The 144,179-nt window shown below is 42.7% G+C and overlaps 2 protein-coding genes across 8 annotated transcripts; both read left to right on the forward strand.

The window, feature by feature from the left end:
- Positions 1–36,310: 36,310 nt before the first annotated feature.
- On the forward strand, positions 36,311–115,192 carry ZFP64 (ZFP64 zinc finger protein). Of its 7 annotated transcripts, XM_007128998.4 has the most exons (9): positions 36,311–36,571; positions 39,661–39,900; positions 53,360–53,521; positions 54,898–54,960; positions 58,316–58,567; positions 99,795–99,944; positions 100,116–100,178; positions 109,991–110,242; positions 113,370–115,190. In XM_007128998.4, exons 1-9 carry the CDS (start codon positions 36,526–36,528, stop codon positions 114,077–114,079), a joined length of 1,938 nt encoding a protein of 645 aa, XP_007129060.2. In that variant the 5' UTR covers positions 36,311–36,525; the 3' UTR covers positions 114,080–115,190. The 7 variants fall into 7 exon arrangements, with proteins under 7 accessions (XP_007129060.2, XP_007129057.1, XP_007129056.1 ...); XM_007128995.3 differs by lacking the exons at positions 99,795–99,944; positions 100,116–100,178; positions 109,991–110,242; positions 113,370–115,190 and adding an exon at positions 64,518–66,452 and having other exon boundaries at positions 36,365–36,571; positions 39,667–39,900; XM_007128994.4 differs by lacking the exons at positions 99,795–99,944; positions 100,116–100,178; positions 109,991–110,242; positions 113,370–115,190 and adding an exon at positions 64,518–66,136 and having other exon boundaries at positions 36,365–36,571.
- Positions 115,193–139,808: 24,616 nt separating this feature from the next.
- LOC102994906 (60S ribosomal protein L7-like) lies at positions 139,809–143,178 on the forward strand. The gene is made up of 2 exons (XM_055090836.1): positions 139,809–139,825; positions 141,937–143,178. The coding sequence occupies exons 1-2, from the start codon at positions 139,809–139,811 to the stop codon at positions 142,505–142,507; spliced, it is 588 nt and encodes a 195-aa protein (XP_054946811.1). The 3' UTR covers positions 142,508–143,178.
- The last annotated feature ends 1,001 nt before the right edge of the window (positions 143,179–144,179 follow it).

Genomic DNA, 144,179 nt, shown 5'->3' on the forward strand with positions numbered 1-144,179 from the left:
TTTTTTTTTAAAATAAATTTATTTATTTTTATTTTTGGCTGTGTTGGGTCTTCGTTGCTGCACATGGGCTTTCTTTAGTTGCAGTGAGCGGGGGCTACTCTTCGTTGCGGTGCGCAGGCTTCTCGTTGCGGTGGGTTCTCTTGTTGCGGAGCACGGGCTCTAGGTGCGGGCTTCAGTAGCTGTGGCTCGCGGGCTCTAGAGTGCAGGCTCAGTAGTTGTGGCGCAGGGGCTTAGTTGCACCGCATTATGTGGGATCTTCCCGGGCCAGGGCTTGAACCCGTGTCCCCTGCACTGGCAGGCAGATTCTTAATCACTGCGCCACCAAGGAAACCCTCAGATTTTTCTTTTTATTTCTTGTAATTAGGAAGCCCTCTATCAGCTACCAAACAATACAGTTCATCTGGTGGCTGGGAAACCATATCAAAGCTGTTTTGCTTCAGAGTCGTGTGCAATCCAATAAATAACCCACAGAGGTTGCTGTCACTAACTCAAAAGTAGCTAACTGTAAATACTAAGTCCGTTAATCTGTTCAAGGAAATGTTTCTCTTCTTCTTGCCTATGTCCAGCAAGTGTTTTCGGCCTGGGACCCAAGAGAATCACAGATTTGCATTCACTAACAAGATGGTGGACCTTAACTCCCAGCTTTGGACACAGCCAGCATGGAACAGAAGTAGGTAAGTGATTTCTTAGTGGTAAAACTGACCAGCCTTGGAGGGATACTGACCTGAGTTCAAAGCTGCGCGGTCTCGGACAAATTATACCATCCTGAAGCTCAAGTTTCACATCTGTAAAATGGGGATGGTATACTCTTGAGTGAGTGGTAGTACTTTTTTTTTTTTTTTTTTTTTTTTTGCGGTACGCAGGCCTCTCACTGTTGCGGCCTCTCCCGTTGCGGAGCACAGGCTCCGGACGCGCAGGCTCAGCGGCCACGGCTCACGGGCCCAGCCGCTCCGCGGCATGTGGGATCTTCCCGGACCGGGGCACGAACCCGTGTCCCCTGCATCGGCAGGCGGACTCTCAACCACTGCGCCACCAGGGAAGCCCGGTAGTACTCTTTTGAGTGTAAGTAATGGGAAATTCCATTCAAATGGGTTTAAGAAAGAAAAAGGAGATTAACTGACTTCAGTATCTGAAAATATTGAAGCTAGAGCTGGCTTCTAACCCAGCCACATTTGGAAGCTCAAAAATCTTATCAAGACCTGGTGACTCTGTTTCTTGTCTCTGTTTTCCCCTATATCAGCTTCACACTCAGGCTGACCAGCTCCATATGGGAGCAGGATGGCGGCCAGGTGCTCCTGGCTTACATATTTTTCTAATGAAAAAATAGAACACCCCTCTCCAGCCATTTGACTGTTGGCCCAAATTGTGTCATGTGCCCATCCCTAAGCCTATCCCTAAATCAGCAGTGCTCTGGTTATCCACATGCCCATGATGGAGCCATAATGGTGTCAACAGTACTCAGATCACATGGATAGACTGTGGGGAAGACATTGTTTCCCCAGAGGGAAATTGTGTGCTGTTACCAGGACATGGAAGAAGGCATGCTGGATAGAAAATGTCTGGTACCAATATCCACTTTATTAGGACTGTTGAGCATTCAATAAGACAATATTGGTCTAACACCTGTGTCAATTAAGAATTCTTTTGGTTCAGGGGTGATAAAAATGTTTTGGAACTAGATAGAGGTGGTAGTTGCACAACACTGTGAATATGCTAAATGTCACTGAATTGAATTCACTTTAAAATGGTTAATTTTATGTTATGTAAATTTCACCTCAGTTTTTTAAAAGAATACTTTTGGCTGCAAATAAGAGAAAACCCTGAGCCACTGGCCTAAAAAGTAGAGACTTATTTCTCTTATACAACAGGAAGTCTGAAGGTTTATAGGCCAGGCCTGGTCCATGAAGCCCTCAGACCTTTCCTTCTTTCTGCTCCATCAGCCTCAGCATGAGGCATTTATCCCCATGGTCACAAGATGGCTGCTTCTCTTCCAGCCCTCACATCTGTATTCCAGATGGGAAGAATAATAAAGGCAAAAGAACAACAGGGGGAAGGTAGGAAGGGACTGCACATGTATCAGGAAACTGAAGTTTGACAGAAAGACCAGCTCAGTCTTCCTGACTAGAACTGTGGTAGATGGCCACCCCTGGTTGCCAGGGAGATGGGGGAAGAGCACTTTTTTAATCTGGACACATTGCGTGCTTAAACAAAGTTGGGGTTCTGCTAACAAGGAGGAAAAAAGAACAGATATTAGATAGACAGCTAGCATTGTCTTCCATGTGCCTGCAACAACGTAGGACTTCAGCAGAGGCCAGTGAAGGTAGAAGGAGTAGGTGTGGTATTGAAATTCTGAAAACAAAAGATACAGTCCTCCTTGTCATTACCTCCTAAATCTCACTGATTTTTCAGGTGTGAGTTTAAATAGGTTTATTTTTAGTCTTAAATACAAGCTGATTGAACGGGGGAAAATGAAAAGGTAAGTGAAAGAGACCAATAATCCTCTTATACCAATCACTTGCCTCTTTTCTTGTCTTTTCTTTTCTGTTTTTAGTTTTCATTTTAATGAACTGCATCTGAAACAGCGACCCTAACAAAATCTGGGACACAGGTTTACCAGATTCCAGATTTACTGCCTTCAAGTCCCCCCAAAGAATCATTATTTGTAAACACGTTATTTTTCAATCCTGACACCTCCCTGTGACTCGTGTGTTCCCACAGTAAATTAACGTAGTGAGAATGACTTCTCACTCAAGGTACGATGAAAACATGAGAAATGGGTTTTAATAAAGAGGGTTTGAAGAGGGCGTCTGAGGGATAAGCAGAGGAGGGACTTGGTTTACATCCAAACATTGAAAGGACAGCAGAGAACACATGAAGAATCCCAGTCATGGCTCTCAATCGTGGAGCTTGTATAGCTTGATTGTCAATGTTTAGCTAACGATGAAAGATGGTTGCTGTATGACTAAATGTCATTTACCTAAAGTAAGAATTACACTCAATATGAACAGAAACTTCATTTTCTAATAGAAACATATTTCAGCTTTTTCTCATGAAAAATAATTATTGTGTGTTTTTGAAAGTCAAATAATAAAGAAAAACTAAAGACCCTCCTCATAGTCCCAACCCACAGGGAAAACTACTGATCAAACATCCATCTCAGGCTTATTTTTATATCTGTTTCCACAAACATACACACATTTTTAAAGCAAAAACGGAATCACATGATGATGCTGGGCAGGGAACATTTATTTTCTGTGTCTCACATTTCCCTGAAGAGGGACCACAATCACAGTAACACTCCTGCTCCCACCCCACAGAGGAGTGAGTTACTTGATAGATGGGTGATAGCCATTGGTCCACATTGCTCAGATGGACGGGCTAACATATTAAAAGGCTAATTGCAACTTGCTCCCTTTCTTCTCTGTCCCAGAACCGTGCAATCTTTGAGGCAACAATCTTTGACAAGCATAGCTTTTCCCTGGGTGGGCTGTGCCCAGGTGGACGCACTCCTAAAAACATCCTCCAAAAAAATTTTATCAGAAGTAAAGCTGACGTTTTTATCTCCATCTATCTGAATTTCCTCTGTACCCATCTAATTATTTCCCTAGGTAAATTTCTACAAGTGAAACTGCTGGATCAAGGCACATGGACATATAAAGTTAGTGAATTACTTAGCTAGTTATTGCCAGGTTTCTTTCCAAAACGTTTACATTGATGGAACCACAAATGTCTATTTTTCCACATCTTTATCAGCACTGAGCATTTTTAAAATCTTTTCCAGCTCTCTGAAATAAAAATAATGTTGGATTTTATTTGAAATTTTGTTATTACTGAGGCTACATAATTTTTCATGTGCTTAATACACTCTTTTCTGAATTGTCTGAGAAATTAAATTTTATTATTATATAGCCAAGTCCTAATAGACATTTGTTCAATGTCAAATTACGTCACAAATACCTCACGAAGCCTCGTCTCCCACCACTCTCAAATGCACTCATCCTAAAGTCAGGATTCAGAGTTGCAGTAGGAGCCATCTCTGGCTGTTTTGAGTGGGAAATGCTATTTTGTGGTCAGAGAATCTTCATGAGAGACTGAGAACCGGGCTTGGAGGCAGCTCAGCCAGGAAGGATGACCACAATGCCACTGCAGAACTGCTCCAGGGGGACACTGATGTCCCCTTGCAGACTCAGACCCTACGGCTTGCACCACCTGCATCACCCTCTATGCTCCGGACACCAGTCCTAACGTCCCTGCAGCTGCTGCCTCCAGAACCTGGGTGGGGCTCCCACTCCAATCACCAGGATGCATTCCACGTGGTGCCTGCTTTGTCTCCCTGGCAGGATCTCAGGGTCTGCAGTGGCTGTCTGACTGTGGCTGTACAAGAGCTGCCAGGGAGGCTGGGAAGGTGAGCCTTCTATGGTAGCTGACAGTTCTTACAGCGTGGAGAATCTCCCGTGCCTGGGAAGGATGCAAAAAGGGTTTGAGCTGCCAAAAACATGGAGAGTGTCTGCCACAATTCTTGAGGACCTGATCCACATGTTATGGTACCTTTGGACCTTCAGAAGTTTCCATCTGTTCCATCCAAGTCAGGCAATTCAGAGTCACTCCCATCCCCCAGTACACCTATTATCCCATTTTTATACATGCTGATACCTCTCCCTGGGATGCTGTCTCTTTCTTCTGCCTGTCAAAACCCTGCTGGTCCAGGCTACACTCCATTAAAAATTACACTTAAAATATATTGCAGGATCTGAAGTTTCAAACTGTCTCATAAGAAAAAAAATCAACTTGTCTTCTGCTTCTTTCTTGCTACATTTAGAGGAAGACATTTGGCCCATTCTTCTGAGGAGGATAACTTTCTCTAGGATGGAAGACAAACACCATAAAGAGACCCCCTAAAACAGAGGCACCTGTCCTCCTGATGCTTATGTTATCTTTTAAAGTTTGCTTAATGAGCAAACAGAAACTTCTTCCTTAACCTGGAAAGCCTGGAATCCTCCCAGCTCTCCCTTACCACCATTCCTGCCCGAGAATGAGGGAGCCCTGTGGAGAAAAATCCCCTAACAGTGTTGACTGACATCTCGACAAGTGTAGAAGGATGTAACATGTGTTGATGGGTACATTCCACTTTTTTGACTTTCTCTTCACTACACTGGATGGTGCCTTCTAGAAATGGTGATCAGCCACTTGTATATCCCAAAGACTGAGCCTGCGGAAGGAGTATCTAGTTTCATAGTGTTCGCAATTGGAGCTCCTTTTAACAGGCAATCAGGCCCTTCCCAGATGCTCTCAGGGTAGCGGGGAGGGGCCTCTGCATCCGCTCTTGTCAGCTGAGTCAGTCTCACTAAGGGCCCCGACAGCTGAGATGAGTGGCTCCCCCATTACAAAATATGCATTGGAAAAAAATACCTGAAAGAAATATGTCAAAATTATAGCAGTGTTTGCCTTTGGGAGGGCAAATGAATAGGATTTCTTAAAGTGTTTGCTGTTTTCTAAATTTTCTACTAGATGCATATGCATTTCATTTCCAAACAATAGTTCATCCACTCCAACTACTCCCCACCCTGCCCTTCAGCATCACGGGTGAAAGGTCTGCCCGTCTCTCAAGACCCATCAGGGAGGCCACCTCCTTCAGGAGCCTCCACAGCTGGGTGATTCCCTCTCTCTCTCCCTCCCTCCTTCTCTCTCTCCCTCTCTCTCTCTCTCTCTCTCTCCCTCCCTCCCTCTCCCTCTCTCTCTTGCTCTCTCTCTCTCTCTCTCTCTCTCTCTCTCTCCAAGCTTCAGGTGATCCTGGAGACCACCCCCCCCACCAGAGATCCATTCAACAGACCCACCAACATGGGCACCAAAGATTTATAAACAAAGGTGTCCCCTGCAGGGTTGTGTGAAATATTTTAAAAATTGGATTCATCCTTAATCTTTGAATATAAATGAAAGAACATCCACAGAGACTATGGAATATTCTCCAATGGTTGGTTGTAAAGACTATGTTAGGTCTACACATAGTAAAATAAAAAGGTCACCAAGACACATAATGTTAACTAGAAAAAGCAATATATCAATACATAGGCTATAATTACATAAGGTAGAAGTAATAAAAACTAAGTTTATTATTTTTTAACATCTTTATTGGAGTATAATTGCTTTACAATGGTGTGTTAGTCTCTGCTGTAGCACAAAGTGAATCAGCTATACGTATACATATATCCCCATATCTCTTCCCTCTTGCATCTCCCTCCCACCCTCCCTATCCCACCCCTCTATGTGGACACAAAGCACCGAGCTGATCTCCCTGTGCTATGCGGCTGCTTCCCACTAGCTATCTATTTTACATTTGGTGGTGTATATATGTCCATGCCACTCTCTCACTTTGTCCCAGCTTACCCTTCCCCCTCCCCGTGTCCTCAAGTCCATTCTCTACATCTGCATCTTTAAAACTGTCCTGCCCCTAGGTTCTTCAGAACCTTTTTTTTTTTTTAGATTCCATATATATGTGTTAGCATACAGTATTTCTTTTTCTCCTTTTGACTTACTTCACTCTGTATGACAGACTCTAAGTCCATCTCCCTCACTACAAATAACTCAATTTCGTTTCTTTTTATGGCTGAGTAATATTCCATTGTATATATGTGCCACATCTTCTTTATCTATTCATTCTAACAGTTTATTTTATTTTGTTTATTTTTTATTTTTTTGTGGTACGCGGGCCTCTCACTGTTGTGGCCTCTCCCATTGCGGAGCACAGGCTCCGGACGTGCAGGCTCAGCGGCCATGGCTCACGGGCCCAGCTGCTCCGCGGCATGTGGGATCTTCCCGGACCGGGGCACGAACCCGTGTCTCCTGCATCGGCAGGCGGACTCTCAACCACTGCGCCACCAGGGAAGCCCCTAACAGTTTATTTTTAAAGTACAGATACACATAGGAAATGTCCGCAGTCTATACATGTACATCTGAACGGTGATTACTTCTGAGGAAGGAAGAGGATTTTCAGGAAGGGATAAAGAGGGACTATAATGTTTACCTCTATGTTAAAAATTATGTCATGAAATGATTATTGTTTGAATTTTTATGAAAACGTATGTTCCTACATTATATGTGTAATTACAAAAATTAAAAAAGAATTGTAATTTCAAGACAAAGTTAGAATTCTCAAGCATATGCAGATGAAGTCTTTTGTAGAACACCATGGAAATCAATTTATAAAACTTTCAATAACTAAATTTTGCATGTCTGCATTATGTCAATATCATATTAAACTATAGCCTTAAACTGTAACAGTTTAAGAAAAATGTAATGCAGTGAAACAGCTTAAATTGAGAAACTCCTATTGATTAATTTACTTTTCTGAAAATCAGGAGGGAAAGTCATAATTTATTTTTAAAGGCGGCATACCTCAGTGTGGTTTCAAGAATACCAGCATCTCATACAGTGTAGTCTGAGAAGCCCAAATCTAAAGAGAAAGGGAAAGAACTTAGAAGAATAGAAAAGTAGGCCATGATTATCAGGGAGCTAAGACAATACAAGCTAAACAGACTGAAATCCTGAAAAACAAATTAAAAGAATGTCCTGGAAAATTGGCTTAGATAACAAAAATCACTCTGGAAAAACCAGCAGAATCACCCACCTAGACCACACTGCCTCTCTTTGTCTTTTCACAAAGGATCTAAGAGGACGGTATTAATATTTACAATAAATTTTCTTTGTGCAGTAACATATATAGAGAAACAATAGTCAAAAGACCTATGGGATTACAGTAATTTAGACTTATGTCTTTGCTTCTATCGTACCATAATACCATGGGGATTTTATACATATTGAAAGACTCAGTATCATGTTATACTTCTTAAAGTGGAATTTCACACATATAAGCTGAAAATAAAACAATGTCTGGGAGAAAATTTCATAACATGCTCAACAAGAATCGTATCAGAATTCATAGCACTGTAGTCATTTTTTTAATTATTTTTACAAAAAGGAAGAGAATGTTAAATATGCAACTAAAGAGCGCCCTCTAGTGGGAGATAATGTTTATACAAAATACTCAGAATTTGACCTATTTCCAGAAAATGTTGCAACTCAGATTTGCTATGGTTAAAACAGACTATGCTTAGAATATATTGCTTCAAATCACAGTATTCTTTGTTAAAATCATTACATTTCACAATGCTTTTTCTCTTCAACTATTAAATGAAATGCAATTGGTTAGTCTAAAATATCTTTCTTTTTCTCAAAGCACATCAAGATTGGAAACAATCACTTTTTCTTTTTAAAATAAAATAAAATTAAAATTCTTTGTTTAGAAATCCTTGAATCCTGCAAACGTGACTTCAAATGAATATAAGATGAGAAGACATTTGCCCCTCTTAAAAACTTCTCTTCTTTGGCCTTCAGTGCAAATCTGCTGATGCTGACTTGTGGCCTGATGCAGACGGTGGTAACGACCAAATTAAAATCCCTCTTTAGGCAGAAATGAAAGGTGCTGAGGAAGCCTACCGCAGCATATTTCAGAAAAGTTACCCAAGACTGGCCATCTTTATACAACCATTAATCGTAGTTTTTCCCTATTCGGTACACCAAAGAACTCACCACACAAGTAACGGGGAAAAGACATTAAACCCTTAAACACTGAGAAGGTTTAACATATGATCCAAAAGACCAACAATAAGAGTTTCACCAAAACAACAAGGTTCTCAAAGTACACAGAAACACTGAACTTTTGAATAAGGAGAGCATTTAGAGTTTATTTCACTCAGTATCTCACCCTCATGATTTTTACCATATTAACATCCCATCTGTACAGTTATTAGCTTAATATTTGTCCTTAATCAGTTTGACTTTCATTTAAAGACCAAGATCACATACCATAAATAGAAACTAACCATAAAAATAAATTAAATTAAAAGAAAACAATAGTATTACATTCTAGAAATTGGGTTTTGCATTGGGGTTTGCTCTTTTTTATGAAAAAGAGGAGGTTGCAAGAGAAAAGAAGTGTTTGGGACAAAATAGCACCCAAGGTAGTCTTTCTCATCCATATTTCTGGAAGGACTGAATGAATCAGGATTCAGTGCTATTTGAAGCTATGTCCATGTAGCACTAAAATCATCTCTCATTCTGGCAGTGGTTCATGTCCACAGTTTTAGGAAGCTTTCCTCAAACTCTAGCTTCTCACATGATTGGTGAAAATAAAGCTCAAGAAGGGAAACTGCCTTGTTCAAGGCTGTTGGAGGGACCTGGCTGGTGTCTGCCCACAGCCCCTGAGGCATTTCCATTGCTGTACTCTCTAGAGCAGCTTCCCACTGCCAGCATCCCATCTCTTTGCCTAGGGCTCCTTCTGGTGGAGGGAGCCCACTCTGCATATGCACTCAGGGCAGGCCAGAAGTCCTGGAGAATTAACATCCCCAAGAGCAGTTCTCAACAAATGACCAACAGGAACTGGTGTATAAATACCCCAGCTCCCTCTCCCTCCTGTCAGGGAGGCATGCCGTCCACTCTAGCTCCTGGTGTTCCCACAAGGGATGTGGCTCCATTTACTCACAGAACTAACTGGTTTGATACCGCATCTTTTATTGGCTGTTCTCAGTCCTAGTCTCACTGCCCCATTCCTTTATGTGTGTTTCCTGGGGTCACCTCCCAAATAATCTACTTGCACTTGGATCTGTATCTCAGGGTCTGCTACTTAGGAAACCCAAATTAAGACAATTAAGTAGTAAATGAGCAATAGAGTCCGTTTCTTAAGCCCAGTTTTCCTACCTCCACATCTAGGATGGTCTTTGTTTGTCTCCTCCTTGCCATTGCTTCCTTGCCCCAAGGTCTTTGGACTAACTGAGCCAAATCTAAAAAGATGGTGGCTTTCAGTCATGAGTGTGCCCTTTAGAAGGTGCCCAGGGCTCAGGGGGTTCCCGGGAGATGGAACTTGCAGTGAAAAGTCCTAGGCAAACCAGGACCCATTGGTCACCCTAGTCAGCTACCACCTTTGTGTGGAGGGGGCTACAGTTCTGAATTTAGAGACCCCGGCCTTCTATGTGTAACAAATAGGTACAATCCATAAAACATGACTTCAGTAATGAAGCATCTGGAGTTCCCCAAGTTATGCTACATATTCAAGTGGCATCATTGACGATTCTATACTCTACTAGGTATGCGTTTATTTTCCTGTGTATTACAAAAGTATTAGGGAAAATTTAGCACAGTAAATCTGTGATTTTATAGACATTCATGTCCAAGAATATGCTCAGATAGTTACTTACTTTCTTAAGTGAGTTCATTAAATAAAAATAAATAAATGATAGTACACATTTTATGTACCCATGGCAAAAAGTCTTGTACAAGTTTGGGGAAACAGCTATCTAGATAATTCTAGAAATTGTATATTTATAATTTTTTAGGTAAATTAAATTCAGTCTTTTAATCTGTTAAGTAACTATCTAATCAATTGTCCTTAAGTAACCATTCCTCTTAATCTATTAAAAATAAGGATTCCTAAAAAAAAAAAAAAAAGGATCCTTATTTGTCATATTTGTCAGAATCACAGACAAATGAATCCAACAATCTCTATCAGGCAGCATATATCAAAAAGCACATTTCAACTACCCTATTTGGGGGACCCTTACTATATGTGGACAGAAAGATTCAATTACTGAGTGAGTTTCAATTACTGAGTAACTGCTGGGTGCCAGTCATTGGACAATCAGAAAATACATACTGAGCACACACGCTTTATGGTCCTTTATGCAATAGGGAGAGAAGCAAACACAATCCCTGCCCTTGGGGAGTTAACAGTCAAGAAGGCAAGATAGACATTAATTGAATACTAGTTACACAAATAAATATGCAATTATTGTAACTGAGGTAAAAAAAATAACATTCGGAATGCTGTGTTCAGATACACAAGGGAAAATGTATCTTTATTTTCTATAACAGGCCCCAGGGGGCAGTGGGGTGGCCAGATGAGGGGGACATGCAGAAATAAAAATTAAAGCTTGCTCATTAAGGTATCTCTGTCTCTTCTGGTTTAAATGCAGCCTCTCTGAGTTCAAAATAGTATCTTTCAAGTAACCTCCTCTCACTTTTGGCTAAATGTTGCGTTTTTCTGGGTTTCTCCCCCACCTGCTCTGTAAGATCAACTTTCTTTCTGCAAAAAGGTGCAGTACTCTAAAAAAATTAATAACCCAAGAAGGGACCCTGTCTTAGTCTATTCAGGCTGCTATAACAAACCATAGGTTGAGTGGCTTTAACAACAAGCATTTATTTCTCATGGTTCTGGAGGCTAGAAATTCAAGATCAAGGTGCTGGCATATCTGGTGTCTGAGATCCTGCCTCCTGGCTTGCTGCCTTTTCCGTGTGTCCTCACATGGCTAAGAGAGAGGAAAACAAGCTTCCTCATGTCTCTTCTTATAAGGGCATTAATCCCACCATGAGGGGTCCATCTTCATGACCTAAGGACCTCCCAAAGCCACCATCTCCAAACTTCATCACACTGGGGATTAGGGTTTCAATATATGAATTTGACCCATAGCAGACTCTAATGATCATTTTCTATGGCTCTTCTTTCTTGCTACAGAGGGCCACCCTTCACCCTTCTCTACCCACCATTTCCATCCCAGCCTCATGGTGCATGGTCTGAATGTATGCACTCCCCCCAGAATCTCAGAAATAAGGCCACACCGCTTACGTCACAAGGTCACTAATTTAAACTCTACCACTCAATGTAAATAGAGCATCGTTGTTTTCTCTAACTGGCCTATTCTTCCTCTAGAGCTTAGCTTTCCAATATAGTAGGCATGAGCCACATGCGACTATTTCAATTTAAATTGTACTTAATTAGATTTAAATAAAATTACAAATTCAGTTTCTCAGCCACACCAGCCACATTTGAAGCTCTCAATAGCCCATGTAGCTTGTGGCTACTAAAATTGGACATGAAGATACAGACCGTGGCCATCATCACGGTCTGTATTAAACAACCCAGGTCTGGCGCACACAAGAAGGAAAAGCAAACAAACTTGCCCATCACTGTATCTTAGCCTCTTTTAGTTTTAAGACAATCTCTTCCCATTTAAAGGAAGTTTTTGAGTAAACTTTGTTTTTCGAGGTTTCTCCTCTCTCATCTTCCAGCAGATGGTGTCTGGATCAAAGTCTCTCAGGGATTCAGCAAAGTATTGAAGGTAAAGCTGGACATCCGCAAACACTGGAACCTGAGGAACGGAGGTGAAAACTTCTCCAGATGTGGGATAAGGAAGCCCACAGATGACAACTGAGTTATGTCCATTTTATAGGTAAGAAATTGTTGCTCAGAAGTGTAAGCTATTTGCCTAAGGTCACAAAACCAGTGAGAGGTGGAGTCAGAATTCAAACTCTGAGATCTCAGCTCTGTCCACTCCATTGCATTGCCTTTTATATTCTTTACAGTGCATTCAATCTCCTTGCTAAGGGCACGACCTAACAAAGTCTTGGTTGATCAATCCTCAAAAGAAAAAATCTGTGCCAGTTTTCCTGTGGTCCCCATCGTCCAGGACAGGGAGATGCATATACTTGATGACTCCTGAAGAACTCGGAGGACAGGCAGCCGGTGTAGGAATAGCCCAGCCACCTGATCATGCAATCTGGTTAAATCCAGTTACTCTGAGATCTCAGCTCTGTCCACTCCATTGCATTGCCTTTTATATTCTTTACAGTGCATTCAATCTCCTTGCTAAGGGCACGACCTAACAAAGTCTTGGTTGATCAATCCTCAAAAGAAAAAAATCTGTGCCAGTTTTCCCGTGGTCCCCATCGTCCAGGACGGGGAGATGCATATACTTGATGACTCCTGAAGAACTCGGAGGACAGGCAGCCGGTGTAGGAATAGCCCAGCCACCTGATCATGCAATCTGGTTAAATCCAGTTAGGCCTGTTGTTCTGAGGGTGCTTCTCCATCTCACCAACTCTTCTACTGCTAAGGAGCTTTAATTGTATTAGACTTGCCCATATAACATCTAGAGATCCTGAATTTTATGCTGTCAACTCCTCATTTTGGAATCGTATTAACTGAGCACAAATTGCATGCCAAGCACTGTGATAAGCACTTTCCAAGATCATTATCTTATGTGGTCCTCACAATAGTCCTTTGGAGTTTACATTATTATTCTCATTTATAGTTGAGGGAATGAAGCTTAGTTTCAGCCACTGACCAAGATGCAAACACAAAGCTGTTTGGTATCTAAGCCATGCTTTGCCGCAGAAGGAAATCAAAATTACCTTTGAAGACATACCTCTGAAGCAGAGATCAAAAACTGTGGGAACAAATTATAGCTCTGTCAGGCACTCACTGTGAGATTTGGTGCCAGTCATTTAGCCTCTCTGAACCCACAGTTCCCAATCTATAAAATGGGGGTGGGGATGCCTGCTCCCCACTCCAGTGTGGTTAATGAGAGATGTATATGCTCTTTCTGTTAGAGTTATTTGGTGCCAAGCAGCAGAAACTGGTTGACCACTGTTATTTCGCCAGCAAAAGCAAAAAGGGAATTCACTGGAAGGAGATTTGGGAGCCTCCAGAATTTATGGGAAGGCTGCAAAATGGGGCGTGAACAAAGGTCAGGAACAAAGGCAGGAGCTAGTGCAGAACAGGAGTCAGGGGTCATTACCCTTGGACCATCTTTCCATCTCTGAGTCACTTCACTCATAATTCAAAGTCCTGGGTTAAGAATCTGATTTACTGACCTTAGGTCACTTGTCCACCCTTGGCTGCACTGGAATAATTAGAAGTTTCTGGAAGAGACCTCTTTGGCCTCCACAGTGGGAAGTGAGAACCCTTTGATTAGCCGTGCTCATGAGGGAAAGATAATATCTGAAAATGAAAACAGGATACTGTTGGAAGAGGGGGAAAATCCTGGGGTTGACTATAAGATAAATGGTCACAGAAACGTAAAGTAGTGGTAATATTACCATTTTTCTTATCCTTACCTGGAAGCCCTGCTCTACACATTTGGGGGAGAGGGGGATTGGGGAGGGGCAGTATTTGCTCCCCTAAAGGACTTCTTCACACTCTTTTTGTTTCCAGCATTATTGCAAAAATTTATATACTTAATTGCAAACATAGGCTCTAAGTTTCAATTTATACAAATACAAATTCTTCTCTCAAAAGTATCAACCATAAATAGCGAAAAGATAAGTAAATAAGAGCATGTTAAGCATGAGGAAATCCATGGGCTTCATGACTCGTGTATGAAATTCCTGATGATAAAAACATGATCATATGATCATGCATTTTTAAGGCAAAAATAGTAGATCATGTGGCTAGAATAAATGTGAGGCATGACCATTCAGTTGGGAAAGAAATGTTCTTTTTAAGGTTCAAAAGAGAATGGATCATGGCCTGAAAGTCCAAGAACATAAATTTTACCATCATCATTTACAAAATATTACTATTGAAACCTAGGCCATTATGCAAAAACTACAGGTAGTTTCTCAAGGGGAAATACTTCAAACATTAATGTAAATAATAATGTTTTAAAGTTAAAAATGTTACCAAGAATGCAAGACCTATATACATAATACTTGACTTTCTTTTTTTTTTAAATGCCATTCCAGGAAAAAATGTCTTCTCTTGGGCACATATATAAAGGTTAAGAAATATTAGCAGATCATATGTATTACTAGTTTTGTTTTTCTACCATAAAACAAGAAAAAATGGAGAACAATTAAAATTTTTTTCATGTTTCATCCAAATGATATGTCGAAATATGCCCGAAAGAAAATTTTTTAAATAAACAATAAAGTTAATACAGAGGGCCTCCTACTTCTGTGAATTTGTTGAAGAAGGAAGAAGAGTGGTGGGGGAAAAGAAGAAACAAAATGAAAAAGAATAAAAAGAACCCGAAGTTGTAATGCTAAAAGAACACCTTTACAACTCAAAAATTCATATCTGGTTACACTGTAAATATTAGAGCCAAACTGAAGTAAGTTACCTCTGAGAATTTTTTTTAATGTTTGATTGACGGTATTTGAATAATCCATTTAAACAAACGCCAGTTGAATTTCAAAATGATTCAGCATTGCGTGAGGCAAAACTGTAAGAGAGACTTACTATTTTAAATTATATGATATGTTATTGTCAATACAAGTATATCCAACATGTGTCTAAATTTTGCCTACACAGCTAGAAAATAATAGATAACAAAAGCTTTTAAGAAGTACATATTCGTATACATATATCCCCATATCCCCTCCCTCTTGCGTCTCCCCCCCCCCCCCAGGTGGTCACAAAGCACCGAGCTGATCTCCCTGTGCCATGCAGCTGCTTCCCACTAGCTACCTATTTTACATTTGGTAGTATGTATACGTATAGCTGATTCACTTTGTTATACAGCAGAAACTAACGCAATAATGTAAAGCAATTATACTCCAATAAAGATGTTTAAAAAAAAAAGTACACATTCGTATAAGTTCCATTTTCTATTATCTATTGACACTGTATCTCATGTTCTAATACAGTGGTTGTTCCGATGACACAAATTACACAGAAACTCACTATTTTCCCCCAATTTTACCCATTATTCAAATTCCAAGTCAAAGAAAAAGTTCCTCTAAATGAATTTTAGGACCTCCTTCCCCTTCTGTTAATTCTTTTTCAAGGCATTAGGCACCTAACAAGAGAAAAATAGGGCTTCCCTGGTGGCGCAGTGGTTGCGAGTCCGCCTGCCGATGCAGGGGACACGGGTTCGTGCCCCGGCCCGGGAAGATCCCACATGCCGCGGAGCGGATAGGCCCGTGAGCCATGGCCGCTGAGCCTGTGCGTCCGGAGCCTGTGCTCCGCAACGGGAGAGGCCACAACAGTGACAGACCCGCATACCACAAAAAAAAAAAAAAAAAATGCATTCTATACATTTCACAGTTATTTGAAAATATTATGCTAGTGGAAAAAGCTGTACAGTACTGTTTTTCAAGTCTATATCAATAAACATCACCCAGTGTAAAAACCACAGTGCTTTATCTATAATGCTTGGACTGGAGGAACTAGCATAAGATTTGTAGAGTAAAATCTCCACCAAGAATATTACACTGGGTAAGATTTTGGTGTGTATGAGTTAATAAATTTCTTGTCAGTCTGGCCCTTAGGATTAACTCTTCTGTCTGAATTTTGGTTTTGTTTTCTCTCTGTCCCTCCCTCATGGAGTTGAACCTGGAAATAGCATCACTCTTGAGCTCGTTAGTTTGATAAACTGGCCTAAGTGTGCAGCAATAGTGGGCACCTCCAGCACAGAAGCATTTATGGGTCTCCAGGGAAATCTGAAAAACACCAGGAAGTGTTTAGGTACTGAATCACAGCCAAGTGTTCTGAATCTTTAATTTTTTTTCCTATGAGGATGTCAGCACTAAAACATAGAACATGCTTTTCCCACGTGGTTTCTAGTACTTGTAAAGCATTCAAGAGCTTATAGGCTAGAATTATCTCCTTCCCAGGCAAAAGAACAGGCAAAAATTCTAAGATCCATTAACAGCCCCTCTGCTGGCCTTCTTTTACACTTTTGACCCAACAATATAATAAAAATGACTAAATACTAAATCTGAGCATTGTGCTTCTGAATCCATCATATTTTTTATCATATTTATCCATGCAGTGTTCTCATCTTTGGTGGTTTAGATAATGCATGTTGAAATAAATTTCACACGATAACTAGTTTGTTTCCAGATATGACACGTCCATCATCCAAATAACCAGGCAATGATGACATTGCAAACCTTTGGAATAAATGATTTGTTTTAAAGATGGTTTAGGTTACAGTTAAAAATTAAACTTCACAGCAAAGGCTGGAAAAAACAAGACAAAATTAATGTTTGTAAATAAGAATTTAAAACTGAAATTTGGGTGGAAATGACTTGTTTTGTTTTGTTTTGTTTTAATTAAGCACATGTATTATTTATGTTGGAATACCTCAGACAACCACTGGCGGGGGAGAGAGGGATTACAACTGTATTTTCTCAGATCTTAGCTTATCTGTCTTTGCTTGCTGACTGCATTAGCATTTTTTAAATATCACCGCAACAATTGTACATTGAGATATTTATCAGTAACCAAATAAGCAAAAATATAGGTACAAAGATGTTGAATGAACCAAAATATAATATTAACAAATTGGAGACAACTGTCCATCAATAGGGAATGATTAATAAATTTTAATTAGAGTCATATAATCGGGATATAGAATGCTTTGCAGATGCTTTGAAAAATTGAGCAGATCTGCTTATACCAGTGTGGAAGTTTATCCGTGACACAGAGTTGAAGACAAAAAACATTCTGCATTCAGCGGTTTCCCTGGTGGTGCAGTGGTTGAGAGTCTGCCTGCCAATGCCGGGGACACGGGTTGGAGCCCTGGTCTGGGAAGATCCCACATGCTGCGGAGCAACTTAGGCCCGTGAGCCACAACGACTGAGCCTGCGCGTCTGGAGCCTGTGCTCCGCAACAAGAGAGGCCGCGATACTGAGAGGCCCACGCACCGCGATGAAGAGTGGCCCCCGCTCGCCGCAACTAGAGAAAGCCCTCGCACAGAAACGAAGACCCAACACAGCCAAAAATTAATTAATTAATTAATTTTAAAAATTTATTTTTAAAAAAGCATTCTGCATTCAGTAAGAATAGTTAAGATGTCATTTTAAAATAAGCATTCATAGATATATTTGAACATTGCTTGCATTTTTATAACAAAAATATTTGCTCACTGTATTATTTTTCAAATGATTATTTAAAGGGTCCAGAGGATACCAAAAAACCTGTTAATAGTTATTGTAGTGAGCAGGATGTGAGAGAAACACATTCACTCTTTACTTGTGGCCATATTACTCTATTTTTTTTTTTTTTTTTTTTTTGCGATACACGGGCCTCTCACTGTCGCGGCCTCTCCCGTTGCGGAGCACAGGCTCCGGACGCGCAGGCTCAGCGGCCACGGCTCACGGGCCCAGCCGCTCCGCGCCATGTGGGATCCTCCCGGACCGGGGCACGAACCCGCGTCCCCTGCACCGGCAGGCGGACCCTCAACCACTGCGCCACCAGGGAAGCCCCAAAACCTGTGTTCTTAACCAACGCATTAATCTATATTCATCTGATGGAATACAAGGTAGCCATTAAATATCATGGAATATTACTGACCTGGAAAAATATTCATGATTTCTTGTTCCATAAAAAGATATAATTCGGGGCTTCCTTGGTGGCGCGGTGGTGGAGCGTCCGCCTGCCGAGGCAGGGGACGCGGGTTCGTGCCCCGGTCCGGGAAGATCCCACGTGCCGCGGAGCGGCTGGGCCCGTGAGCCGTGGCCGCTGAGCCTGCGCGTCCGGAGCCTGTGCTCCGCAACGGGAGAGGCCGCGACAGTGAGAGGCCCGTGTACCGCAAAAAAAAAAAAAAAAAAAAAAAAGATATAATTCAACAATGTGTATCGTTATGATGATACTTTGGAAGTGCACTTTCACATACAAACATAGAGTTTTCTAAAATTAACATATATCCCTTTTATGATCAGAATTAGACACAAAAGAAGTTATTTTTAATCATTTTGTTAATGTTTAATGACATAGTAAGCAAAAATAGAAGGTGCCAATTGCATATGTTATAAAATATCCCAAATGTTGAAGCCCCAAATCCCCATATGCCAATGGGCCTTTCTAATTGATGTCTTCATCTGCCTCTGGTTGATATCTTGTACTTACACACAAACACACACACCCACGCATGCATACAGACACACACACACACACACACACACAAAGGCAAAAGATGGGAGAGTAATACATAAAAACATTATCAGTGGTCCTCTGAGAGGTGGGATTTAATCTTTTTCATTATACTTGCAAAAATATTTTCCAAATTTTTACAAATGTAGAATTTTTAATATCAGAAAAACATTATAATTAATACTTATATTTATATATATGTAAAGCAATACAACAAAGCTTTCTCTATTACACATCTATTTGTATTTGTATTACATTCGTAAAGTTGTATTTTGTATTGAAAAAATTCAAACATACACAGTAGTATGACGCCCCGTATACTCATTATCCAAATTCAAGGGTTATCAAGAATTGTTAAGACTGTGCTGCATTTACTTCAATTTATCAGGAAAGAGCTCAGGAGCAGGGCCAAGTTTAGAGTGAGGCAAGTGAGGCACTCATCTCAGGTAAAAAATTTAAGGAGGCACCAAAAAGCTCAGTAATCAAGATAAATAACATTTTAATGCAATATTTTTAAAAATTAATCCCCAAAATCCATGATGAACAAATATTTAAAAATTAAATAAGGATAGGATGTATCCCTCCACTTGCAAGACTCATTCACCCTAGTCCCAGACATGGCTTTTAGAAACGGGAGGGCTTCCCTGGTGGCTCAGTGGTTGAGAGTCCGCCTGCCGATGCAGGGGACACGGGTTCGTGCCCCGGTCCGGGAAGATCCCACGTGCCGCGGAGCGGCTGGGCCCGTGAGCCATGGCCGCTGAGCCTGTGCGTCCGGAGCCTGTGCTCCGCAACGGGAGAGGCCACAACAGTGAGAGGCCCGCGTACCGCAAAATAAAAGGGGAATGTGAGCGGAGGCAGTGAGAAAAAGAGAAAGGGCTCAGTACTGAGAGGCAGGTCCTAGTGTGGGAGAGAGAGGAGGGGCTTGCCCAAAACACACCCAGAAGATTGGAGGTGAGCTGGCCCCCCAAAAAGGGAGGCACACTTCAAACCATCCAAGGATTAGGGAGGCGCCCTGAGAACAGGCTGAGGTATCTGGGCTCTGGTAATTTCTAGCAAGAAATTTTGCAGTACTATCGATACCGTATCACAGTAGAGAGGAGTGCGGGAGCTAAACCTCAGTCTGCCAGAGCCCCCATTTACACCCATGATGCTTTTCACCAAATCCATCTCCAATTAAGGAGTACTATGGAAATACACACATGAAAAATTATAAACTAAGTATAATTACAGAAAGAGAGATTCAGTTCATCTCTCTGTATCATCTTAGATGATGGCAAAGAACACTACCAAAATTGTGAAGCCTAAATTGGGAAGGATTCTTTGAGGATATACATTTAAGGTAATATTTAAAGAATGAAAAGAAGCACATGTGCTTTCCATTTTTAGCTACATAGATATCCTGGCAAACAAACAAAATTAGAAGGTGGTACAACCCTTATCATGACAGACAAAAACCCTGCCCCCTCTCCAACCAAAAAAATAAGTTTTCATGAACAGAAAATTCTGGTGATGTGGCCATTGACACCTCCTAGCCACTGGTTTGAAATCTAAGACATAGTCTGGAATTTCCCTAAAACTTATCGACCACCAAGTAACAGATGTGGACAAAAAGGAAACTCCCAAATAATATATTTCAGAAAAAAAAGTAAACATCAATTCAGAGGTTGAACCTCAGCTCTGACAATATCCTTAATATTTCCTGCACACTTCCCCCAAATTAATAATTCTACGTATTAGGAAGGAAGCAGACAAATTACTGTTTTAACATAATTAATTTGACATTTATTCATTGTTGTAAAATTATTATTGTCACATAATCATACTTTAATGTGCACATGTCAATAAGGCAGACCAAGGATGAGGATTTTAAATAGTTTTAAGAAGGAAGACAATTAACTTTTATGATTGTTGCATAAACATTGCATTAAGTGTCAAAGTAACACATTGGAGGAATTCAAATGGCTTCATAAAATCGAAGAGTAGGAAAGTCATAATTACACATATCAGAGAATGATTGACTATTCTTTCTACAGAATTCCTTTGCTGAAGATTAACAAACTTGGTTTTTGCCAGAATGTTCCAAAATTTGCACCATCAGTGGGACAGGAGATAAATATGATTCTATTTTAATTGTTCTGTGTTTATTTTAATTTATCTTAGAGATGTGACTAGCGTGCCAAGCCTGAGACGCCACAGTAGTATTGCTTATGATGAACTTTTGTTTTCAAAGAGGTTCTTATTAAAAAAAAGTTCTTATAAATGAAAATAAAACTAAGTCATTGTATAAGTACTACACAGACTAGAACAGATGATGTGAGTATATAATGTCTCTGAGCACCCCTTTCCCGTTTTCCTGCACATGGACTCTCAACTTGTACCTACTTCCGATAGCCCTGCACTTGGGTTTTTTGTCTACTTCAGGCTGCCAAAGGCGGTTTTGCCTGGGATCAGGCAGAGCTAGAAATGCCTTAACCAAGCCTTTAACTAATGACCGATAGGTGCAAGGGTATAAACCAGCTTCATCCAACAGATAATGCCATCCACCTGTGTCATTCAAAATTTTCTAGTAGCTACTTTTCACAAAAGCACAAATAAACAGGTAGAAATAATTTTTATTTATTTATTTATTTGTTTGTTTGTTTGTTTTTGGCTGCCTTGGGTCTTTGTTGCCGCGCGCGGGGTTTCTCTAGTTACGCGAGCGGGGGCTACTCTTTGTTGCGGTGCGCGGGCTTCTCATTGCGGTGGTTTCTCTTGTTGTGGAGCACGGGCTCTAGGTGCACAGGCTTCAGTAGTGTGGCTCGCGGGCTCTAGAGCACAGGCTCAGTAGTTGTGGCTCAAGGGCTGAGTTGCTCCGCGGCACGTGGGATCTTCCCGGGCCAGGGCTCGAACCCGTGTCCCCTGAATTGGCAGGCGGATTCTTAACAACTGCGCCACCAGGGAAGTCCCGAGGTACAAATAATTTTAATTATGCATTTCATTTAACCCATTACAGTAAAAATATATCATTTCAACAGGTAATCAATATTAAAAACTACTAATGAGGTATTATTTCACATTATTTTTTTGGTACTGAATGTTCAAAATCTAGTGTGTTTTTCACACAGTACATTTCAATTTGGACTAGCCACATTTCTAGGGCTCAGCGGCCACATGTGGCTAGGGGGCTGCCGTATTGAACAGAACAGATCTAGACAGGTGCTATGGACTGAATGTTTGTGTCTTCCTGTTTTTCTCTCTTTCTCTGTCTCTCTCTCTCTGCCATGTGAGAATACAGTAAGAAGGCAGCTATTTGCAAACCAGGAAGAGAGCTCTCACCAGAAACTGAATTGGCCGGCATCTTGATCTTGAACTTCCCAAACTCTAAAAGTGTAAGAGACAAATTTATGTTGCTAAAGCCCCCCAGTCCATGGCATTTTTGTTATAGCAGCCCAAGGTAACCAAGACAACAGCTGAATATGAGCAACACTGTCCCCAGAGCTCCCTGGGGCATTCAACCAACATAAATTTTGGAGGGTACACAATTCAACCCACAACAGAAGCTGGGTCCGAAACTAAGTTATTTGTGTGTCTCTTTAAGCATTTCCCAGGTGGGAAGCCTTGAAGAAAAAAAAAAATGTGCAACTTGTGCCAGAAATGAGCTGTTATGAGACCTTATTGAAATCTTCTTGGTCAATTCTGCTCACTTTTATTTCTCCTTTTTACTCTAGGCGTGGTCAGCCAAGTGTACACACCAAAGTCATCCTTTTCTTTTTTTTTAACTTGAGCCAAATATGCTAGGACACAAGACTAAAGAGTAATGACACCTTGAAGTGCTGAATAAGTTTTTTGGAAAAAAATGTCACATCCCTGCCAACAAAAAAACAAAGCAGACAATGAAATCTCTGGTAAAAATCAAAAAGGAAGTCAGTTGTGATGTTTCAACCATCGAGTCCTCTTTGCAATGTGGTAAAAGAGATTAAAGTCAGTAACCATCAATGTATAACTTTCTTCTGTCTCTGACACTTCCTGGACATGGCCTCATTAACACCAACTTTATTTCCTACAACTACAGGAGGTCTCAAGAACCTTTTATGTACTATGGTCAAACAGAAATGCTGACCCAACACGATCTTTGTTTCTCATACTTTTAGTTGAATTTCTGTTACATTAATAGGAACTTGGGGATTTGAATGCATTTTGAAAACCACATAAGTGATCCTGATATAATAAAAGCTTACTTTAATTCAGGCTGCAGGCTTCATTTTGAGTTATTACGTTAGTGAGTTTTTCAAGCACTTCTCCACACCAACTTTTTCATCTGAGGCACAGGCACTAAAATTCCCTTTGTGTCCCAAAGCAGAGAGAAGTTTCCTCTTGCTGCTGTACCAAATTACCACAAACTTAGTGGCTTGAAACAACACAAATGTACTACCTTACAGTCATGGAGGTCAGAAGTCCAAACTCAGTCTCACTGGGCTAAATTCAAGGTGTTAGCAGGTCTGGTTCCTTGTGGAGGTGTTAGAACCAGTTCAAAGGAGCATCCAAAGAACAAACACATTCACAGACCAGGGATATTGAATGAATGTGTGAAAAGAGGTGTATTGGTTTCCTAATGCTGCTATAACAAATCACCACAATTTAGTGACTTTAAAACACTAAGTGGCTTATTAGCTTACAGTTCTGGAGGTCAGAAGTCCTAGAACCAAGGTGTCGGCAGGGCTGCATTCCTTCTGAAGGCTCAATGGGAGAATCCGTTTCCTGGTCTTTTCCGGCTTCTAGAGGCTGCCTTGCTTTCCTGGGCTCATGGCCCCTGTCTCCATCTTCAAATCCAGCAGTGTAGCAAATCCAAATCTCTCTCTTTCTCTGACCTCTTCTTCTGTCACCACATCTCCTCCTGTCTCCTTTTTATACAGACCCTCGTGGTTACACTGGGCCCACCCAGACAATCCAGGGTCATCTCCCCAACTCAAGATCCTTCATTTAATCACATCTGCAAAGCCCTTTTTGCCAAGTAAGGTAATCAGTCCATGGTTTCCAGGAATAAGGACTTGAACATCTCGGGAAGGGGAGAGCATTACTCTGACTACACAGGAGGAGAGACAGGAAATTTGAAACCAACTTGCCCCTAATACGGTGTCAGAAAAGGAGGGGCGTGTAGAACTCCATCAACACACACGCTCCCTCGCTGAACCTCAAATCTCACCTCCACAGAGCCCAGTTCTAGGGGTTCAGATTATATACCTTTCCAAGGGTAAAGCCTTTCCTTAAATTGTTCATTAATTAATACATTTAAAATTTGTTTCAGTTTACAATACAGATAACTTGATCTTTTTCCTTTAAATGTACAGATCTATATATTTTAACCCATGTATAGGTTTGTATAAGCACCACCACAATCAGGATACAGAAGAGTTCTATCGCTGTCCAAAAAAAGACACTCATGCTGCCCCTTGGTCGTCACACTTTCCCCCCACCCTTTAAAGTCTAAAATCTTTAAAGTGTGTTCACTTTTCTACCAGTATGAGAGTCATGATTTTAGCTTTTCTGAGAATTCTCTTGCAACACTGAGAATGCAGTGAACAAGTGGTAACTGAATCAGCAGATCCAGGAAAGCCAAATCCTGAGCCGGCAGTGGGAAAGGCCAGAAAGGAGTCCATGTATCCTGCGGAGCCCTGGAGATGCTCAGGAATTAGTGGCACCAGATACCTCTCCAAGCTGGAGGTGAAAGTGTGACAAAAATAGGAAGAGTGCGCGAAAATCTAAGAAAGAGTCTTATCCCCATTCTCCCCTCCCCCATGCCACAAGCTGGGCATCCGACTCCCTTCAAACCTGGTTAAATGACTGGACTTTGTGCTTTTGAGAGGATAAAAGAGAAAGAAGTCTCTGGACAGGGACTAAACTGAAAATAGAGGGGACAGGGAAAAGGTGACATTCTGATTGCTGAGACCCCGGCCTTCTTCCCCACCCTTTCCAAGACCAGGCAAGAAGGCTGAACTCCTCCAGGCAGGTGAGTGGACAAGAATTCTCTGGAAATTTTGCCCATAAAGAAGAAAACCTAAAGATACTGATATGTGCGTGTAGGGAGGTGGGTGATCGGCAGTGACACAGCCCAGCCAGGTCACTCCACAGCGATGCTCAGGCTGCCTCTTTCTGGAAGACAATTGGGCAGCCAAGGAGTACGAGACCTTTGAGGAAAACTGAAAGACACAGGCTAAAAGAACCAAACAGCCAAAGGCAGCCACACGGAGGAAACCCAAACTCTCTCTCCCTAAAACATTAACATCATCGATAAGAGAAAATACTGCAGCCACAAAATGAGAATCAGAGTTCATTTTTTTTAAAATTCAGATAACAAGGAAGAGTTCTGGGAGATTAAAAATATGAGCACAGAAATGAAAAACTAAGTAGAAAGCTTGGATGACACAGTTGAAGAAATATTCCAGAAAGTAGAGCAAAAAAAATAATAATAATAACAAGACGTGGACCTTGGAGAGAAATGATAATTAAGAAAAGGAGAGGACCAGTGCAGGAGTTCCAGTGCCAAATACTGGGAGTTCTAGGAAGAGAACAGAGGAAACAGAGGGGATAAAAAAAAATCCAATAAAATTCCCAGAACCAGAGGACATGAGTTATTAGACAGCAGGGATCCATGCAATGGGTGGAAATAGACCCAACCAATAAATATCATCATTAAAATTCAGATTACAAAGGGACAAGGAAAGGTAGAAGCTAGTGGAAAAAAATACGAAGTTTGCATCTAAAAATACAACAGTCAGAATGGCATCAGACATATCATCAACAACGTGGTAAACTCAAGGACAGTGGAGCCAGGCCTTCAAGTTTCCGAGGGACAATTATAGTTGATCCTCATTATTAGCGGATTCAGTATTTGGAATTTATCAACTCGTTACAATTTATTTTTATCACCAAAATCAATACTTGAGAAGCTTTTGGGGTCATGCAAAGATGTGCAGAGCAGCAAAAAAAATTGAGTCACATGAAGCATGCATTTCCAGCTGAGGCCAACCAAGGCAATGCTCTACCTTCTTGTTTCAGATCTCATACCTAAGCAAGTGGCCTCTTCACAGTCTATTTAGGGCTACATTTTTTTTTTTTTTTTTTTTTTTGCTGTACGCAGGCCTCTCGCTGTTGTGGCCTCTCCCTTTGCGGACCACAGGCTCCAGACACGCAGGCTCAGCGGCCACGGCTCACGGGCCCAGCCGCTCCGCAGCATGTGGGATCTTCTCGGACCAGGGCACGAACCCGCGTCCCCTGCATCGGCAGGCAGACTCTCAACCACTGCGCCACCAGGGAAGCCCTAGGGCCACATTTTTTGTGTGTGCTTTTAGTTAGTGATTTCAAACTGTTTAAAACAGCCCCCAAGCCTAGTGCTGAATTGCTATCTAGTGCTCTAAGTACAAGAAGCCTGCCATGAGCCTTGTGGAGAACATCGGTCCGGTAGGTAAGCTTTGCTCAGGCATGACTATGAGCTCTGTTGGCAGAGAGTTCAACGCTAATGAATAAACAATATATATATTAAATAAGCTGTCTTTCAACAGAAACACACATAAAATAAAGTTATGTATTGATGTGTTGATGAAAATATCATGACCAGGGACTCAAAGGAACCCAACTCTGTATCTCCTCTAGAAGCAGTGGTTCGGTTTTCGCTAATTTGGTAGTCATGGTGACTGCAGGACACAACTAACTCAAACACCAAGAATCAATTAGAATTATAACCTAGGATGTTTCTTTCATTTTTGTTTTATAATACAGGTAATGACTTTTTTCTATCAGCGTACAGTTCTATGAATTTTAACACATGTATAGATTTGGGTGACCACCACCACAATCAGGGTGCTGAATATTTCCATCACCCCCCAAATTTCCCTGGTGTGGCCCACTTGTACTCAAATCTTCCCCTCACCCTTAAACCCTGGCAATGATTGATCTGTTCTCCATCACTCTATCATTTTGTCTTTTACAGAGTGTCAAATAAATGAAATCCTACAGTAAGGAACCTTTTGAGACTGGCTCCCCTCATTCAACCTAATGTTTTGGGATTCACCCAAGATTTTACAAGTAGCTATCATTTGTTCCTTTTCACTGCTGAGTAATAGTCTACATAGCCTAGAATTTTAAACTCAAATCAATAAAGTGTGAAGATACACAGATCTTAAAATGTACCTTCCTTATACTTTGTCACAGGAATCTACTACACACACACACACACACACACACACACACACACACACACCCAAAGGAGAAGTTAGGGAATAAACCAAGAGGTGAAGACATAAGATCTATAAAACCAGGGGATCTGCCATAAGGAATAAACATAAGAAATCCCCAGGATTATGGTGAAGGCGTCTTAAGACAAGAGCTCTTCAGCTGCTCCAATCCACATTGAAGAAACTTCTTCAGAAGATAAATCGATAGACGTTGTAAAGTGTTTGAATACATTGAGAAGAGATTTACACAACTGGTGGTGACTAATTCAGATGAATTAATACAAGGAAAAGTAAGCAGACAAGCAGAAAAGGAAAATTATTAACTCTAATGAAAACAAAAATGTGTGCAGAACAGGAAAAGTAATCAGAATACCCTATGGTGCAACTATGACCACTGAATATTTGTCTAAACATAATTACACTGTAATTCCTTTAGGGCCTGGGATATAGGGGTGGGGAGATCACTCTCGTTCATAACAAGCCTTGCAGAATTATTTAACTCTTTAAAATATGTGCCTTTATAACATAGATAAAAATTAAAACTAAACTTAAAATTTTAACTTGATGAAATATATTTTTTCTATGTAAGGCGAGAGAGAGAGAGAGAGAGAGAGAGAGAGAAAGCCATTCCTGATAATACCATCCTTGAAGCGGAAGTCATTAATTCCCTTCTTTGTCTAAAGCCAGTTCACATTGGGATTTCATTAGCAAAAGAAAACTGACAAATACTAAAGCTATGGACCCTCCACACCAGGAAGCACCATGTCTTCATTGTGGTCCTCCATTGAGCAGCTGGGACGGTGCAGGATGTGCTGAATGTGGTCCTGAAGGTGCTCCACCAGCTGGATGTCCACGTCAGCTGCAGAGCTCGCTGCTACGAACAGTGGCCAAGGCGTCCTGGAGCTGCTGGAGGAGCTTGTGTTCCACATGCCCAAGGAACATGGTGCCCAAGCCGACCAGCATGGGGTTGGTTGGGGGTCTGGCCAGATCTTCTAGCTGGTCCGTTTCCAAGTACGTAGTGGTCCTGATCTCTGCCTTTATATAAGTTGGTTACTTCACTGCGTCCTCAGTTGTGCCTGTTTAGTGGATGCAGGCTACCAGCAAGTGATTGCTTGAATCACACCTCTGTGTTCTGCTGGTGGTAGTTCCTCATTATTGTAAAATATACAATATTTCACCTTTAAGTCTGATTGGACTTGAAAGCCATTTGCACTATCACAAGAAATTCCAACATTTACCAATGACAGGAAAGGTTATGCTTGCTGTTAGAGCCTTTAAACAAAACGTTAGTATTGGAAATTTCTGAAAGTTTGTTATAAAAATAGTGTATGTTTTGGGCTTCCCTGGTGGTGCAATAGCTAAGAATCTGCCTACCAATGTAGGGGTTACGGGTTCGAGCCCTGGTCCGGGTAGATACCACGTGCGGCGGAGCAACTAAGCCTGTGCGCCACAACTACTGAGCCTGTGCTCTAGAGTCCGCGAGCCACAACTACTGAGCCCATGTGCCACAAGTACTGAAGTCCACGTGCCTAGAGCCCATGCTTGACAACAAGACAAGCCACCACAATGAGAAGCCTGTGCACTGCAACGAAGAGTAGCCCCCACTCACTGCAACTAGAGAAAGCCCGCACATAGCAACAAAGACCCAACGCAGCCAAAAATAAATAAATAAATAAATAAATTTATTTAAGAAAACAAAAAAAACATAGTGTATGTTTTTATATAGCTTCCTTGGGCTAACAAAGCTTTGCATTGATGATACCTATCATATATGTAACATGATCATCATTAAAAAGACCCGAACAGGAATTGCATGGACCCACTTTAAGCATAAAATCTGATACACAAACTTTATGGATGCAAATTCAAGTTTCTCATGTAAAAAGTCTGATATGTTATAACAAGAAGTTTTGTAAAATTGTAATATTTAATTACTTTCAAAAATTTTCTATTTTAGTTTTTATATTTTAAGGAAATAAAATAAAGAAATATGATTAATTTTCTTTTTCCAGCCTCCATATCAATGCCTCAAAATTTCTGCCATTTTACCCCAGTGTGATAATAATTAAATTATTATCATTTTAATCATGTACCCTAATGTGAAAAAAACCTTGGAGAGAACTGGCTGAAATCATAAGGACATCTATTATTATTACAATCAATGAAAAGTCAGGAGGTAGGCAGTCTCAGAGTAGGTTCGATGGCTCAGTAATATCAGCAAGAACCCAGGTTCTTTTTAGTTTTGCTCTCCACCTGCCTCAGCATCCCGGCTTCCACCCCCAAGCCTGCCACCTGGTGTCCACAAGACGTCTGCTGCAGCTCTAAAACCCAGGTCCACTCGTGACAATCCCCAGAGCAAAGAGGATCAAGTTGGGAATGAGGGAGGAAAGGGCTTTCTTCTCACATGCCTCTTTCTTTTCAGCAGGAAAATTTTTTCTCAGGAGGTTCCAGGAGATTTCCCCTACATCTTATTGAGCAGAATTTGGTCACATGTTCCAATGGGTGTGTGGGTGGGTGTGTTTCGAGACCAAGTAATTCTCCAACACCAGCTGGGTGTCCTACTCAATTCTACAGGTACCTAGTGTCAGATCCCACAGGCTAAGGGCTCAGTCCTGCAAGATGGCCTCCCACTCTACTTCAGAAGCCAATCACAAGTCCACATTGTCACCTGTGCTTCTGACAAGAGCTATAGATCAGAGGTTCCCAAGACCCCCCTCCTTGAGGTCAATTACTTTGCTAGAGTGACTCACAGAACTCAAAGAAACATTTTACTTACTTGTTACCAGTTTATTATAAAAGGACACAACTCAGGGACAGCCAGATGGAAGAGAGGCATAGGGCAAGTATGTGGGAAGTGGCCCAGAGCTTCCTTGCTCTCTCTGAATGGCCAAGTGTTCACCAACCCGGACGCTATCTGAAGCCTGTTCTTTGGGGTTTTCATGGAGGCTCTGTTACACAGGCAGGGTTGATTAAATCATTGGCCACTGCTGATTAAAGGGGGAGGTGAGACTGAAAGTTCCAACCCTCTAATCACAGGGTTGGTTCTCCTGGCAACCAGCCCCCATCCTTAGGTTACTTAGGGGCTTTCCAAAAGTCACCTCATTAACATAACAGAAGACACCTTTGGACTTCTCTGGTGGCGCAGTTGTTAAGAATCCACCTGCCAATGCAGGGGACACGGGTTAGATCCCTGGTCCGGGAAGATCCCACATGCTGCGGAGCAACTAAGCCCGTGCACCACAACTACTGAGCCTGCACTCCAGAGCCCATGAGCCACAACTACTGAGCCCACGTGCCACAACTACTGAAGCCCCCACACCTAGAGCCCGTGCTCTGCAACAAGAGAAGCCACAACAATGAGAAGCCCGCGCACCGCATGGAAGAGGAGCCCTGCTAGCCGCAACTAGAGAAAGCCCACGTGCAGCAACGAAGACCCAACACAGCCATAAATAAATAAATAAAATTAAAAAAAAAAAAAAAGACACTTTCATCTGCTCTCGTCTCTTAGGAAATTCCAAGGGGTTTTAGGAGCTCCATGCCAAGAAAGGTGGAAAACCAAACACATATTTCTCATTATAAATCACAACATCATACATGTCCACTGGTAAACTAATCACTAGTGAAAGGAAATGAGTATTTTCATGTATAGCTTAGAAGGAGGCTGGACACAGCCCGAGACAAAAGCTAGTCCTGACCAATGTAACCAGTCCGGCAGCTCCAGTAAACCCACTCCTGTCCATCTACTGAGAGGATTGACGTTATCTATGCCTTGAGGCATAACTGAGAAAAACTCTATGTAAGATGTTGGCAGTCAAAGGCATCCTAACTGAAACAGGCCAACAAGTCAACCAGTGGTTACAAAACACTGTGGTAAGTGCTAGAATTTGGCCACACAGAAGGATCTAGGGAGAGGCTCCTAAATCTACCTAGGAGATCCTGAAAGAGGTTCCTTAGAAGGGGACCTTGAGCTCAGATTAAATAAGGAGATATGATCCAGGTAGATAAAGTGAGAAACAGAATTTCAGTTGGGAAACAGAATAGAACGTATATGGTACAGAAACTTGGATGAGCTTCAGATAATTCAGTATGGTAGGAGTTGCTGGCTTGGTCTGCGTCACATGACCATCTTTGTGACCTTTGGGCTGGGGAGCTGCGATTAACATTATGTGGAGTAAGGGGAACCTTTCTCAAAGGAAGTCATGGAAAGAAGCAATCCTGTTATCAGAAGTAAGAAAGGGATACTAGGAAGACCAAACAAAAAAGTCCGATAGGGCTTCCCTGGTGGCTCAGTGGTTGAGAGTCCACCTGCCGATGCAGGGGACGCGGGTTCGTGCCCCGGTCCAGGAGGATCCCACATGCCGCGGAGCGGCTGGGCCCGTGAGCCATGGCCGCTGAGCCTGCGCGTCTGGAGCCTGCGCTCCGCAACGGGAGAGGCCACAGCAGTGAGAGGCCCGCGTACCGCAAAAAAATAAAAAAATAAAAGTAACGAACATTTCAAGATTTTTTTTGGCAACACAAAAAGAATATGATGTTATCACTGTGGAGGGGAAGGTAATGTGAGAACTCTGTACTGTTTTTGCAACTTCTTGTGAGTCTCAAACTATTCCAAAATAAAAAGATATTAAAAAGTATTCAAAAAGGTAAAAAAAAAAATATTTTCAAATTTCCACCAGTAGCTTTGGATTCCCACAAGGGAAGGATCTCAGTTTCCCATTCTGTAAAATGAGAATTACAGCAGTGGTTTTCAAACCATAGGGTCACTGAGGGTGTTTCAAAAGCTCAGCAAATATCTGATTTGAATTTTGTCTTTAACATATTAAAACTATTTGAAAACACACAGGCCAAAGCATTACATGCTAACTTTTAACACATTGGGGACCCCTGCAAGTTCACATGAACTGTCATATTAGCTCTTTGACATTCAGACTTTGGAACAAAGTGTCTTCCTCGCCATCTATGCATTATATTTGAACCTCTTCTGAATCAATAATTACACATTTTGTAACTACATTGTTCTGTTTTGTTGGAGATAGGTGTTAGGAGTTTGTTTTGTTTTGTTTTGTTGCTTAAATTCAGAACTGTATCATAATTAGAGAAAGGCAAGTTAAATTTACAACATAGCATTTTTTTTAACCCACCAGATTGACAAAGTTCAGAAACTTGATAACACTGTGTGAGTTAGGATGTAGGAAAGAGGTGTCCTAACAAGTTATTGATGGGAGTTCTAAGTGCCATTGGAAAGCATCAAAACTTTAAATGCATATACCCATTGACCTAGCAATTCTATTTTAGGAATGTATCCTACAGATATACTCTCTTCTGTACAGGCATAGATACAGATATATACTCACTGCAGCTTTGTCTGTGGTAACAGAAAAACAAACTAAATGTTTATTAACAGGGAGTGTTTAAGTAAATTTTAGTATATGTATATACACAATGGAAACCTGAAATCTTCCTAAAGCAATAAGGCAAATCTAGATCCACTTGTAAGCAATATTTTCCAAAATACATTGTTAAGCAAAAAAAAAAAGCAGGCCGTAGAGTGTTGTTTGCATTATGGTATTATTTGGAAGAAAAAGAAATGGATGGATATACATATACCTTTCTGAAGAACACCCCAGAAACTGGTAATAGTGACTATTTCCTGGAAAGGAAACTGGGGGGCTGTGAGAGGTTGAAGGGGCGCCCACTTCTCACTGTATACCTTTTTATACTGTTTGAGTGTTTTCATGTTAAGATATTAACTATATAAAAGAGTGAAAAAATCAAGCATGTGTATGCTTGCTCATATGAAATTATCTAAGTGAATATACTATTAAAACACAGGTGTGCCACCCTCACTTAGATGCCAGGCAAGACGCAAAGCCAGCTCTCATCAAAATAATTGGTTGTGTAATCACCACTTAATGCCCGACAGGTTGAGTCTTGATTATATCCTATTACAGTAGGTTTTAGCACCTATTTAACTTTCAAGTGTTTCTTTATTGACCTTCATGTTTATGTGAGGACTGCACGCAGTTGTTAAATATTGTTAGTGAATCAATTTTGGAATATAAAAAAATTTCCCCTGGTCTGCTCCAAGATTTCAGATCAGGTTTCAGTGAAAAGGTCAGGAGGGGCTTGCTAGTGTCATCCACGACGTGTCTCCATGCTACGTGCCTGGAGCCCACGCCCCAAGATTCTATTCCAATGCATCTGGGTGGTGCCTGAGCATGTGTGTTCTCAGCAAGTTCCCTTGGAGACTCTAAGGCACTCTCCAGTTAAGAATCACCTGCCACGTCCAGAAAAGCAAGAAGAAAATTATAAGCCCCACAAACCTTAATCCAAACCTTAAATCAGAGCCCAACCAGAAAGAGAAAGCAACTCTGAGGATTTAAGTAAAGTTGATGTCAGGAATTGATTCACAGGTGATGAAAGAGCTGAAAGGCCAAATGGGAATGGTTAGGCAACCAGAGATTAGTAATGGCTGGAAGTCACTACCCCTGCTCCCCTGGAAGAAGGCCGGGGACCAAGGGAGGAGGACATATTTTCAGACACCAGGAACCAGTCACCTGCCAGAAGCTGAGGCCACAGTGGGCCCTTCTGGGATCCGGGGCCATAGCAGAGACACAGCCACTGCCACCCAGATAGGGAGAGTGGGGGAGAAATACTCTGGTTTCTCCCTTCCACCCATTAGGCAAACCCAACAGGAAGCTAGAAGCCCCAGGAGCCTGGAAATTACAGACAGGGGTCAGCTCCCCTGACATGCAGAGCTGAGCAGGGTGGCAAGGAACGGATCAAAGGGCAACAGACTCAGGGTCAGCTCACCAGCCTCGGTTAAATTTATAGGTGAAACTTTAGGCCAGAATTTTCTGTAGTACTTTTGAGGAAACTGAGTGGAGAGGTTGCTGACACAAATACTTCTGAAAAATGCAAAGCTAGCCATTCTTGCCAGCCTTTGTCTAGGAAAATAAAGGAGACTAAAAAGGTATTTGCATACCAGTTACCACACAACTTAAATGGAATCTATAATTTTTCTAGATTCTGTCATTGTACCACACTTTTGTCTGTATGTTTACTGAAAAGGGAAAAATGCTTTTCTGTAATAGTCAAAGGTTTGCTTTAATAGTTATCTTCCAAAGTAACCGTGATACTAATCACCCATCCATCCATCACTTGAATTTAGATACCAGGCACTTTATAGACGCTGGCATACAACAAGGAAGAAAATAAAAGTTTCTGCCTCGAGAACTTAAATTTTAGTCAATTGTGCATGGTTGCCATAGGAAACTAAATTTGTTAAAATGTCTACTGTCAAAAAAATTTTGATCACTTGAAATTATAAATGATTTTGTTAAGAGAAGGATATCTTTGCTCACAAAACTTATGACAATTAACCCAGTGACTATGGCCTCATTATTCTTGTTATGATTAATATTACCAGAATTTTTTAAATATTGTGTATTTTCTTAATAATTGAAGAAAGCATCTGGAAATCTCCTGCTAGGAATCATTTAATGAAGGATATAATTGTAACTGATTGACTTTGAAGCATATGCAAATCTCTATTCTTCTAGTTTCTTTTTTTTTTTTTTTTTTTTTTTTTGCGGTACACTGTCGTGGCCTCTCCGGTTGCAGAGCACAGGCTCCGGACGCTCAGGCCCAGCGGCCATGGCTCACGAGCCCAGCCGCTCCACGGCATATGGGATCCTCCCGGACCGGGGCACGAACCGGCGTCCCCTGCATCGGCAGGCGGACTCTCAACCACTGCGCCACCAGGGAAGCCCCGGAGCCCCCTCTTCTACAGTTTCTGATACTTGCCCTCAAGGATTCTTAACTGAGCTGGTCCTTTATTGGCCTTTTGACTGGAGGAAATTTATTTAACCTTTAAGAGGCTCAGTTTCTACATCTATAAACTAGTATGATAGTGTCTATCTCTTGTGTTTTTCTGAGGATTACATGACATAGCACAGGTAATACAGGTAATTCCTTGGTAGAGATTTTTAGTCAAAAGGAATATTTAAACCATGGGGGGGGGTAAATCCCTTTTTCTATCAGAAACATGTTGGAAATTTTGTATAAATACATTTTATTTGAATGTAAAAATTCAAATACATGCAGCACAAGGACAATGATCTAGGGGAACTGATACTCAGTCTTGATATCAAGAAGTAATAAGGAGGAGTGGAGACTGGGGTAAACTGGAGAAGTCAGGCTTCATCCAAAAGAGCAGCTTCTCAGACCCAGCCAAGTGCTACCATGTGACATTCCAAGTCCAGATTGGAGTGCCCACTGAGGCAAAGAGATTTTTATTTTTAATCCCACGTTCATTAGGATTTATTGAATGTAAGGGGCAAGGGAAAACAGGTAATAAACAAGTAAATTGCCCTCTATCTCTATAGACAGATATACAGATAGACTGATGGATTGATAGATAGATACAGATAGAGATATTCCAGATATACAATGTTAGGTGTGATAAGTTCTAAGAAGATAAAGCAGACCAGAAGGAAACAGGGAGCCAGTGGGTGGTGGAGGAGGGAATGCAGGATTAGAATGGGCTAGACAAGGAGGGCCTCTCTAAGGACGGGAATTTGAAATCAGGACCTGAAGGGGTTATGGAAGGTGGCAGGTGGATACAGAGGGAACAGTAAGCATAAAAGCCTTGAGGCTGGAGAGTGCTTGGGGCTGCCGCCTGAGGGAAGGAGAGAGTCAGTAAAGAGATGAAGTCAGGCAACCGGTCAGATCAGGGAAAGCAGCGTCCACCAATAGCAGGAACTTCACCTTATAACTTAGAAATGCTCATCCTCGGGCCTCACCCTACACGCATTGAGTCAGAAACTCTGGGGTGGGCCCAGCAGTCTCCGTCCTAACAAGCTCTCCAGGTGGCTGTGGTGCACAAAAAAGTTGGCAGACCCCCGGGGCAGGGGGCTTACAGCGATTGATCCCAGTTGTTACTCAGGCACGTGATCACAGTCCTCTTTATTTCATTAGCTGGGCAGGGGACCCGCCCAGCGCTCTGCTGATTTGCCGGGCGCTGACGCTCAGCCGGGGTTCACCCCAAGCCCGCGGCGCCCCGCGCACCCACCCAACTGCAGCCCGACTCGGTCTTCTCTGCAAACCACCCGGGCGACCCGGGGGCGACACGGCTGCCCGGCCACAGTGGGGACCAGACGCCCAGGGCTGCAGGTGCAAAGGCGCCAGAGCCGGGGAGGCCAAACGCGCCGGCCCAGACCGCAGGGGTGTGAGCGGGGCGCCGGCTGCCGCAGCCCGGGGTGCGCATCCCTCGTCGGCCGTGGTGGCCCAACCCGCGGAGACGCGTGTGCGCCATCCGGCTCCCGGGGGATTCCGCGGGTGCAGGGCCTCGCGGCCCGGGTATCGGGATTGGCCCGCTGCTTCCCCCGGGAGCCGCTGATGCAAAGGCAGGTTGGGGCCGCCGAGCCCGGCCAGCGCCCTCTAGGCAGCGGAAGTGGAGCTTGCTTTACATCCGTCCTCCCCGCCTCGCAGAGTTGGGAGAAGGAAGGCTGGGGGGTGTGGAAAAATAAAAGGAAAAGTCCTTGCACCATGTAGATCCGCGGCCCCCTACCCTGGCACCCCGGCCGGCCGGGGACCTCCCAGTCTGCGGCCATGAACGCAAGCAGCGAGGGCGAGAGCTTCCCGGGCTCGGTGCAAAGTAAGTGCTTTTCCGGGCGCAGCGCGCGCTCCGGGGCCCAGTGCGCGCTCCGGGGCCCGGGCCCAAGCACGTCTGCGACGCAGCTAGCAGGCCCGGGGCCCCGAAATCAGGGTGACGGCCCGGAACCGGCGTCTCGGGGACCGCGGCGGGCGCGCCGTGCGGGAGGCGCCGGAGAGGGCTGGGGGGGCCCCCAAGCCGGCGTGAGGGGGGGCCGCTCTCCAGCCTCCGGAGATCACTTGGAAGGGAATGGTGGGGGAGGGCATGCCGTTCAGACAGTCGTCACCCCCTTGGGGCATTCCCCGCCCCCCGGCGGAGTTTGGAGGTAGATTTGGGGTAACCGCGGCAACGCTGATGGGAAAACTTCTGTCTCGGCGGCCCCAAATTCTGGAAGTCTGGGGCTCGGGGACTTTCACGAGGTCTGCCGGCTTACTGCAAAGCCTTTTCCACATTCAAGGTGGAGATCTGAATGGGGAACGGGGCCGTGGTCGTTTTGAGTTTGGGGTTCATTTTAATTTTCTTGTTGAGGACAGCCTTTTTCAAGTCCATGGTTTCGCCCGGAGCATTGTTTCCCAAAGTGTGGACCAGGGACTGAGCGCAAACCAGCCACCTGGGAGCTCGAGCGCTTATTTTAAAAAAGAAAAAAGGAAAAAAAAAAAAAAAGAAAAAAAAAGCTCTCTGCGCCCCACCCATCAGGTGGCGGTGTGGGCTTGAGGGGAGGAGGGCGGCCTTATCCAGGGCGATTCTGATGCACATAAAGTTTGAGAACCCCTGGCACCTAGTAAGCGCTTAGCTTGTTAGCTGTTACTGTTTACAGTTTTGGAGACATTGGTTCCCAAACTTGGCTGTGTATTCCATGCATAACTTGTGAAAACCGCGTATTTCCCTAAACCTCAGCCCGCATTCAACCCACCACCATTATGACTTAGTATCTCCGAAGTGGGGCTCAGATGTGGCCATATTTAAACACCCCCCCCCGCCCCTCCCCCTTATTCTGATGCGGAGACAGGTTTGGAGAACTTTGCAAAGATAAAGGAATTCTTTTTGATGGTGATACGCACAAATTGTGCCCATTGTTTGTTACTGGGTCTCAATTAATACAAATTTTCAGAGGGGATACTTTCAAATTCAAATAGGGCACCTCAGTAATAACCCCACCAGGTGACATGCTGGGGGAGAGGATCCCTGTGCTGGCCTTTTACAAGCACCATCTCATTTAATCCTCATAACCATCGTATGAAGCAGAAACTTCTCCCCATTTCTTCCTGGGTATCAGTCCTATTTGATCATTAAGGAATCCTCAGCGATGCAATCACTCCATCTCTTGGTTACTTGTCTTCCTCTTAGCTTGGGCACCTTAGTAGCTACAGGAAGGCAGTGTTCCAGAGGAGAAGAAAAGTGTCCATTCCTTCCATCCATTGATTTTGGTGTTTGCAAGATGGCTTATAAAACATTACCGTGCTCCGCCCAGAGGACCTCTTCATAGCAAGTCAACCAAATTGTATTTCTGCACAGAGATGTCTTGTCTTGGTTGGAAGGGGGAAGTTGGACGTAAAGCAAATATTTTATAAATTTTCCAAAAAAGATTATGATGCATGGATGCCAACCATACGTGTACAAAGGTAGTTCTCGTACTGTTTAGACTGGGGAAAATTGGGAATAATATACAAACCTTATAGCTACTGAGAAATTATGAGGCTTGGAAAATGGAATAATGTGTTGTCATTAAATAATTATTGTATAGAGATTTTAGTGATATAGCACAATGCTTGTGCGATAGCATGTGGGAAAAAAGATTAATTTACAATGCACTAGGATCTTAAACAATTTTTAACTGAAAATGATGGAAGAAAATATTTTGTAATGTTCATGGTACGCATGGGTGGAAAGATTGTGAGTGATTGCCCTCCTTGCTTCTCTTCCAAATTTTCTGTTATAAACATGAGTTTCCTTGTAATAAGGCAAAGACATTTTTAAAAATAAAAATTAAGGTAGTCATATTAGTTAGAGACTTATTAATTGTATTTCTTTATTTTTTTTATTTTTTATTTTTTTTGTGGTATGCGGGCCTCTCACTGCTGTGGCCCCTCCCGTTGCGGAGCACAGGCTCCGGACGCGCAGGCCCAGCGGCCATGGCTCACGGGCCCAGCCGCTCCGCGGCACGTGGGATCTTCCCGGACCGGGGCGCGAACCCGGTTCCCCTGCATCGGCAGACGGACGCGCAACCACTGCGCCACCAGGGAAGCCCTGTATTTCTTTATTTAATAAACATTTATATAGCACTTTCTAATATAGTGCCAGGACTGTGGTAAGTGCTTTGCAAATGTTAATACAGTATTAACTCTTTGTATTATTACTGTTGTGAAATAACGCCTCTGTCCGTTAGGAATGAATTTTGGTTACAAGTAACAAAACTGAACTATATTGGCCTAATGAGAAGTCTAGAATTGGTTGATTCCAGGGTTGATTCAGGGGATCAGGGAAGTAAGCTTTTGTAGAGATCTTAGCATTTATCTCATGGTTACAGTATGGCTGCAGAAGGCCCTGGCATCACATCTGCATTCAAGGCCAGAAGAACAGGTGGACAGTGTTAACCATGTCAGATCCCTTTTTATCACAAAAGCCACACTTTTCCCAGAAGCTCCTCCAGCATTGTGCTGGAGGGGTTCCCAAGTATGTAGTGGACCAAGATTATTTAGACTAGTGGTTCTCATAATGGGTAGGGGGTTGGAATGGTGGGGCATTGGTTTTCATAATGACTGGGAAGTACAACTACCTTTTAGCTGGGATAGGAGATGGCTGCTGGTCCTTTGACGTGTAGGGTAGCCCTGCACATTGGAGAACCTTCTTACATGAAATACCACTAGTGCCCCTGTAGGCAATGATCAGGAGCATCACTTGGGTCTGGGTACGTTGCTGCTAGGGCAGAACCGGAATTCTGTTTGCAAGAAGAGGGCAGTGGAATAGATATTGGGCCAGCAACTAGCTATGTCTGCCACCATGCCCTTTTTTTTTTTTACCATGAATCTGGTTTGTGTTGTAATTTCAAGCTGTTTGGAATTAATCTGTGACTTCCCCTATGTCCCATGGAGTTCCAGGTGGCACAACAGTGCTGGTTGAGCTGACTCCCGACATCCACATCTGCGGCATCTGCAAGCAGCAGTTTAACAACCTGGACGCCTTTGTAGCTCACAAGCAGAGCGGCTGCCAGCTGACCGGCACGTCTGGGGCGGCGCCCAGCACAGTACAGTTTGTATCAGAGGAAACGGTGCCTGCCACCCAGACTCAGACCACCACACGAACCATCACCTCTGAGACCCAGACGATCACAGGTATGGCTGGGGGATGGGGGAGTCACTTAGAGTTGGCCTGGCTATGTCCCAAACGCCTCCACAGAACTTGTTAAAAATATAGATACTCAGGGCCAACCCCCTACGGTTGCTGATTCATTATTTTTAACAAGCTCCACTGGGAAGCCAGCTGCCCAGCCAGGTTTGGGAACCGCTAGGTTAAAACATTAAGTGGTAACAGTTATAAATTGTTGTCATGTGGTAAACAAAACAAACAGACAAAAACCAGGTTTCTAAAACAAAAACCTATATACTACGAAAAAAATACTCGCAGGAAATGGTAAAAAGGAAAAGGTGGTAATTTGGGGTGGTGGGAGTATGTGTGTGATTCCTGAATTTGCATTATTTGTCTAAATGGACAAAAAAAAAATGTTTAAATGGTTTTTTTTTTAGTTTTTAAATCTATAAACAGGCATTGATGCCTCCCCTCCCTTGTGCTACCAACCAGGAAAACAGAAAAGTTCATCCTAGTTCTTGGTTGTGTCCAAAATAAATTGCAAATGGATCTAAAATTTAAATGTGCAGCATGAAACCGCAAAAGTTCTAGAGTAAAAATTATACACACACAGAGACCCAAACACACACACACACACACACACACACACACACACACACACACACACACACACACACACACACACACACACACACACACACACACACACACACACACCCTCTATACTTATACCTATATAATCTGCCTTACGGGACCAGACAGATTACTTTAAAAATAGGAAGTAAGCCATTTTTGAGATAGTTGGTAGACACACTGCTGGATCCAGTGGGGAAATGGAGAATGTATTTGTTAGCTAAAGGCATTCCAATTTTTAAATTAAAAAATATATTTATTAATACTGTGCCTGCCAAGGAAGACAGGTTGTGGGATCCCTCCCCCAAAAGAAAAAGAATCATGTGTTGAGGTTGCAAATAAAGCTACCATTTTTCCAAAGGAAAAACAATGTATAAAAAAGTCTAAAGACAACTGGGGAAAAAATAGCAGCGCATGTGTGACTAAGGCCTAATGTCCCTCATATATAAAGAACTCCTCAAAATCAATAAAAGAACCAAGCGGAAAAGTCAGCAAAGGGCAGCAGATGATATTCAAGAGCCACTAAACATAAAAGGATGCTCCATTGCCTTAGTAGTTAAAGAAATGCAAATCAAATACTGCTTTCCTTTACTTTCTGGAGATGTAAATTCATATAAACTGGGCAATTTTGTGATATCTTTCAATCTTTAAATCTTACATTTAAAATCTTCCAAATTTTAAAATGTACAGAAACATGTTTACCCAGTAAGTGCACTTCTAGGTATTTATCCTATAAAACTTGATAAACAAATGTACATGGGTATTTGCTTAACTTATATACTGTAAAGAAAATGGAACCTTTGTATGTATATGTCAAGAGGAAATTAGATGAATAAATACCAGAGATGAATAGTGAATAATAATCTAGTAATTTATTAGATGAATAAATTCAGACAGTGGAATGTGACTTAGTGTTGAAAAGAGAAGCTAGATCTCTGTACAGACGATTCTCAAGGTAAGTGTAAAAAAGCGTATATATGCATACATACATAGTATTATATTCACGGAAAGCTGCTGGAACAGGAATGAAGCGAGTAATGTTAATGAGAGAAGTAAGCTGTGCATAAGGCATTAGGGAATGGTGAGGACTGTGGTAAAGTAGAGAAAGCTGCTCTTTGGATCCAGTCAGATATTTGTTTTTTTCTGAGAAACTGAAAAATGTAAAACTTCCGAAATTTTAAAACTTTGTTGGCCAAACAGAATACATCTGTGAGCCTGATTGAGCACACCAACAGCTTCTGGCTTGTTCTCAATGTTTTGCAAGCAGTTAATCTGGAGCTGAGGTGTGGAGAACATCTGAAGTGGGGGTACCAATTTTCGCCCTATCAGTTGTACATTGGTGTGGTGTCTGAATTTTTCAGCAACAAGCAAAGTTTTGTGGTTGTTTCCTTAATGCCTCCAAAATAATGTTTCTGCTGAATTCCTCAAGCATTGAAATATAATTGATCACCTCACAAACTTTAATAAGATTACCTTGAGGTCTTCCCACTTTCTCCTGAATTTATTTTAATTCTCACTTTAAAGGAAGTCACCAAGAAAATGTTAAAACTGAAAGCCGCCTTAGAGATGAGCCTGGTACAACCTTCTCATTTTACAGCTGGACAAAGTAATGCTGCAAGTGGGGATGAGGCATGGCCAAGGTCCCACCACAGGTTCAAGACGGTCCTGGGACTTAAGTGCTTTGGCCCTTACCCTCGAGGTCTTCTCCCTGAAGACTCTGTGTTGGGTTCCCTGTCCTCAAACTCCCAGTAACCCCACACACTGGGTGTGAAGCCTGGGACACAAGGCCCCAGCATGAGGAGACCTCAAGGCCTACACTTTTTTGGTGGCCATTGCATCTTTCTGGGTTCTGAGCCTTTGCTTATGCTGTTCTCTCTGCCTAAAATACCTTTCCTGCCAGGCTGACACCAACTCAACCTCAAAACTTTAAGGTTCATGACAGACTGCACACAGAGGATCTGGCTTCATCTCAGGACATTCCCCTCCCCTCTGAATTGCAATAACCTTGATGATGTCCTTTCTGTTTTCCAAATGTGCCACATTTCCTCAAGCCTGGGAGCCTTTGTATGTGTTTTTCCCTCTGCCTGGAACTGACTCAATTCTTATGCGTGTGTCAGAGCTGGGCTTAAAGGCAGTTCCTCAAAGAGCCCCTCTTTGACAGCACTCATGCATGCTCACGGTTCTCCCAGACCAGGTCAAGTCCCGGTACTTAAATGATTATTTGCAGAACAAACTTCAAGGTCTGTCCCATCGCTGAGCCTTAAGCACCATGAAGTCAGGAGCTGCACCCCTCGTGTTCACCGTGGATCCCCGGCACTATATTCTAGGCACTTATTCTTTGGGGAGTGAATGCACAGTTGCCCAAATCTCACATCCATCAGTGAAGCTGACCCCACACCAAATAACCGCCCTTTCTTTTGTCCTAGTTCTTTGCTCTGAGATGTTCACCCTCCTCTTAGCATTTCCACTACCCTGCCGTCATTCACTCGGGCCATGCCTCAGTTTTGCCAACTGCCCTCTACGCTCAGGCCAGGCCTGGAGCCCTCTTTGTGCCCAGCTCGTGGTGGTACCTACTGCACGGAGTTGACGGGAGCTCCAAGCTCCAGAGACGGACTGCTGGACATTTATCCCAGTCTGCCATCCTGGCCTGTGGACAAGTCGCTTACTCTGCTTAATATTCCTCATCTGTAGAAAGGGGTTATAATGGTACTTAATACTATTAGGTAGCAGAATTAGGTTCCTAATACCTAATATCATTGGGTTATTGTGAGGACTCTGCAATAATCCACGTAAAGGACCTGGGACAGTCATCTCAATAAACGACCGCTTTTATTAATGCAGAGATTAACGCGTGGGGTGGGATTTGCAGGATGCCAAGTCTCTGCCTGGTCCACAGCTGCTCTCCCTGATTGCGCCTGCATTTCTGCCACCGAACAAGCAGAATCTTGCTTTTTTTCCCTTTCTTTAACACTATTTAGTTTGGTTTTCTGGGCCCAACTTCCCCCAGGTTTGGGCTTCAATGTTGCACTAGCCGCAGTTTCCGGACCTACCCGTGGACCAGGATCCCCGGGGAGCTTGTTAAAGATACCGGTGCCTGGGCTGCACCTCTGAACCCGAATCGCTGAGGCTTAGGCATCTGCATTTTTAACAAGCTCCTGGGGGATTCTGGGCCTCGACCCAGTTGGAGAGTCGCTCACTGCCCGAAGCCACAGTCTGACCCCTCACCCTGGCAGATTCCTCCAGATACCCACATCCAGTTATTGTCCAGGGCAGTTTGTCCCTCTTCAGTCCTTGATTAAACCAAACCCTTCCTCACTCAGCTCATATGTCTTGTCTCAGCCCGATAATAGTTGGATGTAAAGTAAAATTTATTCTCTGTCTGCTAGCTTTGAAAGCTGCCTACTGTTTGGCAGTTAATTTAAGAACTTTTCTATAAAAGCAGTAAAATTAGATATTGATGCTGGCAAAAAAAAATTAGCATCCTACATGCATTTTCTAAGTTCACGGCTTAAAATCCTGGGGCTTTGGAGTCAGGTCCCCAAGTTTGGTCTTGGCTGCACGGGGCCTTAGGAGCTGTGTGACCAATGCAAATTATAATAGCTCTTGGTGTCTCATTTTTAAAGTGGGGACAAGAATAAATAGAAAGGCCACAGAATTTGGTAGTGAAGAGTCTAAGGTCCTGAGCCAGACTTCCTGGGTTCAGATCCCAGCTATATCACTTGCTAACCAGGTAACCTTGGGCGCAGGTGACTTAGGGTTTCAGTGTCTTCGTTTCCCCAGCTGTAAAATGGAAGTAATGATGGTTCTCACCTCAGAGGGTCCCAGCCGGGCTGCCATGGGCACCTACATGGAAGACACTTAGAGCTGTCAGGGTTAGCTCTCATTACTTACCGAATCAGGGGCTGTGAAAATTAAATGAAACAGCACACGGAAAATTTTGCACAGGGCCTGGCTCATGGCAAGCCCCCAGCCAATATGAGTTGAATTATCATTGGACCTAGAATGATCTTTCCCACCTCTTCTGCTTAATTCCCACTTTTTTAGGTCCCAGGTTAAAAGTCACCTCCACCTAGAAGCTAGCTGTGATTTCTCCCTCCCCACCACCCCTAAAGTCAGGTTCTTCACTGCTTCCTCACCTAGCACGTATCACAGTTGCAATTAATTTGTTATTTCGTAACAAGCAGGCTTTAGCCAGAAAAGTGAATTCAGATGCTTCTGGGGATCAGGCAGTGGCAGCAAAGGCACCAGCAGATCCACTGTGATGGAGAGTGGGCGGGCCTTTGGACAATAAGCAGAGGAGGAGGAAAGCAGCCCCTGAGGGCCAGGAAGCAGCATCAGCTGGGCCTTGGTGTTGCTGGGAGCTGGGCTGACTCTCGCTGGCGGGCCGTGCTGTTCTCCTGTTGAACGCAAGCAGGTTCACAGAACGTGTGCATGAGACAGGGCCACTCTGATTGTGGTGGGACAGAATGAAAACAAAACCCCTCTGTCATCATACCTGAGCCACGGAATACCAGACATCCCCTCCTCCCCACTGACTGATCTGAGTGACACTGCTGCTTTACCTATTACAGCTTTAGCCTTCTCGGCTTCTCGGTAATAGTTGCTAAGATATCAAATCATAGACTTGTCCCCACTTCCTGACAGCCTCCAATGCAGGCTTCCTTGACCTGTTCCCCCAAAATCATCTAACAGCCCCAAACCTCTAATACTCTTTAAGTCCTTTCTAGCACCCTCTTACTGATACCCTCCATGGCTCCCGTAGTGTGAGGTTTCCTTCATTATAATGACTAATCAACCTATCCAACTACAGGTGTGTCCCTGGTGGTTCCTGACAGCCTCCAATGCAGGCTTCCTTGACCTGTTCCCCCAAAATCATCTAACATGAGCCCCAAACCTCTAATACTCTTTAAGTCCTTTCTAGCACCCTCTTACTGATACCCTCCATGGCTCCCGTAGTGTGAGGTTTCCTTCATTATAATGACTAATCAACCTATCCAACTACAGGTGTGTCCCTGGTGGTCTTTGGCCAGAGGTCATTGACCTAGGGAAGACCCAGCCCACCTAGTTGATTTTGAAAGCCTTAAAAAAAAAATTCTGGGGCTTCCCTGGTGGCGCAGTGGTTGAGAATCCGCCTGCCGACGCAGGGGACACGGGTTCGTGCCCCCGCTCCGCAACGGGAGAGGCCACAACAGTGAGAGGCCCACATACCGAAAAAAAAAATAATAATAATAATAATAATTCTGAAGGCTCCATTTGGCCTGTGGGCCCCCAACTAGTAGTTTAATATCTAATTTACTAGACTGTAAATCTCCCTGGAGCAGGAACTAATCAGTCTTGTTTTCCTGCCACCCAGCACCAGGCCTGGCACATCCTAGGCACTCAGTAAAACAGTTACCAAGCGAATGCAGGAAAGGGCAGCTATAAGGATTAACTTCATTAACGTGCATGAAGTTCATGGCATGGCGCCTGCCCCATCATCAGGGCCCAGCGAGGGCAGCTCTGGGACTGTCGTGTGCCAGATGCTGGAGCCGAGATAATGGAGACGCTTCCCTTGGAGAATTCCAAGTTCATCAGGGAGGGGAGGGGAATTTAGTTGTAAGACATACAAACCCAGCCATCTGTGACAAGTACAGCCTTGTGCAGAGAGTTCATGGAGTAGATTGGTCCCAACGGGGAAAGCCAAGGGAAGAAATGATGAGTGAGATCAAATGTATAATAGGCCTTGAAAATCTCACCTGCCTTGGGGAGGAAGATGGGGGGCGGTGGGGGGGGCATTTCCTCCTGGTGGTCTGGAGGTGGAGAAGCTGATCTTGCTTCTGAAGGCGAGATCTGATAACAGTGGCAGGAGATGACACAGGGAGTATGGGGTAGCAGCCCTGCTTTGATCTGGCCTTTATTGTGAAGAAGCTGGGGAGCCATCGAAGGTTGCCGAGCATGTGAGTAATTTAGTAAGACAAACGATGTAATGATTTGCCGGGAGAATCTGGCAATAATAATAATAGCTAATTCTCATGTACTGCTCATTATGTGCTATGTACTTTTTTTTTTTTCCCCTCCGGTACGCGGGCCTCTCTCTGCCGTGGCCTCTCCCGTTGCGGAGCGCAGGCTCCAGACGCGCAGGCTCAGCGGCCATGGCTCACGGGCCCAGCCGCTCCACGGCATGCGGGATCCTCCCGGACCGGGGCACGAACCCACGTCCCCTGCATCGGCAGGCGGGCTCTCAACCACTGCGCCACCAGGGAAGCCCCAATGTGCCATGTACTTTTTAAGTACTCTATATGAAGTAGTTTTTCACGACTTAAATTGTTATGAATTTAAATTTAACATCTCATTTTAAAAATTAAATTTTCACAACATAAATTAGGTACTAAGAATTATTATCCCCATTTTACCCATAATGAACTAAAGCACAGAGGAATTAAATCACTTGACCAAGGTGACAGAGCCAGAAAGGGGCAGAACGGGGCCTGAAAGCCAGGCTACCTGGCCGAGGAATCTGCACTTGACTGCACCACATCACCCCTTGGTAAAGTCCTCATTGCAGTGTTTCTCAAAAGAACCACATGGAGCTTTGGTGAAAAATGCAGACACCCAGCCCCCTCCCTTAAGTATACCATCTGGGTGGGTCTGAGCAGGGTCCTGGGAATCTGGACCAGCCAGTGAGGGCTTGGGTCAGTTCAGATGCTTTCAGTTGCTCTTAACAGCACTAAACTACAAGAGGGCTGGATTGTAAAACATTCCTTATCTCAGGACAAGACCGGCAGGGCAGACCCGGGGTCTTTGCATCTTCTTGCTGTCCTAGGCAGTAGTCCTCCTCATGGCCACAAGGTGGCCGCTGCTGCTGCTTTCAGCCTCAAGTCTTCCCTCAGCCCTGCCCATGGATGGGGAAAGGGGCGGCTTCGCTTTACCAGAGGAAATGCTTCTCCAGAAATTCTAGATCCCATTGGCTAAGAGGCCCCGTTCCACTGTCTTGGAAGAAGCCAGGCCAGCAAGGGACAAGGAAGAGGGGCTTAGCAGTGGAATACAATGCCAAGGCCCCTCTGGACAGCCACACTCCTGCCACTACCCTGTTAGAATAGTCTAGAGCAGGAGTTCTCAAAGCTGGTATGCAGAAGAATTACATGGAAAACTTGTTAAAAATCAGCTATAAATATACCCAACCTATACCTAGATCTCGGCATCAGAATGTTTGGTTACATGATCAGTTTTGAGAACCACTGGACCAGGAGGAGAAAGACAAGAAAGGATGGAAATCTTTCAGTGGCAATGTCAGGCACATAGGTGCTTCTTTTTTCAGAATGAAAGTCCACGTCAAGCCGCATATCTTGGGCCCAATTCCTAATTTCAGGGCAAGGGGGTCTGATTGGTCCAGCTTCTGTGCAGGTGTCTGCTTCCAAACCAATCAGCTGCAGCAGAGAGAGGGGGTGAGGGTCACCCTTGGGATGGGGGACAGATGGGCTGATGTGCTGGGGCAGGTGAGGACCACATTCGGGAAAACCCTTTGGAAGAACATGAGAAGACTTTTCCTTACAGAGAGAGGTGGATTTTTCTCCCAGCAGGTGAATTCTGAGTTTGCATTTGAATCAAGACCCCTAAGTGTGAGTCCTAAGCATGGCCTATATTGGAAGAAACAGGAACAAACAAACGATAGATTTGACGATATGACAATGAAGCAGTTTCTTTAATCTGTAAAGATGGGGGTCTTCCCCAGTGACACAGTGGATAAGAATCCGCCTGCCAATGCAGGGGACACGGGTTTGATCCCTGGTCCAGGAAGATCCCACGTGCTGCAGAGCGACTAAGCCCGGGTGCCATAACTACGGAGCCTGCGCTCTAGAGCCCACAAGCCACAACTACTGAGCCTGCACACCACAACTACTGAACCTGCCCTCCAGAGCCCATGTGCTGCAACTACTGAGCCCACGAGCTACAACCACTGAGTCCACGAGCTTCAACTACTGAAGCCCACATACCTAGAGCCCGTGCTCCGCAACAAGAGAGGCCGCCGCAGTGAGAAGCCCGCGCACCGCAACGAAGAGTAGCCCCCGCTCACCGCAACTAGAGGAAGCCCACGCGCAGCAATGAAGACCCAACGCAGCCAAAAATAAATAAATAAATAAATAAGTCTGTAAACATCATTTACAAGTCAATGAGAAAAACGTAAAAATTTAATAGAAAAAAAGAGCTAATAGCATGAATAGGCAGTTCATAAAGAAGGTATGTGAATGAATAAAATGTGGTGAAAAAGAGATTCATCTTCACCAATTATTAATGAAACGCAAATTAAACTAAATGATCTCATTTTGTCCCGTCAAATAGTCTGTGTGATAGCCAAGGTGAAGGGGAGAATGTACATTGATTTAGATTTTCTGGAAGGATCTCATAATTATGAATCACCAAGCAATAAAATGACCATTCCATTTTGACCCGGTTCTTCAGCTTACAGGAAGGCATCCAGAGAAACTAGAGATAAGTTAAAATTTTTGGATAGGTATTATTTATAAAGGTAAACACCTAGAAACCAACTCATCGTCGAAAAAGGGGGAATGGTCAATTTAACTGTGACAACCAACATGATGGCATATTATGTAGCCATAAGAAATTGTGTTTCGGGTGCATGATAACGTGGCAGAATGCTTTCACATAGCAAAATTGTTTAATAAAATTGCTTAATTGTTTACTAGAAAAGAAAAGAATACAAAACAATTTAAGCCATGACCCCAGTTTTATACTTTTAAAATCTATATACAAAGGCTACGTTAGCCATTTGGTCCATCATTAATTCAACCAATGTTCTCTGAGCCCCTGCACTGCCAGCGTCTGTGTGAGGTTCTGGGAAACAGTGATGGAGAGAAACGGGTGTTGTCCTCACCTGTCATCCAACCAAAGGAGGAGAGGATGGTCATTAAATACTTTCCCAAATAACTATTTAATTACAGTAGAGATAAGTACTTTGGGGAAAAAGTACAGTATTTAATGAGCATATCATGCAAGGGGCTATACTGCCATATGGGGACAGCACTGGGCAGGTTTTCTTTTCTTCTCTACACTTTTCTGTACTCCCTAGATTTTCTACAATTGGTGTTTACTTTTGTTTTGAAAAAATAATATATTTTTAATTTTAAAAAGGAGAAAAGGATTTTTTAAATGGAGTTTTTAAGTCGAAGAAGAGAAGAGAGACGCATAGTGTCTTGGGAGACGTGAAGTCTTCAGCTACTTGAAGAACAGTTCTGTGGGAGGAGCTACGGTGGGCCCACGTGAGCCCAGCGGGTCTAAGACACCAGTGGGTCCTAACCACAGAGAGAGATTTTGGTTCCCTGTGAAATTCATGTGACATTCTTACTTTTTAAGCAACAACATGAGTGAATAACTGAACACCCAGGGTGCTCCTGCTACAGACCGGGACTGCGTATAACAAACCGCACGTTTCAGATGTGCACCTGGGCACACGGGCAAGCCAGGGAGAGCCCCGGCAGCCAAAACAAAACCAAAGGCAGGCATGAGGCTGTGAGCTGCTGGGGGTTGTTGGGGGAGGGCTGGGGGGGGCTGATCTCACTAAGCACTGGACTTGATTATAAGAGCTATTGAGAACATTCTTCCCTGGGGATAGGTCATGCCTCTGCTGGAAGCAATCCCCCCCTCAGCAGATCTGGGTGCTTGGGAATGTCCCTGCTGCCTTCACTTCTGCTGGACTCTCATATTCCCCAAGGCCACTGCCACTATTTATGCCAAATCTGAAGATAGACAAGGGACCCCCCCCCAACAAATGATCCCTGCATTTGGGTGCCTGACTCCCCGAGCTTCCTGCCGCCTCCCCCAAGACACCAAAAGCACAGGCAACAAAGGCAAAAATGGACACTTGGGACTGCATCGAACGTCTGTGCATCTAAGGAAACAACCAGCAGAATGTAAAGGCAACCTACTGGATGGGAGAAAATATTTGCAAACCATATATCTGAGAAGGGGTTACTATCCAGAATACTCTCGTGTTTCCCCTTCGCTGTGACTCACCACGAAAGGGATGCTAAGGCTTACGGTGGAGGGGCAGGTGGACAGTTAGGGGACGAAGCCCCATCAACCTCCCTGGAGGGCGGGAATCCCAGGCTCAGGATCATTCAGGACCCAGCACTTACCTCCCAGGAGGGTTACGGACTTCACAGCTGAGCTGAGCCGTAGGGAGGGCCTGGCCACTGTCACAACCCCTCCCCACCCCAGCGTCTTCCAGCCTTTTTTGTTCAAAAAGTGGTAGAGCAGAAAGTTGGGAAGTCATGGTAGCGTGAACAGGCATCCTGGTTTTAGCACTGAAGGTCCTGTATCCCGGGGAACCCTCAGTCCCAGGCAGTTGGTCTCCCTGAGTCTTGATCATTCCTGTTGAGAGTTTGGTGCCCGGCTCTGCTCAAGTGTAGTAACTAACATTTATTAAGACTCAGCTACTCAGCTACATATCCTGTGCTACTGATGCCCTCATGAAACTCTGCGATAACCTTATGAAGTGGGCACAGTGATTATTCCCACTTACAGGCGAGGAAACTGAGGCTCAAAGAAGTCACGTGACTGGCCTGAGGTTCCCCCACCTAGGAAGTAGCTGAACCTGGACTTTTATCAGTTCGGAGATACACTGTAACATCTGAAATGGGGGTGCACCTTGGAATCAATGAGATCGCTGCCAGCCAAGAGGCAGTCACCAAAAAATTGTCTTTGCGTGCTTGTAAACAACCTTGATTGCATTGTCACCGATCCCTTCTTTTGTCACTTTGGCAGAGTTGTGTGCATTTTTTGGCACTACATTTGTTGGGTTTAATTGCTGTTTGAAAGGTCCTCTGAGATATTGCAGGATGATTCAGACAGAAGATGAAAAGTAACTGTGCCCAGAAATATCTGGAAACAGTAGCAGAGGGTCAATTTGATATTAATGAAGAAAATATTTGTTGTTGGAGGAACAACTGTAGTTTTTGCAAAGCAGCAACCAAGAAAGATGGAGTCCCTCAATGAGACAAAGCTGGGTTAAGGTTTGCTGCTGAGATGCGTGGAAGAGGATCCCTTACACCATTGGTTCTCAAACTTGAGCATGTATCAGAATCACGTGGGCAGCTTGTTAGAACAGGTTGCTGGGTCCACCTGAGAGTTTCTCATTCAGTAGGTGGGGGTGGGGCCCGAGAATTGCCTTTGTAGCAAGTTCCTAGGTAAGTCCAGTGCTGCCGGCTGGGGACCACGCTCTGAGAACCGAGCAGAGCAAAGGAAGCAGGCGCAATAGCTAATCCCGCAGAGTAGATGAAACATCTCAACAAGAGGCAGGTGTGGTTGGTTAGTGCATCAAAGAGACTTGCTGTGAAGATGGAACATCAGTTTGTCAGACTCTTTCGGCCAGCTTTAAACAAAAGCCACTTCCCCCGACATATTTCAATTGAGGAAAAAGGAAACCATGATTTTGCTCAAATACCACATGCTGATAGAACCCAGCTATTCTTTGACATGCATTGGCATGAAGTTGTCATTGCCAAAGTGCCCAAGGAGTACAGGTCGGGAACCTGAGTTTCCTATCAAGTATCCAAAGAAATCTAAAAGAATTCATTCAATGAATACTATAAAATGTCTAAGGAATATCTATACATATATAAATACCTAAGGAATATGAAAACCTTGCATTATAATGTGTTGAATAGGCAACTTTTAAAAATTTATTGTGTATAAAATAATGCTGCATCTTACAGTCTGTAACATCTTAGATTCAAAGAAAGATGGTGTTTGTTTTAAGAGAAACTGTAACTAACACCTCAGACCTGTGGAGGGAGTATTACTGCTTCAGGCAAAGCCAAAATAGGGAGTAATGTCAGGCCCATGTTGATTTAAAGAAGTGTACTCTGTAAGTACAATGGCAGAAATGTCAAAGGTGGTGCCTCAGTGACTGAAGTTTGGAAACAATATGACATTGGCTCTCAAAGCCATCATTAGGGCCTCTCAGCCTGACAAGTTCATCTAATGAACAAGCCCCCATGGTTGTATTTACTCCTATTTGAAGCCAAATCTCCATGTGACAATTACATGTAATAAAGGAAGAAAGAAAATACATATTCCCAAGCCATAAATTTAATTAACAAAGTAGTCAAAAAAATTATAATTGAAAAAAAGAAATTTGAGACTGCCTATTTTACCTGTTATAATGACAAGGTTAAAGACAAAGATGATAAAGATGTTTGGTCTCCTTTTTATTCGTTTTTCCTCAAAATTTCAGTAAGAATACCAGGTTTGTTTGTCTGTTTGTTTTAGGAGTACTTGTGTTAAAAAGTATTTGTTTAGAGAGTATTTGTAGTTTTGCCCAGAATTCCTTCAATCAGTTCCTTTCCAGTTGTTTGTTAGGATTTTGTGATAAAGCTTATGAAAGTAACTAATGCTTTTGGCTGAAGTTAACAGAAAACCTACCTGGTAAATGGTAGGGACATTTCTTTTTTATTTAGTAAGTCTAGATTTGAATGGTTTTCAGGGCTCTGGCTCAACATCTGGTTTTCTTGCTCTCCCTTTATGGTTACAGAATGGCTGCCACAGATCCAGACATCACGTCCTCACTCCAGCATGTCCAAAGACAGAAAGTGGGGCAACCAGGGCAGCAAGAATGAGCTTTCTTCAACTACCTCTCTTTCTGCCCCCACCTTTTCTTCAAGTCAGGGAGAAAATCTTTTCCAAAAGCCCTGCAGCAGATGTTCTCTAGTGTCTCGTGGGCTAGAACGGGGTCACATGATCACTCCTAAGCAGCAAGGGAGACTGGGAAAGCAATCTTAACATGTTCATTCTCTACAAAGGAAGGTGTAAGTGGGTATTCATATTATGAAAATTAATAATCATCATATCTTTTAGTTTCAGCTCCAGAATTTGTTTTTGAACATGGCTATCAAACATATCTGCCCACGGAAAGCAATGAAAACCAGACAGCCACTGTCATCTCTCTCCCTGCCAAGTCACGAGCCAAAAAGCCCACGGCCCCAACTGCTCAGAAGAGGCTTAACTGTTGCTATCCAGGTAAAGGCAGCATCTTGTCCTACTTTTGTAGAGAATGTGACATTTAACAGGTCCAGGACTCAAACTCGTGAATTCCCGACAACTAGACTTAGATGTGCTCCAAACTGCTTGGCTTAAAAAAAATCAAGCCACAGCATTTACATCATCACATATGACCTGTCTCTCACTGTCTCTGGTCACCATGTACTGGGCTCTAAGACTTTTATAGTCATGGGCCTTTCTTTGAATGGGACTAGTGAAAATTTCAGATTACTGTGAATTTTTCTTTCTGTGCTGTAACTTAGGAAGACATCCAGAAAAATTATTCCTTCCTTACTTTTAAAAAAAAAAAAAAAGAAGGGCTTCCCTGGTGGCGCAGTGGTTGCGAGTCCGCCTGCCGATGCAGGGGACACGGGTTCGTGCCTCGGTCTGGGAAGATCCCACATGCCGCGGAGCAGCTAGGCCCGTGAGCCATGGCCGCTGAGCCTGCGCGTCCGGAGCCTGTGCTCCGCAACGGGAGAGGCCACAACAGGGAGAGGCGGAGCAGCGAGGCCCGTGAGCCATGGCCGCTGAGCCTGCGCGTCCGGAGCCTGTGCTCCGCAACGGGAGAGGCCACAACAGGGAGAGGCCCGCGTAACACCAAAAAAAAGAAGAAGAAGAAGAAAAAAACCTTTAGGGAAGGCAAGGAAAATTTCAGACTTAAGGAAAAGTTGCAAAAATAGCACAAAAAATTTCTGTGTACATTTCATCTGGATTTCCCAAATATTAACATATTATGTTTGCTTTGTTGTTCTTTCTGTATATACATATATTTCCCCCGAAGTTGCAGACATGATGTCCCTTTACCCCTAAGTACCTCAATGTATATTTCCTAGGAACAAGAATATTCTTTTATATAACCACAGTACAATCATCAATATCAGGAAATTAACATTTATACATGCTATTATCAAACTGCTGACCTTATTAAGATTTTACCAATTGTCTCACTAATGTCCTCTGTATCAAAAGAAAAACTGGGCCAGGATCCAGTTCATAATCACACATTGCATTTAGTTTTCATGTGTCTTTAGTTTCCTTTAATCCTAAGCTTTTGTCTTTCATGACCTTGACAGTTTTGCAAAGCACAGGCCAGTTATTTCATATTGAATAAAATGTTCATCACTGGGTTTGTCTGATGTTTCCTCATGATCAGATTTAGGTGAAGCAATTTGAGCAGGAAGCACAGATGAGATATTATGTACTTGGTACCTGGTGTCAGGAGCACACTGATACCTGTTGGTCCCGTTACCGTGGGATTAACTTTCATCACTTGGTTAAGGAAGTTTCTGCCAGGCTTCTCCATTCTAAAGTGACTGTGTTTCCCTCTGTCATTGATTTTTCCTTGCCTTCTTAAGGTTGCCAATTCAAGACTGCCTATGGCATGAAGGACATGGAGCGTCATTTAAAAATCCACACGGGTAAGTGGTTCACACACGTCCCTTCTCTGTGCTGGGAGCTGAGGATTCGGACAAGTCAGACACATGATATGATGCAGAGCCTCACTGGTCATCATGGGAATACAAACACAAATGAAATAAAAACGAGATGCTGTTTCTACACGATTTTGGCAGAAAATGTTTAGAGCAATAAAATCCAGTGCTGGAACAGATATGAGAAAACTTAGAAGTGGAAATGTGAACTGGTACAGACATTTTGGAAATTGATCTGCCAGAATTAATTAAAATTTAAATGCATATATTCTTCTCATTTGGAGGAGATGATCCTGTAAGTAAGTGTGTGTGTGTGTGTGTGTGTGTGTGTGTGTGTGTGTGTGTGTGTATGTGTTAATGACTGGTAAACAGACGAAGAAGGGAGAGAATAGTAACTTTTCATTTATGTATCTTTACACTGCATCTTTGGATACCTGAGTGTGTTAGTTTTGCAATTTTGAAAGGGAAATTTAATAAATACTTTTTTTAAAGGAGAGAAAAGGATTGCATGGAAAAAGAAAACTGATTATTTCTGGTGATTTTAATTTTCTCTAATGTATTATTTTTATGTCTCCCAGACCTTCTGCATGGAGAAGGAATTGCTTTTAGACTATTTTTAATGAAGTATTAGTTGCTCATAATTCAGATGATACAGTCATATATAAATTCAGTGAGTGTCAATGTGTATAAGGGAGGGACACTGAAATTTGGCGTGGACATCCCTAATTGCCCAAATTCTGCTACTTAGCCTCAGATAAAATATCTGGAAGATAAAATAAAGAAGATAAAATATCCAGCAGTTATCTCTGATATTCCTTGGCCACGGCCAACGATTGCCTTGTTGCACTGGGATCACCATCATATCTAATCAGCCTCACAGCGTCATGTCATTTGGATTTCTTCTAGTTATCAAAATCTGAAGTTATTAAGTTTTAGGTATTGGTAAGCATTCTCAATGTAACAAGCAATGAATCTCTCCTGGTGGGTGCCCTGTGTTGAAGTTCCATCATTCACACGTAGCATATTCATCATTGTAAGAGTAAAGTGCTGTCATTATGCATGATAATTGGGGAAGCATTATAAAAATATAAGAGAGGACAAGAACCTGGAGTCCATTGCTGCAAACCTTCAGGAAGCATCCTCTACTCACAGTTAGCCAGGCTTGGGTTTGTAGGATGATTTCTGCATAACTGCAGCATCTCCATCAACATCTTCAAGTCAGAGAGTTGATAAGGTGTACTTACCTTAGTTACTTTCGGAGAAGAGGTCATGGCCAGGAGCAACAGGAGTGGGGCTCTTTACCAGCAGAGCTGGCCGAAAACCATCCAGCTCCACCGACATCCGGCATCTGCTCGGTGTTGCACATACACAGGATGGCGCCCACAGAAGCTGTTTAGCAGCTGACAGTAATGAGAAATTATTGTTCCTGGCTTTTTAATTTGACTGTGAACATTTTTAATAATAAAAATTACAATTTTTTTTTTTAAAGAAGATGTTGGGAGTAGGAGTTTATTAATTAATTTATTTTTTCTGTGTCGCGTCTTCGTTTCTGTGCGAGGGCTCTCTCTAGTTGCGGCGAGCGGGGGCCACTCTTCATTGCGGTGCGCGGGCCTCTCACTATCGCGGCCTCTCTTGTTGCGGAGCACAGGCTCCAGACGCGCAGGCTCAGTAGTTGTGGCTCACGGGCCTAGTTGCTCCGCGGCATGTGGGATCCTCCCAGACCAGGGCTCGAACCCGTGTCCCCTGTGCTAGCAGGCAGATTCTCAATGACTGCTCCACCAGGGAAGCCCAAAATTACAATCTTTAATACACTTCTAGATGTATTCTTAAATCCCAGATGTTTATTCTATGAGGATAGTGATCAACTTTGGCTGACAGTTGATTTTAGCACTTAGCTGTTTAGGATTTGGCCAAAATACATGTTTGATATGTAAAGAGTGAAAATCCTGACTCACAGCCCACATCCTTCCTATCTGACACATGCCCAAAAGTCACCAGTCTTAATAGTCCAGTGTGTCTCATTCCTAAATTTTGGCATGTCTATACCAGGCTTAAACACACAATTTACTTTTTCCATCTCTTATTAAGTTAATAGTATACAACTGCAACTTTCTGTTTCTCCTTTAATGCTGGATGTCTTTCCATGTCCGTATGCATGTATCTACTTCATTCTTTTCGATGACCAAGTAGGAAATTGGTTCAATAATTTATAGTACATCCATACAGTGAAATACTTCAGCCTTAAAAATCATGTTGTAGAAATTTAATGATGTGAAAATGATTGAAATTATTTTAAGTGCAAGAAAGTAGTCAGTGGAGAGGCAGTGTTGCATTTGGCTAAGAAAGCAGGACTGTCCTGGGTTCTAATCCCAGTTGTTGAGAAAATTAAGTAAAATCATTGAGGCACAGTACCTTTCAAAAAATAAGTGTTTAAATTGATGTTGGCCAAGAAGGTTTTTGTACCCCAAAATGTGCACACACACATACAAGATAACTGGAAAAGTATACATCAAAAAATTAGCAGTTGTTCACGGGTGGCAAGTTGACAATGTGCGTTAGTGAGTACAGATTAAGCTGCTGTAGCAAAACAGCCCAGCACCAGCTCACACAAGGTAGGGGTTTATGTCTGTCTCACGTAGCTGTCCAGAGGTAAGCAGGTGGTCTAGGCAGGTAGGCGGCTCTGTCCCCATCATCCAGGGACTTAAGTTCTCTCTATGTATTACAGTACATTAGGTTACGTATCCACCGTCTGCAGGTATGCTGTCCTCACCTGCTTGTTCACCCTCATGTCTTGGTAACAGCTGGCAAGACAGGTGGAAAGAGAAAAAGTAAAAGGCAAGCCATTTCCGTTTACGAAAGGGACACATTTACCTTCTCTGCCATTTGATTAATGAGGACTTCATCGCAGAATCACCCCTGGCTGCAAGTGAGACCGAGAAATGTATTCTTTGGCTGGTCAGCCGTGAGCTCTACTAAAACTTAGAGATTCTGAGTTTTAGGATGTGTCTGTTATGAAAAAGAAAAAAGAACTAATGGGTATGAGACAATGTTTCTTATTTTACTTAGCTGTACTTTAAAATTGAGTTGCCTTCTATTTTAAATTGATAAAGAATTCATCTTCAGTGTAGGAAAAATTAGAAAATACTAATAAACAACATAGAAGAAGCAATTCCTCCTCTCCCAAGACGTTAGCTCTTTGCCCGTCATACGTGTAGTTTTTTTTTGCGGGGGGGGTTCTAAATATCCTTGGGTGACTGTGTCTTACGCTTTTCATAAGGCAGTGGGAAATAAGCCTTTTTCCTTTTTCATCTCGTTTCCTGATGCCGTCTGTGCATGTTTGAAGGAGACAAACCCCACAAATGTGAAGTCTGCAGCAAGTGCTTCAGCCGGAAGGATAAGCTGAAGACCCACATGCGGTGCCACACGGGCGTGAAGCCCTACAAGTGCAAGACGTGTGACTACGCTGCCGCGGACAGCAGCAGCCTCAACAAGCACCTGCGGATACATTCCGACGAGCGGCCCTTCAAATGCCAGATCTGCCCCTATGCCAGCCGCAACTCCAGCCAGCTCACCGTACACCTCCGGTCCCACACAGGTACGTCCTTCACGTGGTCCTTACGCTGTGCTCCCACTGCCTGTTGCCTAAGTCACCAGCACCTTCAAGCACTGAGTCACAACCTAAGTAAAGGACCTGGGCACGTTAGTTCATCCCGTGGTTTGCAGTTTTGCTTTTCATCTGCTCAGAAGTCACTTTCTCTGTAAAATAGGGAAAAACATCAAGGTTATAACTTTATACACATCTTTATGTAGCTTTAGACACTATTCACTTGTATTTAATCGAGGAGGTGCGCTAAATGAAATATAAGCAATGCATTTTTAATCAATGTCTGCATAACGTACGGTTAGGCATTTCAGTCATCTTTTAAAGACTGCTCTGATCAGTTCAGCATGGGACAGCGTGAAAAAACTCAGCTGAGTAGGTAACTTAACAAATGATGTATGTTTTCCTTTTAGCAAGTGTGTCTCTTAGCTTTTGATACAATGGTACTGTGTAACCACCACAAAATCTCAGCAGCATATTATAATAGCATTTATTGCTCACATACTTCAGGTCAGCAGGGAGTTGGCTAGACATTCCATTGATCTTGGCTGGGCTTAATCACATGTGTGGGAAAGGCTGGGTGTCCGCTGACCTTGGCTGGGGATCTGCTGGCTGTCTCCTTGCCTTGGCTGGGGCAGTCTGGCTCTGCCCACATGTCTCATAGCCTCCCTCTGGGACCAGTGGGCTACTCCAGGTTTGTCCTTCTCATGACAAGGGCAGACCTCTGCATGGAAGACAAAACAAGTATGCCCCAATGTGTAAGCTCATTTCAAGCCTCTGCTTGCATCCCATTGGCTAAAGTAAGTTAAATGGTTGGGCCTGGTGTCAAGGGGTGGGGCTGAGCTCACCCACAGTGGAAGGTCATCCCAGGGTTACATGGCAAAGGCCATTTTTGCACCAACCATCATTCACCAGTTCACCCCACCATCATTCACATCTCTCTGACATGCAGATGCATTCATGGCCTCCCAAGACCCACACAAGTCTAGCCAATCATAGGATCAGGCTGAAAGACCAGGAACTTGCAGTCTCCATCAGGTATAGATATGGCTTCTCTTGACCCAGAGCCTTCTGCAATAAAAAGACAAGCTGTCTGTCCCCACGCTCCCAACATGCAGCGGTGAAACGCAGCCAGGATACTTATAATATTTCTGCTATTCCAAAGGGGAAGAACAGGAGGCGCTTGGCTGTCACTGGTGCACAGATTTCTGAATCCCTCTGGGCAGATGTTTCTAGGTCCCCCCACTCTGGGAACAGGGAATGTTTCTTGATTAGGCATTGACTTGGCTGCCTGCTTTTTGACTCTGCTCCCTGGAGCAGCCTTTCATCACCTCCCTTAACCACTTCTGAAAAGGAGTGGAAAATGTGCCTTTGAGAAGCTTTTTCAGCCTGCTTCCTGCCTACCGAAAGTTGGGATCTTTTTAGATTTTATTTTAGTCTAGGCTGACAGCTTTGCTGATAGAGCTATCTTAAAAACGTTGTGAGTTTCCTGTGTATCTGTGTGCCAAAAGCCACACCCATAATTCTTTTGGAAACTTGCCTTTCCTCTAAACTCAATTATAGGCCTTTCGGCAAATAATGTTCTGTAGGTTGAAGCTGGTGTGACTTTTAGGAATCCTTGTCCAGCTGAGAGGACTTACTTGGCACCAACTTTATTCTTTCGGAGATTTTGACAAAGAACCTTATGCTTACACCCTTCATTTCTCATTCGTTCTTCCCTCTGTGATCAGTTCCCTGGATACGATCTTTGTCCCCAGGCTTTTGTCTTACTTTGAAAATCTTTTGCTGGTTGAAGATGGGAAACTTCATCTAACCCAGCACATCTTTGATTTTCTGTATTCTCGCTAAATTCCATTTTGAAAATGGCCAGTTCTTTTTTGAATTTGTCTCTTTCTTGTGGGACCTTATCATATGCAGCTTGTAAGACACTTTCACTGTTCTGCTTAGAACTAATGAATTTCTTTGCTCAAGTCCAGAATTCAGTGGGTACATTTTCTATCTTCTAAGTTACGACAGGTGACAGTTTTTCCAAATACTTGCTGTGAAATGTGTGCACTGCCACTTTTCCAGCCTTTACCTGCCCCCAAACCCAAAGCTACGTATTTTAGTTTTCTGTTACAGCAGCGCTCTGTTTCTCAATGCCAATATGTATATCAGTTATCTGTTGTCACAATAATGCAGTGTAACAAAAAACCCCACAGAACCTCAGTGGGTACAACAGCATGCCTTCAATGTTCATGTTTGGGGATCAGCTGGGTGTCATCTGGGCAACTCTGCTGGTCTTTGCTGGGCTCACTTACAAATCTCAGAATCATCTGGCTGTGGGCTGGCTGTCCACTGGCCTTGGCTGCAACAATCCAGCTGTGCTCCACGTTTGTCGCCTCCTCCTGGGATCAGCGGGCTAGGACAGGATTGACCTTCTCCTGGCGATGGATGACAGAGGTACAAGCGAGCAAACCCTGATTCACAAGCCCATTCAAGCCATTACTTGTATCAAGTCTAGTTAACATACCATTAGCCAAATCCAATGACGTGATAGAGCCTATTTTATTAGGGGTCATGGCAAGTCATCCTGCCCCTGTCGGGAGAGCGTGCATAATTACATACATGGCAAAGGCTATGGCTACAGGGAGCGATAGGAGGTGGGGAGGTCTGAGGACATTAATCTGCTACAGCAAGTTAAGACATTGGCATAACTGGCGCCATCTGATTTTCTTCTGAAATCTCCTCAGCCTAAGTTAGAGGCGCTGAAGGATTCATTTAGGGAGGTTGTTCAGAATCATCTTGACTTAGGGGGGTAAACTTAACCATTTCATTTATACTAGCATCTTTAAGTTGGTCTAGAAAAAGTGTATTTTCTAAAAATTTAAATGTATGCCATTTATGCAGTATCTCCATGGAATGTTCATTTCCCTTTTATAAATCTGTGGCACTTGTAAAATTTTACAAATTGTAAAATGAATAGGATTTTGTCTTTACCCTTCCATCGCTTTGATCAACTGTATTGCCTCAGTAGCAACCTAAACTCAAGAAAGATCTGTCAGCTTAAATATATCAGTTGCTTGTTCACGGAGCAACATTCATTAATTCCTCACCAGGTACCAGACGCTGCGTGGATCAGCTAGTGGGCAGGAATGAACGTAGTCATTAGCTTTGGGGAGCTTATGGTCCAGTGGCACTGGTACTGACCAGTCTGCCTCATTTAAGAAATAAATCTATGGTGAAAAGGAAAAAGAAGAAGGAAAGAAGATAATTATGATGAAAAGATTTAAACCCTTTGCCTTCACGTCAGAAAGTGTTGTTAAGCTCTGCGACTCAGCTGTGAGATTTGGTTATCTGGTTTTTCTGGGTTTGACCCCTGCTACGTTGCTTTAAAAAAAAAAAAAGGCAAACAGATCGTCACTAATTTGGGCAGTGATGTAACTAGAAGACCTAGTAGAACATTCTAGAGCAGTGATTCTTCCTCTGAGTCCACAGACACCTTCACCCAGGGATCCATGAGTAGAATTTAGGAGGACCCTGAACTTGGATGAGGAAAAAAATTACATCTTCATTTTCGCTCGTCTTACTGAAATGTGATGTGTCCTTCAGTTATGAAAATAGGCATCCAGTCTGATTACAGTGCATGTGAACTTGTCGCCAGTAGAAATCACAGATCTTTTTATAAGGTGTTTTTGATAGATCAAAACATCGTTTACGCTCTTCTCTATTTAGAAATTGGTGTAATCGCTAGACCCACCACTAGAGCTTGTTACTTAATGCACACACATTGCCAAATCACAAATTTTTTAAAATTATTTAATAATTTTCAATATAATTAGTTTCTTTTGTATTCCTTTTGATTTTTATTTTAGTTTACTTTGTGCATTTAAACATTACCCCGAGAAAGCATGCATGTGTTTCACTAAACTGCCAGAAAGGGGTCCATGGCTTAAAAAAGGTTGAGAGCAACATTCTAAGGCAGAAGTCAGCAAACTTTTTCTATAAAGAGCCAGATAGTAAATATACTTTAGGCTTAGCGGGCCATACAGTGTCTATCACAATTTACTCACCTCTGCCAGTTGTAGCATGAAAGCAACCAGAAACAACACACAACAAATGGACGTGGCTGTGTTACAATAAAACTTTATTTACAAAAACAGGCTGTGGGCTAGATTTGGCTCACAGTCTGTATAGCTTACCATTCCTTGTTCTAGAGTTTCACGTGAATGATCTCAGTGGCATTTAGTCATGCAAAGCATTGTTTAGTTTGGGGCTTCTTCCTTTTCTCGAGGCTTGTTTAATTTGCTCCATCATTAATTGCATTTATTAAACAGCTCATTGTGATGTTATAGGTCTTATACCAAAAAGCCAGAACACAGTCCCACTCTTTTGAGCTTATGGTAAGAAAGCAAACATTGGTCATATGTACAGATAATCACCTAGCATCCAAGAATACCAGCTTTGGCTACATACTCTAAGATGTTAACCAGTATATGACATTCTGGAAAGGGTGGAACGATAGAGACAATTAAAAATATCAGAGATTTCAGGAGTTCAGGGAGTGGGGTTAGGGGTGAATAGGTGAAGCACAGGGCATTTTTAGAGAAGTGACACTGTCCTGTATGCTTCTGTAATGGTAGATATGTAATAGTATACATTTGTTGAAACCCATAGAAATATACAAAACAAAGAGTAAATCCAAATGTCAACTATGGAGTTTAGTTAATAATAATCTATTGATATTGGTTCATCAGTTGTAACAAATGTACTGCATTAATGCAAAATGTTAATAATAGGGAAACGGCGTGCAGGGGAGAGAAGGAGCATATGGGAACTCTGTACTTTCTGTATAATCTCCCCAAACCTAAAACTGCTCTAAAAAAGTAAAGTCTTTTAATTAAAAAAAAAAAAAAAAAAAAAAAAAAGAATACCCGCTTTGGAATCAGCCTGGGTTGGAATCCAAGCTCTGCCATGTACTACCGAGTGACTGGAAACAAGTGATAGAGTCGCTCCAGGCCTCAGCCTCCTCATTTGTACAGTAGTGTTGAGAATCATATTGATAATAGTACCCACCTCATGGGAATGTCGGGATCATCAAATGAGACCATTCTTGTGGAATGCTCAGCAGGGCGCCTGCCATCCGGGAAGCCACCGAAGAACCTTAGCTGCTGTTGTTTTGCTTGCTTAAACAATATTGCAATGGGCGGGGTCACCAATTCGCTTGACTTATCAGATGATTGGGACTTGGCATTCACTGAGGAAATAAATTTGGAATATCATGTCCTTTCAGATGTTGCAATTTCGCTTTACCTGTTCATCTTTCACCGAACATGAATTAAAAAAAAAAAATCAAGCAGCTGGATTTTGTAACTCCACAAGTAAAGAACGCAGCTGGCAATGTGGGATAAATAAATTGTGCGCAATAAACACGTCTTTATTAATAAAAATCTGCATGAAGTGTAAGCTGGGCGTTTCAATCCTTGTAAAAAGAATATTCTGATGAGTGAGCGTGGAGCTGACTGATTTGAAAATGTGCCCTTGAATCTGTTACAACATGTAACTCAACCAAAATCAACGGATTATGCAAAATTATGCAACTGTGAATGGTTCCCTAGCAGAGCGAACACAATAACTATAGGAACGATAGCTTGATCGTTTTCAAGGATATACTAAGTGTATTCGCCAATCTTATTTTTTTTTACTGGGGACAGTTAAATAGCTTGATTTTCAATCTCCGTTTTTCTTCTGGGTGTTATAATGGTGGTGGTGGTTTAAGTTTGGGAAAAGGAGAGAAGCCCCCGACCCCTCTTTTTTTTTTCTCCCAGGGGCTGCTAGGAGCTGCAGTTTTAGAAGGTCTCCACCCGCCTGCCTTGGTATAAGCGATTTTCTGGTGTGTGCTTCGGGGGGATCCGCTATGGTTGTTGCCTGCCTGTTCTTATCTAAACTCACCTTGTGTTGACAGGGGACGCCCCCTTCCAGTGCTGGCTCTGTAGCGCCAAGTTCAAAATCAGCTCGGACTTGAAAAGGCACATGCGCGTGCACTCGGGGGAGAAGCCTTTCAAGTGCGAGTTCTGCAATGTCCGCTGCACCATGAAGGGGAACCTCAAGTCGCACATCCGCATCAAGCACAGTGGGAACAACTTCAAGTGTCCGCATTGCGACTTCCTGGGGGACAGCAAGGCCACGCTCCGCAAGCACAGCCGGGTGCACCAGTCCGAGCACCCCGAGAAGTGCTCCGAGTGCAGCTACTCCTGTTCCAGCAAGGCCGCCCTGCGCATCCACGAGCGCATCCACTGCACCGACCGCCCCTTCAAGTGCAACTACTGCAGCTTCGACACCAAGCAGCCCAGCAACCTGAGCAAGCACGTGAAGAAGTTCCACGGCGATGTGGTCAAGACCGAGGCCTCGGAGAGGAAAGACACCGGCCGGCAGAGCAGCCGCCAGGTGGCCAAGCTGGACGCCAAGAAGACTTTCCACTGTGATCGGTGCGATGCCTCCTTCATGCGCGAGGACTCGCTCCGCAGCCACAAGCGGCAGCACAGTGAGTACAATGAGAATAAGAGCTCGGATGTGACCGTCCTGCAGTTTCAGATCGACCCCAGCAAGCAGCCCGCCGCGCCCCTCGCTGTGGGGCACCTCCAGGTGCCCCTCCAGCCCAGCCAAGTGCCCCAGTTCAGCGAGGGCAGAGTCAAAATCATCGTTGGCCATCAGGTGCCCCAGGCAAACACCATCGTCCAGGCTGCGGCGGCCGCAGTGAACATCGTACAGCCCGCCTTGGTGGCGCAGAACCCAGAGGAACTGCCCGGGAACAGCCGGCTGCAGATCCTACGCCAGGTCAATCTGATCGCCCCTCCTCATTCCTCGGGGTGTCCGAGCGAGGCGGCGGCGATGCCCCAGCCGGCTGTCCTGCTGACCACTCACGACCAGACGGACGGAGGCACTTTGCACCAGACCCTCATCCCCACGGCCCCGGGCGGCCCCCAGGAAGGCTCTGGCAACCAGACTTTCATCACCAGCTCGGGCATTACTTGCACTGACTTCGAAGGCCTGAACGCTCTGATTCAGGAGGGAACCGCCGAAGTGACTGTGGTCAGCGACGGAGGCCAGAACATCGCCGTGGCCACCACAGCTCCGCCCATATTCTCCACCACCTCTCAGCAAGAATTACCCAAGCAGACTTACTCCATCATCCAAGGAGGCGCCCACCCAGCTTTGCTCTGTCCGGCGGATTCCATACCAGACTAGTGCTTATAAAACAAAAGAAAGGGGGGAAAAGGAGTGACCAAAAAAGAAGTCAGAAATGGAATTCTGTAAGAGGTTTGCCCTTAATGTTTTTAAGGATTGTTGTGAAAACACCCCGCCCCCATAATAAATTGTAATTTTATACTGCTTACTGAAATTTTTTTATGCTGCGATAATTTTGAGACCTCTGAATCGCGGTGTTCTAAGTGCTGTAGAATCTTAAATACTACCAAGATGATCCCGATTAGGGGTTGGAATGAAATGAATTGAGTAGTGAATACATTTGTTTGCTTCCAACTTGATTTGCCAACTCTTAATAAAGGTTTTTTCCGTCTCATTAAATTTGTGTAGTAGATGGTGCTTCTCAGCCTCTCTTCAGTCCCCATTCTGAAATAACCCCAATGTTTGGGGTAATAGTGTTTTAATACATGGATACAAATCTATCGGCATGAAGGACCATTTTCTACATAATGTTACATGGATTTTTGATCCAAAAAAAAAAAAAAAGTTCAGCGTAAATGAGGGAGAAAAAGGAATAGTTTCCTAATAAATTGATACATCATTAAAACATAACAAATGTTAGTGATTCTTTAGAGTCACAGTATGATTTGGGTTATTGGGGTTTGAATTACTAAAGAGAACTTGAAGAAGCAAAGGTTCTTAGTCCTCTCTCATAAATAGTATATAAATGCCTTACCTTCTTCACAGTCAAATCAAATATGTGTGGTGCCTAAAGTGACCCAACTATCATTTTTATTTTGAAACTTCAGAGTGACAAACCTGACGTTTCTGTTTAGATGCTAATATAATTAACCTTTGGGTTAGGTTACTTATAATATTAACCTTTAGGACAGTTTTCTAGGATGGCATTGTATTAGACGGTAATATACGTGCAGTCCCAGGGATCAGATGAGAGGGATTGGAAAAGCACCTAGGTCCAAAGCATGGGCTGTATTGAGGAGAGGGAAATTCAAATTTCAGTCTGTTTTGAATTGAAATGCTGTGTGATCAGTAGGTGGCGCCAGAGAACGATCTCAAATTACCCGTGCTTGGATCCAAAGACCTGAATTTGGGTCTTCATCTCTGATTTCCAGCTTCTAGCATTATCTTCAGCTCAGGGTGGGCTCTTAATAAACACTGCATAAATGAAACATGTTGTCACATAGCATGAGCAAGGATTGGTGAGGAGGGGAGGTTACTCTTGTGAGAGAAGCATATTTAAAATGTGAGAACACTTTAGATACATTTTTACCAGAGTAATCAACATTTTAATTTTATTCCCTAACACACAAACTTATTAAAATTCTCATGCATATCAATTCACTTTTACATAAAGATATTATTCCCTCCTCGCTTTTTTTTGTAATAACAAACTATGGAAAATGGTGATGCTGAAAACCTTGAGAATTGCCTGTTGGAAATAGAAAGACAGCATCCCTTTGGATACCCATACAGGGACTTCCCCAGCGCTCCAGTGGTTAAGACGCGGTGCTTCCAATGCAGGGGACGCGGGTTCCATCCCTGGCCGGGGAACTAAGATCCCACATGCTGCGCAGCATGGCCAAGAAAAAAAAGAAAACACATACATATATATATATATATATCTCCTCAAGCTGGGCTTTGTTTTCTTTCTTTTTATTTTTGATCCTTCTTCTTCACCAGAAATTATCTTCGTATCAGCAGTGATGATAATGCATCATAACTATGGTTTGGTAAGAAATCAAAAAAGCTTGCAGCTTACTCTGTTAGTATTTTAGTAATTTTATCACTTTAGAATTATTGCTTGCAGTTCTTTGGGAAACTATTCAGCCGTTGGATTTTACCTGGGAAACTTCTATTGTCATGAACCTGTGTTCTACATCTTTTTTCCCGTGTGCCCCTAGTTTCAACTTTTAAATGATTTTTTTCCTGATTATAAATGTAATGTGTATTCAACATACAAAATATGGGAAACACGTTATAGATCTTCGTCGACGTACGAATGGGTTATGGCCTGATAAACCCATTGTAAGCTGAAAATATCATTAAGTTGAAAATGCATTTAATACAGCTAACCTACCAAGCATCATAGCTTAACCTCACCTACCTTAAATGTGCTCAGAACATTTACATTAGCCAACAGTTGGGCAAAATCAGCCTATTTTAGAAGAGAATATTGAATAGGTCATGTAATTTAATGAATAGGGAAAGTGAAAAACACAGATTGGAGGGGTACAGAATGGTTGTAAGTGTATCAGTTGTTCACCCTCGTGATCCCATGGCCGACTCACTGCCGCTGCCCAGCATCGGGAGAAAGAATCAGACCACATAGTGCTAGCCCAGGAAAAGATCAAAGTTCGAAGTATGATTCTTTTGAGTGTGTATTGCTTTTGTACCATCGTAAAGTCAAAAAATTGTTAAGTTGAGCCATTGTAAGTTGGGGACCATCTGTATGTATATTATTAAGAAAAATATAAAAGTCACTAATAACTTTACTATCCAGGTGTAAAAATTGTGACCATTTTAATGGACTTCCTTCTAATCTTTTTTTTCTATGCTTGTGTATGTTTTCTATTTTTTTAATTAATTAATTTATTTATTTATGGCTGCATCAGGTCTTAGTTGCGACATGTGGGATCTTTCATTGTGCTGCGGGCTCTTTGTTGTGGCGCGTGGGCTTCCTTCTAGTTGTAGCATGCAGGCTTCTCTCTAGTTGTGGCACACGGGCTCTGTAGTTTGCGGCACGCGGGCTCTCTCATTGAGGCGTGCGAGCTCAGTAGTCGTGGCACGTGGGCTCAGTTGCCCCACGGCGTGTGGGATCTTAGTTCTCCCACCAGGGATTGAACCCGCGTCCCCTGTATTGGAAGGCGAATTCTTTACCCCTGGACCACCAGGGGAGTCCCGTATGTATGTTTTCTACTCCAGTTACAGAGTTGGGGTTGAATTGAGCATACTATTTTCTTTTTATATACTATATTTCTCTTTATATCATTATATCTCCACGGAACTGCTGCCCTCCATATATACATATAATGCACATACACATACATGCATATACATACACACACATGCATATTTGGATTTTTTTTAACAAACTACAACAGCAAAAGTTGTTCCTTGTGATAAACTATAAATAGAATTGTACAAAAACCAAGCCAATAATCTCCAGCCTATTCTCACCCCACCCAAGGTAAGTAAGGTCTCTGTGTTCATACCAACTTAAAAGTTAACCTAGAAAAGGCTTTCCCTTATTTTTGTAGTAATTGTATCACACTGTGTACACTTCTCTCTACCTTGCTCTTATCATTCCATTTATTAACAGTACTGTGTGTCAGTACAGCTATGCCTAACTTTTTTTTTGAAGCAAATGGTAGACGATGACTTACCATGTTATAAGCACCACATGCTTTATTCACCCATCTCCATATTCATGGGTACTTTGGTTGTTTGGGGGTTTGTTTGCCATTACAAACTGCCACAGTAAACATCCTACATATTTCCTCTTACTCAGTTGTGCTTTCTTTTCTTTCTGTAGTTTAGAGTCCCCAAAGTGAGTTCCAGTGCGTTTCTGTAGTTTGTACTTGCATAGAGTCAGATGATTTTTTCAAAACGATAGTCTCGTTGGTGGTGGGGGCTCCAGCTATCGCGAATCTTGTTATCAATCTTTTGAAGTTTTGTAGGTCTGATGTGTGAAAATGGTAATCTGGTCTTTGTGCATTTCCTGAGCTGGTGTTTTGATCTGCATCTCTGTGACATCTCTGCATAGACTTGTTGATTATTTGCATTTTTCTTATCTATGAACTTTAAACTCATACTCTTATTTTTCTCCTTGGGTTGCTGGGCACCTGGGGAGGTGAACCCCATGTCTGTCAAATGGTGCTGAGTTTTCTCCCCTCCTATCCTTTGTCTTTTGACTTTCCTCATGGTGCTATTTCCATATAAAAATAATCATTTTGTATGCAGTCAGATTCTTCTAGTGCTTTATTTGTGGCTCCTCTAGTTTCTAAGAAAGTCCTCCCTTCCCTTGAGGTTTTTTTCTTTAATATTTTCATTATTTGTTTTCAGTTTCTGCAGCCAGAATTCATATTTATGTGTGTATGATATAGGAGTTTAGCTGCCCAATTATACCAGGACCATGTGTTAAACAAAATATTATTTTGCTTGGAACTGAAATCTTAATTTCACCTTTAGATGATGTTCCCAAATATACTTGGCTCTACCTCTAGAATCTGTTCTGTCTCACTGATCTTCATATCTTCTCTGGGTTGCCAACATTACGTATTTGATTATATTAGCATTAAGGTAAGCCTTAGTATCTTTTAGACTTGCAAAGCCTCCCCGTAGCTATTATTTTCCAAAATTTTCTTAGCAATTCTTAAATATTCATATTTCTAAACGAACTTCCTTTTGTCCATTACCCCTCCCGCCACAAAAAGTAAACCTTTTGAGGATTTGTATTAGAATTGTATCTGTATGGTTACATGAACTCATGAAAAGAATGACTTTAAAAACTGTTAAATCTGGGACTTCCCTGGCAGTCCAGTGGTTAAGACTCCGCACTTCCACTGCAGGGGGGCACAGGGTCGATCCCTGGCTGGGGAACTAAGGTCCCACGTGCCACACGGCGCAGCCAAAAAAATAAAAAATAAATGTTAACTCTTCCAACCAAAAACTTTTATTTAAACCCTGTTGTAATGTATACTTTTCTTCATATACGGTCTATTCTTATTAAATAGGGCCTGCATTTTCTTGTTGTTTTGAATTCTACTGTAGCTGTAAATAGGATTTTTTTTATGTTAAAATAATTATTTGCTGCAAGCATAGAGAATAGCTATATTTGGTATATTTGTCTATATTGTACTACCTTAGAAAAAAAGTTTTATTGATTGACAGTATTTATTAGAAACTCTTGGTTGCTGATAAATATGACTTATGATGGTTGTGGTATAGTCACCTCATTCCCAGGTGTTTTTTTCTCGTCCCTTGCAATACTTATACTACTTATTTTGCAGTCTTGTCCTATTGTATTAGTCAGAACCTCCAAACAGTGTTGAAACAGCTGGCATCCCTGTTGCATCTCTAATTTTAACTTGAATGGCTTTAGAATTTCCCAACTTAATATAATATATGCTATTCCTTGGGTGACAGTTTTTATAGTACTTAGTCATTTTCTTCTCCCATTTTCAGAGTTTTTATCAAGGTGGGTTGCTGATTATTGTTAAATATCTCTTGACATAAATATTTGAGTTTTGTACTTACATATGTTGATATGTGAATTAGTGTAGGACATAGCCTGGTACTGAAGCCTCTTGCATTCCTGAAACAAACCGTGTAGGTCATGTTGGATTATTCTTCTAATACATTCCTAGATTTCATTTACTGATATTTTCCTTGAAATTTTTATAACCATTTGTGTAAGTGCAGTTGAATGCTCGTTTTCTTCTTTGTTCTCTGACTTTGCTTGTTTGTTTGTTTTAGGTTATGTTACTCTGAAAATAAATTGAGGCTCTTTCCTCCTTTTTCAGTGACCAGCAATAGTTTGTTATTTCAGGAATTATCTGTTTATTTTCTGGGCTGATACCCTTTTTCACTGTACATTCTTAACAAACTTTCCATTTTTTTCTGTAATTAATGGTCTATTTGGACTTTATGTCTCAACCTGATAAGTTTTGGTAATACATACTTTGCAAAAGAAAAAATCATTCATTTTGCTCTGTAATTCCATTTAACATTCTCCTAAAATTATTTTAGAATCTTTGGCTTTTTTTTTTTTTTTTTTTTTTTAATCTAACAGTGCTCTTGTTACTTTTTTTGGGGGGGGTGGTTTTGGGGGAGTTTGGGGGGTTGGGGGTGGGTTGTGTTTTGTTTGTATTTTCAGTCTTCTCCTTAGGTAGTTTGCCAAGAGTTTATCTGCTTTGTCATTTATGTAAAAGTAAAGCTTTTGCTTTTATTTATTCTCTCTCTGCTCCTCCATTTTATTCATTTCAGCATTATCTTTATTAATTCTTTCCCCTGCTTTTCTTTCAGTTTATTTTGTTAGTCTAATTTCCTGTATTAAGTTCACTTATTTTCAGCCTTTAATAATGGGAAAGCATTTAAAGCTGTATATTTTCCAGTATGACTTCACCTATGTTAAAAGATCATATTTTTCAAAGTTAAATCATGACTGCCATACAAATATAAAATGAGCGTGTGTTAGCAATTTTATTTAATTCATTAATTAATGAGGAAATCAGTAAGTTGTTACAGCAGGTTTGAAGGAGAATTCAGTGAATGCTTACACAGGCAATCAGGAATGCTGAAACAAATTTACAGACAGATGCAAAACTGGTTAGGGTTTACAGGGCAACCATCAGTTGCATTCCACCCACAAAGTGTGTTTACATTCTTATATGCTTTTTGCATTATTATATGTTTCTGTAACTCGCAAAGTTGTAAAAGAGCTCAAAAACACTAAAAGGCATCGACCACTATAGAGTTAGATAACCCAGAGCTGGAATATGACGGGACAACCAGTAATCTTTTTTGCCTATTTCCAAGTCTTTCAGAAATTTTCATGACATCCATATCCCTATAGATTTTTATATGAAGTGTCCTTCTTTCGTAAATTTCTAGGTATTTCGTTATTTCAGTTTTAGGGTTGGTTGGTTGGTTTGGTAAGTCAGGGGGATAAAACCCAAGAGTTAGATAAAGGTTTATTTCTTATTTTTCAAGTAGTTACAGTTTGTGAAACTGTATTTTCATTTTTGGTTTCTGATATTAATGAGTTTTGATCTGAGAATATGACCTGTAAAATATGCGCTTTTTGTAATTTATTAGTTTTCTTTATGGCCGTGTACATGACCAATTTTTGTAAATGTTTGGGGACATCTATGAATCAAGCATGTTGACTCTGTTATTCAGATTCTCTTAGTTTTTGTCTGCTTGATAAACTTTGAAAGAAGTATTTTTAAGCCTCTTACTATGGCTGTTTTTTTATCATGCTTTTCTTGTATTACTGTGTTTCATTTTATTCTATTTTGTCATATGTTGTTTGATCATGTAAGTTTGTGGCTATTATGTGTTCTTTGTCAATTTTACATTTTACCCTTTAGTATATGCCTGATCTTTCTATTTAATAGCTTTGGGCTTTAAATTACACTTTACTTAATAACAGTATTCTAAGTCTTATTTTATATTTTATTACATTTGCTTGGTTTATCTTTCCCACTCAGTGGTTTAATATCTTCCTTTAATAGCATCTCTTTGTCTTTTGTTGGAGAAGTCAAACTGTTTGCATTTCTCATAGTAACGTATACTTGGTATTATTCATTTCTGTCTTATTTAATATTTACTATTTATTAAACTTTGTAATTTTCTCCTTTTTCTTTTCTAACTTTTCACTTTGTTCTTGAAAGTTCTTATATGTTTCCATTCTGCTAATAGTTACTTTCTAAACTCTAGCAATTATTTTTAAATCAATTCCTCTATTGCTATATCAGATATAAATATCAACCAGGCCCCAACCTTTCATTAAGAAGTCTCCTCCTCACAAGAGGAGGCCGTTGGGCCACATCTCTTTCTACAACCCCTCTCTCCAAATCCTGGGTGTTGCTGAGGTAGCTTGTGAGTTTACTTCCAGGCTTTTGTTAAGTTTTGCCCTACAGTATGTCTCTTACATTCTAATTCCCAAATCACCACATCCACTGAGATTTAACCAAAGATTACAACATTCGTTGTTCACCATACTTTCTTATACTCTTCTTCCCGTATCTCACATCTTTACTCTGAGTTTATCCTTATTCCGTTAATTTCTTGAGTATATTCCTTAGAAAGGGCACATAGGCTGGTATTTCTTTTGTCCCAGCAGATGAGTGATACCTTTGCACAGCGGATTCTTTTCAGTAATCTTTAAATTCTGTTCTCGTGGAGATGAGAAGTTTGATACTGATCTGATCCAATTCTTGAGTGCCCTAGATCCAGCGACCAGCAAAGTTGAGACAAAATGGTAGTGTTGCCGGGAAAAAAAGTTGGGAGGTCTCTCACCTCAGCCAGTCAGGTTGTGAGAACCAATCTCTGAAATTTCCAGAACAGCGGGAGGGGATTGAAAATGGGAAACATTACTAATCTTGAAAAATTTTTGTTGTTCATTTCATCCCACTACTCAGCAACAAAATTATGGTTCTATAAATTGAAACACATTTTTTATTCCCTTTGACTGTAGGGCTCCAAGCTTCAAACATTTCTTTTACATCAAATTATCATTCACAACAACTTTTTGTTGTTGTTATGTTGTAAACTACATAAATATATTACACATTTTTGATAAATAATTAAAATAAGCAAAAGCGTATCTTAATGAGATTGATAGGCCTAGTTTTTAATAAGCTTATATATCGGTGATGAATATTACTTTGAGAAAAATTTTTTTTTACCAACTGCTAGAATGAGATACAGATCTCTTTCAGTTATAGTCCCAATTTTCTTTTTTTATTGATGTAAATGCTGAGAAGTCTCATTCACATAAATAAGGATAGGGACATAGAAAGTGTATTGTTACAGCAATGCTTCTCAATTATTTTAATTCCTTCTGAGTTAAATGCCAGAAAATCATACAATGATCAATCATAATTATTTGGGTCAATTTCGTTAAAAGCAAAGAACTGAAAACCACCTGGGATTTCTTTCAGTCATGCAGCAATTACTTTCTCAGCCTCGGCACCATGAGTCGCCTTCTGGGTGTACTCTTAGATGATCAGTTTTAGGGAAAAGTACACATCAGAGTTGAGGATCTGAGAACTGATTTCCTCAGTCACGCCCATACACCTCTTGAGAAATCTTTGTATATTCCCCAAATACAAGAACCCCAGTTGAAGGCCCTTGCCCTGGAGCAGGGTTCAGCAAACTTCTTCAGTAAAGGACCAGGTAGATGCCGCGGAGCAGCTAAGCCCGTGCGCCACAACTACTGAGCCTGCGCTCTAGAGCCTGCGTGCCACAACTACTGAGCCCGCGTGCCACAACTACTGAAGCCCGTGCACCTAGGGCCCGTGCTCCGCCACAAGAGAAGCCACTGCAATGAGAAGCCCGCGCACCGCAACGAAGAGTAGCCTCCACCCGCCGCAACTAGAGAAAGCCCGTGCACAGCCATGAAGACCCAACACAGCCAAAAATAAAGAAAAAATAAATAAATAAATTTATTTATTTACTTTTTTTAAAAAAGGACCAGGTAGAAAATATTCAATATTTTTCAGCTCTGTGGGCCACACGGTCTTTATTGCAGCTCTTCACCTCTGCTATCGTAGCACGAAAGTAGCCAGAGACAATAGTAAAGGAGTGGGTGTAGCTGTGTTCTGATAAAACTTTATTTATGGACATTGACGTCTGAACTTCACAAAATGTTCAAGTGGCACAAACTATTATTTTTCTTTTGTTTTTTTGCAACCATTAAAAAAAAATGTGAAGACCATTCTTGGCTCACAGACCACATAAGAACAAGTGCGTTGGACCATAGTTTGCCAACCCTTGCCCTGGACCCTGCACATAATAGGTACATAACAAATATTTATTAAATAAATGGTACTAATGATTTTCAGTGATAAAAAGCTGACATTTATTGACTCAGGATATGCCAACACAATGCTAAATGCTCTACCGAATCATCTCATGTAATCCCCCCAACATCCCATGAGGGAGGATTACTGTTATTACCCACATTGTGCAGAAAAGATGTTTCCCAACTTGCCTGGTTTAAGAATCCCCTGGAAAACTTGTTAAAAATGACCACAGCTACAGCCCAGCTTTGGAAATCCCAATACAGCACATCTGGGTGGGTCACCTGAGAATCTGTATTTTAAATCTAGGACCTCTGGCTATTTTTCTGATCCAGACAATATGGGAAATACCACAGTAAAGAACCAGAGGCTCAGAAAAGGTAAGAGATCCACCCAGGGTCACACAGCGATTAGGTGATGTTTAAACCAAGAGCCAACACTCAAATCACCTGCCCTCGTTCTAATCAGCATGTTTTCTCTAGTCATGACCTTCACCCAGCTTGCTAAATCTGGGCTTCTTTGCAGGAATTCATTCCCCCTCTACTCCCACCCACCCCTGGATCTCCCTGGAATATTAAGTGGGACTGGGCAGGCCTTGCTGGGTGCCTGCCACGCCCACCCCCAGGTGTGAGTTACAGGCCTGTTTTGTTGCACGTCAGTTTACCACTGTAACTTGGGAAGTTCAGAGTTACTATCTTTGCTCTGAGCTTCTTATACACACCAAAATATTTCAGTTTTGTGTCCCACATTATTCTGCTGTGCTTGATCTAAGAGGTCAAAACATAAGCCTGCTAGCATCTAGTTTTACATGGGTTTTCTTGGGGAAACCAAGAATTCAAGGGTTGTGTCCTGGAACAGGGTTACTATATTGATACTTCTTGGTGGGGAGGGGTTTGTTTGTTTGTTTTCTCGGCCTCAGAAGGATTCTCTGAGCAATAAAAGCTGAATGCTTACAACTGAAATTGATCTCCGGTTCATCAGCCAGAATTGGATCTTCTGGAAAGATTTCAGTTGAAGATCTGGAATAAAAACTTTGATAGCTTCTCTCCCCTGCCCTTCTGTTTCCTTTACTGCTGTGACACTGTCCTGTCTTTAAGAGGCTGTGTGAGGAGCTAGATTCGACCCAGGGGGCTGTCCACAGCGAGACTGCCTAATCTCAGGCAGGAGCTGCACGGCCCATGACTACAGCCTGCAGAGATGGTGAAGTCTTGCTTAAACCAAGCCTTCACGCTTTAAAATGCTCTTCCGCACTTTCAGTGACCTGGGGAAACCGAGCAAGAAACAGGTCACGTGACTTGCCCAAGCTCACTCTGCTGGTTACTGGTCTTTGCTTTTGAGCCCAGGTCCCTACCTCCTTCCTTCCCTCACCGCTCCTTCCCCCAGCGCCAAGTGTCTGGCTAGTGGGTAATAAACAGAGGCAAGAGGCCCCATTCCATTTCCTTTGGTTTCGTTTTCTTATGGAGCTTGGTGCTTCCGACTTCATCCTGGCATCAGGAGAGCAAAAGAGGGTGCCCACGAGTCCCCAGGCCAGAGAACAAACTCTGAGAAAAGCCTGTGGTTTAGTACTGCATTATTGGGAGCCAGCAGGGTCCCAGTGCCACTGTCCTGGACTAGGGGCACTTTTGCCCCTCCCTACACACACACACACACACACACACACACACACACACACACACACACACAGAGGAAAAAATTATATATATATATATAGAGAGAGAGAGAGAGAAACTTACATTTTACAACTGTGTGGGCACAGGATTAATATAATCTAAACTGGATTATATTAAAATTTTTTTCTTCTGATTTTAAAACAAATTAAAGTTCTTCCATGGGCCCCTAATTGGAGATGTCAGCCCCTGGGGGTGGGGAGATTATAACCAAGACATGAGGAATGCTAAGAGAAGTTTTCATTCTACAGGGAGAAGAGACAGGTTGGGCAGAAAGATAATTACTTATCTTCGTTTTGCCTAGTTTGGTTTTTTATAACAGCTTTATATTGAATTATACTGAGATAATTCAAATGACATAAAAAGAATTATATTCTTTTAAAGAATATAATTTAGTAATTTTTAGTATATTCATAAAGTTGTGCAACCATTACCAGCATCTAATCGCAGAACATTCTTAACACTCCAGAAAGAAACCCTGTATGCGTTAGCAGTCACTTTCCATCCCCGCTCTTCCCAGCCCCTGGCAACCACTAATCTACTTTCTAACTCCGTGAGTTTGCCTATTCTGGGCATTTTATCAATACATAATTGGAATCATACCATATGGGATCTTTTGTATCTGACTCCTTTTTTTTTTTTTTTTTTTGCGGTACGCGGGCCTCTCACCGCTGTGGCGTCTCCCGTTGCGGAGCACAGGCTCGGGGCGCGCAGGCCCAGCGGCCACGGCTCACGGGCCCAGCCGCTCCGCGGCATGTGGGATCTTCCCGGACCGGGGCACGAACCCGTGTCCCCTGCATCGGCAGGCGGACTCCCAACCACTGCGCCACCAGGGAAGCCTTGTATCTGACTACTTTTACTTAGCATAATGTTTTCCAGGTTCGTCCAGGTTGTAGCATGTATCACTACTGCATTCCTTTTTATGGCCAAATAATATTCCAGTGGGTGGATAGACCACATTTCATTTATCGATTCGTTGATTGATGGAAATTTGGGTTGTTGCCATTGTTTGTCCTAGTTTTAAAGATACTCGAGTATTCAGGTTTTTGGAATCATTTGTGAATTTTTGTCATGATACCCACTACCTACTGAACAGTTACTCTGTGTCACTCGCATTAACTCTTTGAACATCCCCGTCAGCCCTGTTCAGGACCTCTTATTAGCGTCATCATTTTAGGGTTGGTGAGGAACAGCTGGCCCTGTGGGTCACACAGCTGGTCTAGTTGATTTGGTTGGACTCACACAGTGATTAAGATCCTGTTCTAGATTCTGATCCTGCCAGAATCCCGTGTTGCAATCTAGTAATGGGTGGGGCACACTCATCCGTCTTTGCATGAAGACAAAGACAAAGCAGTTGATTCTAGCACAGTGATCAGTGTGAAAATAGTCAGGCACGGCAGGGAAATGACACACTCTTCTCTCAGATAAGTAGCAAAGGTGGAGACTGGCCAAGGAGCTACTCTGTTCTCTTAGCAAACTAGCGTTTATTGAGCACTTACTACACACCAGGTATTTGCTAAGCATTTAACTGCTGTGCCTCCTATAACCAGCTCTCAAGAAACCAAGAGTGGACCAGAGGAGAGCTCCGAAATTTCTTCTGACCCAGTATTGGCATCCCTTAGTTCTCAGGAAACACATCCATCCATACATATATCTTTTTTTTTAACACATATATATAGATATGTACTCGTATTTTTAAAACAAGATTTCATAGGATAGTCAAAATGTTTTGCAAATTATAAGTAAAATAGTACTTTTGAATATTCTTCCTTGAACCAATCTCTTTATTTTTTTCCAAAAGTGCTAGCTGTAAAATTTTAAAAGAATTCCTTTAGTTAGTTGTTCAGTTTTTAATGCTGATTTTGTGGTTCTTAAGCAGTGATGAGAGTCATTTATCTTGGGCTATATTTTTCTGGCATTATCTTTCCCTGGGCATTACTTCGCTGAATTTTGAGGGTGGAATTGGGTGATATTTAGTTATTAGGGAAAGGGAGACAATAGGGCGAGTGTTCTGAATGCCATCAGCTGCTTTGGTTTTGTGAGTTGATTGGTAGGTTCACTCCAGGTAGGTGTATAGAACTTTCAACAGGGCCCACGGAGTTATGAGGACACTAGATTCTATGACTGAGCCACTGCCTTGAAGCAGCTTATGTCTAGACGCCACCGTTTCTTGTCTTGTCATTGCCTCTACCAAAACTGTGGATCTTGAGGGCTCAGATTGGTTCTAACCATGCTAACCCCTGGAAGGAAGTGTTCAGCAAATGTTCACTAACTCATTCATTCATTCAGTGTTTCTCGAGCACCTGCTCCATGCCAGGTGTGGTTCTATAAACTTGGGAGGTATCAAGAGCAAACAAAGAGTGACCCTTGCTCTTATAGTCTACCTTCTAGTGTGGGGAAAGAGACAGTACACAGAGAACAAAACACATATGTACATTTTACAGTGTCTTAGAAGGATAAGTGCTGTGGCATGGGGGGCAGGGCTTGATAGGGAAGAGGGGTTGCAGTTGTATATAGGATGGGCAGGGAAGGCCTCCCTGAGAAGTTAAGACTGGAATGAGGGAGGGAGGGAGCCATGTGGATATCAAGAGGGAGAGAGTTCCAGGCAGAGGGAACAGCCAATGCAAAAACCCTAAAACAGAAATGTGCCTGGGGTGTTTGAGGTTAATGTGACCAGAGAAAGATGAGCAACAGAAAGAGAAACTGGTAGAAAGTGGGGTTGGGAACAGTGTGATTCTGTTTTTTGTATTCTCCCATATTTTAAAATAACTAAAACAATAACAACAGTTGCATTCATTCAGCAAATACTAATTGCATATGATGGTAGTGACACAAGGCAGGCAGGGTCCTTGCCCTCTGGGATCTCACAGACTAGTAAGGCAGATGGGCAAATAAACATTTGTCACAGTATATGAATGCTCTGTCAGGGGGACATAGCAGGACGACGGGGAACCCATATAACCCAGGTTTGGAGGGTCCAGGGGAGGCTGCTCGTGGAAAGTCAAAATGATAATTGAAATTGGGAACAGAGAAATGGAGGGGTGAGCATTCTAAGGTGGGCTGGAACACATGAAGCCCTGGAGGAGAGAGGTCATTTGTAATCGGAGCATTTTTCTAGAAAGGAAAAGACCAAAGAAAAAGGTGCTCCATGGAGAATGTTAGCTCCTGGGAAGGTTGTTTATTTCTAGAGAAGCAACACCACATTTATACCATTTATACAAAGTGATCATATAGTCCATCATCCAGACTGGGACATCAGACTGGGACACCTTTGAGAGTGGGGTGGCAAGCACTCTGGCTAATTATGCTGGGAGAGCAGGTATAAGTAGCCTCCAGTATGCCCTTACCACCCTCACCGATGGAAGGCCAAGCCCAGAAGCTGTAAAATAATGCCTAATGCTTCTCCCTAGTGGTGGAATGCAGCAGCACACCACAAGTCAAAGATCAGAGTTTCCTATCCCATGAGTCAGTTTTCCAAGAAAAATAACAAGTCACGTGCCACAGAGCTGATCAGAGTTTGGGTTTTGACCTAATGCTTTAGAGATAAATTTATTACTATAAATGTATCAAGTTTTATCCATCTGTTTATTCTTCGCTGTGTGATTGTATTCCTATTTTCAGTGTTAGTGGCTGTGGTAGACTAGATTTCTGTTTCCAGCCCAGCACTCCCTCCCTGGTACAGAATCATACTTATCCACCCTTGCACATTGGTATCATGGTGGGTAGAGTGGCTTCCTGGCCCCACTGACTTCGGGTGAAGCTGTGTGATTTGCTTTGCCCAATGGAATACAGTAGACCCGATGGGATGAGGGGTTTTAACTGTGTCTATACAGTTTGGCTCATCCTCTAGCTCTCACGTGACCTGTCACGAGAAGAACATGCTGGGTGTAGCAAAAGAGCCAAGGAGACACGAGCAAACACATGGAATTGACCTCAACCCAATCCAGTAGAGCCACAATGACTCACAGACACATAAAAAAGAACCAATGTTTGTTGTCGAAAGCCACTGAGATTTTGAAGTTGTTTGTCACACGGTAAAAACTGACTAATACAGGAGACTATTAGTAAACGTACTCAGCTTACCATTGTCTACTGAATTGCCATTTCCAGTGTTTCGCATTTACTTGAATTAGTGAAATGATGTTTTCCCTGCAATACCACTTTAAAATCACTTTCAACACAAGTATGATGAAATAAGTATTTGTCCTTGTAAAATCTGGATGCAAATCCAGCAGGTCTCTTCTCCCCATCTTGTCTTGCATCCTTTTTCTTCCTTTTTTTTTTTTTTTTTTTTAATTTTTGGTCAGTTCCCTTTCATAGGAGAGAGAAAGAAAACCTGCCCAGAGGACTCCCCACCCAATCTACCCAAGACCTGTTAGTCTCCATAAGGGCATCTTTTGCTAGAGGCAACATTTTCCTCACTGGCTCTGAGACTCAGTGCCTTCCCAGAGAAGATACATGAGAGGGATAAAGTGCTGGAGATGCCTCAGCTTTTAAGAGACTTTACACCTCTTCTTCAAGAGGAGTCTATTCGTTTTGAGCTAACTCTAAGTTACCATGTGTCTTCAGAAAGATTCACAGAGTTCAGATTAATTTGAGCGATTGGTATGCTGAAGGCTCAATGAGAACTTAAATTTTTTTTCCGTATTAAAGTTCTTGCAAGTCAGCAAATCGGCAGTCATCTGTCCAGAGCTTCTTTCCACCTAATCCAGTGTAGACAGCATAGATACACCCAAATTACCTGTAAGCAGGTGAGTAAGTACTGTCATTCAAAGACGCAGCAGGCCCATGGAAAAGTGGAACAGTGGATGGTAGTGGTTAAGAACACGGGCTCTGGAGTCAGAAAAAGGTGGGTTCAAATCCCAGCTCCATAGTTTCCCAGAGATATGACCCAGACAAGTGACCCAACCTCTCTGAACCTCAGTTTCTTCTTCTGCATAATGGGGATAATAACAGTTCCTACCTTACAGTGTTGTAAAGAAGGATTAAATAAAATAACACATGTTAAATAAAATAATACATGGTAAGATATGGAAAACAAACTTGTGATACCAAAGGGGAAAAGAAAGGGAGGAGGGACAACTTAGGGGTGTAGGATTAACAGATACAAAATAAAATAGAGAAGCAACACAGATATACTGTATAGTACAGGGAACTGTACCCATTATATTGTAAGAACCCATAATGGAATATATCTGCAAAAACACTGAATCACTATACTGTACACCTGAACCTAACACAATAGTGTAAATCAACCATCCTTCAATTTAAAAAGAAAAACAAAAATAATAATACAGGTTAAGTACATAGCACATAGTAGGCAGTCAGTTAATGTAGCCATATAGGTAGCAGCGCTAATGATCTGCTGTCTCCGTTTTTCTGTATCTTTGGTTAAGCCGTCGATAGCTCACCTTTGTCATCATTCGGGCTGCTCAGGATCCACTGGCTTCCTGTGTAGAACACATCCGTCTTTGTGCTCATCCCGGTGGAAGGCAGTGTCCTACCCACCACTGTACAAGCTGGTGAGCGTCAGCTACTCCCACCACTTCCTTGCAGCTTCAGGACAAGCACAAGCCCTGGGCTTGGCCAGTCAGGTATTCCTGCCTAAGACCATGCAAGCGGCACAAACCACAGGGAGGTATTAAAATTCACCCACAATAGCAGCATTTCAGCAGAGGTTTAAACAGTGTGTGGTGACAGCAGCAGCGGTTTCTGGGAGCAGTGGGGCCCAGCTTAGGGGTTTCCAGCATCAGCATCAGAGATGTTCCCCGGCAGCACCCCAAACAGACGTCCTTGCGGGGCACCTCATTCTGGCCTGCCTCACTTTCTGAGCATCACCTGAGCTGGGCTCTCAGGTCCCTCACATGCTGCCAATCAATCAATTCCTGTTCTGGTTCAACTGGCCAGCAGTTTCTGTTGCTTGTAATCAACGAGCTCTAACTGATACACTCCCAAAGAGGGAAGCTCTGATGGGCTCTATTGTCATTGACCAATAGTGAGGACTCCAGCTGGGCAGAATTGGGAGCCATATCAGCGTGGAAGTCATTGCTTTAGACTCAGCCTCTGCACTTAGCTAAAAAGCCAGCTCAGATGTTTTCAGTCTCATAACAGTGCAACGCTGGGCACCTTTAGGCAGAAAGATGCCCCTACCACCACCATGGGAATTCTCCTTCCTTCTGAGAGCCTGATGGGTACCAATGCTGCAGGGCTGGCCTTTGACTTCATTATAGAAGGGGAACTTCTTAAAGGAAAAATGTCCAACAGTTTTTTTTTCCATATAACGTTTCAACCATACAGCAAAGTTGAAAAAAAATGTTTGGTGATCACCCACATTCTTTCCACAAAGATTCTGTCATTAACATGATACTCTTTTTGCTTTATCATATATCTCATTACGATATTTTTAATTGAAAAACTAATACATGCAAAGAGTGAAAAAATTCAAACATTCCAACATGGTATATGATGAAAAATTATTCTCCTTCCCACATCAGATCCCCAACTCACTTCCCCAAAAGCAACCACGTGTTTACATATGCTTATATGTATAGTTTTTTCTTTTTCCCGATTTCCTTTTTTTTGGCTGCACTGGGTCTTCGTTGCTGCGCACGGGCTTTCTCTAGTTGTGGCAAGCAGGGGCTACTCTTCATTGCCGTGTGCACGCTTCTCACTGCAGCGGCTTCTCTTGTTGTGGAGCACAGGCTCTATGTGCACGGGCTTCAGCAGTTGTGGCACACGGGCTCAGTAGTTGTGGCTCACGGGCTCTAGAGCACAGGCTCAGTAGTTGTGGCGCACGGGCTTAGTTGCTTCGTGGCATGTGGGATCTTCCCAGACTAGAGCTCGAACCTGTGTCCCCTGCATTGGCAGGCGGATTCTTAACCACTGTGCCGCACCACCAGAGAAGTCCGAAACTAGTTCTTTTTTTTTTTTAATAAATTTGTTTATTTAATTTTGGCTGTCTTGGGTCTTCGTTGCTGTGCGCGGGCTTTCTCTAGTTGTGGCGAGCGGGGGCTACTCTTCCTTGTGGTGCACGGGCTTCTCATTGTGGTGGCTTCTCTTGCTGCGGAGCACGGGCTCTAGGTGCGTGGGCTTCAGTAGCTGTGGCTCGCGGGCTCAGTAGTTGTGGCTCGTGGGCTCTAGAGCGCAGGCTCAGTAGTTGTGGCACACAGGCTTAGTTGCTCCGCGGCATGTGGGATCTTCCTGGACCAGGGCTTGAACCCATGTCCCCTGCATTGGCAGGCAGGCTCTTAACCACTGCACCGCCAGGAAAGTCCAACACTAGTTCATTCTTAAAGGGACTTTTAAACCAGGGCTTAAATGCCTATAAGACCCCGGTGATAACAGAAATGTACGAAGGTATCTGCAACACAAAACAATAAACATTTGGAATCCCTGGCAGTCCAGTGGTTAGGACTCTGTGCTTCTACTGCAGGGGACATGGGTTCAATCCCTGGTCGGGGAACTAAGATCCTGCCTGCTGCATGGCAAGGCCGAAAAAAAAAAAATTATGATGTAACAATAAATGTTTGACCACCAGGTGTGCAGGAGATCAGAAGTTGGAACTAAAATGTATTAGTTCTGGGAATTCTTGGGTATTTTCTCTGCTGTAAATGAAACTCAGCTATTCCACATTTGGTTGGTTGGTTGGTTTCTTTCTTTTGTTCGGCACCTTGCCCTCTATTCTGTATCTTTTACACACCTCATGGTTTCTACTTCCATAGTGTTTTTGCTTCCTCCTGACTTTAGGTGAGGGGAGTTCCTCTCTGGCCTTTCTCTATAGCTTGACCACATATTTCCAGCACTCTGTTGGTTACAAGGAACAGAAAACACACTAAAACTAGCAGAGGTAAGAAGACTTCCTGGACAGATACTAGGTAGTTTCCAAAATCGAAGAAAGAAACACAGGGTTCAGGGCTGCTCCCCGGACCTTGAAACCTAAACCAGGGAGATGGTCGTGTGTAGCCTCTTTGTTCATGATCATGCTCTTCACTGCTGGCCTTTGCTTGTTCTTATTCTTTCCTCCTGCAGGTGGGTTTTGTAAACTTGCTAGAAAGTTATGGTCACAGTTGGCAACCCCAACTTAACATCAGCCCAATGCAGCAAATCCAGAGGGCAGTCCTTCTGTCTCTGCTTTTGTACATAAACACGCCGGGAATGGTGTGACCAGTGCCAGAGCACATCTGTGGTCAGGCAGACACAGTGGGTTAGGCTGAGCCCATCCTGCTCAGTGGCCCACTCATCTGGCCATCAGTGGCTTTCCATAAGTGGCACCCCTACCAGAACTAGTTCCCCAAAGGAAGGAGGGTAGCATGGTTAGACAAAACCATGAATATTCATTGCCAAGGCCCTGAGCCTCGGATCCCTCTGCTATAACTACCTCCTTCTCTGCGCATTTTCCAGATTTTCCTTGGGGATCCACTCTACCCGCTCTTTCAGCCTATATGCTTCAAATGGGGTAACACACCCCCTTCATGAGGGGAGGGCACATATCCCATGCTTGGCCAATCACAGTACCCCGTGACCTTGGTCATGTTATAAGTCCAAAAGCAAGGGTTAGCAAGTTTATTCTATAAAGCAACAGAAAGAGTTGCTGGTTTCAACAGAAATAATTAATAGTCAATATTTATCATCTCTGTTGTAGCTACTCAGTTCTGTAGTTCTAGCACAAAAGTAGCCATAGATAACATATAAATGCATGATGCTCTCTTCCAATAAAGCCTTATTTACAGAAATAGGCAAGTGGGCCAGATTTGGTCCACAGGCCATAGTTTGCCAAACCCTGGTCCAAAGGATGGGTATATCTATCACCCAAACCAGTCAGGCACAATGTAGGTGTTCAATAAAATATAGAATAATGGTTATTACATTTTTAAATAGTTTTTTTTTAAGTTATTATAGTGTAAGGGTAGTAGGTAGATGGCTGCCAATAATAAATAATAATTACTAATAAACTTGATTCTTTACTATTTGTCAATCCCTTTACATATATTTCCCTTTTAATACTCAGAAAAACCATTTGAGGTAGGTAGAATTATTATCCTCATCTTACAGATGAGGAAACTGAGGCTCGAGGAGGTTAAGAGACTTGTTCAAAATCACACATGTCTGAAGAGCTGGACTCTGGTGAGACAATATATGTAAAATATGTTCTAGAATGCTACTTAGCACATGGTGAGCCTATGTGAATACTCACTCTTCTCATTGTCATCGTCATAGTCATCACTACCACCACCGTTGTTGCGTCTCAGGTTAGGAGAGGTTGAGTAACCTTCCCAAGCCAGGCCTAGGATCTGCCTCTGGATGTGTCCAAGTTTAAAAGGGAGAGAGGGGAAAGGAGAAATAGGAAATGGTTTAATTATACCCTACTTGCTATACAAAGCCTTTGCATCTACTCCCTACCCCTGTCCTGTCTCCAGCACTCCGCCCACCTCCAGCCAGACCGAGGTTCCTCAAAAGTGCCATAGCTGGTCTTTGCACAAGCTATTCCCTCTGCCTGGAACCCTTTTCACCTCATTTCTCTGTTTGCCCAAGACCTGCTCTTCCTACACCTCTGGGGTTATGAATCTGCCTCTTGCAGGAAGCTTTGCCTGACCACTGTGTGAGTCTTTTTTTTCTTTTCTTTTCTTTTTTAATACAGCATGTGTGAGTCTTTATCACACTGTATTGTAACTGTCTGTTTACTTATTTTTCCTCTTGATTACTCTGTGACTTCCTTAAAGGCTTACTGTTGCATTCCTAGAGGTTAGTATCATACCTCACACCCAGATAGAACCCAGTTAATGTTTGTAAACAAGTGAATGGTTCTGAAACAAGCCCTGGTAGAATATGTCAGTCAGGGAGACTGTATGCTCTAAGATATGGAACACGAAAAGGACCTGAAAATGACAGTTGGTCTGGGAGATTTCAGTGTCACCAGAAAAGGATTGGAAACTCATTTTTCTCAAGAGTAGGTAGGACAACTGACCATCTCAGGCCTGCCACACCCAGCCCCACGTCTAGAAGCTTAGAATTCCTATTCTTGGATAACATTCCTCTACAGTTCAGGAACTTCCAAACCTGTGGGGGTTAGCAGGTGAAGTGGAGGCTATTTTCACTATAAAGGTCCTGATCCACATTGTTGCTTGTACAGTATCCTCTTCCAGTATTTCATCTCATCATTTCAAATTCTAATCCATGAAGGGAAGGGGCTGCAGTGGGGGAGGAGAAAGGAAAGAGGAGGAAGAACTGAGGATCTGTATCGTGGTTATTTCCATTTTCAACTAAGACTGTGCCCTAGTGACTTTTTAACTAGCTTTTTTTTTTTAATTTTAAAAGTTATATATGCTGATGGGAATATAAATTAATATGGCCACATTGGGATAGAGTTTGGCATTTCCTAGGAAATTTGAACGTAAGCATATGCTCTAATCCAGGCATTCCTCCCACACTGCATTTCTCAAACTTACCATGCATGAGAATCACTAAGGGATCTTGTTAAAATGCAGATTCTAGGCTTAGAGAAACTTACACATGTGAATCAGGAAAGCTGTGCAAGAATGTTCATAGCTACATTGCTCATAATTACAAATTGGAGACCACTCACTGGCAATGAAGGTGTAGATGAAGTGTGATATATTCACAGGGTGACAATGAATGAACCACAGCTGCCTGCAGCAACGTGTTGACTCTCACAGGCTTAAAGGAGCAAGTGAAGGAAAACAGTCATACTGTTCAACAAGTGGCAACACTAAGCAACATATTTAGGTGACAAAACTATTTTTAAATAATTATTACACAAAATTCGCGATCCTGGAAGAAGGTGGCAGAAGGAAGGAGAAGCTGATGGATAGGAATATGTGAAGGGCTTCTTTAGTACTAAGAATGTTCTGTATCTTACGGTGCTGATGGTTACTCAGGTGTTATTCCTTAAATTGCACGTTTATGTTTTATACATTCTTGTGTGTGTGCCAAATTTTAAATTTTCAAACTTAAAAGACTGTAAAACGGTATATAGCAAGATGTCTGTCACTCAGACAACTGCATCACAAATACTGCCGTCCTGTCCCCAGAGATAACTCATGTTACCAGCAACCTGGTCTCCTCTGCATTCACAAGTTTATGTGTGTATGTGTGTATATGTATATATGTTAAATTTTATAGAGAGAGATACTGTTACATATATGTATTTACATACATACATACACACAACAGCATTATTTGTGTTCTTTTCTGTCCTTTGAATATTTCACCTAATACATCTTGAAAATATTCCATCAGTGCACAGAGAAATACGTTATTCTTTTTATAGTCATAAAGAATTTATTCTATTTTATGATAGAACCATAATTTAGTAATTTTAATTATTAATTTTTAACCATAAAGTAGTATGTGAACACACTCCCTATTTCTAAAAAATGTTACTAAAGATAATATTCTCATGCATACCTATGGAAATTTTAGGTTCTCCAATCCTTCCCCTCTGACTCTACTCCCTGCCACCACCTTGCTTAACTCATAGCCAGTGTGCATCCTGCCAGGACTTTTGTCCTCTGGATTTTCATTTTCACCGCTGAAAACATATGTGGACTTGAATATGTGTTTATATCTACGTAGAACTTACTTTTCCTCTTCAATGCAGTATAGCTGGAGCTCTAGCCATCCCTATAAACATAAAACTGGCTGATTACTATTATTTGCTGCCTGGTATGGCTAAACCACAGTTGAATCTAACCATTCCCCTATTGTTGTACACTTAGGTTGTTTCTCAAGTTGTTTGTGATGACAGTAGTGTTGCAACAAACATCCCTGGACCTGTCCCCTTGTGCACATGTGCAAGCATTTCTCTATAGGAGAAGAGATGGAAAGCAGAACTGATAAACCATTGGCAGGGCATATCTAAAGACTGATTGCCAAATTGCCTTCCAAAGTGGCTATAGCCATTCACACTCCCACTAGCAATGCATTAGAAGACTAATCTCCCTGCACTCTTAGTAAAAGTAGATGTTATCAGCAGTCTTAATTTTTATTGAGCTGATAGGCGGGAAAAAAGGAGGACTTTATGGTGAATATTCATTCCCTTATAGTTAGTGATGCTGAACACCTCTTATAAGTTTGTCGCCCAGAATCTGCATTTAACATGACCCCCAGGTCATTCTTCTGCACATTAAAGTTGGAGAAGCACTGGAGTCAGAATCTGCATTTTAACAAGATCCCCAGTGACGCCCGTGCATAGTTTGAGGAGTACAGCGGGGGAGGGATAGCTGGATCACAGCATACACTCACTTTTACTAATATGTGTGGGGTTGGGTTTATCTTTTCTATTCAGACAGAGTATAAAACAGTACTTCAATGTATTTTTAACTTGCACTTCTTTAATCGTAAGTGAGCTTGGACTTTTCAGATTCCTACAGACATATTTTTCTTCTCTGGAAACCAGGTAGTCACTGAATCTTCTTACTTTGCTTCAAACACACGAAAGCTGATCTCCTGGGGGCTTTTGCTGTTATGGTTTTCTCTCCCTGGAACGTTCTCTCCCTGGTTCTTCCCAGGGCTGCCTATTATATTCAGGTTTTAGCTCAAAGGTCACTTCTAGCGAAACTCAGGTACCGCCCCTACTACCACTCTTCATCTCGCCACCCTGTTTCACCTTAACCGTGGCCCCCACCCCTATCTGCAATGACCTGCACACTCGTTCTTTCCTTCCTTCTCTGACTGCCCTGCTGGGTCTTGTTTGTCTTCCCTATCCCTCCATACCCAGCACCTGGAACAGAGCCAGGCAACAGTCTGGACTCAAATTATCATCAGATGAACAAATAAATGAACTCTCGGCAGATGAAGAAATGAGATTTGCTCCTGTCTCGCTTTACGCCCCGCTGGGGCATCACTTTTACCTGGATAAACATTTCTGGATTCATTCCTGTATCCACAGCGGAAAATACTAGGTGGTAACGACAGAAGTCGAGTGAGGTAGCTTTAGGAGAACACGACCCAAGCAAGGTGCTCACCCCACGGGAGGCCCAGGACAATCAGAGAGACAATTATATTTTTATCTATTTCTCTTAAAAAGGAAAGCAATTACTTGACCAATATTAAATAATATTGTAGTACTCATTTAGTATATAGAGAGAGACTGGTATAAAGGCATGGAAATCTGCAACTCAGAAGGGTTGGGTGATGTTAGTACAGGCTTGTGTGCTTCCAATTTATTCCCACATAAAACAGAATATCTGTCCCAAGTTCACTGGAACCACCAACTTTTTTGTTTTTGTTTTTTTGGCTGTGCCGCACCGCTTGTGGGATCTTAGTCCCCCAACCAGGGATCGAACCTGGGCCCTCAGCAGTGAAAGCGCCAAATCCTAACCACTGGACCACCAGGGAATTCCCAGAACCACCAATTCTAGATGAGCATTAGCTATTTTTACAGATAACTGTAACTCTTACCCTACTATTATAAATAACATTTAGAGAGTACTGCCTCTGTAGTAGACATTGTTCCATGCACTTTACATATATGTATTCATTCATCCTCACAACCACCCCGGCTGTATTAGCATCACCATTTTATGGAAGAGAAAACTGGGGCACAAGGAAGCTTTCTCAAGGTCACATGGTAAAAGAGCCAGGATTCTCACCCAGGCTGGCCCCAGTCCATGTGCTTCGTAATGACATGATACTGCCTCTGGAATCTTTGTAATGCTTTGTAAGATATCGAATGACCAGGACAATCTTCTGTATAATTCAGAGGTACACTTCACCTCTTGGCAAAATACTTAAGTTATCAAAATTACAAATATACTCCGTTTTTCTTTTACAAAGGGACAAGCGTTGAAAATTTATTGACTTTCTTTTCGAAGAAAGGGAGCTACCTAACAACCTTTTAAAAAAAAAAATCAGGATACAGGTGATATACATATAAAGAATGAGAAAGCGCTTTCCAAGAGAAACATGCTGTGGAGTGAGTATTTGAAATGCACGTTTGGCCATGATTCCCTTGTTAGGTGATTTTGTTGCTGAAAATAATGAAAAGTTGTCACCTGTAAAGACCTCTATCTGCGTGTTTAAATTTGGCAACAGAATTTCCTAATCTGTTTAAACATCTTCCAAATAAAGAGCTTCAGTGGGTTTGAAATCCAGTTGTTAAAGATATAGTTTAGGTTAACCTCTTCAGGTTAATTTGTAGAAGCCCCAGGTTGATTATCAGGGGAAATGAAAATTTACGAGCTGGATTTCAAAGAAAATAGTCCATTTGTGTAACTGGTGAATGGGATTAAAAAGAGAGAACCATGATTTAAGCATAGCCAATGATCCTCTTTTTTTTCTATATATCCTGTGAGGTTTTTTTTTCTCTTCAGTTTTTCAGTGATAACCCTTGAAATCAAGCCATTAAAACCAAACATGGTAATAAACTTAATTTAGGACCATAACGTTGAATGGATGTATTGTAAAATACTAAAACAGTGCCTTCAAAAAAGGAAGCAAGTTGTAATCTGTTGCTGTCATTATATTTGTAGAAAATATTGATAATTTACTTTGCCTTTTGTTGAAATATATTCAAGGAAAATGCAAATCAAAACCGTAGTGAAATATCATTGTCAATTTGATGTCAATTTGATTGGCAGAAATTAAGACATCTGACAATACGGAGCGTGGTAAAGGATGTGACCCCACGGTACCTCTTACCTTGCTGGGGGAAGTGTAGATTGGTGCCTCCACTGTGGCATCATTTCTTACATAGTCACTTACAATGCAACCAATGTATACATTCATTTAAGAAACTGACACTTTTTAGAACGATCATAGCTGCATTATTCACGTGACAAAGACTGGGAAACAACCCAAGTGCCCATCATCAGGAAGGCAGATGAACCAACTGTGATATTTTCACACCATGGAATATTACACATCGGTCAAACTGGTTGAACAACAGTGATAATTTGGATGATCTTAGCAATATAATAAATGCAGGGGAGGAGTAATTACTGGAAGATTACATACCCTTTTCATGAAGTTCTTTAAAAATTAAAATTTAAGGCATACATGTAGGTGCAAAAAAGACTTGCTAAGAAAAAAAAGCAAAGGAATGAAGAATGAAGGGTTTAGGTGGATGGCTATTAAATTCGGGGAGGGGATGAAGGGGGATATATGAGAAATGCAGGTTATGGTTAAGGTCCTAGCTTGGGTCAGTGAGTTCCCTGGTATTAATTATATCTTAATAAGCCAAGCAACAAACAAGCAACCAGCGACAGATCAGGGATGACAACGGGTCTTGTACCAAAGATTGGTTAATCCAGTTGTGTGCACCTGAGCTGAAGAAATTATTTCTATCCATAGCAAATACAAACACAGGTACACACCTCAAGTAGTAAAAAGCGGTATCAGATGCCTCCCAACCTCTGGGCTGGGTGCATTTCCTTCTTCAGCTTCCCCAGAGGCAACCATTGGCCCCTAGAGATCCTTCTGAGACATTCCAAAAGGTCACATGATAAACAGAAGCACACACGTATGTATTGAAATGGCTTTACATATATGTGTACCTAAACACATATACACACATCCCAAAGAAAACTTTAAAAGTTGCTTTTTAAAAATTTATCTCGAAAACTTAACCTTGAGTGACTTCACCTGGCTTTACACAAACATCCCTACAATCAATTCACAACTTGAAAATCAACGGGAAGTTTGAGGAAAACAGCTTTTTTTTTTTTAACATCTTTATTGGAGTATAGTTGCTTTACAATGGTGTGTTAGTTTCTGCTTTATAACAAAGTGAATCAGCTATACATATACATATGTTCCCATATCTCTTCCCTCTTGCGTCTCCCTCCCTCCCACCCTCCCTATCCCACCCCTCTAGGTGGTCACGAACCACCGAGCTGATCTCCCTGTGCTATGCGGCTGCTTCCCAGTAGCTATTTTAGGTTTGGTAGTGTAGATATGTCCATGAACAGCTCCTTTTTAAAGAAATATAAAAATGCTCTTCTTGCAGACAGTCCCCTAGGGTTTGTCAATGGTAACCTCACAGAAGGTGACTTACAGGACGCTGCAAAACCCCACAGGGCCGGAGCAAGCCACGGGAGAAAAGCTCACCGCGGCGATGTTAGAAATACGGATTCCCAGCCCCCGCCCCACGGATTCAGAGCTGAACACGGGTCTTTTTTAACCAAGGCCCCCACGTGACTCTCAGGTTCGGGCAAGCTTGGGGCACAGCCCCGCCTTAAGTAACTCCCCAATGGAAGAAAGTAAATATCTGGGGCTTGTAGGTGGCTTTCTTGCTCCCAGTTGGATGTCGTTTACCTGGTGCAAGGAGAGGTCCCCTCGGGTCTCATCAAGGGCCCAGCCAGTCTGAGCACGAACGCCAATTAGATCAACGCCCCCCCGAGGACCACGCCTCAGTCACCTGCTGGGCGGGGCCCGCGCCCCTGTCGGCCCCAGGCCTCTTTCCGCCGTGTGGTCTCAGACCTCGGGCGCCAGAGTCCGGGGGCCGGGGGAGAGACGCTGCATGGAAATGCAGATGCCTGGGCTCCGCCGCCTGAAGCCTAAACTTCCGGAATCTGCATTTTTAACCAACTCTTCCAGGACCAGTAAGTTCACCCTGCCGTTGGAGACGCACTAGCCTCATTTAAATTTTAAATTCGAATATGCAGCCACGAGTGGAGGTCGTGCTTCTCAACCTTGGCCGCCCTTCAGAATAACCTGGGGAAGCTTTTTAAAACATATATACACCAATGCCCAGGTTTCAGTCCAGGCCAATTAAGCCAGAATCTAAAAGCGCGGCCTCTGCGGCGGCAGCCGCAACGACATCACCTGGGAGCTCGTTAGAAATACAGACGCTCAGGCCCCACCCCAGACCCACTGAGTCAGAATCTGCATTTTAACGAGATCCCCAGTGATTCGCGCGCACATTAAATTGGAGGAGAGCCGTGCTTCTAACATTTTAATGGGCAAACGAATCACCTGGGGAGCTCGTTAAAATGCAGACACGGTTTCTCAAACTTAAATGTGCATGAGAATCACCTGGGGAGCTTGTTAAAATGCAGATTCTGATTCAGCGGGTCTGGGGTGGAGCCCGAGAGTCTGCATTTCTAACGAGCTTCCCAGGTGGTGCGGGCTTCCCGGGTGTGGACCGCGCTTCCCCAGGAGTCCCGAGGTCTTGGCTCCGGGCCAGTCAGCCATCAGGGCTCTTGATAAATCGCCCTGCTCGGCTAAGGAGCAGAATTGCCGGGACATGCGCGCTCCGGCCGAGGGGGGGGGCGGGGGCGGGGGCGGGGGTAATTTCCGAACTCCGGGAATTGGTTGTGTGAGGCTGGCCAGTCGTAGGGACTCGCCAGAGCCCTGGTCCTCACGCCATGTCGCGGCGCAAGCAGGCCAGGCCCCAGCATCTCGGCTCCGAGGAGCCGCAGCCTGAGCGCCAGGAGCTCGCCGAGGCGGCCCCGGAGGTGCTGGGGGAGCCGGGTGAGTAGTGCTACGGACGTCCGGCCCGGGGGGCTGGAGGCAGTTTCTCGGACGTTCCCCAGTGCCGCGCGGGTGCGAGGTCCCGGCCACCGGGCGTGCAAGGGTGGGTGAAGCTTCCAACCCGAGTTCTGGGGCTCGGGCCTTGCTGACCCCGCCTTTGTAAATTACACACACGCACCCCTCGTAAATTCACCCTCCCCGGGTAAATTACGTCGCTCCCCGAGGGCATTCCTGCATCCACTCCCCCTCCCCCCAAGCGCTACGAAATGACGGGTCATCTCCCCAGCACGTTGGAAGGATGCTCTGAGACCCCTTTGGAGGCTGTCTTCGGGGTGCGCCGGCACCCGGGTTCCCCGACCTCCTTGGCGCTGGGCTGGGGCTGAGCGCCTGGAAGGTGGGCGCTCCGAGACCCGCGCCCCGGGCGTTTTCCTGAGGGATGCGGTGGCGGGGGGGTGGGGGGAAATGTCTGGAAAATGTCTGAGCTTCTGCCGGGACCTGGGGCTAGGTGCCGGAGAGACTCACAGCAACGAACAAGGAGGATAGAATTCCGACCCTCCTGGGGCTTACGGGCCAGTGGAGGCGAGAAAGACGGCACATGAGATCGAGCGGCGGAGCGTGAGGTGTGTGAGCGCTGAGCGCCGGGGAAAACCTCGAGCTGGGAGGGAGCTGTCCCGGGAAGGCCTCTCCGTGGAGGGGGCGCCGTCGAGTAAAACTCTGGAGGTTGTGAGGGAGCGAGGGGCGGAGATGGCCGAGGGAAGAGGGGACAGCAGGTGCAGAGGCCTCGGGCGTCGGCGCGGCTGGAGCTTGCAGGCGCGTCCGACTGAGGTTTTGAGAAGTGACGGGAGCCCCGGGCTCCGAAGAGGACTTTGACTTCTCCCGTAAGCGAAGCGGAGCCATGTTGGGGGCGGGGACTGAGCAGGGCAGGCCGCGGTGGGATTTAACGGGCTCACCCCGGCTGCCACCGGGCTAGAGGGGGTCCGGGAGAAGCCTAGGGACCCCGGGCTACCCTAAGCCCCCGGGGCAGTATTTCTCACCCGGGGGGCCTTGGAGCCTCTGCTTCTGAAGAGCCTGCAGGTAGGGAGCTTCGAGAACTCGCTACATTCTCAGGCTCCCACCACCCCCTGCGCTGCTGTAATCTCAGGGGTGGGGTGGAGTCGGGGGCTCTGCATTTCGAAGTCGCTTCCCCTTGTGATTCTCTTGCCCTCGGGTAAGACAGTGTCGATTCCTACCTGACGGTCCCTCTCTGCTCTCCACCTTCCCTCCCTCCCGTGGGTAGCTGCTGCCTTTTGCTTAGCAAGGGGGTAGTGAGGGGAGTTTTAGCAGAACTTTCTTCTCTCCCTCCCGCGCGTTTTCCTGGCTCGGAAAGGGAGAGGGGGATCTAGTCTCTTATGCCAGAAGGATCAGACTTCCAGCAGCAGGTCTGTCTGGTGGGCTTTGATGACGGTACGCTCCCAAGGTGGTAGTGGAGGAGAGCAGAAACTTAACAAAGTCACTCCTAAACTAATAGTTTGGCATCACGCTTTAGTTTTAAATACAGTCCTAAAAATAAAACCAAAGAAAACCAACCCTTTAGATAAGTAATAGCTAATCAAACAAAATGTTTCAAGAAACTCTTAACATTGCCTTTGGGGGGAACTGGGTAGCTGGGGAGTGGGGTTGGAAGGAGACTTTTCACAGTAACTTTTGGATTATAACTATTAACGATCTATTACCTATTCCAATAAATAAAAAGTTTCTTTAAAAAAAAAAAACCTAAAGCTTGGCTGGATGGAGCTACTATAACCAAAATATTCTGTCTTTGTGCTCAAGGTCTAGAGCGGCGATAGGCGGGTGGAACCGGAGTGGGGTTCCACCCTAACCCTAGGGTGGGGTTCCTGGGGTGGGAGCAAGGCTTCTGCCGACCCTCTGTAAAAGAATTGGGGAGGTATTGGGGATGTTGAGTCTTTGGGGGAAGCGATTATAAAAGACAATTCCTGAGTAAACCCGGGCTGTTCAAAATGAGTGCCATGGGCTGCTTTTTCTTCCTGCAGACAGCGCTTGGAGGGCACCTCCTGGAGCCTTGCCCTGTGTTTGGAGGGGTTGCGGAGGATGCTCTGTGTTCTGCAGCACTGTGGGTGCCAGGGCACCTCAACACCAGCCGCCGCTGGGGGGAAAAGCAGCCTTGCAACTGATGTTCCCCCTCCACGCGTTTTAGGTCTGTTATGATGCTGAGCTAGAAGCCCGCCTTTTTTTTTTTTTAAGGTTGGGCCACTCTTAATTTGCAGATGGCTTTGCAACTCACCTAGCTTTTGGAGGAGATAGAACAGAGCAGGTCAGTTGGTAGACTTCAATCACTTCAATCATAAGAGGGGCAGGAAAACAACCTTACCAAAGGAACATTAACAGTTTCTCAAAGGGTGAAAATGGCCGCTGTGCTAAACTGAGTTCTGTCAGATGTGGCCCCAACCCCGTCTTTCAGACTAGAAGGGCCTCTGCCCAAGCTGTACCTTTCTCAGGAGAGTAGGCTTCTGACCTTCCTTGCTTTCCTGGATGCTTAAAATTGAAGGAGGAAGTCGCCTTTAGAGGCTCTGAATGCCTCTGCCATAGTCTGCCTTAGTGACCCTTTATAGCCTTGGGCACAGTTTTCTGATAGCTTTAACCCATCCATCTCCCTTCTACCTTCTTCAAACTTGCATTGCTCAGTGTGTTTTCCACTCCCTGAGAATCTGGTGGCTCGTGTGTGTACACATCAGTGAATAAAACCAGTAACATTTAATGTAGTGCTGACTTATGTATAAGGTTCTTTTACGTATATACATTAAAGAACTTAATCTTCGTCTAAACCTGTGAGATGGGGGCCATAGTCCTCATTTTACAGATGTGGAAGCTGAGGAACAGGGAAGTTGAGTAACTTACCCAGGGTCACACAGCTAGTAAAGGATAGAATTGGAATTTGGAGCTTATCACCTGGCTTCCCAGTCAGCTTGCTAAATCATTGTGCTTTACAGCCTCTCACTTAGATTTCAGCTTTTCAGTCTTCCTTGGTTTCTGTGGGATTGAAAACCCTCAATAGTTTAATGGCTTTCTTTAACATGTGAATTGCTAAACGATGCAAGGTTTTGTGTTTTCCTCTGAGGGGCCGGGTGATGGACTTCAGATCTGGCAAGTGTGGGTTCTAATTGGCTGAAACCATCCAGCCCCGCGGCCTTGAGCAGCGTCTCTTCCAGCCAGTAGCTCTTCTCGAAGAGCAGAAATTCTCGAAATGTCGTCCCCAGACCAACAGCATCAGCTGGGAGTTTGTTAGAAATGAAGAATTGCCAGCTCCACTCCAGACCTACCGAGTCGGGAACTCCAGAGGTGGAGCCCAAGCCACCTGTACCTTAACAAGCCTCCCAGGTGATTGTGATGCACAGGTTTTTGAGCAGTGCCGGCTTGGAATTATACTTCTGCCACTTTAATGAGCATACGCCTCACCCGGGGATCTCGTTAAAGTGCAGATTCTGTAGGTCTGGGACCTGAGGTTCTGCATTTCTCACAAGCTCTCAGGTCACGCTGATGTTAGTGCTCTGAGGACCACCCTTTGAGTAGCAAAGGCTTAAAGAGTAGTATGAGGATATCCCTTGGAGTGCTTTAAAAATGCAGGTTCCTGGGCCCACCCCCAGTTAAGTCTGGATGAGGCTTTGGAAACTACGTTTAACCCGCAACTCAGGTGATTCTGATGTAGGTGTGGAGGCCGTCCTGTGCATCACAGGATGTTTAGCAACGTCCCTGGCCTCTGCCCGCTAGGTGCCACTATCGCAAACGTGTGCACGCGATCATGACAATCAAAAACGTCCCCAGGTATTGCAAAATGAACCCCAGTTGAAAGCTACGGGACTAGGTCAGTTGTTCAGACCCTGTTCAGGGGCTTCAAGCACCACAGCTACTTGGTTGTGATAGCTGCAGTCCTTTACCTGAAGCCCTGTAATAGCATTGACTCAGTGGAGGCCGGGCGCCGTACCACGAATTTACATTGTTCATCTCTTAACTCTGAGGCGGGTCAGTGATACCTTTTTACAGATGACTTTTCTGAGCCTCAGTTTACTTAAGTTGCCAATAGCCACACAGCTAGCACGTGGCTAAGCAAACCCTGTGCCTGGAACTGAAGCCCTTATCAACGTGTTCTACAGCTTCTCATGGTAGGAAGGTTTACCTTAACAAACCTAGCAAGAAAGATGGAATCCACCTTCTATAACTGGGGCCAAAAGTCCCTGACCTTGGCCTGTAATTCATAAACTAGTTAATATATTTTTTTAAGACTTAAGATATTGACAGCGCCTCTTTTTACCTTGGTCTTAAATCTGTTTGGAGAGAAATCACTTTACAATCTTCTGGGAGTACTTAGGCTTTGTTATAGAAAATTTTAAACCTGCATATTAGATTGAACCGTATGAAATTATCTGATCATTCTGGCCTACAAAAACAGCAGTTTCACCTAGCTTAGCCTTACTAACAGAGAGAATGACACAATTAACTTCGTGGACTAGATGCTCAGTTTCAACAACTAGTTACACGTGGCCAATCTTGTTTCTTCTGTGCAGCCATTCCCCTCCCTGGATTATTTTGAAGCACATTAGACATATACAATTTATAAATAGCCATCCCTAAACTACTAGAATGCTTTTAAAAACTTTAATTTCATCTTCACACCTTTTTAAAAGAAAAAAATTCCCTTATCAAACTTTCAGTGAGTGTTTGCACTTCCCATGGTCTTAAATGGCTTTTACAATATGTTTAAATCGGGATCCAAAAAGGTCCTGATACTACAGACCATCTCACATCTTTTAGTCTCTGATTTTTCTTCCTCCTCCTCCATCTTTCAAGTTGAAACAGTGGCATTTTGTCCTGGAAAGCAGTGGCACTTGAAGTGTGGTCTGTGACCTGTTACTGAGTGGAGTCAAAATAAATTCAGAAATGGGGAGTAAGCACTTCAGAACAGCTCGACACATCCACCTTTCTGTCATATCTAATACTGTTTGGGCTTTTATTGTCTTATTCCACTTTTCTCATAATTTGTCTTTATTTTATAAAAATACTGGTCTGACGGATCGGAAATTATTCTAGGTACCAGGTCTTCCCCACGTCGTTTGAGAAGCGCTGCTGCAAAGTTTTGCAGTCTGGATCTTGGCAGTTGGGTCCCTGTCACGATACCATGTTCCTTTGTCCCCTGTACTTCCTGGAAATTGGTAAAGAGGAAGAGGATTGTTAAGACCAGAGTGTGCATGGCTTCTAACTTGTGATGTTTGGGTTTTTGTTTTTGTTTTTTTGTGGGGGGGGAGGGTGGTAGGTGAAATAAGCCCAAACCTACTATAAGACTACCATGGTGCTTATTTTTGAGAAATTAAGTAACACTTACTACTGTCTCCATTTCAGCTTCAGAACTAGATCATGATGTTCCAAAACCAACTTGTCCCTCCGCTGACAGCAGTGATACCCAGAAAGCCCCTGTCACAGCTCTTCCCTCTGAGTCAAAGGAACAAACAGCGACCCTTGGGGAGAGGACCTTCAACTGCTGCTATCCAGGTAAAGAGTAAACTCGAGGCGCTGAGCCCCTTCTCTGTATGGGGCTCGGTTCCAGGAGCTCAGCATCCGTTCTCTCACTGACTCAACATGTGACTTGCCAGAATTTCAGATTCCTGGTAGCTTTTCTCTTTGAGGTTATTTATATTAAGGGAACCTGTTTTTCTTTTCTAGGTTGCCACTTCAAAACTGTTCATGGCATGAAAGATTTGGACCGCCATCTAAGAATCCACACTGGTAGGTATCCATTCATTTGTTCAAAACTTGAGTGTTGAAAAAACCCAAGGATGTGGATATGAATGAAGTGCTGGGCGTATAGTGGCGAGCAGGACAGAAACAGTCTCTCTGCCTCACGAAACGTAGTCTAGTGGGAGGGTCTGGGACCTCTAAAAAGTCACAAAGGCAATAATGGTAACTAACAGACAAGGGGAAAAGTACCGGGACTGTAGTAGGGGGATTTGATCTAGGCTGGTCATGATGGGCTTTTCAGAGGAAAAGACTCTTAAATTAAACTATGAGAGATGGCTAAGGGACTTGCCTGGAGGTCCAGTGGTTAAGACTCTGTGCTTCCACTGCAGGGGGCACGGGTTCGATCCCTGGTCCGGGAATTAGATCCTGCGTGCTGCCTGGCAAAAGGAAAAAAGAGGGAAAAAAAAAAAAAAAAGATGGCTGAGTAACCAGATGAGGAGAAGGAAGGGTTCCAAGCAGAGGGAACAGTGGTGCAAAGGCTTGGAGGGAGCAGGGGCAGAATGGGTGTGAGATGAAGCTGGAGGGGCTGGTAGAGGGAAGGGAGGGGGACACACAGACCTTGTGGCCATAGGAATCTTAGATAAGAGCAATGAAGTTGCTTCTCGAAGGTGCCTTCAGAGCAACCAGCTGCTAAGAATACAGAGAAACCATACGTGCTGGAGCAAAGGAATGCGTGATCACGAACCAGGCTCTGCACAGTACGTACAGCCTGTTGTCATGCCCGCTTGTCTAACTATTATCTGTGGCTGCTTTGTTACCAATAATGTAACAGTAAGCCCATTACATATTAACAATTTTATGAAAAATAACTATTTTCTGGCCCTACAGTGGGGTTATTGAGTAGTTGCTGGAGACTGCATGTTGTACAAAGCCTAAGATGTATTATACTCTCTGGTTCTTTACAAAAACTTTGCCAACCTCTGGTCTCTAGTGTAGACTCTATAGTAGCCTGTATGAGTTGGGACACTGATGTCTTTGCTCTCAGAGAAACCAAAACTAAGTGACTTAAACACAATCCGATTTATTTCTCTCAAGTACAATTTAAGAAGTAAATAGTCCATAGTTGGCAGCCTAAACATGCAGCTTCGTCTCCTGGTCCAAGGCAGCTGCTCTAGAACTCAATCTCTCACCCAGTGGAAAAAAGAAGCAGGAGGAAGGGCTCACAGCACGCCTCCCCTCGGGTCATGCCCCAGAAGCAGCATCCCCTGTGACTTAGCCGGATAATGAGCAGAGCTTAGTCGTGGTCACATCAGGCATGAAGGGGGGCTGGAAAATGGCATCAAGAAGGGCAGCCAGGGCTTCCCTGGTGGCGCAGTGGTTGAGAGTCCGCCTGCCGATGCAGGGGACGCGGGTTCATGCCCCGGTCCGGGAGGGCTGGGCCCGTGAGCCATGGCCGCTGAGCCTGCCCGTCCGGAAAAAAAAAAAAAAAAAAAAAAGAAGGGCAGCCATACGCCCAGCTAAAACCCTGAAGCTCCATCATTAAGAAGACAGCTTTCTGGACAGCCAGTCTCTACTGGAAATGGGCGTCATGCTATGGAAACTAGAGAACAAAGGGTCAACTTTGCCTGGGAAGGGTGGATCATGAAAGGCCTCCTAGTGAAGCCTTGAAAGACAAGGCTGCCAGGATGATGTCGGTAAGAGCATGCAGACTGTGGGAGCCATTTGAACAAGATGACCCCCCCCTTCCTCCCCAGCAGGGTGGCCTGGCTAGGCAACTTCAAAGTGGGTGACTGTCCTGAGCATAACTGAGCGATCCTCCATTGGGGCGGTGCTACTGCCATCTAGTGGGTGGGGGCCAAAGGTGCTGCCGAAATCCTGCAATGCACAGGACAGGCCCTACAAAGAACTGTCAGGCCCCAATGTCAACAGTACCAGGTGGACCTAGAGAGCTAGGCAGGGGCTGGATTAATGTTTTATTGAGGTGATACAGAGCATGATGGGGATACAGAAAGTACAAGGCAAGGCCCTGTCCTTGGTGGGGTTCACTGAGTCAGGGATGCATATGTAGGGCAGACCCGTGCTTCTCTGGTAGGTGTACACTTGAGCTGCTTCTCTGGATCCAAGGCAATTGCTCTACTTCTCTGAATCTCTTACCCAGTGGAAGATAGGAGTGGGGCCTGGGGGGCTCACAGCATCTTTCCCTCTGGGCATGACCCAGAAGTAGTATCCCTTGTGACTCATGGAATAGTGAGTAAGCAACTAAAGGTTGCATCAAACCAAAGTATTTCAGTCCTGTGACAGTCCAAGCATGGTGGCCGGGCCCCATGGTTTCAGGGACTCGGGCTCTTCTTTTGTTGCTTTGATATCCCAGTGATGTAGCTCTCATTGGTGTGGTCTGAGATGGCTTACTGCACCTTAAAGGCACATCCTAGAAGTTACACACATCATTTGAGTTGACGCCCATTTGGCCAGAACTTAGTCACGTGGCCACTCTTAGCTGTGGAAATGAAGGCTGGGAGCTTGAAATCTTCAATCTGTGTGGCAAGTGCCCAGCTACAAAGAGAAGGTTCTATTAGCAAGAAAAAGAACTAATATAGACCAAATGACATCTCTGACCCAGCTGTTAGTGGGAGGCAAGGATGGCAGTATATGTATGGCTGATCACTTAAGGACCTTTGCCAAATGGGTAGAACATTGATTTCCCAGCCACTGTTTGAGATCTTTTACACTTCAAAACTGAAGATCCCCAAAGAGTTTTTTTTTATCGACAGTTACTGCATTAAAAGTTAGAACGAAAACTTTAAAACATTATTCATTTAAGAATAACAGTGGACGACTTCCCTGGTGGTCCGGTGGTTAAGACTCCACGCTTCCAGTGCAGGGGACGCGGGTTCGATCCCTGGTCAGGGAACTAAGATCCCACATGCTGCACCAGGTGGCCAAAAAAATAAGTAAATTTTTTTAAAAAATTTTTAAAAATAAAAACAGTAAGCTCATTATATATAAACAGTTCTATGAAAAGTAACTATTTTCCAAAACAAAATGCGATAAGTAACATTGTATACACATTTGCAAACCTGTCTTAATAGCTGGATTCTCATCCCTCTATTCCAGTATACAGTCTATTGCCATGTGTTCCTTTGGAGGATATGAAGAAAATCTGGCCTCTCATATAATGTAATTGGAAATGGAGGAGTATTTTGATAACCTTTTCAGATAATACTACACCAAAATACAACAAATGATAGTTTGTTAAAGACCAGTTGCTGTATAGAATTTGCAGTCATATCCATAAATTTTTCAGACTGTTAAGTTAAAATCCATTCATTAGTTTGTTTTCCACTTTGAATGGCTCCTACCCAGGCTTGATTTGACAGTCAGTCATACACTGGACATTTGGGAAAATGTAAGTTTTCCTAACTTTTATAATTGTTCCAAATGTTGACCCATTTCATTGTAACCATAGGAGAAAATCACATTTAATATTACCAATCTCATCAGAAGTATCTAAGAACTAGGATGCTGCAGGCCCAGGGTAATGGGGATATATGTTCTGAAATCCAAACTTTTCTTTTAGAATCCAAAAGTTAACCTCACAGTGTCATCAGTAACGTTCCTTGACATGACAGTCTCACTTAGTTCATATTTTAGAAAACATCTGCCAAATACCAAATCTGAAAATAATCATGGTTTTTCAGTTCTTTCAAGTCAAAATGGTGCAGCATAAGAAAAGCACCCAGGGCTTCCCTGGTGGCACAGTGGTTGAGAGTCCGCCTGCCGATGCAGGGGACACGGGCTCGTGCCCCGGTCCGGGAAGATCCCACATGCCGCGGAGCGGCTGCGCCCGTGAGCCATGGCCGCTGAGCCTGCGCGTCCCGGAGCCTGTGCTCCGCAACGGAAGAGGCCCGCGTAACGCCAAAAAAGAAAAAAAAAAAAAAGCACGCAGTTTTCAGTGCAATCGTCCCACAAGCGCTTGTTCTCAAGCCAACTAGCATATTTTGGTTTACAGCAGACTTTTTTTTAATATAATTGACATTTTTAATAGGGAAATTTACCATTCAAATTTCAAATATACTAAATAAGTTAAATATTAAAATATATGACTTACTAACAAATATAGGAGGACAAATTTATGGGGGAGATAGCTAGGCAAAAACAATTAGCAAAGACCACAAAGAAGACAGATTAAATATGACTGAAGTTAAAACTTACAATAAGATACCATTAAGACAAGCGTCCTACAACAAATTTGCAACATGGGGCAGAGTTCATCTTCAGAACACACAAGGGTGCCTACAAATCAAAGATCACTCCAACGGAAAAGGATTTGAACAAGCAATCACTTAAGAAATAGAAGTGCCAATATTCACATGAAAAGCCCACAAGGAATAAAGTCCAAAAGAAACAAGTACTGTATTTTCCTCAATCGGCTAGCTGGTAAGTACTAAATTAAGTTTGTGAATCACAGAGCATCATGTATCACCTGGCACTTAAATTCAATCATCCCCACACCCTGCCTCCCCACCTTCCAAGTGAGGATGTGCTTATCTTTAGGGAGGAGACTGGGATTAAGGATGAGGGAGCCAGGGGGGACGTAGGAACTGGATAGAGTGCTGAAAGGAGCAGTACTGGTTTCAGAAGAATTTTGTGTGTTCTCTCCAGGCCCCTTGCTGTCTTAGTCATTCTAATAGTTCAAGTCGATTCTTTTGAATTGTCCAGGTAGATTATCATATGCAAAGAGTGAGTTTTCCTCTCTTTCTACTTGATCTGGAGTGCCTTGGCCTTGGTACTCTGGGTCAGAGTTTAAGAGTAGTGGTGAAGGTAAACCATCCATATCTTACCCCTTACTCTAATGAAGTATCTTGATTTTCTCGGGCGGCGGGGTTGGGGGGCTGTGCTGCACGGCTTGTGGGATCTTAGTTCCCTGACCAGGGATTGAACCCGGGCTCTCAGCAGTGAAAGTACTGAGTCTTAACCACTGGACTGCCAGGGAATTCCCTTATTTTTATTTATTTTTTTAACCACCATTTGTGGTTCGTGTCCTTAGAATTCTCTCGAGATCATGTATCATGTTAAAGAAGTTTTTTTTATTCCAAGCCTTCTGAAGTTGGTTTGGGGGCATGTTTTGTTTTGTTTGGGTTTTTTCATCAAGAACGATGATTGAATTTCAAATGTTCTGCACTGAAGCTAGTTCTCTGGCATTTAGCCTCATAAAAGAGAGTGACTTCCAATGTTTGTATTTTTATCCCACTCTATATTTCTTCACTTGGTACTGATATCAGGATTAATCTATCATGAAGTGAGTTGAGGCATTGTTTTCTTTCCCTCTGTGATTAAACAATTGAACATGAAAACAGTTTTGCTGGAAAATTGGTTAGAACGCGCCCACAGTACTCCGTTTATGACGTTTTTCCAGAGGCTGGAGAGGGTGTAGATTAGGCTGTGATGACAGTGTCCATCTCAGTGGCCACTGAAGCCTGCGCTGCTCACTGCTGTGTCCCCAGAGTCAGTGGCAGCTCCGCTCCTTGTGGTCTTCTCTCCAGGACCCGGCTGGTGGCGCGACCGGTCTGGAATATGCCAGATAAAGGCATCCTTGACCTTTTTTCTTGCTGTGCCCTCCTGGCAATTTTGTGAAGCTTATGGCACCCTTCGCAGAACAGTTTTTTTTTTGTTTTGTTTTGTTTTTGCGGTACGCGGGCCTCTCACTGTTGTGGCCTCTCCCGTTGCGGAGCACGGGCTCGGGACATGCAGGCTCAGCGGCCACGGCTCACGGGCCTAGCCGCTCCGCGCGCGGCAGGTGGGATCTTCCCGGACCGGGGCACGAACCCGTGTCCCCTGCACCGGCAGGCGGACTCTCAACCACTGCGCCACCAGGGAAGCCCGAACAGTATTTTTAAACATAATAAAAGCACATTAAACTATATTTAAGTACAAATGCTATCAAAGTGTTCATTGTGTGGTATTTTAATACACTAAACCCTTGCTTTTCTGAAGTGTGGTACAGACCAGAAAGGTCACCACCACCTGGGAGCTCGTTAGAAACACAGAATCTTAGTCCCCATCCAGGCCCACTGAATCTGAAACTGCATTTGACTCTTTGTTTCTATGAGTTCTGCTTGAGAAATGGGGAGATATTGGTCAAAGGGTACAAACTAGTAGTTATTAGAGGAGTGAGTCCTAGGGATCGAATGTACAGCATAGTGACTGTAGTTAACAATTCTGTATTATATACTTGCAAGTTGCTACGAATAGATCTTAAATGTTCTTACCACAAAATGGTAACTGAGGTGATGGAGGTATTAAGTAACCTTATTGTGGTAATCGTTTCTCATGATATACATGTATTAAACCATCACATCATATACCTTAAACCTACACAATTTCATATATCAATTATATCTCAAAGCTGTGAAAAAATCTGCATTTTAATGAGACCTCCTCACCCCCAGATGATTCACTGGCACAGAAGCACTGAAGCTCTGCAGTTAATTTTCAGATCCAGTGGCTGGTCTACTATCTTAATTGTGAAGTAGTGATGAGCATAAAGGATACTGAGAACTACAGGTAGTAGAATGTGGTCTGAACATGGCTCATGTCTATTAATGGGGGTCTCGGGTACCGTGATTATGGTTTGTTGACTACATCCGTAATTGGAGGAAATGCTAAATTCCAGTTAGAGGTAATGGAGATAAGAATTTAATCCTTTCTCATGCAAGGTCTTGGATCCCCTAAATTGTATCCATGAGGCCCAAAATAAGAACCCCTGCTCTGGTTGAGAATCCGCCTGCCAATGGAGGGAACACAGGTTCAATCCCTGGTCCAGGAAGATCCCACATGCCGTGGAGCAGCTAAGCCTGTACACCACAACTACTGAGCCTGCGCTCTAGAGCCTGTGAGCCACAACTACTGAGCCCGCATGCTGCAACTACTGAAGCCCGCACACCTAGAGCCCGTGCTCCACAACGAGAGAAGCCACTGCAATGAGAAGCCCGCACACCTTAATAAAGAGTAGCCCCTGCTCGCCGCAACTAGAGAAAGCCCACACGCAGCAACAAAGACCCAACAGAGCCAAAAATAATAAAGTAAATTTACTTTTTTTTAAAAAAGGAACCTCTGCTCTTCACAGGGAATAAAGCCAATATTTTATAATAACTATAAGTGGAATATAACCTTTAAAAATTGTGACTCACTATGTTGTACACCTGAAATATTTAATATTGTACATCAACTATACTTCAAAAAAAAAAACCAAAAACCAAACAACCCCTGATCTGGAATGTTACAGGTCATCTTGGGCAAGAGAAGTGAGTGTAGCCAACCAGACACTGGCTCTTTTTTGTTGTTGTTTGTTTTTGTTTTGCTTTGGCCACACCAAGTGGCTTGCAGGATCTTAGTTCCTGTACCAGGGATCGAACAGGAGTCCTAACCATTGGACCACCAGGGAATTCCCAAGGCACTGGCTCTTAAAAGCATTTGCCTAACATTGACTCATCGTTTTGCTCCTCTTGCATTGGGTAGAGCCAGTCACATGTCCAAGCCTGCAGTGATGGGACGATGCAGCATAATTCTCCTGGGAAGGACAGTGAATATATGAACAATAAACAATTTACCTTGGGGTACATCTCTGACATAGCAGTTTTTCTAAACTGTTATTGCTCCATTTTCTTTCTTGATTCAGACTGTAATTTTATATCTTCCTGGACGATCACCATTTTATTGGGTCTTCTAAACTGATTGGGGTAAAGTCCTACTTAATAATCATGATTGGGTTTGTCTATTTCTTGTCCACTTTCTCCTTTCCAATGTCTATTAAAATGGTTCTCAACCAGGTACAATTTTGTCCCCCTCCCCCCAGGACATTTGGTAATATCTAAAGACATTTTTGACTCTCAGTACTGGGGAGGAAGGTGCTACTGGCGTCTAGTGGAAAGGGTCAGGGATGCTGCTAAACATCTTACGTGCCCGGGACAGGGCACAACGAAGAATCACCTGGCCCCAAATGGTTGTAGTGGCGAGATTGAAAACCCTGGCCTATGGGTACCTTTTCTTTGAGCAAACCTCCCTTTTTAACAGCCATTTTTTGTTTTTATTGATCAGGTGCTGTTCATCTTCATTTCTTCTAGTTTCTTGAGTTGCATATGGTTCGCTTGCTTGCTTTCAGCCTTTTGTGTAAAATGAACTGAAGTTCACGGACATTCTTCTGAAAAGTGACTAGGCTATGGGCTTTGATACATGGAGCTCCCCTTGTTCATCTCTTGGGAGTTTGTAATAGGATTTTGATTCTGAGCAAAAGTTGTTTTAAAACATATCCTACAATTTGCAAGCTTTTCTGTGAAAAACCTTTTGTGAAACCATGTTAGATTCATAAGTTTGATTCTCATCTATTTAGTGAGTTCTATCTCCTCAGTATAAAATTTTTAGTGGCTTTCACCATGATTTGTTTTGCCTAATATTGATATTTCTGATGTCTTTTAGTATTTTCCTAGAGTATTTTTCTATCGTTTTCTACTTCTCTGCCGTTTTTATTTGGGTATCTTAAGAGCATTAAGCTGATTTTTTTTAATGTAATTGACATTTTTAATAGGAAATTTAATCCATTTGTTTCTTGTACTAAGTGATGTTTAGTTTGATTTTTACTTCATTTTATGTTCTGTTGTATCCTTTTTTTTTATGATTGGTTCTCTTTGGTGGTTTGGAAGCAGTACTTTCTATTTCATTATTTATATCCCACATCTCATCCACTTCCCTTTTTGTTGTTGTTCTGACGTACACGGTTCAAGTGTGATACCCTGCGTCATCTGTCAAGCTGGCTTTATTTTTTCTTCCCATGGAATGCTAGTTCAAGTACAGGATATAATTTCTGTGGAACTTTGCAGATACTGTTCCCATCTTGCTACCATCCAGTGTTGTCTGAGGAGTCGTGTGCTCATCTGGGCATTTTTTTTTTTTCTGAAAGCTTTAAGATCTCGTCATTCCTAGGCTTCTGACACTGTACCACCATGGCTCTGCATAAGCCATCTTAAGACACATGTCTGGGGAATTCCCAGAGGTACAGTGGTTAGGATGTGACACTTTCACTGCTGGGGGCCCGGGTTCGATCCCTGGTTGGGGAACTAAGATCCTGCAAGCCGGGTGGTGTGGCCAAAAATTTTTTTTTAATTAAAAAAAAAAAATCCATGTCTGTTTTTAGTGTTGAAATAATTATTTTCTCTAACTTCAGGTTCTTGAGTTAGGCATGTCTTTCTGTTCTGGCTTTCCCCAAGCATTTGGTTATTGGGTAGATTTTTATTTGGATGTGATCAGTCTGGAGTGGTTATGTGGTGGCGATGTTCTGGGCTTGGGGTTCTCTGCTCTCCAGGGTACCTGTAGGTACTTGGGGACTTTAACATTGTTTCTCCAGCCTAAGCACGCTCACTTCCTAACAGCCTGGGACGTAGATACCATTGCTGCTTGTGGTTTAGTACAAGTAAGGGAAGGGTCAACCTGCCATTCTCCATGTGGTTTATCAACTAGTGAGCCAGAAAGCTGCTCTAATACCCTTCCACCTGCCCCCTCTGATCTTGAATACTTCTTTGACCACTCTCATTTTCCCAAACAAGGTTTGGCCTATGATTTTCTTTCAGTCTGATATTATCTCTTTTCCTTAGGAGCCTTCAAAAGTTCTGAGCCATGAATGAATAGCACACCTACTTGTTTCCCAATGTGCTAATCTAGACCTCAGTGTCTTCCTATCTCTGGGCATTTGGTGAGAAGGAAGAAGCAGACCCCTATGCTCAGGCTACCACCTTGGTCACATCTCTTTGCAGTCATCTTGGTAGAGAAAACCCTTAAAACCTTGACTCTTCCTTATGTGTTTGAAGGAGACAAACCCCACAAGTGTGAGTTCTGTGACAAATGCTTCAGCCGGAAGGACAACCTGACCATGCACATGCGGTGCCACACCAGCGTGAAGCCCCACAAGTGTCACCTGTGTGACTACGCTGCCGTGGACAGCAGCAGCCTCAAGAAGCACCTGCGGATACATTCCGACGAGCGGCCGTACAAGTGCCAGCTCTGCCCCTACGCCAGCCGCAACTCCAGCCAGCTCACCGTACACCTCCGGTCCCACACAGGTAAGTCCCACACCTCGAAACCTCGGTGCTTCTCTTGTTCTCTAATTCCTTAGTGTTCATTTAGTTAAAGCACAAGCAACTAAAAAAAAAAAAGCACAAGCAACTTAAATGACGTCAGGGTGTAAGTAAAGAAATTTGGAACTTCTGTGTTGATTGTGAAGTTTGTGGTTTCTTCTACCGGGACAACAGCTTTCAGTAAAACATGAAAGTCTGACAGCTGGGTTCTCTAACTTGACTACATAGAATACCACTGGGGATGATAATCCAATTCAGCAGTCAGGAAGCAAAGGATGTATCTCAATAAAAGTCTGATGTATAAACTAGGTGTTTCTGTCATTTAACTTAAACTCTGATCGCGTGGCTTAATTCAGAAACATGTAGCAAAATCACCTGAATGTAACTGCAAGTTACAAACTTCTAGTTCTAGAAATTAGACTTTGCAGAAAAGCTTTTCCTTCCCTTCTTTGTGAGACCCTGTTGAAATAACAAGATAGAACCAACCAACCCAACATGGCACAGAAAAATGGGGATTGGGAGGCTCATAAGGAGAGTCGTAAAATGAGAATTTCCAGTGAATTCATGGAAAATGGCAAGCAGACAGGCATATACTGACATCTAAAATTGAGTAAAGAAAACTGTGTCCCAGCAGACAAATGGGAGGTAGCTATAGTGTCGGGAGCCAGTCTTTCCAGCCAATTTCTGTCTGTGTTGAGCGTTCTGGACTTGGAACTGGTGTGTAGGCTGCAAGGTCAGAGTTCAGAGGAGAAGCTGAAGCCTATTAGCAAAATGGTCTAAACTATCCAGTAACAGGTAAAACCCATGACACCTATGTCTAATCCTTAAACCAGTCTACTCTTCCTAACTGTAAAATGTCAACTATGGATTATCTCATCATCTGCAGAAAATGAGTGGTATGAAATGTGCCAAATTAACAAATAACAAATTCTGGAGATAACAGAGTACTTGGGTAACTTACAAGAATTTTTCAGTTTTCTTTGGTATCTACCCACCAGCAGAAATGTTGCATCCAAGAAGAATTTTATGAGCAAAGGTAGTCAGAACAAAGAGGTATGAATTGAAACTAGGGTTGCTGACTATAGAGTTAAACTTTCCAGAGACCAGGAAAAAAGTTGGAGAACTAATGATAAAATAGAAGTCTGGTTTCTGACTAGGTCTAGGAAGAAAAGAGAAGTGAGAAAATCAAATGAGAAAAATTTTTCAATTCTCAGGGGCCATGAGAGATGAAAGGGCTTACAAGATGCCACACAGGACAAAGGGAATGGCTGGAGAGATCCATACCTAGAAAGACTTTTCGGTAATATTGGCTTCTCGGAAATAGTGGAACGGTGCCCACAAAATTGAGAAATGATTTGGTATGTAGACTTCTATACCCAGCCAAACTATCTCAAGTGTGAACGTAGACTAGACAAAAATGCGCAAGGACTTGAGACTTCACTCACAGCCACCAGGCTAGTGGAAGTTACTGGAAGATAAACTCTAGCAAAACAAGGGAGGAAACAAAATTTGGCATGAGATATTTGATATATGAAGATCTGAATGAAGCTGACTGGGGTTGTAATAAAGGGAAATATCAGGATGATACTTATATAGAAGGTTAAGAGGAAATTCAGCAAATGAGAAACTCAAAATCCATAAGAAATTCCATGTAAAATGTTACATAATTAAGAGACTGGATGGCTTTTGAGATGATGGTGAGATTCTTTTTTCCCTCAATGCACAAGCCAAGAAGCAGGATAAAATGTGACCCCCAAGTGAGCATGTAAGAAAAGAGAATCAAGGGAAGGGCAAGATAGGGGTATGGGATTAAGAGATACAGACTACTATGTATAAAATAAGCAACAAGGATGTATTGTACAGCACAAGGAAATATAGCCATTATTTTGTAATAACTTTAAATGGAGTATAATTTATAAAAATATTGAATCACTATGCTGTATACTTGAAACTAAGATAATATTGTAAATCAAAATACTTCAGTGTAAAAAGAGAATCAAGGTGAACTTGATACTAACCACACGATCAACTGGCCCAGGTGGAAGTGGACGTAATCCCAGTGCAGAATTTGGCTCAGGTGAATGTCACATACCCAGTCATAATATACGTTACCCGTGGTTTGTGTCTAAAGTTTAAAGCAACTAGTTAAAGCATGGGAATTAGGTCAGAATGCAAACCGAACTTAAATGTAAAAATAAAACTATTTCTCAAGCAGGGAGAAGGTAGTGTGACAAAGAGAAAGGAATCCTTAAACCTCGCAAGCTGATGGACTAAAATTTGAAGCTATTACTCATTTTAGAAAGTAAGACTAGAAGAGTCAAAATCACAACCAACAATGCAGGAGAAGTTTGGGGAAAGGATGGATAAGTAGGATAAGTAAGAATCTCATCTTTGCATATAGTCAACTGACAATGATATTTAAAGTAACAACCTCCAAAAGAACTAAATCCTTAGCAGTGCCTCCAGGGGGTACAGAGGAGGCTATGGCATTTCATGATTTGTCTTCTCCTGCTGCCATATTCATGGGTTAATTTTATAAATAAAATTCATTCTTCCATTGTGAAACTACAAAACTTTAATAATACAAGCCAGTTAACTGATGTAGTAATACAGGTTAAACACTAAAGTGAGCACGTTTATAAGTCTTAGCTTAACCTTAATAATACAGGTTAAACACTAAAGTGAGCACGTTTATAAGTCTTAGCTTGATTTGGAACAGTTGTAACATAAACCACACCTCTTCCTTCCCTGTCCAAATCTGGGATGTCAAGTTAAGTGAGTTTAGATCTGAAACGGAAGTGTCATGAAGAGTGGACTTGGATGCCATGATGCCTGGATTCAAATCCCTGCTGTTTGGCCGTGGTCAAATAACTTGACCTCTCTGAGCCTCCGTTACCCCATCTATTAAAATGGGGGTAGTAGTACCCACACGTAGGATTGTCGTGAGGATTAAGCGAGTTAATATACGTGGTAAGTGGTGGTGTTACGAGGTGACAAGTAATTGGAATTCAAAGACCCAGCTACCTCTCTGCGGCCAGGTGTTCTGAGGTGTGTTTGGGGGGAGTTCTGTGTTGCCTGCCTGCTCTAATGGAAACACACCTTCCGTTGCTAGGGGACACCCCCTTCCAGTGCTGGCTCTGTAGCGCCAAGTTCAAAATCAGCTCGGACTTGAAAAGGCACATGATTGTGCACTCGGGGGAGAAGCCTTTCAAGTGCGAGTTCTGCGACGTCCGCTGCACCATGAAGGCGAACCTCAAGTCGCACATCCGCATCAAGCACACCTTCAAGTGCCTGCACTGCGCCTTCCAGGGCCGGGACCGGGCCGACCTCCTGGAGCACAGCCGGCTCCACCAGGCCGACCACCCCGAGAAGTGCCCCGAGTGCAGCTACTCCTGTTCCAGCGCCGCCGCCCTGCGCGTGCACAGCCGGGTCCACTGCAAGGACCGCCCCTTCAAGTGCGACTTCTGCAGCTTCGACACCAAGCGGCCCAGCAGCCTGGCCAAGCACATCGACAAGGTGCACAGGGACGAGGCCAAAACAGAGAACCGGGCCCCGCCGGGCCGGGAAGGGCCCCGAGAGAGCAGTGGCCAGCACGTGGCCCAGATAGTGACCCAGCGGGCCTTCCGCTGCGAGACCTGCGGCGCCTCCTTTGTCAGGGGCGACTCTCTGCGGTGCCACAAGAAGCAGCACAGTGACCACAGTGAGAACAAGACCTCGGGCTTGGTCACCTTCCCGCCCGAGAGCAGTGCCTCGGGGCAGCTGGGCACGCTGGTCTCCGTGGGGCAGCTCGAGACGTCCCTGGAGCCCAGCCAGTGCCTCTAGTTCCGCCAGAGAGGGTGGGCAGCCGTCCGGAATGCCAGACACGTGCCCCTGCCCAGCCCTCTGCACTCAGGCCGTCGAGCCAGACTTGAGTCACCAGCCGCGGGGACACCTGCTCCAGCTTAATAGGCCCACAGAGGCCGTGGCCCCAGTCACCGTGGCCTGAGGGCAGGCAGGCGCCAAGGCAACGCTGTGGAGACCCTCCCCCATCCGTGTCCCTGTCTTCCCTCCAAGAATCGTCTAAGCAGGTTGTCTCGGTTCCAAGGTGGGGGGCGTCCATCGAGCACTGCTTCCTCCAATAGGGATAGTTTCTTTGCGATGGATTCCAATTCTAAAACCGATCCATCTCCGATGGAATTATGAAACTAATTAGACCACGTGGAAAAACTAATAATACACTCATCTGTAGAGCGGGAAAGGTGAAGGTGATGGCGGGGTACCTGGAGGGTCTGGGGTGGCCGGAAAAATTCTATTTCTTAACCTGGGTGGTGGTTTATGAGTATTCGCCTTCTACGTTTTTTGTGTGGTTCCTTTTAGCTGTCGTCTTATAATAAAAAGGCAAGCTCATCTGTAGAATGGTGTAAGAGGGGCACTCCATTTTTATGGTCTCCCATAGACAGGTTATGGTGTGGGGTTCTGCGGTGCTGCCCCGGCCCCGTAGTAATTTCTCTGTAAAGGCAGGTAGGAGATCTGTGTCTTCGTGCTGTAGTGAAGCGAAATGCAGTTTGATCTGTAGGTGGCGCCAAAGATCAAGCCGACGCTAGCTCCGCCTGTAATTGTGTGTGTTGTGAAATTCAACCTTGGCCTGCTTGTGTTCATAAAAAGAGATGAGGGGCCCAGTGGGTCCTGGGCTTGGTTCTGGGACATATGATGCGTGGGAAAGCCTGAGACTAGTGTCTTTCATCACGGTAAGCCCTTGGTGTTTGCTGAACCAACAAACGAGAAACCCCAAACCTCTTGTAAATGGACATTTCACTTGACGGAAACTTAGGAGGAGGCCATGGAATGCCAGTGGATATATAATTTATCCAAAGTTGCTTTGTTCTTTTTTTCAAATACAGTCTTTGTTTAATACAAATTCTTGTGTGCCCTCATCAAGCTAAACATCTGTGCTTTTAAAACATTGAATAGATCCATTGTTTTTGATAGAAACAAGGATGTGAAAACATTTTTTTATAGACTGTATGCAGGGGACTATGTCACTTATGAAATAGAGGTACAGAACTTATTTTAGAAATTTTGTTTGAACAAATCTGATTCCATTTAAGTCTGACTTCAGGCGAGTTATAACGCACTGTTGGATCTTTTTGTGAGAAGAAAAGATGGAAATGATAGCAGAGAGAATTAATCATTTCTTTGCTTGAGAGCTATTTTTGGTTGTTCAGAAGTGTTTTGTTACTGAATGCTGGTGCATTGTACAGATTCTTTTGTCACCTTTCTGCCGTTTGTCAAAGAGTCTTATCTGTGTTTCTGTTCTAGTAACAGAAGGGCTGTTGACCTTTCAAGTGGGAACCGATAGATGGAAATCGTATAGACGTTGCTTGTACTTCTGGTGTTATAGCTCTTCAGATAAACAGGAAAAATATCAGCCTCTTTAGAAGACATTTTTTCACAGCTGTATGGGCGTCAAGGGTCTTGGATCCACGCTGGTGTCACCTAGCAAGTTTGGTTGCCCGGCAGAGCGGAGGTCAGCAAAAAGTTTGGGATCAGATAGTAAATATTTGAGGCATTATGGAGCCATTAGGTCTCCTTTGTGACTAAACTCTCTGCACAAAAGCAGCCAGACTATAAGAAAAAACATGTCTGTGTTCCAGCAAAACTTTATAAAATGAGGATGAGACTTAAAATATACAGCTAATCACCAAATAAAGCTGGGAAGCAGCCATAGTAGGTAAGAGGCCGCTGACATGGTTTCTGCACCCAGCTCTATTTCACAAGGTCAATATGGATCTGAAAGGGGAAATTGATTAATGAATATGTTTGCAGTTTGACATCACCTGGACCAGGGGTTGGCGAACTTTTTCAGTAAAAGGCCAGATAGTAAATTTGGGGGGCTTTGCTGGCCTTAGTCTCTGTTGAAACTACTCGACTCTGTTCACCTCTGTGGCACAATCACTCAACTCTGCCGTTGTCACCGAAGCAGCCGTAGATAACAGGTAAGTGAATGGGTATAACTGTGTGCCAATAAAACTTTATTTACAAAAAGCAGGCCATGATTTGGAGGGCCATCTTTTGCTGACCCCTGAGCTGGGCTATTGAGTGCAAGCAACGGTGTAATTGATGATGGGTGAAAACACAGGAGAAATACTGAGAATGCCAAGTTTCCTGGGATCCCTTTAAGCAAGGTACAGCTTCATGCAAGAGATAGGCAAGTTCCAGCTTAGACACTGGGAAAAGCTGCGTCCTTTCGATCCTTAGTCAGTCAGTGTAGCTATAAAATCTCCAGTGAAGAGTCCAGAAATCAAGATGTTACCCTCTTGCTCTCCTCTGATTAAGGTTTCTTGCTGCCTTCTAAACATTGTAGAACATGAATTTTTTGTTTGTCCCTGGGTTTAATTTCTTAAAAAATATGCGCCTTAATTCCTGTTGCTATGTTGCTGCGAGTCCTTACTCTGAGCCAGACGCTGCTGAGAACGTGACCTGTGTTAACTCATCTACTTCTCCCGGGTGCCATCCAGAGCTGGAACTAGGGTGAGACAAGGGAGGCACGTGCCTAGGGCACTCAGAACTCAGTAATCACTTGTTTTAAAGCAATATTTTTTTAATTGGCAAACTGTGGCCCACAGGTCAGCTGCTTTGTTTTTGTAAATGAAGTCTTATTAGAAGTTGGCCTGGGAATTAAGGCAGGACCATGCAGGGGCAGACTTGGGTCTATCTTTAAGAGTGTGATGTTTTTGTTCGTTGTGGTTTCTTCTGCGTTACGTTTGGTTTTTAGGAAAATTGCATTAAAATAGTCACCTTGATCAGTGAGATTTTTGGTGCCACTTTCTATTTGCACCAGAGGGCATTGCCTCAACCACCTCACCCTGGTCTCTGCCTCTTGCTCAGATATGAAGGCGAAGAAACTTTTGTTATTTTGTTAGAGTAATAAGTTGATCTGAGTAAGGTGATGACACAACCACCCAAAAGGAGCCTTCTTTTGTTAAAAGGTAACAGCGTTGAGGAGGAAGGAGGTAAGAACAACCCTTCCTCTGGCACTACTGGCTGGCTGACATCCGACTAGAGATTTTACCTCAGATTCTCAGTTTGCTCGTCTGTAAAATGGGCCATTTCAGGCATTTGGCTTAATGATAAAGTCGACTGGTTTAAAACACCAAAACAGAAATTGGCTCACCTGTGTGTCTTTTTCTCGTTTATTTTGTTTGGGGCCAGGGGATGGGGACAACCAAGAACTAGTACTGTGACCTTATGACACTGGGCATCGTGGTTTCTATCTTACTTCTCAGCCCCGCCCCGCATCTTCAACACATGGTCCAAGGTGGTGGCAACATAAGCTCCAGCCAAGATAGGAGGGGGAGGCCATCCTCCCTCTTCTTAGCGCTGCTGGAAGGTTGCACATAAACTTATGCTCACCTCTCCTGGCTACTTGGCTGGTCATACGCCATGGCTGTTGCAAAGAGTGCTGGGAAATCGTGGCTCTGGAGTAGCCTTGCCGAGTTAAAACCCGCAAGGAGATGCTGAGTCATAAGTATTCTCTGCCCCTGAGCAATAATGCAGGCTCTTGAAGGCTGGAGATGACTTTGCTATGAAACACCTGGCACGGGTCCTGAACACCCAGGGTATTCTGTACATGAACGTTTCTGTTTTATCAGGGCTTTGTTGGGGCACCCTCTGTCTGTTCTTTGTGCATATTGGCCCATGGCATTCTTCCAAGGCTTTCTGTCACTCTAGTCCGGTGGGTCTCAACTGTGGCTCTGGGCTGCAGTACCTGGAAAGCTCTGAGGTATTTGGAATCTGTCTCTGTGGGGAAGGGCCTGGGCATCAGTACTTTCTAAAATTCTGCAGGTGATTCTAAGGTGCAGCCAGATGGTAAGAGCTGCTCCAGTGAAGGAGCAAGGCCGTCTTCATGGGTGCTTGCCGTCTATGCAGTCACGAAGGGCCTCACACTCGGGTGCAGGCTCTGCTTTTGCTGTCTTGGAATTCTTAAGTTTTGAACAAGGGGTCCTGCATTTGCATTTTGCATCAAGCCCTGCAAATTATGCAGCCAGTCCTGTGAGGAAAGAAAACATGCCTAAGAAGGGAGCCTGTGTGCGTCACTGGTACAGAAAAGGTCTCAACTTTTGAAAACAAGACTCCTGGCTGGGGCTGGCCAGCCAGGGCTCTGGGTGGGAGGAAGAAGCGCCGTGAACCGTGAAGTTCAAGCATTTCCCTGCCGGATTCCATTCAAACCTTACAATGAATGACATTGGTATTTGCTGTTACAAGAGAAAGCTAATCTTCAGAAAAGTTAACCTGCTCAGTGCAGCTAACACAGGAAAGTCAGACCCACATGTGCTGGACTCCCGTGCCTGTGTGTTATTTGCAGCCTGACTCTCCACTTAGACTAGGGTGTCTTCCACTGGCAGAAGTAGGGGAATAGGGGACGGAGCGATTTGAGTTCTAAGTGTTGAGGCAGGCAAAGGACAAGATCTTTTGCACGAATGGTGAGGTCGATAGTTGGATTGGAAAAAATTTTGAATATGGGTGTTGTTGGATGATCGGAAAATGTCCCTAGGCTGTCTGCCCACATGCTGGGGGCAAGTATTGCTGGAATGACCCATGTTACATTCCCCCAACAGGCAGGTTACAAAACGGTTGAGCAAATTTTGCTTCAATACTGATCGTTGGCGATAACCACACTTGAACTGCCGAGAGTATGAGCGGCCACCTTAGCCTGTGCTCAGCCACTCTCAGGGGCCTCGTGGATAGGATCTCGTACACGCCCCACCTTGAGACGCTTCTGTTTTAATAGAGAAGGAAATGAAGGTAAAGAGCCCAAGTCCAGCAGTTGGTCAGGATCAGAACCAGTGTCTGCGTCCTCCAAGTGGAGCTCCTTCTAATATCCAGCACCGCCTGCTTGGGAGACCTGCCTTAAGGCCAGTTTTCTTTGCTTTTTGAGTCAGGGACCCCTTTGTCAGTCCAGTGGAATCTCTGAATCCCTTCCCTGAGTGATGTTTAAAAGAATAAAACAAAATGTATAGGTTTGCCAAGGAAAACAGTTATATTGAAATAGTTATCAAAATATTTCTTGGATTATGGGCATTTTTATTAGCATTATAGTAAATGAAGGCTGTAGCAGCAGACCTAGTTAGTAACCATAGTTGACCCTTGAACAATGCGGGGCTTAATCTTAGTCTAATTTATAGTCGGCCTTTGGCCTTCCATGTCCGCAGTTCCTCCATGTTCGTGGATTCAACCAACCACGACATGTATTACTGTAGTATTTACTTTTGAAAAAAAAAAAAAAATCTGCATGTAAGTGGACCAGTGCAGTTCAAACCTGTGTTGTTCAAGGGTCGGCCATACTCTTAGTTTTGAAGGAGAGATGGCGCATAAATGTTATTTCAAGATAGCTACAGCAACCAGAATGTTATATGAAAATAACTGATTTCTTTTGCTGACTGAATCACTGGTCCTGTTAATGCTCCTGTGGTTTGGTACCTGCATCCCAAACTGACAAATGCTCAATTTCAGTTAGAGGCGAGTGAAATAAGATTCATCTTCTTTCCCATCCAAATCCCTGGACCCTCTAAATTCTATCCATGGTCCCTTTGCTGCTACGTTAAGACCTCTGATGCTAATGGAATTTCTGGGGTCTGGTTTTCTTGGTAAAATTTGAAATTGCAGTTCTTTCCATCATAACTAGATCTAGTAGCACCAGCACTTAAATATTTACCCCTGCCTCCCCTCACCCACCCCCCAAAAGACCTTGCATTAGGAGAGATTCACCGAACAAGGCTCTTTGTAATGCCTGCCTACAGTCCTTTTCTGATAAACTGTTCTTAAGTTGGCTCAATTCTCACCTGTTGGTTTGAGGGACTTTGGCCTATAGAAAATAGACAGTGTATGTTTGTCAAACAATTCTGAAATTCTCGAGGCATTACACATACTCACGTGCTCTCACACTGCACCACCTATTTCTGGAAAGGTCACAACGGACTGGCTTCAGCCTAAAGCTAAGGGTAGGGTTTTTACCCAAGGCTGAGAGAGTAACACATGAATAACAGCAGATAATTCTAGTATTCAGCGGACGGTTATCTGCACTTGTTCATTTTAAGCATCCTGGGAGGGAAATGGTTATTTCAATTGTATTGGTGGTTACTTGTGGATTTGAAACAATCTACCTTCATTACTTTTAGTTTTGATAAATGATCCCTTTATATTTAAGAAAAATTCACGTCCTGTGTGTAATTCTTTCAAAACACATAGACATCTCTAGATTTTGAGAAAAAACTGGACATATTTGCCTCTTATTTAATTGTCCATTTGTCCCTCACTGCAAGAAGACATTTCTAACATCGATATCTGAGGGAATCAATGGTACAGACATCGTTTAGAAATTGTCTTTAAAAGAAAAATCTTTATTCCAGATACTCATTTCTCTCCTGACCCTAGCCCAGTCTCCAGCCCAAAGGCCAGCAAACTTTTCTGTAAAGCTGGTAGGAAATATTTTAGGCTTTGCGGGTCGTACAGTCACTTGCAACTGCTCAGCTCTGGCCTCACAGCACAAAAGCAGCTGGCAATGGTACGTAAAGGAATGTGCGCGTGTTCCCGCAAATCTTTACGGACACCGAAATTGGAATCTCATGTAATTTCACATCACAAAATATTTTAATTTTCTCAACCGTTTAAAAATCTAAAAAACCTTAGCTCGTGGATTATACAAAAACAGGTGATAGGTTACATGAGAAACACAAGGCAAAGTATACAAGGGATCTCTGTTACTTTTATAACTACGTGTGGATCTACAATTATCTCAATAAAAATTTCACTTAGAAAAATAAACTAACAGGGAGTTGGCTAGATTTAGCGCCCAGGCTGTAGTTTACTACCCCTGCCAGTCAGAACAGCTTATGAAAATATGAAACATAATTTTAAACTGCTCTCCTGTTTCTTGATTGTTTTTGACGTGAATGGAATGTTCGAATAGGATTTTTTTCTGACGTGTGCTGTCTCCAAATATTGGTTTTATATTACAGTTCAAATACAGAAGCCTTAGCCATGTAGCTGTTGTAATTAAAGATTCTAGTGTGGCTTAAGTATCTAAGTGATACTAAGTAAATTTACATTTGTCAAATGTTCACTTAACTAAAAAGCTCAGCATATCCTCTCTCTGAAATATGAAAGTCATTTATAAGAAGTCCTCAGTCCTAAAATGTTTTCTTTTAAAATAATAATCTTGACTTTTTTTAAAAAAATCAAGCAATACCAGGGGATGTGCAGTGAAAAGTCTCTCTCCTTTCACAGCCCCTCATTTTCCCTTTAAACAGGCAGTCACCATTAGCAGTCGGTGTCTATATCTATAAACGTTTTGGTTTAAAATTTGTCATCACGGCTGTCTTTTGGGGTTGGCTCCCCAAAATCATAATGATAGTAGCTGCCAGTGCCAGATGGTGCCTGAACCTCACAAACATCTTGACTCCATACAGCAACTCTCCAGAGTAGGTGACGCTGGCCCCATTTTACAGATTGAGCTCTTGAAGGGCAGAGTCGTCGGACACAAGTGGCTCATGGTGTTTGCATGGTTTTGTGGTTTGATGAAGCAAAACCCTCCGGATGCTGAGTGGCTGTTGGTATGGAGGTTGGATGAGACATTGGAAAGATAAGCTACCTTCCGGTATTGAAAGCGTTCAGTTCTTAAGAACTGTCACTACTGTAAAGTGACTTTGTCGTCTTATTACAAAAGCAACATGTGGTCACTGGAGGAAATGTAGAAAAGCAAAATAAAAATTAACCTGTAGGGGCTTTCCTGGTGGCGCAGTGGTTAAGAATCCACCTGCCAATGCAGGGGACACGGGTTCAAGCCCGGGTCCAGAAAGATCCCACATGCCACGGAGCAACTAAGCCAGTGCTCCACAACTACTGAGCCTGTGCTCTAGAGCCCGCGAGCCACAACTACTGAAGCCCATGCACCTAGAGCCTGTGCTCCGTAACAAGAGAAGCCACTGCAGTGAGAAGCCGGCGCACTGAAAACGAAGAGTAGCCCCTGCTCTCCGCAACTAGAGAAAGCCTGCACACAGCAACGAAGACCCAACACAGCCAAAAATAAACAAATAAATAAATTATTTATTTATTAAAAAAATAAAACCTGTACTTTAGCCATCACAACATCTTGCCATTGGGGGCACCTCCAACCCAAGACAGGTAAGGAAGTTTTCCATCATCAGTGCTATGATGAAAAGCTTTGTGGAGAACTGTTGAATGCATCCTTATTTCCTGAAGATGAGCTTTGAATGTAGCATGGTAGTTAAGAGCCCAGAGGCTGCATTCAGAGTACCTGGTTGGAATTCTGGCTCTGTCATTTCGTTAGTTGCATGACCTTGGTCATATTAAGACCCTCTGTGCCTCATTTTTTTTAATCTATAAGATAATCGTAGTACCTACCTCATAGAGTTGTCATGAAGGTTAAATAAGTTAATCTATGTAAAGAGCTAGACCAGTGCCTGGCACATGCTAAGCGCCAGATTGGACTAGCTAATCATAATTTATATTTTTTAATGAGTAGTTAATACTGCCAACAATTCTCAGTTACCCAGGAGTTTCCTTAATCCTCAAATTAGTATGTGTGACTTTGGAATTAATTACATATTTTATGAATTGGAATTACTTTCTTAGTAGTAATTTCTGATTCACCTACTTGAATCAGGATGAACCTACGCAGACCTTGCCGTTTATCCTCTTCTCCTTGGTCAGGTAAAAAATGCCTGTACTTTTAAAATAAATGGACATAATAAGTGAACACAATGGAATAGAAATCACCTATTCGTTGTAAACAAAATTTAATTCTACAGCCAGATAGTGGGAAAGAGTATTCTTATGCCTTGCTAGGGGGAGATTTTAAGGGGGACCAATTTGGTGATCTCTACCAAAATATTAAAATGTGAGTTCCCTTTAACCCAGCAATTATTCTTATAGGAATTTCTCCTGTGGAATTAATTCAGATATGCAAATGAGTATGTTCAAGGATGTTCAGAGCAGCATTATCCACAAGAACAGTTAGCAGGATACAACCAAATGTCCATGAGAACAGGGCTGGTCAAATGATGATACAGCCATGCAGTCCTGACCACGCATCACTAAAAAAGAAAAAAAAAAAAAAATGTGGTTGACCCATGTGTGTTGAGATACAAGTGGTTGAAGGTCAATTATTAAGTAAAATTAAGTTGCAGAGTACTCTGTACAGTTTAATCTCCATTGGTATTTTTTTAAAAAAGTTATATACATGAATATTGTCTTAAAGGATATGAAATAACTTTAATGGTGGCCATCTCTGGTAAGTGAAGCAGGCGTGGGAAAGAGAGGAGAGCTTTTATTACTTTAATAAAATCTATTCTGTTAGGCTTTTTACAACAAGCAAGTATTACAAATAAAAATAACTTTTAAATTTACCTTAGAGGTTCTCACCCACTTTGCCAGTTTAGTCACTTTGATGCCCAGTTCTAAATATAAATGATACGTTAAATGTGTAAAGTCCTTTGGAATTTAAACATTCTGTGAACATCTCATCTCTTGTGTTTTGCTTCTTCTACACTCTTCCTCCGCACCTATAGCCTCTACCCACCTTTGGACACTTTTTAACCTCATTTTCTGGAAAATACTTGGGTAACCAACTGAAAAGAGTTCTTTAAATGCAGTTTGTGAATTGCATAGAACGTCTTTCAAAATGTGAGCATGGAAGAATTGATCACCTTCATGGGTTTCTTTGTTATTTTCTGGCATTCTAACTTCAGGATAAAACAGGAATTTACCCAATTAGAGCAGTAGTCATTTCAGCAGCTGACCTTGTTTCTGCCAAAAAAATTCAGTCACAGAGTAGATCTATTCCCTGATTTCATCTGTAACTCACCTTGCTTTCCTTTAACAGAATATTCTCAGAGAACGTGACCACACCTCTGAAGAACAGGGAATATTGTGCTGGGGGCAATACAATGCACTATTGATATTTCACTCCAAAAGCATATATTGATCTTAATGTTTTAATTTAAAACTATTGCAATACAGTCAATCATTTTTATCATATTAAATTCATGCTTATAGAAAATTTGGAAAATACAAAATAATACAGAAAATTACCTATAATCTAGTCCCAAATCGCAACAGTTGCTAACATTGTACTCTATTTTCTTAGTCTTTTGCTCTGCTTAGTATGTTTTTACATCATTGTGTAATACATGCTAATGTCTGCACAATTCGAAATTTTTATTTTCCCCTCTTTGTAACCTAATATGGCATTTCTCCATGTTGTCAAAACTACATATAAATGTTACTTACCATTACTCGCTTGGTGGACATATGGATTTCTTTTCATTTTTTTATTCTTAAAAATAATGCTCCTTTTATCATAATGCATAAAGCTCTTTCCATATATAGCATTATTCAGCTAGATTCCCAGAAATTGAATTACTAGGTCAAAAGTCATGAACAGTTTAAAGGCTCTTGCTAAATGTTACCAAATTGCTTTCCACAAAGGTTGTACCAGTTTACCCTCATCAGCAATGCTGAAAGGCCAAGTTGACTTTCTCCTTCTCCAAAACTGCGTGTTATTTTGTTAAATACAATGCTAATTTAGATAAGCTGATTATCATTATCGCATTAGTAACTTTTAATGGCGTTAGTGGAGGACTTTTTAAAAATCCATCCATGATCGTATTTTTGCATTAGTTAAGTGATGTGTATTAAATTTTAAAATGGCAAAAAATATCACAAGTGTCCTGATGACCAGGTATCAATTTGCAAGTATAAAATCCACCAACCCCTTAATCCAACAGCAGAGTAGGCACTGTACAGACATAAAATCACTTGAAATTTCACCACTAATAATAATATATATAATAATATAATAATAATGTTATTATTTAGCACATAATTAGTGCAGTAACCAGCAAAAAGGAGAATTATTAAAAATCTGGACTGTTTGCCCTTGGATGTTAGGAATTTATACCGTGTGCCTTGATTAGTGTAATCAATATGAAATACCAGTTGTATATAAATCGTAGGACTCAGCAAATGCTGTAACTTCTAATTAGACGATGACGTTCATGATGACCAAAGCTCCCAGCATAATTAGTTTTTGGTGATGAGTCTGTTTGAAAACTGCCGGGCAGGGAACCATTTCCAGTGGATTATCTTTCACTGCTAATAGCCTCACAGACTGTTTCTGTTCCATATTTAAATGTAACTCTTGAAAGCTGAGCACAGCCTTGATCAAGGAAGGGGATGGGGCGGGCACCGCAAAAAAGTAAATGCAGAGCTTTGCCGGATTTTCAGTAACTGAGGGCAGCCTAAAAATTGGAAATGCTGCAGTTGAAAAGCTCATGTCAGAAAATGAATGGGAGCCTTGGAATGGGGTGGGGAGATGGAGGGAAGCAATTCCTTAAAACTGGACATATTTAAAAGGAAGGAAAAAGAAATGCTTATCTAGTGTCTCTTAAGGGCTACTCCTTTGCCCTCATTGCTGTATCATTTAGTTTTTTGGGAAAAGATTCAGGATTGCTGCAAAGTAGCTTAGTTTAAGAATAGCCAAAAATGGGTGATATGAATAATCCTTCAGTGATTAAGGGCTTAAGAGGGCATGAAGATTATATACCATTCGTTGATTTCATTTTTTTTTAACATCTTTATTGGAGTATAATTGCTTTACAATGTTGTGTTAGTTTCTGCCGTATAACAAAGTGAATCAGCTATACATATACATATGTCCCCATATCCCCTCCCTCTTGCGTCTCCCTCCCACCCTCCCTATCCCACCCCTCTAGGTGGACACAAAGCACCGAGCTGATCTCCCTGTGCTATGCAGCTGCTTCCCACTCGCTATGTTGATTTCATTTTTAAAGCAGAAAATCCTGGTACCCCACATTCCTGTTTTTATATCTGTAGAATGGGATTCTGTAAAATCTAACTGAAAAACTGGCACTAAAAGAACAAAATCTTTAATAATATGATCTTACCCACAAATGCCTGTAATGATGCCATAGCTAACGTGAAGATTATATCACAGATTATATACCATAATACTGTTAGGAGAAAACAGAAAAGTTGACACCTTCAGTTCAGGAATATTTACTGAACACATACTATGTTCCTGGCATTGTGTGAGCCATGGAGAGACACGAGAGAAGGACATCAATTTTATTCCTTTCAAGTAATTGTATTTCAGCTATTGCTATTATAAAAGTAATACAGGATCATCTGAAATAGATTTAAATCTTACATGTAATTTAAAAAGAAAGACGGAGGACAGTTCAATAAATGTGGCTGGGGAAATTTACTATCAAGCTAGAAAAAATAAAGTTAGATTCTCTGCTGTAGTTACAAAAATAAATCCCCCTTGATTAACAAAACTGACAGTTGTGGAAGAAAATACAGAGGAATACATTTTTAGTTTATTCAAAAGACACAAATACCATCAAAGAAAAGAGATTTGACAGCTCCAAATTTAAAACACCAATAATAGTAATAGCCATAAGGCACCAAATAGCAAATTTAAAGGCAAGCAGGATACTTGCCCCCTATTTTAGACAAATTATTAACATCCAGCATGCACAAAGATCTCTTTCAAATCACTAAGAAAAAGACAATCCAACAGAGAAGAATATGGCAAGGGCTAAGGACAGAAAGATGGTGGGAGAGGACAGACATACGGTCAGACCATTTGCAAGGGGCTAATTCAAGAAAATGGACTTGAAAAGGACAAGTGAGCTAGTCTCCAACTGTAAGATCGGCAGACCTTTACAGTTGGTGATACCAAGTGCTGGCAAGTGTGGCTAAGATATAAAATATGGGACTTGAGGGTCCAGTCCTTGTAATATACGACTTGTATGTTGCTGCCTTAAGCAAACACACTGACTTGGACAAAACTGTCAGCCCTTCGTGCCTGGTCCTGCCCTCTGCTAATTGTGGAAAGAGTAGAGTACAAAGCAGAGGCCCTGCAACTGTGGTTGGAAACCTAGACTCACATCTCAGGCCAGCTCTGCCACTGGCTGAGAGGCTGGGGGCAGTGACCCCCAAATACCTTCACTTCATCCTCTCCCTGTAAGATCTCGAGCAGGTTCATTCATTTCCCAGAAACTCAACCTCCTCATCTAAATGATGAGTACAGGGTTAGTGGGAGGGTGAAGTGAGGTAAGGCATTTGGCCCCTGGCCCAGATCCTGACACATGGTAGGTACTCGCTCAATGATGGCTATAATTGGAACTTTGTATTCGATCCCCCATAGATTGTATAATACCTGTGACAATAGACTCCGGGACGGGCACAAAATAAATACTAGCTAATTCTAGTGTTTTGCCTCAGATATTCACAAGAGATTCTCATTTTAGATAATAATGAAATCAAGATATACATTTATATATCTTGTATGCAATTCAAGATGTATACATTGGTATACATTCATAAACGTGGCCTCCCCTGCTGGAATTTCCCCTGCTCCCTTCTGGAAATTCAGGAGTGAAGTGGTGTCCAGTAAGACAACTCCTACTGGACATATAAAATAGATTTCACTGTGTACAAATAAATGGGTGTAGAGACAGACACCGATTGCTCAGGGATGATTATACAGTTCATCTTAAGTATTAGGGCATTTTTCCTTGTATCTATATCTTGATAACAATGCAAAGCAGAATGTAACTTTTTTTTCCCCTTTTCTTCCTTCCAACACACCTGTTGATCAGCAATCCTGTTCATCATTTCTCCAAAACCAGATCTTTTCTTTCCCTGGACCTTTAAACGTTTTTATTTTGAACTAATTTTAGATTTAGACAGGAGTTGCAGAAATAGTAGTTCCCAGAAATACCCTTCACTGAACCTCCCCAAGTGTTAACATCTTACATGAGCACAGTACAACTATGGAAAGAGGAGAATAACCTTGCTACGCTACTGCCGCCTGATCTCCGGACCTGATTCAGAATCTGCCACTTGCCCACTCAGGTTCCTTTCCTGGTCCAGGATCCCGTTCCGCATCCCACGTTCATTTAGTTGTCCTCTAACAGATCCTCAGTCTTCCTTTGTCTTTCATGACCTTGACACGTTTAAAGAGTACTGCCCAGTGTTGTGTAGAATGTTCCTTAATTGGAAATTCTTTGATGTTTCCCACGATTAGGTTGCAGTTATGCAACTTTTTTTTCAGAATGCCACCCGTGGCTTTTTTCAGCGCATATCAGGACTTACCTGCAGTCAGTATGTCTCATTACTGTTGATATTAACCGTGTTCACTTGGTGAAGGTGGTGTCCACAGGGTTTCTTCATTCTGAAGTTGCTCTTCTTCCCTTTGTCCTTAATAAGAACCCTGGTGGCGGGGGAGGGGGGGGGATTCTTTGAGACTATGCAAATATTCCATTTCTCACCATTCTTCTGCTCACTAACTTTAGCATCCATCCACCGTTTTTGGCTGTAACAATTATCCCTGTGGTGTTTGCTAAATGGTGATTTTCAAATTCTATCGTTCCTTTCACATTTGTTAATTGGAATTTCTGTAAGAAGGCTCTGTCCTTTCCCCCCATTTGTTTGTTGACTTATATCATTTATTATTCTCGTTGCTTATTTAGTTTGTTCCAATCACTCTAGATTTGGCCATTCGAAGGTCCTTCAAGTTGGCTCCTTTGTCCTTTCAACATGGCCCCATAGTTTTTAAAGCACTTCCTTACTTTCTGGTATCACAAGATGTTCCTGGTGCATCTTGTGTATTACCTGCCCCGGCTCTGAGATTAACTGTTTCTCAAAGGAACTCTGGTTCTTTTTATTGGAGAAAGTATTTAATCGTGATCTGCACACTAGTGTATCCATTGCCACTGGGTGTCTCTAGACTGTATCTGTCTTGCATCTCCCCTCCTCTCTCCATCCTCACCACCCTCCCCCTGATACAAGTCATCATCGTATTTCACTTGGATAACTGCCTCTTTATGGACCCCCTACTTCCAGTCTTGCCTTCCTCCAAGCCATCTCCACACAGTAGCAAAAACAGAATCTTCAAACATTAGCTGAACACCATCATTTCCTTGCATAAAACCTTTGCTGGGTGTCAAGATTAGGTCAGAATAACTGAAATCACTCTGTCTTCAGGCACAGGGGGAATTGAAGCCCTGCTCAAGGCCTGCCATGTCTTAGCACAGGGTTGGCAAACTTCTTTTGTAAAGGACCAGAAAGAAAATGTTTTAGGTTTTGCAGGCCACTCAGCTCTGCTGTTGTAGCACAAAAGCAGGCATAGAGGGCTTCCCTGGTGGCGCAGTGGTTAAGAATCCGCCTGCCAGTGTAGGGGACATGGATTCGAGCCCTGGTCCAGGGGCATCCCCCATGCCACGGAGCAACTAAGCCTGTGCGCCACAACTACTGAGCCTGCACTCTAGGGCCCACGAGCCACAACTACTGAACCCGCGTGCCACAACTATTGAAGCCCACGCACCTGGAGCCCATGCTCTGCAACAAGAGAAGCCACTGCAATGAGAAGCCCACGCACTGCAATGAAGAATAGCCCCCACTCGCCGCAACTAGAGAAAGCCCACGCATGGCAACGAAGACTGGCAGAACCTGGAACCTGTGGGGAAGGGGATTCTGGGAAATGTCAAAATGGCAACAGACAGATTAGCCCAGTGGCTTTCACGTTCCCATGGACTGAAATTCCCTCCATACCGTGGCTGCTTTCTCCCCTTGCTCACTGCACACACTCCACTATGTTCTTCTCTTTCAGTTCTTCAAACCTGCCGGTCTCTTTTCCACCTCAGGACCTTTGCACATGCTGTCCCATTTGCTTGGAATGCTCTTTCCACCCGCTTTTTGTTCTTTTTTATCTTTTAGATCTCAGATGAAAGGGTACTCTCTTGGAGAGGCCTTCCCTGACCCTTCTATTTGAAATCACCTGCCCTTTTAGTAGAATCTGTCTTATCTCAAAGCTAAGGGAACTTAGCACCTTAGTTTTGTTCCTTGTCACCTCTCCAAGATTTAGAACAGTGCCTGGCACACACAGGTGCTCAGATACATACTAAATGAATGTAACACTTAGCACGAATGGCTAACATTTCACTTGCCTTATATACTATGTTGATTGATTGTTGATCTGCTTTCTATATCCATATAAGCTCTTTTAGGGCAGAGGTTAGGGCTCTAGCATTTATTGCTTATACCTAGCCCCAAAATAGTTCCTGGAACATAGTTGGTATTAAGTAAATATTTGTTGAATGAATCTCACACATTTTAAAAACCTTACTATGGATAGTAAATACTAGATAATCATGGAGATCAGGTAAAATTACATAGCAAAATTTTCTTTTTATTAAGTATGATCTGATGTCCATTCAGTGTCTAGACTTCTCATATGTTCATGTGGCAGCCCATCCAAGGAGGGGAACTCTGGATTTGGAAGGTCCCTTCCAAGTCTGGGACCAGCGTGCCCTGTCAGTTCTTTGCCTCACCTTAAGATGTCACTAAGTGACTTGGCCGTGGCTTCCACTGGCTGTTGCTGGAAGAGCCGGGAGGTCAGGCCAGGGAGGGAGGAAATGACCTGGTGTCATGAGCAAATCTCCCACTTCCTCCGGCGCCTGGCAGACAAGGTGACGAAGTGCTGATGTGTCCCTCCTGCTTTACGGGGCGTTCATTAGCACACCTGATATTCCAGAGCCCTGGAAACCTGTTTTCTTCTACAGCCAGAACTTTAATAAATCAGGCCAAGCCAGATAAATCATGTCACGTCACCATTGACTCCATGGTCGTGGGTCCACCAGCACTGTTCCTAGGACACTAGGATGGACTCACATGTTCAGTAATATTTCTGCTTTCAGGAAGTGGTGGGGGAGCTGATAAATACAGGAAAGAAAGAACTAAAACGAACAGAAAAATCCTAAAAGCAAAGTGGTATTCTGGATTGGATCCCAAAGCAGCAAAAAAGAACATGAGTGGGAAAAATTGGTTAAATACAAACAAAATGTCTAGTTTAGTTAATAGTGTTGCACCAATGTTAACTTCTTAGTTTGTTAACTAGGAGAAGCTAGATAAAGCATATCTAGAACTGTACTATCTTTGAAATATTTCCATAAACCTAAAAGTAGTTTTAAAAGTGTACAAGGCAGTGTTGGCTTGGATAGCAGGGATATGTTTTGTAGGCTCCTGAGGCAGTGAGTGAATTCCTGGAATTGAACAGACCTGGGATGAATCTTTACCTCTACCACTTACCAGCTGTGTGACCTTAAGCAAGTGACTTAACCTCTCAGAGTTTTAGTTTTCTTATTTTTAAACAATGTCCATGTCATTGGGTGGTTGTGAGGGCTCCTTGAGATAATATCTCCTAGTATGGTACATACACATCATAAATTCTCAATAAATGCTAGCTCTCCTTTCTCTGGCATTTCAGAAAAAAAAGAGCAACCAGCTGTGCTTAAATATTTGGAAAATAAATAACAAGAGGTGAGATTTGTATTAGGTCACCAAGGTTGGCTCTTTTGTATTAGAAAAGCAGGAAGAGGATAAGTGCCCCACCTGAAAGTGAGCCAAAAGAATCCCATTGGGTCAGTTTTTAAATCTATGCAAAGTATTTCTTAAGCTGTCGAAAGGCATTTTTCTATTAAAACTGGTCTTAAAAACTTGTGGTTTTTTTTCTGAGATAAAATTAGAGATGAGCAAAGCAATGCTTGTGAAGGTTATTCACTGCAGCACCAATTATAAATGCAAAAGATTGGAAACCACTTAAATGCCACCAAGTAGGGAAGAGTCTGGCTAAATAACTTATGGTTCATCCATTTCGTGGAATTCTCTGAAGACATTTTCAAAAATAAAAAGCAAGTGTCTGTATATATACACATATATATTTATATGACATAGTCAAACACAAAGATGCATTGACAAGAATAGGGTGCAGAATATGCACACAATATGCTGTCAAAGAGTATATGTTAGTATTTATTTCATATATGCATCCAGTATCTCTGGAAAGATAACGCAAGAACCTGGTAATAGTGGTTGCTACTTGATCTGCACCAAAGAAAGGGACCATCTATCTTGTTAAAAGTCACATCCATCTTGTTAAAATGTTACTGCCAATAAAAGTTTACATTTTTTGTTTAGGAATGTTTAACCAGAATTTATAACATACTTCTTCAATCTATTTTTTAACTTTTTATTGTGGAAAATTTCTAACATATACAGAGGAGTGAGAATCATAATGAACCTCCCTGCACCCATGACCCAGCTTCAACAATGATACAACTTCTGTTGCTCTGATTTTGTAGTATAGTCACCTTGTTTTCATCAATTACACAACAATTAATAATTGTAATAGTGACTCAGTTCTGACCAAAGGAAGTTCAATTTTTTAAACTTATGTATAAATTTCCTTGCTGAGAATTTTGATAAGGTGATCAATAAAAGACTTTAAGCAAAAAATATCTATTACATTAATATAAAATTCCATGAGGATGTGGAATTGAAGTGCACATTTAAGGAGAAAACTCCTTAAATAATGACATAAAATTTCAATTATTAAAGAACAGCTTATTCATGTATGATTTAAGTGGGTGACAGTGGAGGTCAGGGATACATGATATTTAGATTATTTTCAGTACATTTAAAGAAATTATGTAACAAATAATTATAGTGCCAGAATCCTTTTAAGCTGTTTAAACATAGGAAGATTTAGATATAAACTTTAAAATATGTAAGGGATTACATACTTATAAAAAGTTATTTTATAGAGTATGAGAGAAAAACAGTTTGAAGATCACAGCTCTAGAAGACCTGATGTTTATTTCCAAGTCTCAGGGAGCTGTTGTGTTGATGGGATAGAAGGTCATGCCTGCCTGAACCCTGAGACGGCAAAGGGAACCTGGAACCTGAGATTGAGGTCTGATCAATGTGTCTCTTTCCCACTATCCATCATGACTGAGTTGGATTATTTCAGGAATGCAAGGTTGGTTTAACACTTGAAAATCAACCAATTTAATTCTCCCATCCAAGCCTAGGGTCACAGATGTTTAAGTCCCGTTGGCCATTGTATATATATAGAAATAAACACCACTAGCCACCATCTCTTCCTTTACTTATCAAGCAACCTGTTGAAAGCAACCTGTTTTCTCTTGAAAACTTTTTATTTTCTTCAATGCGTGGATAGTGGAGGGTGAAACACATGTGTACTCTAACCAACTACCTTGAAAGAATGGTGGCCACTCTGTCTCTTCTCCCTGGCTGCATATTCTGTCTCAACACAGTGTTGTTTCAAGAGTGGCTTTTCTACCTGCAGTTGGAATCCCTGTAGATTCCTGGGCCCCAGCTCAGAACCACTGAGTCAGGCTTTCTGGGAATCTGTGCTTTAAACATCTCCCCTCTCCCCAGTGCCCTAAAGTTTATAAAATGCCATTCTAACTCACTTTCACTCTTCGCACTGTTCAGAAAATAAAGTCTCTATTTTATTGCCTTTAGGGAAGGCACTGGGGCCTTCCCTAAACCCTGTCTTCGCCTTTCTGCTACCTGACTGTTCCTCCTCTGATCCCTTTGAGGGTTTCACTTCCTTCCTATATTCCCCCAAATCCCTATGCTCCCCGATACATATGCCTCCTGCCCCATTCTCTTCAGATTTCAGTTGCCTGCCTTTCTGCTGATGATTCCCAAGTTCCCACCACTAACCCCAATGGTTCTCCTAACAGTAGCCAGCTTTACTGAGTACTTACTGAGGAATGTGCACTAGACCTTGACTTTGATTAGCTCATTTATTGCCCAGAGTAGCCCTTTGAGATAGGTCATCATTATCACCCTCTTACAAATGATAAAACAGAAGCTCAGAGGGAGAAGCAACTTTTTCCAGCTTGTAACAATTAAAACTGGGTTTTGAACTTGGGACAGTTTGACCTCTTAACCACTCTGTAGATACCTCACCTGTGCTCCAAAATGCCTGACACAGAACTTGGTACCTTTCCTTTGCATTCTCCCTCCCCAACTCCTAGGCCAGATATCTTCTGTTTGCCCTTCCAGAACCACAGGATGTAACCCCATGTCCTGAGTCTTCACATCTGGAAATACTCCCTGCAGATCTCTAACTTCATCCTTTTACTCTCTTATCTTGCATTTTTTTGCCACTCTCCTTCCTATTACTAAAAATGAAGTACAATGAAGATCTCTCAAAAATTATGTGAACTTAGTGACAGAACCAGAAACAAAGTAACATGTCCAGGTATGGAGGCTTCTCTACTTGTAAACAGGACGTTGCTGAGTCCATATTATGCAAAGTCTAAGTGATGGAACACAGGTAACCCTTGTTAAGGTGTGAAGTGAAGGTGTAAATATAACCTTCACTTTCTTTTCTAACCTACTCACATGCCTCTTCTTCCCCACATTTGACTCTGTCATTGCTTTAGTATTTATCAAAAATGAAGAATTAATGATCATAAACCCTTCAAAAATAAGCACAAATAGGAAGATGCGGTAGACCAGAAGGCTGATCGTGGTGGCTTTAGTAATCAATCCAGCCTAAAGATTTAATCCCTCCAAATGTGCCTTTTAGTTTTTTAACTTGGATTATTTGTAATATCGATTTTTTTGTCATATAAAAACCCAGCATTTAGCATTCTCTTGAGAAATCAGACAGTCCAGCAACAGCAGGTCCACTTTCCTACATGTCAGTAATTGGTAAGGGCAGAATGTTGGCAGTTCTCTTTAGACAGGGCATGGGCGCCCCAGATCACTGCATCTCTACCATGTCCTGTCAAGTCTCTGATTCTGCCCCTTAGTGTCAGCGGCCCTTCATCTTCCCACTTGGCGCTGTTTGTTTAATCTAGCCTGCAGTCTCCCTTTAGACTTGGGCAAGAGGAGCCTCTGCCCTGGACTCCTCACTTTTGTGGCTCTGAATGTAAAACACACAAAAAAAATATTTGCTAAAAGTCATGGGCAAGTCTGCCCCTCAACATCTGGTACTCAGCGGTGGCATTGTGCGACGCATGGCATTAAACAGGCACGCTTGTGACTGACACCGTTCAGACCCCGGGAAACACTTCACATCTCTGGTCCTATTCTGCAAAGCAAAAGGCACTTGCCTCTGAATGCCTTGAAGGTTTGTCGTCATACTGGGGCCAACATCAGACAACACTGCTTCACGGTGCATGGAGGATTTGAGCATGTGAAGCACTTAGGAAAGAGAAAAGATGACTGAATTAACTGTCGAAGCCTTCTCCCATGCTATAAATGCATCAGATACTTGTATAGCCCATCTCCATAGCAATACCAGAGCAACCCCTTTCTTGTTTCTCATTGTCCCAATTCATTATTCTAGAGGTGCTTACAAAGAGCACAGTATTTGTACCAGTTACACATGGCAGCAGAGGACATTTTGTAATATTAATTCAAATAACTCTTCAATTTGCTTATACCTTGGTCCTGATGTAACAGGCTTAGATTCTCAACATTGGCAGCTAGACGAACACTGAATGCTAAAATTGAAAGTAGTTTTATTTTTATAATGAATATTTAATGGCATTTAACAAATTCTTTTAACTATATATATATATTTCAGCTTTGTTTAAATAATTTTTATGTAAAGCTTGATGTCAATTATCATTTGTGTTTTACCTTTCCATCTTAAATAATTTTGAACGTTTTGGTAGAAAAATATTTTAAAACATTTGTGAAGTATTTATAACATCTAATTTTTTAATGAGTATTCACCTTTTTTTATACTTTGATAATTGTATTTGATTTTTTTTTCCATTTTTTAGATGATTATTGACAAAATCAGGGGTCAACAAATGACAGGATTTTATTTCGAACAGCCTAAGGGCTACATTTACCCCATGAACTAAGAATGGTTTTTATATTTTTAAAGGTTTGTACAACAAACCAAGAAGAATATATGAGAGAGACCATATGCGGACCACAAAACCTAAAACATTTACTATCTGAATCTTTACAAAAATATTTTAGTCTTTGGTCAATAGAATATAAATTATGTAAAAACCTGACTGTAACTGTACATTTTATGAGTCTACTGAAATGGAAACAACAAAAAGAAATGGGATAAATAATAACTTATGAATTATGTCTGCTACTCATATGAATATCACAGGCCCATCAACAGAACACCCAGACATGTGCAGTAATAAGTAAATTCTCTCCTCTGTGGTTGTTTGCAGACTTTGAATCATATTTAAACAATAACTTGACACATATGTTTTGCTTTTGTCATTATGAATGTATACGTGTCAAAGTGGGAAGACGAAATGTTTTGAGATTTGTTTAATGACTTGCACGCCTCCTGGCATACGGTGTGCGGGCCGTGACCCACAGATGTTATTGGCAGGTCTGCCTGTCCGTTTTCCTCTGCCCCCTGAGTGCATCTGAGTTTCAGTATTGCCTTAGCCTAAAAATTTTGACCAGAACTCAAGTGGCAGATCCCAGTATTTGTCACCCCCTGTTGGCGTTGAGCAGAGTTGTCACACTTTTGCTTCCGCGTGGAGTTGTGCTCAAATCCGGAAAAGCTCGGAGTTGAACACATAACTAGAGGAGTTTCTGTGCTTTGTATTAATATCCTGGTTACATGATAACTTCAAAATACTTGAAGCAGCGAAGGTGCTTTATGAGGCAACATTTTTTTTTGAGGCAACATTCTTATCCCAGAAAACAAGTCATTTTGGTCAAATCCTTTCTTTCTTTTTACTAATCATCATCATGTGCTGCAGATGCTTTGGGCCAGTGTTTCCATTCAGTCTCTCAGACCTTTTTATTGATATTATTTTGACACGGGGAAAGAGACACATCTTCCGGGTAATTGATGGAAGAAATAACACTAAGTCAAAGGATGGGAGGGCGTTGATAACCCCAAAGAAAGACTCAATCCCCTCGCCACTGGAGGCAAAATAAGACAGAAGGAGAAGGGGGAGGAGGAGAGGGATGGTAGGGGAGGAGCTGGGAAGGGAGGGTGAGAGAGGATGCCTCTGGGCTCTGACCCCCACTGGGTCCTTATCAGCTGCCTCTACCTTAACTGCTTCCTCCTTAACAGGCTTTCACCAGCTATGCCAGTTACTTTCTTTCAGGGTGGAAAGAGGTATTGCTCCTTTTAAGGGTGAGCCTTAAGCGAATCGGAGCTTTGGGGTCTTTCTCCTGAAAACTCCGCTGACCGACCCCCAAGTGCAGGCTCTCAGTGGTCAGATCCCACTCATGAGAGCAAACAGACCACCCTCCCCGAGGGACGCCCCTGAAAACGTTTGCGACCTGTTCTGCTCTGGGATTGAGTCCCGAGAGGTTCTGAAAGTGCAGTGAGGGACTGTCTTAGCACTACAGACGCGTGCAGAGCAGGATCTGGATCCTGTTCCTTAAAGGAATCAGGAACGTTGCTCATCCCACATTTGAATCTACATCTGACGCTTATTTTGTCCTGCGTTGTAACTACTCAGACGTTTTCCTACAGTTGCATAAATTAGTTCTTGCCTGTGGCTTTCAGTTTCACACCTTTTTAGGATCTTTACCATAATCAGAGAACTAATTTATGCAACTCTAGGTTATTATACTTCTGAGTGTTCCTTTTAGGGTTCAACCTATAAAAGCCAGAAAGGAAAAAAAAAAATGTTTGGTCTAAGAAATTAAGAAAGATTTTCACTTTTGCTGGGGAGTACGTTTAATTCTGCAACTCACTTTAAAAAAATACATTGAAGTAGTATTCTGGCACACTTGCTACATTTTCAACATTCCTAAAATTGCCTACAGTACTTTTAAAAAACAAAAAACCCTCTAATCACATTTCACGTTGACTTTCATTTTGTCACTTTGAATTGGGGCAAAAGGTCTCAAGATCTTTTCTGTTTTCTTGTTTTTGAAAATACCTATTCCGAAGGAGGGGCAGGGGCCTTTTTCCCCATATAGGATTTTATTTTTAAACTCAGATCTACCGTTCTGACATGCTAAGACATCAGAGTCTTTTCGTGCCTATACTTTCCCTTAATTCCATCATTGACATATTTTGATGTCTGTAAACCCAACAGAAGGAAGGGTCCCAAGTAACCAGACGTAAGTCAGTATAAAAAAGGAGTTGGGGGGTCTTGGGGACACTGACTGCTCTTCGGAATCCCCTGAAGAGAGATTGACCATTGACGATTTAAATCTTCAATGCTTTATCTCTTTGTTTGAGTCTCGGAATGCCATTGATACCTTCTTTGTATTTATAATTGTTTTAATTAGCCACCCAGCAGGGGCCCCTCTCCCAGCTGGATTATGGGCAGCACAGCAGGACCTTACAACCCAGTTAAAACAAAGCCCAGACTTTATGGCTCGCTTAATTTCTTTTATCTGTATCAAAAATTTTTGTTCTTTTTTCTCTTACTCTCCCTCATTTTCACCCTTTTTTCCCCTCCCCCTCGTGTTTGTGGGGGGCAGGAGCAAAAAGCTTAGACTCCCAAAATGGCTTTGCTTTTGAAGAATCAAAGAATTATGGAAAAACCTCTACAGTGAATATTTATCAGCAGCTCACATCTCAAGGAGGAAAATAGCGCAGACGTGCTTGTTCCCTGCTCTTCGTAACATGCCATAAACCTCTACCGTGATTGTATCTTGAGCATTACGCTGAAATTGATGTCGGTTGCTAAACTTTAGTGGGCGGAGGGGAGGGGAACGTTAGCAAAAAGGCTCCTCTGTTGTCCCTGGTGTTGTTTGTTCTATTTGACCACATCCTTCTTTTGTGGATGGAAATCTGGAGGATCAATTATGATGCAGATCTGACACCATTTCCATTTGTGGGAGCGGCGTGGTCAGGGATGTTTGGACTTTTGGAAATTCTTACATTGTTAAGATTGTTTTTCCTCCACTTTGAACTGGATGCTGCTACTTTGGTGTGATCACAAACACACTGCCTGACCCAGAGCATTTCATCAGAAGAAACAGAAACATAGGGCTTGTTTGTGGCTTTATAGAAATTGCCAGGGCCTCTCTTTATTTGTGACTCTATAGAACTGCCAGTCTAGAAATTAAAACAGGACTGACTGTTCCCTGTGGAAACATGCATCACTGCTAAAAGTAATCTTCCTGCACTATGCTGCAAATAATCTAGTTTAATTTTTTTCTAGTAATACCCGAAGTAACTTATTTGCATTTTAAAAGAAATGATAGCTCCAGTTATCAGATATGGAAAAGGCTTTGAACTGGCTTCTGTATTTCTGTACAAAGGTCTTAAATGTTGTTGAGCCCTACCTTTATTTCTAGAACTTTCCAGCTACCAGACAGGGCTGGGAGTGGGGGGGTGTTGTTTTCAGTTTGTGTACAATTACCCAGTATTTGGGTTCTTGAAAACCAAGGATGGTTATAATTAAAATTTTATCGTGTTACCTGGATTTATTTTTGGCTTTGTAGCCAATCAGAGACCCAGACATTCACTTGGCTTTGTAAAACAGCAAATATCACAAAGACCATGAGTAAATACCCATAGCAATTTGTTGGGTGCAATTGTAAGGCTTTGAAATTCAATGACAGGATTGAGAAGAGGCAGGAAACCCTGTGTGAGCTAGAGGCCTAGGGGTTGGGAGACTCTTGCAGGAGCCTAGTGTCCTTGAGGGGCACTAAATTACTAAAGCATCAAAGAACGATGCCCAACATTGTCAGGTGCGACATATGTATATATTTATGGTCATGAAGATAGTATAATTTGATGGTTGCACAACATCACGAGTGAGCTATGCCTCTTAATTACACACTTTAAAACAGTTCATTTCATGTTAGGTGAATTGCGTGTCAATAAAAAATAAAATGAGGCAGTCTCACCAAAAAAAAAAAAGCCAGGATAATTAAGATTTGGAAAGCAGTTTACAATTTACAGATTTTTTTCTTCTGTTTTTTAACATGCACTGTCTGGCTTAATCCTCATAGGATAGGACCCCTTTGGGATCCATGTTTTGAATACTCATCTCATTTCGTATCGAGGAGAGGGGACTCGACTCACCTAGAGTCACCCTCTAGTGACAGCACAGAACTAGAGACTTTGAAATCCTGCTCTTCTCGAGTGCACTTGCTCCATCAAAATGACAAACAACAGCCTAGTTTTCTACATGTCGATTTACAGGGTTTGTGGATGCTTGTTAGCTTGGCTTAGATGGTATTAGAGTGGGAAATGTGGCGCTTAGAAGCCAAGCAGATCTGTGCTGGGAGCTGCTAAGTACTTGCTCTGAGCCCCTCCTCCTCCCCACCCGCACCCCCCTCCCGTGCTCATCTCCACCTGGGGCTGGATCTCACCCAGCCTCCCAGGGCCGCTGTGTGATTTCCAGAGCCAGCCCAAATGCAGTACATTATAAACATGCTTTATGGTGTATCTGTCATGCAGCCAGACCTCAGTAATGGAGCATTTTCACTTCTATGATGATGATTATAATCGCTGTCATTTTTATTCCTATAAATGTGACAACATTGACCCACAATCAGAGGCAGAGAATTCTTTTCAATGCAGAATATGGTTCAGAGCATCAGCCATTTTAATCTGTGTGCAGATTAAAGATAAACAGGAATATTTTTAAAATCACTTATTTGGGAGATTTTTATTCCCCTCACAGATGTTACTGTGAATATCTGTATGTCTGTATAAGTATATACGTATCCATACAAGAAATCCCCATCATTGAAAAATGTTATATGTTAGCATAGGCATGGAAGGAAAAACGCTGGAGAAACCCGTGGTCTGTGGGGTGGGTGGGCTCATAGTCTTTCCTTTCCATGGAATGTATTTTGTAATGCTTGATTTTTTTTGTTGTTTGCCTTCATCCTATATCACCAGTCCTGGAAGCATGCCAGGCACAAAGTAGACCCTCCATACATTTTTTGTGGAATTAATGTATATAGCAGATATGTAACCAGGAAAGCAATGAAGGGAATTACACAAAATAAGTTTAACGAAATCACCGCTTTTATCGCAATAAGGAAAATACCCTATGATAATATACTGGTCAAATTTCCAACAAAAGATGTATTTCCAACTTTATTTTTCACTTTCTTTTTTCTTAAGCCCGAACTGAAACAACAAAAGGCATGTTTTTTTCAGAATCTATTAGAGGCACTGAGCTACTGGTGGAACAAGCTGGATGGCTCCTGTCCTGGCTAAATTCTATTAGTGGAGGGCCACGCCGGTGGCTTTGCGTTGCCTTGCGAGCTTCAGATGATTTCGACTGCACCTCCTGAAGTCCCTCTTCGTGACATCATTCACATCTGTGGCGACTTAAGCCTCCTGTTTCTTTGAAAATGGAATTTGAGAATATGAAGGGTTTATACTCTCTAAACTAATTAGCAGTGACCAGTAACTTGAGGAGGCCAACGTGCCCTCTAGGACACTCAGTTTACCTGGGGGTCTCGCCAGGTCCATCCAGCCATTTCTAGATGCGTTACCAATCCCAGTGAGGGAGGAAAGGAGGCGTGCACGTTTTTAAAATAGAGAACTAATTAAGTATAGTTCTTCCACGATTTCTTTTTGTATGATGTGACCTGGCAAACAAATGTAGCATCCGGTGTTTGAGAAATGGATTTTCAAGGAAAAGGTGGTGCTTTAGGGAAAAAAGTTTAATTATATAAAGCAATTAGTGAGAGCGATACATTAAAAGAGAAGCCAATAAGTGGGTTTTCTTGCATAATTGTGACGTACAAAATATGTGTTTATAACATACATGAATAATACAGTGTGGTCCATTCTGATATGGAAAAAACTTGAAGATATAGTAAATAAAGAAGTCCAGGTATAAAATGGTGTACACAAGAACGGAAATTCGAATGGCTAGGATGGCAAGAAAAGCCAGCAACTTCTACGTACCCACTGAACCCAAATTGGCATTTGTCATCGGGATCAGAGGTATCAGTGGTGTGAGCCCAAAGGTCCGACAGGTGTTACAGCTTCTTCGCCTCCATCAGATCTTCAGTGGCACCTTTGTGAAGCTCAACAAGGCTTCAATTAACATGCTGAGAATTGTGGAACTGTACATTGCGTGGGAGTACCCAAACCTGAAGTCAGTAAATGAACTGATCTACAAGTGTGATTATGGCAAAATCGGCAAGAAGCGAATTGCCCTGATGGATAACACGTTCATTGCCCGATCTCTTGGCAAATATGGTATTATCTGCATGGAGGAGCTGATTCATGAGATCTATACTGTTGGAAAACGTTTCAAAGAAGCAAACAACTTCCTGTGGCCCTTCAAATTGTCTTCTCCACGAGGTGGAATGAAGAAAAAGACCACCCATTTTGTAGAAGGTGGAGATGCTCGCAACAGGGAAGGCCAGATCAACAGGCTTATTAGAAGGATGAACTAAGGTATCTACCACGATTATTTTTGTAATCTGGTCAGTTAATAAACAGTGACTGCTTTCAAATTGAAATTAAATAAAGAAGGAAAATAAAATGGTGTACATAGTATAACAAAAAGCATATAGGTAGGCAGTCGATCTATACATATTTGCTTGCAATTGCGTGGAATCTCCCTGGAAGAATACGTGAGAAACTTATAAAAAGCCATGATAGGTAACAGTGCTCTTCTGAGCCCTATTGGAGCTTAACGCAAAAGGAAAAATCTGTAATACTGACCTTGTTTTTATTTGAAATTTTGATATTTTTGTTTGTCATGGATTTTTTTCCATTAAATTTTAAACTTCCATTAATTTTGGTTTTAAAGTATTACATAAAAACAATATCTCGATTACTGAGGTTTGAGGCACCCCCTTTGCATTGTGGGCCCAAGATGGGTGAGGGACCTCTTCACCCTAGTCTTGGTTCTCACTCCCCTTTCATACTGTTTGACTTTATTTTCACCACATACAAATATGGCTTATTCAAAAATAGGGGAAAAATGCATTTAGCCACAAGTGGTATTTGGAACCCTTCGCGATCGCGGTTCTTAGTCTTTTGGGGGTTATAGATCCCACAGAGAATCTGATGAAACTACAAACTCTGCACATACAAACTATATTCTGCATTTAATTTCAAGGAGGCCCACAGACCCCCTTGAGCCCCATCCAAGACTTTTAAAGAATACAACTCCAATTAGAGAGATTACCAAGAGGCCAGACTTCCTCTTCAACTAGTGTTCTCATTTCCCCTACATCCTCCCTACCAAAGAAAAAAACTAAATGTCTTACTTCTATTTTTCATGTCTTTTTAGCTATTCCTTAAGTGATGGGGTGTATGTCGTCTGTCGTGGGGACAAATAACATATTCCTTGTTCGCCAGCTCATCTCCACTGTTTCTGTAGTTATTGGCAGGGGGTATCCTGGGATCTGAATAATTCCCCCCACGTGAAATGATACGTCATAGGCCAGGCCCCATACTAAAAGGGAATTACTCTAAATTTATGTCACATTGAAGGGCCGCCCTCCAATACATTACTCAACAAACTCTAGACCTGATTTCTCCACTCCAGCACTACTGGTCTTTTGAGCTGCATAGTCCATTGCTGGGAGGGCTGTTCTGTGTGTTGTAAGATGTTTAGCAGCATCCCTGGACCACTAAATGCCAGGGGTACCCCCCCAGCTGTGATAACCAAAAATATCTCCAGACAGTGTGAGATGTCCCCTGGATAAAATCATCCCTGCTTAAGAACCACTGGGCTAGGGAATTCCCTGGCAGTCCAGTGGTTAGGACTCCACGCTTTTACTGCCGAGGGCACAGGTTCAATCCCTGGTCGGGGCACTGAGATCTTGCCAGCTGCATGGTGAGGCCAGAAAAAAAAGAACCACTGTGCTAGACTGTGCAAGTCATCTGAAGATTTGGTGACTGTTTTCCACTTTTTCATCTCACCAACTTTTGGTGAGATGCTTGCATTTCCTATAGTAACGATTAATGCACTGGGTAAACAACATGAATGGATAACTTACAGATTTGTAGAAATGTTAATCCTGAAGTTCTGTCCTTTTTATAATCAATACTATTGTTTTTTATGAATTCTCAACCATGGCAGAATTCTTAAAGACCTTCACCTCCCTCAGCTGG

This window comes from Physeter macrocephalus, chromosome 14, assembly GCF_002837175.3.
Source record: "Physeter macrocephalus isolate SW-GA chromosome 14, ASM283717v5, whole genome shotgun sequence".
NCBI classification, from domain to species: domain Eukaryota; kingdom Metazoa; phylum Chordata; class Mammalia; order Artiodactyla; family Physeteridae; genus Physeter; species Physeter macrocephalus.

What these genes read in the sequence shown, in the direction of transcription:
- ZFP64 (XM_055090910.1), top strand. Translation starts at nt 36,818, where the DNA reads ATGGTGGGGGAGGGCATGCCGTTCAGACAGTCGTCACCCCCTTGGGGC. An exon ending in TCATTTAAAAATCCACACGG is followed by an intron (nt 54,961 to 58,315) that starts GTAAGTGGTTCA and finishes GCATGTTTGAAG; the next exon opens with GAGACAAACCCCACAAATGT. An exon ending in ACACCTCCGGTCCCACACAG is followed by an intron (nt 58,568 to 64,517) that starts GTACGTCCTTCA and finishes TTGTGTTGACAG; the next exon opens with GGGACGCCCCCTTCCAGTGC.